Source organism: Urocitellus parryii, chromosome 10 (genome assembly GCF_045843805.1).
Source record: "Urocitellus parryii isolate mUroPar1 chromosome 10, mUroPar1.hap1, whole genome shotgun sequence".
NCBI lineage: Eukaryota > Metazoa > Chordata > Mammalia > Rodentia > Sciuridae > Urocitellus > Urocitellus parryii.
In genome coordinates, this window is record NC_135540.1 from 56,521,621 (window position 1) to 56,663,510 (window position 141,890).

Consider the following 141,890-nt stretch of genomic DNA (forward strand, 5'->3'; position numbering starts at 1 on the left):
CTGCAATATATATATCTCAAAATACTCTGGTCTTCTTTTCCCTTTGTCTTTTTGCTTTATTTATGGTGTTTTTGAGTAATTGTTTAGGCAGCCCAGTTCACATTCATGTCTATGATTCTGTGCTTGAAAAGCTCTCCTCATCACAAAATTGGATATACATTCTCCATATGTTCTGGACTTTTCATAGTTGCTTTTCCCTTTAGATGTTTAATGTATATGCAACTTTAATTTTTGCATGGTGTGAAGTAGAGGGCCAATATAATGCTAAATTTGGGAGAACTAAATGAACTCAATTTTGTAAACTTAAAAATATTTCTTGTAACTATGGAAAGATCAGGGTATTCATGCTTGAAATGTTATACATTTACAAAAAAAGTTAGGGAGAATAAGATAACTGGCTGCAGGTACAGTTTTCTCCCCTAAAGCAGAGTTCTTAACCTTGCATGTTATGTTGGACTCACTGGCTTTTTAAAATGTTGATGCCAGACCCCAGAGAGTCTGATTTCATTTGTCAGGGCCTAGCTTGTCTGGAATTTCAAAAGCTCCCCAGGTGATTACAAAGTACCCAAGTAAGGCTGAGAACCACTCCCTTAGAGCCTCCTAATAAAATCTCCTATTATTTGCTAGCATTTAACCGTAATTCAACTAATGTTTTTCTAAATTTCAGATCTAAAACTCTCCCCTCCCTGGTCCATCATCAGTTGTTCTGAGGAAACCACTAGGGCATTGGTACTGGATTGATAAAATCTGTACAACCTTCTAGGTACATTTATGAATCTACACAATGAATTTAAGAGAATTGAAGAATTGATGTCTCATTAAAAATTTCAAAGAAATTTACCAGTAGTGAATTTTTTATTTTACCTTAGAAGTATCACCTTTCATTGTGATTTCCTTACAGAGTCAAAATGGGGAACTATTTTAAGACTTTGTAAAACAAAATTTTAAACACAGATGCAGTCATTTTTCATTCTCCTTCTTCATATCCCACTCGTGAGCCAATATATCCCACATTGGAGACACTGTGGGCATACAGCTTCCTCACTTTCATGCATGTGAATTACTCAAAGCTGAGAGTTAAACTAGAAATTGCTGAAGAGTTGCTGGACTAAATGTCTAACAGAATTTTTGCTTAACGGCATAAAATTAATGCATGCAACCCAAGGGGATCTCAGGTGAGACACATTCCCTCGAGGATCAACTAACTGGACATTCTTGGCACTAGGTAGAAAATGTGATCGGAGAAATAGCTGTGAATACCATTCTTTCTGTGCCCTAGAAAAGTCACGCTTCTCAGGAATGCAATTAGGCGGATGTTTGGGAACATAAAAAGGCACTGAAAATAGACTGTAAGGTGCTAAAATTTTCCTTTATTCATTTCAGAAAACAACATGTTTATTTACAGGCCACACTAGGTTATGGATTTTGGTAAGCTCAGTGTTCTCTAATTCTTGATTTGGTAACTTTATAATCAGTAACTTCCAGGTGAATGTTGAGTACCCAATTAGTAAGTGTGAATTGCCCCAAGCTGTGTGGCATGCTGGAAAAAAAAATAGGAACAAGGCTCCATCCAATGAAGTTCCAGTTTAAAATCAATTAATTCTAGTAAAGATCAATCTGTTCAGATGGTGAGCCCAGCCACCAAATTCACTCCTCCGACCTTAGCCAAAGTCCTCTGACTTTGCTCTCAGTTGGCCTCCTCTTTGTCCCTCCCATCCAAGAACAGCATGGACAGCTGTGATTGAAAATAGGGCGAGTCTTTGGCTCCAGGACTCAGATGCCACACTCTAGAATCTTTCTCTCTCATGGTGACATTTGAGGTTGAGAGCCACACTTTGGCCTCCTTCCCTGGGCAGCTGAGAGGTTATGTGGGGTCACAGGGCTTCTCGCTGTCCTTTCCAATTGGCCTCCTTTCCTTCTAGGGTAGAAGTGATTTATCTCCATTCTCCTTGGGGATTCCTCATAGTTTCCAAATATGAGTTTGGGGTTTTACCTTAGATTGATGCCATATCAGAGCTATGACTTCCAGGAAGGAAAGGTATTTTATATTACCATCAGCCCCATGGAGAATTTTGCTATTATCGGGTATTTGAAAACTGCTGGTGGGTCAATTTTTTGAAAGTATTTATACTTATGTTTGTACACACACACACACACACACACACACACACACACACAGAGCAAGATATTTTCCTCCACTTGTTTTTACTTGAACCTCCTATTCATTCATTTATTTACTCGGCCAAGATAGGCTGAAGGCCATTCCAGGCATTGTCTCTGCATTAGGAATCTGGTAGGAGCATTTTGGAGAAGCTTCCTCTGAGATAATGAACTTTAAATAAAAATAAGCCAGTCACCAAGCAGTAATATATTTTAGGGACTCAAAAAAGGAAACAGGAAATTTATAATATTCAGGTTCTATTTCTAGCACAAGCTTTCTCAGTTATGCGATCATGAATTAATGAATGTGGTTGATTTTTTCCTGAGAGTAAAGAAGTTCTCTGGCTCAGGAATTAGAACCTGATTCCCGTAGTGCTGCAAGAACAGTTCAAACTATACGAATCCCTTCAGGTGAATGCAAAGGCTATTCAAATGTTTTATCAGTCCAGAAGATATGTGAATTATCAGTGATAAAATTATTTGTAGCTTTTCACTTAATTCTATACTACTCTCAGTAAATGTGGGGGTTCAAATATGGGGTTTTTTTTGTATATACAGAATGAAATATTTTTCAGTCATGAAGAAAAATGAAATCTTGTCATTTGCAGCAAAATGGATTGGCCATGATGTTAAGTAAAATAAACCAGACACAGAAAGACAAGTACTACCTATTCTCTCCCAGATGTGAAAGTTAAAAAAATGGAAAAGTTGACCTGAATCCACTATAGTGGTTATTAAAAGTTGGGAAGGTACTGGGGAGGGAGGACTGGAAAAGGCAGGCTGGGTTTGATTAGTGAACTCTGTATTCAGGTATCAAAATATCACATGAAGCCCCATTAATATGCACAATTAATGCATTGATTAAACAGAAAAAATTAAATGTTTTCTCCAGAAATGTAAAAATCTTTAATTTATAGCCCAAAGCCCTGCCTTCTTCCTTTACTTCCTATGCTAATATAACCTAGACTTGATCAACCTCTGAGGCCTACATGTTCTATTGCTATTCCAACTCTAGGCATTTATGTTTTCTTCAGAGAACGGAGACTCAAGAGAAGGACTCTTCTGGCTATTCTGGTTGAAGACTACATATAGATAAGACTGTTTTTATATATCCAATGCTTGCTACACATGAAGCATTCCACATGAAGACTTATTTAAAAATTCATAATTACATTATGATATCACTTGGACACTTATTAGAAGAAAAAAGAAACATGTAATGCTATCAGACAAACAAATGTGACAGGAAGTGATGAAAGTCTCATTTTGACGACTCATGGTAGTGAGTGAACTCCAGATATTCTTGAAAGGACTTTTGAAGGAAATGCTTGAATAAATCTACACACATATTTCAAAAAACAGACTGAAGGGAAACTACCTAAGTAAGGTAGAAATTGAAAATTATCAGGTAAAACAGGTTACACAGAGGTATTCACGAATACATGCCTAGTTTTTATCTTTAAATTAAGTAAATGTCTTCTTTCCTTAAAAATTATCTGAGAAAAACTGTCCAACTGAGGCTCCATGTTTCACTTCCTACTGAAAATATGTGGTATGTTGGATAAAACTTAATTTGCCAAAAATGGGCAAAGTAAATATTTCAAATTTTTTAACCATGCATCGTTTGGAGAATGAATTTATCTTAATATCTCAATTTTTAAACAGTGTATGTTCTTGACTTGAACTTGACTTGACTTGAACAAGGTTATAGCATCCTTACCTATGAAGTCTTAATTCCAGATGGAATTTTCAGTAGTTTAGGTATGAGTCTGCTAGAGACAGGTAAATAATTTAAAAAGTCTTCTTTTTAATATTTTTTTTCTACTAACAATTACCAATACCCAAGCTCTTGACATTTAAAGAGAAATTATTCATCAGTGCTAGAATAAAGAAGTTTTATTAGTTTGGGTTCTATTGAAATTGTAAAACTCTTCCTCTGACTGGAATTTTTTTTAAAATGGAACTTCTATTTTTATTTTTATTTTTAAAATTTATTTATTTATTTATATATGACAGCAGAATGCATTACAATTCTTATTACACATATAGAGCACAGTTTTTTCATATCTCTGGTTGTATACATACACCAATTCGTGTCTTCATATCTGTACTTTGGATAATAATGATCATCACATTCCACCATCATTAATAACCCCATGCCCCCTCCCTTCCCCTCTGCCCTATCTAGAGTTCGTCTATTCCTCCCATGCTCCTCTCTCCCAACCCCACTATGAATTAGCCTCCTTATATCAGAGAAAACATTTAGCATTTGTTTTTTTTTGGGGGGGGGGGTATTGGCTAACTTCACTTAGCATTATCTTCTACAACTCCATCCATTTACCTGCAAATTTTATTTTCTTTTATTGCTGAGTAATATTCCATTGTGTATATATGCCACATATTTTTTTATCCATTCATCTATTGAAGGGCATCTAGTTTGGTTCCACAGTTTAGCTATTGTGAATTGACCTGCTATAAACATTGATGTGGCTGTTTCCCTGTAGTATACTGTTTTTAAGTCCTTTGAACCCAGGAAAGGGATAGCTGGGTCAAACAGTTGTTCCATTCCCAATTTTCCAAGGAATCTCCATACTGCTTTCCATATTGGCTGCACCAATTTGGAGTCCTACCAGCAATGTATGAGTGTATCTTTTTTCCCCATATCCTCACCTGGAATGGTTTTTACTGTTGTAATGTTTGTTCACTTGTTTGTTTAGACAAATTTATTTAGGAAAGCAGATGCACATTCAAGGAAGAATACAGGGGAGACCTCTCAAGGGAGAGATGTCTTTTGGGAGAAATCAAGGAATACACATTCAAGGGAGAACATGAATTATTTCCATAAGGATAGACAGCCTGTTATATTATTTTTGAAGAATAGTTTTGCTGAGCCAATTATTATGAAAAAGTTTGCCGTGTCCTATTTATCTCTTAAAATCATTTTTTTTCTTTTTTGAGAAAGGGAAGTTCTCAAAATTTTGGACACATGAATTCTGTGCTACCAGATGTCAGTAGTTATAAATGTTCTTTTATCCTTTCATTCTTCTCTTCCAGAGAACTTTAAAAATACATTTTCATTACCATTCTTATCTTATTATATTGCAGTCTCTGGCGCATGTTTTCTTCCCTCCTGGGTAAGGCACTGATGAACTGGGTCTTGCTCATCTTTTTATCTAGAATAGTGAAATGACCAAATTAATATTTGTTGAGTGAATGACATTAACTCAATAACTATAAACACATATGAAGTGTTTTCAATACGTTTGTTGAGTAAATAAAGGATAGATTGAGGAATATGTCTTAAGAATTTCTGTGAGTTTAAAGAGGGTGTGAAGTGGTCATAGATTGTAACTATGGAGTTCGGAGGTGATGGTTTTACTGTTAAGGGAGAATCAGTTTGGGAGTGCAAACAAAGAGAATAACCTTGACCTTTTATAATAATAGGTTTATTCTTCCTGGGTTAATACTTACAACTCTTAAAGAAGTATCTTTGAGAATTTTGAGGTGCTCTCAGTGATCAAAAAGATTGGAAAAAGTATATCTGCCTGCTATGGTTGGAATGTCTCCCAAATTTCATGTGTTGAAAATTTAATTCCCAAACCCATATAAGAACTATAAGTGGAGGTGGGGTCTTTGGGAGATATTTAGGATCAGATGAGGTCATGAAGGTGGGACCTCCATGATAGCATTAGTGTCTTTATAAGGAAAGGAAGAGTGACCCAAACTAGCTCACTTGCTCTGACTCAATGTGATGCCTTCTACTATATTATAATACAGCAATAAGGCTCTCACACCTGGTGCTGGTGCTATGCTCACGGAGTTCCCAGTTTCCAGAACTGTAAGAAATTCCTTTTCTTTATAAATTATCTGGTCTATGGTACTCAGTTATAGTAACAGAAAACTAAGACACTGGCATTTATTGGGCTGGAGACAGGAATGCTAGATGTCCTAATGTATTAGAAAGTCTTAACACACTATAGGGAATTTTCCAAACCTCACACAGCCATTGAATACTCTGCTGGACATTCAGGCTGACAGAACCCTTGCTTTGTAATTATCGGACCTACACCTGCCTTCTTTAAACTTTAAGAGGTGCATGAATCACTCAGGAATCTTTATGTAATGCAGGTTCTAATTTAGCATGTCTGGAGTAGGGCCTGAGAGTCAGTATTTCTAACAAGTTCCTGGTGATGCAAGGACTCAAGTGCCTGGGTCTCACTCCACACACTAGGATTTCACCTATTGACCAGGGCAACAGGACCTTTAATGGTTCCCAGGTGGTCTCAGTATGCAGTCATAATTTACAATCCCTAAAACCTAGAGCCTAACTCTTTACATATAAAAACAAAGTACATTTTGCATGTTGCTATGCCCAATGACTCTTTTAATGAGACGCCATGTTAGTTGAAGAAAGCATTTTGATTTGTTTAGAACTGCTCTGAGAGCTGTTCACCATTTTGGAAAATCCAGCCACTGGATTTTAATGATGACAATACCTTTAAAGGTATTTGGAAAACTAATTCAATTTATCTGTTATTGGTAACTTTTTAATTCACAGTGATTCACCTATGTGAGTAGGTTTTTGACACCCTCAATATGTCTCTACTACTACAACATGACCAAATATTTATATATTGATAAGAATATTTTTATTTCCTGCATAATTTCTCATTTATAATGTAATTAACATTTACATTAGTTATATATATATATATATATATATATATATATATATATATATATATAAAAGAAGTAAATCATCTGTGAATATCATTTAAGGATGTCAGAGGGAAATTGAGTTAGATGAAGTTGAGAACTACTGAATCAGATGATGGAGGACAGGAGGTACACAGTCCTGGGTAGCAGACTTGATGGCAGGGTATTAAGGTTAATAGAGAACTGAGCAAAATTCTCTTTCCTGGAAGGTCAGTGGGTGGTTTAGGAAGTCTCATTGAAAATTACAACTGTAAATAATAAAAAAAACAAAAAGGAAAAATTCATAATCTATTTAATCAAATAAACTATTTCAATTTTTCCATGTTTTTAGCCATATACAAAAATAATAAATACTATAACCACAGGGGAGACAAGATTTTATATTTTCTATTAATATTGTGGCAAACATTTCCATTTTAGTAACAATATCACGTTTTTGTAACAATTTATTAATCATTTCTGTAATTGTAAATAAAAACTGTTTCTAATTTTAGCTACCATGAATAATATTACAATACATACTTGTATGGTTATAACTTCTTTTTTTTTAGTGTAGAGATCCTTTAGAGAGAAATTTCCAGGAATGAGATTAAATGGTCAACACCTATAAATATTTTTATGGCTCTGAAATGTGTTACCAAATTGCTTGCTGAAAGGTATATATGAAATTCTATCTGGCTTTTAAATGTCAGACTTATTTTGATATAAGATCAATATTGTGTTATATAAAACTAACCACTTATCAGATAGTGAGAAGCAAAATATATCATTTTTTTAACTTACCAAATAACAGTATAGTCTAGGACTTGGGCCAAAGCCTGTCATGTTGTGAATGAGCCAGGCAGTCACAAACCTCTGTTCTGTTCATTTTGGTAATAATTGTAAAGTAAATGTCTTGTTTTGGAATTTACACTTTGGACTAGCTGTAGCCCAAGCCTTGGGTATGAGAATTTCAAATATTTCAGCCATAGTGTATATCTAGAAGGGCTGAGGCTATAATTCTACTTGTGTATTCACATGTTGAACCTCATTTTATTTCATATTCTCCTGCATCTAAGGGCATTAAGAATCAGAATTACAACTGGTTCTAACTTCTTGAAAACAATGCAATTTTCCTCATAATAAAGCAATAGGAGGGCTGGGGTTGTGGCTCAGTGGTAGAGTGCTCACCTAGTATGCATGAGGCACTGGGTTCGATCCTCAGCACCACATAGATGTAAAAAAAATAAAGATATCGTGTCCGCCTAAAGCTTAAGAATAAATATTTTTTAAAAAGCAATAGGAATCTGATATAGGTTATAGTTTTATATAGATTATAGTTCTACCTACAAGAAGTCTCATCTGCATAAAACCAGAGTTGCACTATTCTGTTTTTCTTGGTTTAGAAGAACCAAGATGGATTTCATGACGGGCAAAGATGGATATGTGAATGCGCCCACAGAAACTGGAGCCTCAGGTGACTTCAGAAAGGACAGACTCTTTTTATAACACAGATTTCAAATAGGTGAGCTACTTATTTGTCTGGATTCCAGTGTTTTAAAACTGCCCCAGGATGTCTTTTGGTCTAAGCAAAAGTGGCTAAATTCCTTTCTCCTCTCTTTCTCTAGTATTCTTAATTTTGTGTGTGTGTGTGTGTGTGTGTGTGTGTGTGTGTGTGTGTGTAGAATTTAAAATAATGCTATTTACTGGCTATTCTAGAAATAAGACTCTTACCTGCATTCATTCTTGGAGTTGTTTTCTTGCACTCACATTTTATTTCCCTGTCTCAAATTCTGACAGACACTTCCTTGAAGACCAGACATCTATTTATTTAATTTAATGACTTCCTCTTATTATCTGCTGGCACATGTTTATGGATCACTGAAGACTACTTCATTGGTTAAACACCACTACTTAGGTACTCACCAGCAGACAGGGATACCTTAGATACAGAATTTGAAATGTAGAAAAGACAGCAAAAGAACTGGTAAGAAGCAGAAGAATGGATGAGAAGTCCCACTTTTTCTTGCTGGCAGGCTGGTCTCAGAAGCAGGCGAGGGGGAATGTGCTTTTAGCATTATTAGTGAAATAAAAGAAGTCCAGGGGTATGTGGTTTAAGTACATGCTCTGGAGACACATAGACTTGGATTTGTCATTTTCTATCACTTAATAATTGTGAGAACTTGAGGCAAGATGTTTAAATTTTCAAATTTCAGATTTACTTTCCATAAACTGGGGTTAATGCTTACTTTTTTAGAGGATAGATTTTCCTTCTTCATTCTTCCTGGTGGTGAGTCCTGAATGCACTTTTCTTGAAAAGTGGCTGGTGTTTGAAAAAGCTTGATAAGAATAACCCATCATTTTTATTTTACTTTGGATATTGTGGGAGAAATGTTAGACTTTGAACCTACCAAACAAACTCTAAACATGAAGTACTTAGCAAGGTAGAGAGATAAGGGCCCATAGGCAAAACCTAATTTTATTTGTCTGGGAGACCAGCAGAAAATTAGAAAATAAAATTGATGAAAGTATTCCATTTATAAAGCATTCTAAAACAAAAAATAAAATAAATTTAACAAAAGATATGTAATGCTCTACACTCAATAGTTCAGAAAGATTAATGAGAGAAATTAAAGAATACCTCAATAAATGAAGAAACATAATATGTCCATAGACAGGGAGAATCAATATGGTTAAGATGTCAGTTCTTCCCAAAATTGGCCTATATATTCAAAGACATCCCAATCAAAACTCATAAAAACTTTTTTTGGTAGAAATTAACAAATTAATTCTAAAGTTTATATGGAATTTCAAATAACCGAGAAGAGCCAAAAATAATGAAAAAGAAACCAAAGCTGGAGGATGTAACCTAGCAGATTTTAAGGCTTCTACCAAGCAATGAGAGTCAAGACAATGTGGTATTGATATAAAGGGATGTAGAGCACTTAAATGGTAAAGTCTGGAAACAAATACATACATAGATGGTCAGGTGATATTATAGAAAGAGGATCAAAACAATTCAAGATTTTAGTAGATATCTCACCAAAGAGGATCCATGAATGATCAATTAACATGTGAAAAGATAATCAACAGCATAGTCAATAGAGAAAGTTCTACGCAATTCAGGAGGAAAGAAAACTCCTGGTAAATGACTTGGGAACAATTGGATATCCACGTAGAGAAAAATTAACTTGAACTTTACATAATATATTGTAATGAATATAATATATTATTAATATATTAATATAATTGTTATATATTTATTAATTATATTATAATGTATCATTACATTATAATATGTTCAAATATATTATTTATATATTATATAATACACAATTATTACATATTAATTATAATATAATATGATTATTAATATAATAATTAATATATTGATTAAGATGAAAACAAACCCAAACATAAATGCTAAAGTGCCTAGAAAAAAAATTAGGAGAGTATCATTGAGATCTTAGAGTAGGCAATGATTTGTTAGAACACAAAAAATGCTGACCACAAAAGAAAAAATAATGATAAATTGGACTTCATTAAAATTAAAATTTTTTGCTCTTAGAAAGACACTTAAAGAAAATGAATAGATGAACACAAACTGGGAGAAACTATTTATAATACATAGATTCAATGAAGGATTAAAATATAGAATTTATACAAAGAACTTCTATGAGCAATATGATGACAAAAAGTCAAACAATCCAATAAAAAAGGTGTAAAAGATTTTTAGTAGTTGTCTCACTAAAGAGGATGCACGAATGGTCAATTAACATATAAAAGTTGATTAACACCACAGTCATCCTAAAAGGTCCGTTAAAGTTGCTATGTGATATTATGTCACTCATATAAAAATGGTTAAAATTAAGAATGTGGGTGAGGATTTGGAACAACTGAAACTCATCTGTGTTGCTAGAGAGCATACAAAATAGAGCAGTCAGTTTGGAAAAACTTTAGTCAGTTTCTTATGAAGTTAAACATATACTTACCCCATGCACCAGCTATTAGGTATTAACTGAAGAGAAATGAAAGCATTCGTTGAGCCAAACCTGGAAACAATCCAGAGGTCCATCAACATGATAACAGATATACAAAAGGATACTTCCCAGCAATAAGAAGTGGAGCATTGATAAAAAACAACTGAGATGAATTTCAAGAACATCAGACACAAAAGAACATACTGTATGATTGTGTTTTTATAAAATTCAAGAACAGACAAAGCAAATCTATGATGAGAAAATTTTTTACCTAATGGCAGGATATGCTGAAAGTGGCATAGGGAATTTTGGAGCATAATGTTCTGTATTTTGATGGAAGTGTTGGTTAAATCATCAATTTTTACACTTAAAATCTATTCACTTTAGGTAAGTTTTACTTTAATAAAAAATTAATCTCATCACAATTGGAAGTCAGGCTAGGAATGTCAAATAAAAATAATTTAATAATTCTGTTTTTCTTATTTTTTGAAATTTTAGAAACATATCACATATTCAAATATTTTATCTCAAAGATAGCCTTTTTAGTAAATGGATCTGGAAAAAGTGGATGTATATATAGGAGAAGAATAAATTTAGATCCTATATTTCACCCTGCACAAAAATGAAATCAAAATGAATCAAAGGCTTAGAAATTAGACCAGAAACCTTGAAATTACATCTTATTGTCTTCCTCCCTAAAGCTCAAGAAATAAAACCAAGAATGAGTAAGTGGGATGGCATCAAATTAAAAATCTTCTGTACACACACACAAAAAGGAGTTGATTGAGTGAAGAGAGAACCTATGAAATGAGAGAAAATCTTTGCCAGCCACTCCTCTGACAGGGATTAATATCCAGGACACAAAAAAATTCAATGCAAACAAAAACCCATCAATAAATGGGCAAAAGAATTAAACAGAAATTTCTCAGAAGAGGAGACATAAATGGCCAACAAATATATGAAAAAATGTTCACTATCTCCAGCAATTAGGAAAATGCAAATCAAAATTACACTAAGATTTCATCTCACAAAGAATGATGATTACCAAGAACACGAATAATAACAAATGCTGGCAAGGATGTGGGGGAAAAGGTACACTCTTACATTGTTGGTGGGTATGCAAATTAGTACAACCACTCTGGAAAACTGTGTGGAGATTCCTCAGAAAACTACAAATGGAACCACCATATGACCCAGCTATTCCAATCCAAAAGATCTAAAATAAACATACTATAGCTATACAGCCACCTCCGTGTTTACAGCAGCACAATTCACAACAGCCAAATTATGGAATCAACCCAGATGCCTGTCAGTAGATGAATATATCAAGAAAATTGGTATATATATACACAATTGAGTTCAACTCAGCCATAAAGAAGAATGAAATAATGGCTTGGGGGGAAGGTAAATGAATTGAAATGGGAATATCATGTTAATTTAAATAATCCAGACTCAGAAAATCAAGGGTCAGATGTTTTCTCTCATATGTTTTCTAGAGCAAAATAAGAAAAAGAGGGTAGTTGGGGAGGGGAGCAGATATCATAAAGATATAATGTATGGAAAACCAATAGAGTAGAAGAAAAACAAGAGTAAGGGAGGAAGGAAGGGAAAGAGGAAGAAATATGGAATGGATTTAACAAAATCATGTTATATTCATATATAAAGTTACCAAAGGACATTTCACCTTTATGCATATGTACAAGAAAGGAAATTGTGTGGAGTAGAAAAGAAAGAATAGGAAGAGGGAGGAGAGGAGGAAAAGAGGTGAATGGGGACTGAAATAAAAATCCTTGCATGTATGTTTTGTCTGAATGAACCCAAATACTACATTTAATTACAATTCTCTAATAAATATTTTTTCTTTTCATCTTTCCAATTTTCAGTGTCAAACCATAGTTATTTTCACTCCTATAAATACTGTCCTTGGAGGTAGAAGATGGGAGAAAAGATTTTGATTCAGTTTTATAAACCCAAGACCAAATGAAGAACTGCAAGCAATGAATTTTCATTAGTTTTTAGCAAGTAGTATTTACATACACAGTCACATCACCAGTACTGTTTTTAGAATTGCAAATGCCTTGTAGTTAATGTTACTATACTTCCTATAAATTCAGTAAAAATTAAAGGTCAGGGAAAGAATTTCTTGTGAATGATAAAAAAAAGCCAGAGTTTTTTTTCTCTAAACTTTGTTATTTCTATAAGTTAAAACAGCTGGGAAAATGACAAAGGAAGCAGGTTGAGATAGCAAAAAATAAATACAACTTAAAATGACTTGTTTATTTTTCTTAGATTTAAATGTTGGTACTCCTGCTAAAATTATAAATTTTTATATTATGGGTTGTTATACCCTTTCTTTTTATATACTCAGTTTCTGCACACTTGTTTTTAAACTCTTAGACTGAAGAACGTTTCTACATGATTAGGGATAGACCTAAGGTTCACTCTTCTCATTATACTTATAAGTTTTGAAAAATGACATATGTCCACCATTACAGTATCATTCATGGCAATTTCACTGCCTTAAAAATTGCTTGTGCTCCATCTGTTCATCCCTGCCTTCCTCCCCCTGAAACTCAGAAAAATCACTCATTTTTTAATTCTTTCTATATTTTGTTTTTTCCAGAATGTGTTATTGTTGGAATCATAGAGTGTAGATTTACACATTACATCACTGATCAATATGCATTTATGGTTCTTCCTGAACTTTTCATGGCTTGATGGCTCATTTCTTTTTATTGCTGAATAGTATCTCATTGTGTAGATGCACCGATAGTTTGTTTATTCATTCACCTATTGATTGAGGTGTTGGTCAAGTTCATATGCACATTTATCAAAACTCATCAGATTTCTGGGGATGTGGCTCAGTGGTAGAGCATTTGCTTTGCATGCATGGTCCTGAGTTCAATCCCCCACACTTCAAAATTATTAATTATAAATGTGTGTGATCTTGGGAAAATTACTCAGTCTTTCTGATCTTCAGTGTCCTCATTTGTGAAATGGGATTAATAATATCTATTCCTTTGGCCAGATGGTGTTGAGGATTAGAGGTGATGTGAATAAAGCAGATGTTTTGTGTTTCCTGGTACATAGGAAGCCATCTGTTGATGGTGAGTGGTGGTGATGACAAATCAGAGCTGTTGCGTATAGGAAATATGTAACACCGCAGAATGAGGTGCTTTGTGTTTCGATGGGGAACTTTTCTTTGAAACATTAGCATAATGAGCAGCACACATAAACATGACTCCCAGTAGCCTTCATTCTTCTAGCCAGTGCTGCCTACTCACTCTGCAAAGCATTCAGCACTGTCTTCTTGCCACTGATGTTTAATTTTCGTACTGACCTACCAATAGGATTTATTATTCAGCTGTGTCACCTCAATGTCTAAAGCTCTAGTTATGTTCTTTGTCCATTTTTTAAATTAGAGCTTTATGTTTATACGTGGTAGCTGGGTTCCTCCCGACAACCTCATACATGCATGGAAATCAATTCCAGTTCATGATCCCCCTTTTCCCTCCAGTCCTCCGTCCCCCTCCTTCCTCTGCTCTACTAAACTTCCTTTTGCTCATCTATTAATTTGGATTCCAATGTTTCCTTATGTAATCTTGTCCTTCCCTACCCTCTCCCTTTATTTTACTCTAGCTTCCACATATGAGAGGAAACATTCAACCTTTGAGTTTCTAAGTTGGCCAAGTTCACTCAGCATGATAGTTTCCATTTCCATTCGTTTCCTGGCAGATGCCATAATTTCATTTTCTTTAATGGCTGAGTAGAACTCCGCTGTGTGTGTGTATATATATTTCTTTGTCCATTCTTGTTCCACATTCTGTTTTCATCGTGGCCTTTTTCCTTCTCCAAGCCCATCTGAGGCTTCCCAATTATTGCACAAAACTTCCCTACATGTTCTAATTCACAAAGTTCATTACAGTTCCCCCTTTCTTTCCTGACAGACCCCCCAAATATTTGGTGACTGAACATTCACTAGCTCATACTTATGTAGTCTTCTTTGTTCTTGACAATTCACCTCAGAGAATTCATTACTTCTGTTTCTTGTACTCCATACAATGCCCTATCACATTTAATTGCTTAATTGATGAATTAGTTAATTTTGACTCAATTCCAAAAACTAAAACATGTTTGGCAGCTTAAATCATGAAGTTATAAGAGACTTCCAGTCAGCTTTAAAATAAAGATCTCTTTGCCCAGGAAAAGTTCAGTTTTATCTAGATCTAAGAATGTGGACTACGGTTAGTTAGGATGTGGGGAAAAGGCACACTCTTGCAAATTGGTGCAACCAATATGAAAGCAGTGTGGAAATTCCTTGGAAAACTTGGAATGGAACCACCATTTGACTCAACTATCCCACTCCTAGGTCTTTACCCAAAGGATTTAAAATCAGCATGCTATAGTGATACAGCCATATTAATGTTTATAGCAGCACAATTCACAATAGCTAAACTGTGGAACCAACCTAGATGCCCTTCAACAGATGAACAGGTAAAAAAAACTGTGGTATATATGCACAATGGAATATTACTCAGCCTTAAAAGAGAATAAAATCATGGCATTTGCAAGTAAATGGATGGAGTTGGAGAATATTATGCTAAGTGAAGTAAGCTAATCCCAAAAAACCAAAGGCCGAATGTTTTCTCTGATAAGTGGATGATGATCCATAATGAAGGTTTTTGGGGGAACATGGGAGGAATGGAGGAACTTTGGATAGGGCAAAGGAGAAGGAGGGGAAGGGAGGGGGCATGGGGGTAGAAAAGATGGTGGAATGAGATGTAGGTACATGTATGAAGACATGAATGGTGTGACTCTGTTTTGTGTACAACTGGAGACATTAAAAATCGTGCTCTATTTGTGTACAATGAATCAAAATGGATACATACTGCTGTCATGTATAATAATTAAAATAATTAATTAAGAAAGAGAATATGGACTTATTAAATTATTAATATTAACATGGACTGATTAAATTATTTCTGAGAATGAATTAAATGTCTCTGAAAGCCCTTTCTAGTTAGGTAGCTCTGTTCTATGATTTTGCAACTATAGATTATCTGTGAATCAACTGCATTGATCTTCAACATCAGGCATCAGTTGAAGCATTTCTTATACCCACACTGATGCCATCTCCTAAAGATGTGTCATTATGTTCAATATAAATAAAAACATTAGCCAAGCTGATGCAGAACTAGGAAAGCAAATCTTTTTTTTTAATATTTATTTTTTAGTTGTAGTTGGACACAATACCTTTATTTATTTATTTATTTTTATGTGGTGCTGAGGATCAAACAGAGGGCCTTGCACGTGGTAGGCGACCACTCTACTGCTGAGCCACAACCCCAGCCCCAGGAAAGAAAATCTTTTTATAACCAAAAACAACATGAGAGAGTCTAAATCCAAATAGGATATTATTGTATATTATTTCATAACCATGTTCCTATCATTGTCTTTACTCACACCGCTTCATGTGGGACTGTCCTCTAAGCCCCTTCAATTGCTATCATCTGTGATACTGGCCATGTGTTTTGCGGAAGGGGAAGCTTATTAACAAGGCTAGTAACTTGAATAGTCAGTGCAGGTTGTTTGTAGGGCTCTCAGTTTGAATCTTGAGTCTGAGCAAGTCCAGAAAGCAATGGAATATTCCGTATATCCATCCACATGACTTCTGTTGTCCCTTCAGGGTCCGTTTCTCCTTACACAGGGTCAGAGCTGCCTGGCAGAGGCTGGTTGAAGTTGGAGAAATCATGATTTAACTTTTTGACAAATAATCAAATAATTATACACAAGTGAAGGGCTTTGAGTTGTTCTGTTTTCTTGGGCCACTATTGAGACTTTTATTTTCATGATTATTGCTTTATCTACATTTAGACTAGCATTTGGAACACTACCTTGGGGCAACTTAAATAAAGGTCTGTTTTCCAAGATGGAGTAAATGAGCAGAAATTTCCATTGTTCATCAAATCTGGTGTAAACAGTTGCCTGAGCTGGGTATTTCTGGGCCCTGGGTGTACGCTTGAAGAAATGACTGGGGTTGCTCCAAGTAAAGAGTGGTGCAGGAGAAAATTAACGGATACAGTCAAGCTTTCACTTTCTATCACCATGATGTGGAAAGATCACAAATTATCTGAGAAGGAATTGCATTCAGCCATGCAGGGTTTCCCATGCTTCCTAGTTTTTACACTATCAACTTATTTTTCCAACACGACTCTATAATAACAATCTGCTCCTCTCCCTGCACTCCTGGCCCCTCGTGACGTTTTATTATGCTCACGCTGAAAGAAGAGGTGTCTGTGCATACTGTATCTCTTCATTTGGCTTCAGGGATTTCCCTTTGATTTGGAAAGAATAATCTTTCAGATTCCGCTATAAAATATACAGGAGAGAGAAAAAAAGATTAAGCCCCGGGAATGTGCGCTGGTGTTGACATTTCATTCAAATAATGAGCTGAGGGTGAATTATCTTTGGTATTGCTCATGCGAGTGATCAATTGTTATAAATGTAAATTATCAGCGGTGTTGTTCACCATTGATTTATATGCACTGCATAGTCTAATCATGTCTCCATCCTTCAAGATATTCAAACACAGCCAATATTCAGCAGTTACCTCCGAGACAACATTGGCTCCTCCACAGCCCCCTAATTGCTTTTTTCCCTGGTCTGCCCAGAATATTTATGGTGAGTAGCAGTTATCTCCTCTCTGGCAGCCAGTCCTGCTTTCCTGTCCCGTACATTCGCATTTGCAAACAGAGCCTCACTCAAGTGTCACTAAAGGAGAGGAGGTGGGGCCAACCAAGCTTTAAAAAGGAAAGAGGAGTCATTCTGCTTTTCAAAAAGAGAAACCGTATTGGGGAGGAATCCTATCTACATATTTCTTCTTCAACCTCATCCTGGGGTCGTGGTTGGAACTTTCCATCAATTCTTTCCTTTCTTTCTTTCTTTCTTTTTCTTTTTCTTTTTTTTTTTTTTTTTTTTTCTCTCTCTAAGCCTTTTGCCTAGCTCTGCCTGTCACAACAAAGTCAGCCACAGGCCTCCAGAGAGTAGCCTCTGTGAAATTTGTCATCAGGGTGTCAGGTATTTCTTCCTGGCTTCCAAAGAAAACTCAGATAAAGAAATCTTTCCTGGATCCTTCTGAGGCTGCACTCAGAAGCTCTCTTGAGGTGAAGAAGAAGCTGGAGAGCAGTAGCAAGAAAAACTGGCCAAAGAGTAAAAGATGCCCCGGGGGCAGAAGGCTGACGGGGTGGAGTTGGGGGTCAGACAGACTCACTTTGCCTGGGCTGTGCTGGAGCAAAGTCAAGTTCTTGGCGATTGAGAGTTTAAGTCCATCGTGATTATGCTGCTCTTACTTATCCTTCTATTGCCAGTAGTTTTAAAATTTAGTTTTGTTAGCATCTCAGCACAACAGTCCTGGAGCTGTTCCGAAGGCCCACCCCTGGGAAATGGGAATTCCACTTGTGTCGGTAAGTAATCCAATTAAAAGAAACTCACACCCTGGGGACACTGCCCACAGATGACTGTTCACTCCATCTGGTATATTTAGACAGTTTTTTTTTTTTTCCTGTTTTGCCTTTAGGTGTGTATATTTGCTTAATTTTTGTTTCTGACATATTTATTTCCTTACTGACTGTTTGAGTTCATCTGCTGCCAGCTCTAAAATGTCATGGTTTTCAACTGGTTTGTTCTGTGTGTCAGTGAGTGTGTCTCATTTTAAAGTAGCAAAGTACTTTTTTTTTTTTTTCCCCGTGTAAACCTCAGTCTTCATTCTGACGAGAGGGGTTATTAACCTAGTTGATCAGATTTATGTTGGAAATTGGGGAAACATATGGTAATGGTTGTTCTTGAAACTGTCTCTATTTAAACCATAAGGAAAAAAATCCTTCTTTTGATAACTGTATATAAGAATTTAGAAGTTGCTACAAATCAGTAAATAATGGGAACAGTGAGCAAAGGTAATTCTATCATTGTGGAAAATTAACCAAAGTTTCAAGTTCAGCCTCCTCCTGTTGCTCCCCGCTGTTGCTGTTTCTGAAGCCCTGACGCAGCGCCAGTGTTCTTAGTAACAGGTGCATTGTAGCTCTGAGAACTGCTGAGAAGTGACACTCGGTAACTAAGCCACCGCTTCTCTCATATTAAATGGGCTTTTAACATAGAGTAAATGGGAATTTTACTGAATGCAAATTGCAATCCTGCCTGAGACCCTTGCCTGAGGAACATTCTCTCTCTCACTGTTGATATGATTTTTCACTCCTTGGGAGGGTCTTCAGCTGGTGGCTCTGGTGAGGCAGCCAGTTCTATCTGTTCAAGGGCACAAGCTGCCCTGTCATTCCTTTCTTCTCATTTGCCCTTTGGAGTTGAGATCTGGCTTCCAAAAAGAGATAGATCAAGGAAAACCCAATAACATTTCCAAAAAAGAAAGCTCTACCAGACAGCACAAAATTGTGAGAACAAGAACAGAACTGAATCAAACTGCCAAGGCTGGACTGCTGTCCTGGCTCAGGCGTTAGGGAAGTTAGGCATGAGGAAATCAGGTGCTCCCAGTCCCAGGACTGTCACCAGGCACAGCTGTAACAGGTGAGAAGAACACTAGGGTATTTGAAGGAGGAACTGAATGCTAATTATCTCTGTTCCTAGCACCTAGAACATTTCTGTTTCCTTAGTGTGAACTCAGTAAATTCTTGCTAAATGAATGAGTCCTTTTCTTGATCAGCTAATCACATTATCCCAGAAAATAGAATCCAAAAGAGGGTGACAGCCTGGTGCAGTGGTCCATGCCTGTAATCTCAGCAACTCAGGAGGCGATAGCAAGAGCATTGCAAATTTGGTAACCTAGTGAGACCCTGTCTCAAAATAAATTAAAAGGGGCTGGGGGTGTAGCTCAGTAGTAGAGCACCCCTAGTTTTAATCCCCAGTGCTGCAGAGAAAAACCAGGGAGGTGGGGGGCAAAAGACAAAAACAACCCCAAGAACCTCTCGCTCATATGTCAGATACAGAAGTAAAAAACGTTTGGACACAGTTACATCAGTAGACTGATCTACATGGGATATGAGGGATGATGACAGCAAGAGCTGACGGGCAGCCAGTGGCTGGGCAGTCAGATTGCTGAAATGGAACCCAAGGAAGGGACACAGCTCTGGGGTCTCAGGGAACAGTTGGACTCCTACTAGCATATGAGCCCATGCCTTTTGTCCCTTGCCACCCTGGCTGATGGCTCAGAAGTGCCTTTGCTGAGGCATGTTGTACCAAATGAGCATGAAGCTCAGTACAAGGAGAGTGAGTTAGGAAGACTGTATCAGAGTGGAATAACACAGGCTTTAGAAGCAACCAAATCTCATTTCAAATCTATGCTGTCTTCCTTCCTAACAGTTAACTCGGAATTATCAATGGGAAATCATACCCCTCTCTCTCGGTACAAACCTTGGGATCGAGAGAGATACCATGTGAAATGCACCTAGTGAATGACTAGCAGACTATGCCTGATATATGTCCTCTGGGCTCTATGTCTTAGCTAAATTTCTTTGATCAGGTCATACCATGAGTTGCCCTATTTTGAACAGTGTAGTGACAGACCCCATGGAGGGTGGAATGTCAGGATGTCACTTTGTGACTCTGCCAATTTGCTCCCACATTCCTTGTAAGACACTATTTTAAACCCCCTACTTTACACTCTATGTCTCCTGTTAGTTGATAACTGCCTGGGTCACACCCTGCAAACTCCCACACATTTCAGAGGATAGTATTTCTTTCTCCTCTTTAAATAGATATGGTGACATCATCTATTCCCCCCCCCATTTATATTCTATATTCTACTTGCCTTATCTCTTGCTCTGGACATTGAAACAGACCACCTCTAAGGCCAACCAGACCCAGTGAGAAGAATGCTTGTGGTCTAAACCAGATTCAGGTAAACAAAAGCAAGGTTGTTATTCACGTGACTGCTTAGAGAAACCAAGTCATAGCAACACAAAAATGGGTTTTCTTTCCATTCCCAACTCCCTTTATATAAATCAAGTGCTTTCTTTGCTTCTAGTTCAGCCAAAATAGATGAGGACAGTGGTAATTTGGGGCTCACAAGTAGATTTTGAACTTTCAAACCCATTTTCCCTGGGGGACAAATGTCAGTGAGAAGGGAGCAGCAGTTCCTTTCTGACATCTGTACCTGAATCATTTATATGAATGTTCTTGGTAAACGAAGGACAAGGGAGAAGTGCAGCCTCAGAGAGCTGGCTGCAGGAGGGAATCCTGGGGTGGCACGAAGTTGACCAGCTGGGTAGATCACTTTTAACAGCAAACAGTGAAATCACTGATTTCAGTACTGGGTCAAGCTTGGTCAGTTTCCCAGTCATGTGCAAACCAGAGTAATTCCTAGATCCAAATCTTGTTTGTTTTTTCAGCCAAAGTTATACAAGAGGTTTTTTAAAAAATCCAACTGTAGAGACATTGCAAAAGGATTTATTATGTACACCACGTGAATGGTATCCTAAATATCTAGTGGTTTTGATTTTGAAGGTTAGTAGAGCTTAGTTGATAAAAGGATAAATTGTGGAGACAAATCACCTGCCAAGGCTCAAATCCCAGTCTTGCTGCTTGTGAATGCGGTGTCTTGTTTTACTTACTGTAAAATAAAGATAATTATACACTCTTTTTGGGATTATTGTCAGTATTGTGTTAACGTGCTTGTTTCCAATGCTGACTGTGCATTAGAGCCACCAATGGAAAGAACACATTTTCTTTCAAGGAATTCCTAAAGCTTTTTCAAGAGATTTTCAGATTTCCATGAAGCAGTTCAGTTCAGTGTTTAGTTTTACACCAAATTTGAGCAATCCTAGAAATGGGGAACAAAATATTAGTTTTGATATGCTATGGTTTCTAATGTTAGAATAAACTTAGAGGAAGAAATAAGAATGACAGAAACCACAACTAGAGACCCCCCCACATCAAGATGATTGGAATGAAATTGTTCCCACTCTCTGTTCACTTCTTGCCTATAGATCAACACTGTTATCCACAATGTTAATGCTGTCCACAAAGGACATATTACCTGGATATTAGGTGAACTAAGAATGCAGACTCATTTTGTAGAGGTTGTTTCCTGACATTGAGGTGGCTTGCCATACCATCACTCCAGTCCCTTGCCAGCTGTACCATTTGCTGGGGCCCATGACAAGCAGGTGACTAAGATCGGGCCTGGAAGGATGAAGAACGTTTTTGCTAGGTGTAAAAGAAGAAAAAACATGAAACAGAAAGGATCTTTACACTTCATGAATGCTGACTGTATCTGAAAATGCATTTCTCTTTTTGTCTTAGGTGATCAGTGTTATTAACCTGCCAGGGCGATGGTGGAAGAACGTGTATAAATGAGTCTTTATTTAGGAGTTGCTCTTTTCCTTGACACTGTCTTTCAGAGCTTTCCTCTCAGTTCTGGAAATTAGAAAATCAATAGAAACTGCAGTTGTTTTAGCCAAAGAGAGAGCAGGAACTACTCTCATCACCTCTTGACCTTCTTTCTAAGCCTGGAGTTCGAATTGGTATGTGTATTTGTTTTTACTTTGGACCTTGATTTTCTGATTCTCCCAAGCCTAGCCAAGCATGCTCACATCTCGCAATGTCTGGGTTTTCAAAGTATGTCCTAAGATGCTTAGTCTATAGGAATTCCGTGAGTGCGAAGGCCTTTGAGACCCATCTAACTATGGTGAGGGTGAGTCGTGATATGTATTGATGGACTTTCAAAGTCCCCTACCAGTAATAAGGGTCTTTAACAGGAAGGCACCGCTTCTTTCCTCCTTCAGAACAGCCTGTCAGTGTGCCACGCACAAGCTTGGTGAGCTGTAAGTGGGTTCCATTCCTCAGGTGGTTCTTTCTTTGGGCAGATGTTTGCTGGGATACAGAGTCTAATATCATCGTGGTAGCTGACTGGACTGTGGTGCGGTGTCAATTTAGAGTGTTTCATTTCATCCACTTCAATATTTTTCTGGTTAAAAATTCAAGACCTTGAAGAAGTTTGTTTTTCTTCCAGAGACACTATTCCAGTATACATAGGTCAAAGATGGAATATCAGTCAAATTCACTATTGTCCTGTGCCCACTGATACCAACCCTGTGCACATGGGCACCTTCTCTTATGAGTTTTACAAACAGGCCCAGAGGCAGAAAATACCAAGGAACTGCTGGTGTTTTCCTCCCTCCATCTGAAGCACATATTATTGTTTACTATAGAATTATCAACTCAAAAGAATTAGCCTCTCCTTGGTGTGCAGGGAAATCACAAAGGTTACTGTCATTAATGTTAATCTACCCAGTACAGGAGACTTGTATCTTTTAAACTCGAGCAATAGTGTTGAGAATTTTAAATGCTCTAAGTGGATCAAAAGCTTTATTGTATTTTGGAAGACAAAATTGAAAAACTACGATAACTTTTATATCCCCTGATTTTTCTAATGAATCACAGCAAAGATTTCATATCAGGGGCAAAAATAAAGCATGTGAAGGAAAAGTTCCATCCAGAATCTCAATGCATTTAAAAAGCACCAAGTAGGCCCACAATAAGTGACTATCTTTTAACACTGATGCATTATCTTCTGAAATGAAGCTGAACAGAAGTGCTGTATGCATGGATCTCCCTTTTATTATTATTTACTTATTTATTTATTTTTAGTTGTAAATGGACCCAATATCTTTATTTATTTTTATGTGGTACTGAGGATCGAACTCACTGCCTCACACGTGCAAGGCGGGTGTTCTACCACTTTACAGCCCCAGCCCGTGGATCTCTCTTTTAATACTGTGTTGATGCATAGGAAACTACCAGGTGTTATTATTTCTGGGACAGAAGGAAATGCCATTTTTGAAACGCAGGATACATATTAAGGAGAATGAATTGTTGGTACATTCCAGAAGTGAATTGGTCCTGCAAAGGACGAAATGGAGTAGTCTGGGGCAGGTGGTGCTGGTGTCACACTTGCTTGTTGGCTTGCCTACTTTGGATGAAGTAGTCCTCTGGTCCCTGTCAATGTATTGTACCTGGCATGGCGTGTTTGGCCTGAGCTCCTAAATTGATACGGTCTGATTACATAGCTATTATGAGCTGCTAGTTCCTATCTCATAGAATAGTTATTAAGATGAAATTAATTAATGTAAAATGCTTAGAATCTTGACTGATATGTAGGGAGTTTCCAGTAATATTGGCTATTAACCAAACATTATAAGTCAAGACATTGGAAACACCTTTTTGCCTTGTGTGATTTTTCTTTCTTCCTTTTTTCTTCATGGACCTTTTTTTCCCCCCTTCTGTTTCTTTCATTTAGTCAAGCAAAACACAAATTCTGACTTCATATATATTCACATATAATTTTCTCTGACATTCAAAACTCAATAGATTGGTGAATCCAGAAGGTCTTCTATAATCATTATATGGAACATACTATATTAGTATCTCCAAAGTTTAATCCAAACAATTTCTTCTTTTATACTCTAAAACATCTTGATTATGTTGTTTGATGAGATAGGACCACAGGAAGCTGTTGGTACCCAAGGTCAGCCCAAGTTTCAGTCAGTCAGATTTGTTGAGTTTTGGGGAGTCTGGCAGGTAGAACTTTGACCTTGCTGAAGGATTGCTCTGGAGCCTGGCAGTGGGGCCAGCAGCCCTGAGAAGGGACACAGCAGCACAGACGGCGCCAGATCTTTGGACAGGCTCCTTATTTTTTAATTATAGAAAGAATGGCACAAAAGAACCGGGGAAGTACTAGAGGTGCTCTTCTGCATCTAGAGAGGAAAGAAATTGCATGTAAGCCACAACTGAAGTAGTGAGTTCTTCCCAGAGGGAAGTTTGTAAGATCTGGAATTGCCTCCTAGAGGAAATGCTGAAGTTAAGATTAGTAGATGTGCACAAGGCTGAAGAGGGTGGTGGAGGAGAATACGGGAACAGTAAAAACAAAGGCATGAGATTTGCGTTACTAATGGTTCCTTGTACAAGGATATCATGCAGGCACATTGTTCACACCTTAGGTCAGGTTCTAAAGAGAAGAACTTGTATCAAAGAGAAACTGGGGAAACCTATGGAGTCCTGGAGGTCAAGTTTAAATGTTTGCACTTCATATCCACTGTGTCGAGATTTCTCCACATTTATTATGGAGCACATCCCAATATATTATTTGTTTACTTATAAGTTTTAAAGAGTCAATACTATAAAAGCATGTTGTGTGAATTATTTCAAATCAGAGTAATTAAGACTTTAAGATAAAGAAATTAGGGGATAATATTTAGCTTATTATTATGCTTCATATTATCTTTATCTACTCATTAGGTAACACCTTTCATAATCTAATCATTTTACCCCTGAAAATTCTTGCATTGTGTCACACATGAGCTTTTGGGGGATACCTTATACCTAAATCATAATATTCTGCCCCCAGCTCTCAAAAGCTCATGCCCATCTCACAATGCAAAATATATTTAGTCCACTTCCAAGAGTCTCCATAGTCTTCTAGCATTGGCCAAAAGTCCAAGTTCGAAGTCTCTGAGACTTATGCCTTGTGTAACTTTTTTAATGCCCACTTTTTTTTTCAAATTTTCAATGATGCTTAGAGAAGTCTAAGTTGATTTCTTGAGTTAAGTCAAGTCCAAGTGATCATTTTAACCAGGTTTTGATTTGTTGTTATCCTTGATGATTAGGTATAGCATAGAATCCCCAATTAATTATTTTTTCCTAAATGGTTATTCTTGCTATTTATTACATTTGCCTTCAACATTTCAAGAAAATTATATAAACAATTTTTAATCTATATTTTTTTTAGCTATACATACAACTAGGACCCAGAAATTAGCACTGACCTGGGTGAGATTAATGAGAACAGTGATATTGGAGTCAGAAAATGTATAGACTTCAACATTTTAAAATTTTCTTTTGTTTATCAGGAACACTCAGAGTGTAGTATCAGTAAGCAAATATTTATGCTTAAACTTGTGATTTCAGGAACATCATTTAAAAATAGTAAAAGAATAAAGTAATGTGTTGGTGACAAAATAAGAGCCAAATCAAATTTTGAACCTTCAATAAAATTTTTAGACATTTAATCAGTTGAATGTTTTAGACTTCTTTCAGGGTATGGAGCATTTAATGTCTGTTGGGGGAAGTTGTTTTGAGTTATGTTTTATTTTCTTTAGTAGAGCTCCTAATGACATTATTGATCTAGTATTTGAAGTATAAAGAAGCACACAGAAGGAAACATTTCACAGAAAGTAGAGGTTAAGGTGAATAACATTTATCTAGGAATTTCCCACGAGCTTAAGCCTTTTTTACAAAAATGCCACAAACATGGAAACTACCAAGTTTCATAATTGAGGCGGATAGAAATTAAAGTTGCTAAATATTAAATTAGAGAGAGCTCTCAGGATCATCTAGCCACCTACCTCCTGCTGTAGAGGAGAAACTGAAATGCCAGGAGGCAACTTAAGATCCTCCCAGGACTGCAGCTCGGTGTCCAGGATTCTTATTTTGCACAATCACAATGCACACAACACCTCCCAAGATGCATTGTTGAAAGGCCTTCAATAAAATAATTTTATTGGTTAACAATTTTAAATTGGCTTAAGGAACACATCTTACTATAACTAGTTCTCTATGTTGAAAGTACTTTGAAAATAGGATTGACATTTTCTTTTATGTACATTATACCACTGGATTAATTCAAATCAAGCCACAATATTTGTTCAACATGAACTCTGTGCTTGGGCTGACAGTGGGACTCCATAGTGCCAGGGGCCAGATGTGGGGTGGGCTACGATTTACCTAATAACTTACACATATTACTACTTGATTTTCTTAAAACTAACTTTTATGAAATTCAACAAGTAGTTTAAAACCTTTCTTCAAAGAAACTAGAGATTGTAGACAAAACAAATATTGCAAGCCAAAGAGAATAATGAGAGGAAGGCAGCCCTGTCTCTTTTACTTCTGGAATGAGCTCTATGTTGCCTACCTAAGAACAGAAAGCAATGTCACTCTCTTAGATTAAACAAGAAATATGGGGAAATTAACAAGGAGACAGACTGAAAAAATGGTTTTACTCTTGCTGTTTCTAGTGATGTACCTCACAAAAATTGTAAAATGTGCTTAATAAGTTAGTTGTCATATTTAGCTACCGGGACAAGTGAGATATTTAAAAATGGGTTTCCAGAATCTGAAAACAACTTTGTATAATTTTTATTGTTGTGTTCCATGTTCTAATATTTAAGACCACATTTACTAAGCTTACTGATAAAAAGTCAGAAGACTCTTTGGAGCTTTCTTACATTACAGAAAAAAGGAAAAGCCTTGTGCTATTGGCAAAGTACTTGCTCCTCCTGCTTCCTGTGGTGGTAAAATGTCACTAAAATAATACATGGGAAACCACAGGCCAATGCATGAGAATGTGTTCCTTTGTCAGTAAGACTTCAAAACTGCACAGAAAGTATCACTGGAAATTTGATAAAATAGGTACCAAAAAACTTACAATAAAATTAAAATTAATTAATTAATTATATTTTTGCATTTTTATTATACTTTTTAATTTTATTTATTTTTTGTATTTTTATTTTCTTGAAAATATTAGCTAATATTTACCAAGAACTCATTGTGGGTCAGGCAAGATTCTAAGCACCTTAATAAATTAACTTTTTTTTTATTCTTGATAACAATCCCATGAAGTATTATTTCCTCAATTGTTTAAAAGACATAACAAGGCTTTCACTTTTTGTGCTGGGGATGTGGCTCAAGCGGTAGCGCGCTCGCCTGACATGCGTGTGGCCCGGGTTCGATCCTCAGCACCACATACAAACAAAGGTGTTGTGTCTGCTGAAAACTAAAAAATAAATATTAAAAAATTCTCTCTCTCTCTCTCTTTAAAAAATAAATAAATAAATAAATAAATAAATAAATAAATAAATAAATAAATGACATAACAAGGACACAGAGGGTTAAGTAATGAGCTGAAGATCACTCAGTTAATAGTATTGGATCCCGTAGAATCAACATGAGTATTCTGTCTCCAGTGCCAATAAGCTTAGCCACATTTATGCATTCCTCTGTTTAAACAATGAAATGCACAGAGAAGTATGATTCTCTTTCATGAACCAGGTGAAGGAAAGATGTATCAGAGAAGAAATCTTCATAGTGAAAATTCTCATAAACCAGAAATGTCTTGTTTACATATTAAAATATGTTCTATGAAAACAAACATCAAAGAAAAATGGTTGGTAATTCCACTGCAGCCTTCACAGCAAGTTGGTGGAGCAAAGAAGTTGAAAGTGAAATTGCATGAAGAGCTATGGGTGCCACTGGTGTAATCACTCATATAAAATAAGACTAAGCCAGATTCTTATGATGCATTTTATTGGATGAGGAGGAACCATGAAAATACTACTATCAAAGCACTTAGAAGAACAATCAAATATTACATATTATTCTTTTTTTAAGAAAAAAGACAAATATTTCAATTTATCAACTTTTTCTGTAATTATAAACAGATGTCAATAATATGGTACTTAAAAAATAACAAGAATATCAAAACTTTATCTAAGTTGAAGGTGACATCTTAACAGTGAATGAGAAAGTGACTGCTAATTGTAAGAAATTTAAACAAAAAGATAGTAGTTTGAAAACAGACATTGGAAATGTTTTCATTGTTACATGATTTTGCTGTAGAGTCAATTCTAATATGGCACCTATTAAAATCGCTCATTTTTGCATTCTTAAAATACCTGTGAACGGTTTCTAAAAATGTTTTTAAAAATCTTCCAGATAAATAACTTTTTGTTCCTTTTGATCCATTTGTTAAAACACAAAGTGCAACCTTTCTAGTTAGTTTGTTTATTTACCGATTAAAACCTGGGAAAACAGAAGTTTGCAAGTGTAACTCAACAAAGTTTGTGAATAATTCACGGAATAATGAAAAGATAAATTTTGGGATTGGGATTATGCAAATATAGCCAAGGAAGCATTTCTTTCTTTCCATATAATGGTAAAATATTTTTTTCTATGACAGCTGCTAAAGACCAAATATAAAAATATATTGAATCAGATTTTTAAACCTCTTTATCAAATTCAAACTAAATACAAATCAGAAACTGTTGTATAATCTCACTTTTTAATATGCAGAGGGACTTCTGGGGTTGAAGGACATCCCTAACTGGAGATATACACCAGAGAGTTGAAAACATAGGGACTAAACTCAGTAGATAAATCAGGATAGTGATCTCTGAGTCTTGCCTTGTGAGGTGTATGTGTGTGTGTGTGGGGAGAGAGAGAGAGAGAGAGAGAGAGAGAGAGAGAGAGAGAATATGGAAAAAACTCTCCTAATTCTTAATGTTGGTGACTGCATTAAAATGGCAGTGGTAGTCTTTAAATAAAAGTGAGTACAACTTATGTTGAAAATCAGAGGGCTATTTAAACTACTTTCTTAAGATGAAGAATTCCCTACAGCACAGAAACATTGTAACAGTGTTGCCTGTTATGCAAAAAATTATACTGACTATAGTATTGGCCCAAAGATAGACATATTAACTAATGGACTAGAATAGAAAATACAGAAGTGGACTCATAAAACTATGCCCATTGATCTTTGACAAAGGTGCAAAAGTAATTTGATGGGAAAAGGATCACCTTCACCACATAGTGTTGGGCCAGTTAGATATCTAGATGTCTATGTGCCTAGACATCTACAAACGAAATAATGAATCTCAACCAGAACTGTGGACCTAACATAAAGATTGACTCAAAATGCATCACAGATCTAATTTTAAGATATAAGACTAAGAAACTTAAAGAAAAAATATCTTGTGTCCTGGGGTTAAGTAAATTTCTGAGCTCGGTGCAGCAGCGCACACCTGTAATCCCATCTACTTTCGAGGCTGAGGCAGGAGGGTTGAAAGTTTGAGGCCAGCCTGAGCAATTTTAGTGGGATCCTGTCTCAAAATAAAAAATAAAAAGGGCTGGGGATATAGTTCAAGGATAGAGCCCCCTCGGTTCAATCCCCAGTACAAACAAACAAAAAAGAGTTCTGAGATATGATAACAAGGCAGAATCTATAAAAGAAAAAGTTGATAAATTGTACATCAAAATCAAGGTTATTCTAGCAAAGGCAATGACAGAAGGATAAAAAGCCAAGCTTATGTTGGAAAAAGCATTTGTAATCGTATACCTGATAAAAGATGTATATCCAAAATTTATTTTTGTTAACATTTCAAATGCTACAATAACAAAACAAATCACTTAAAAAATAAACAAAGGACCACAACTTCAACAGAAAGGATATAAAGATGGCAAATAAGCCCAGGAAAAGATGTTCAACATCATTTCAGAAGAAAAATTACCAAAAAAAAAATTGTTATAGTTCTAATTGGCTCCTATTTGAGAGTCATTAATTGGAGCAGCCTACATTCTTCAAAATAGCAGGTTTTGTAAGGTAGGGACAAGAAATTGCAACAAGAGGAAGGAAAAAAAATAAACAGATGGATCAGTTTAATTTTTTGTAAGCATTAAAGCAGAAGGGACCTCCTACTGACTCAAGTAGAATGAAATCTTCTACTTTGAGGAAAAACTGTTTGGGAATCTATCTGGTTCTTTAAAGCTGTTTGATTATAAGGTACTCAGAATGATTGACATCATATTGGTGCAGTTTAGTGTGGTCTTTTCAGGCCTAATAAAGGAGTTCAGTTCAAAACAATGGCTTCATAATATCATTAGCTGTTGGAGGCTAAAAATGGCCCCCACATATTTCTATGTCTTGATTCCTAGAATCTGTGACTGTTACCTTAGAAGACAATAAGCGATGCTACAGATGTGATCTTGAGCTTGGATGATAATCCAGGGTGATTACATAGGGAGGCAAGAATGACAAAGGAGGGAATCCTAGGTGATAGGAACAGAGAAAGATTTGGAAGTGTTACACTGCTCTCTGGGAAGAGGGAGAAAGGAGTGCTGAGCCAAGGAATGCAGAGAATGCATTACGTATGGAATGCAATACATTACGGAATTAGATATAAAGTTATCCAGGCGATGTAACTACAGGAATCTACTTGAAGGGTCCTACTTTATAATTAGTTCCTAGAACACCGGGGTAGAGAATCCAGCCTGATAGTGACTATGCCTGGAACAGCATTTGCTGCAGTGTGTTCCCCCAACAAAATCAAACTAAAACACTCTAAATCCTAAGAGTTCCTGGTGCGTCCAATTTGGGGTAAGCAGTTGAGCCTAATGCTTAGAAGCCAGGATCTGAGATGAGAAAGTCACAGCTTAATATCTCCTCGAAGATAATTATTGGCCTTGTGACTTGTGGCAAGTTAACTGCTCTGAACTTTATTTTCTTATTTTGTAAATTGGAGATAAGAGCATTTACCTCCTAGTGTTACCCAATTAAATGAAATAATATAGAATGTTTTACCCCAGTGAAAACACACAGATTGGGGCTTTTACTATTCCAATGCTATTCACCTCCTACCCCACCTTCCTGGAGTATTAACATGTGTAACAGCATGGTAAAAACTCTGAGAAGCCCCTAGTAGGGGGGAAAAAATCCAAGTGCAATTGTAGTGGCACCTCCTCCTCCACAGAAAATCTTAACTAAGCTTCTCCAGAAATCTTCACCATAATTGATTTTAGGACTATCAGTAAAAGAGTCTCTCCAAAAGAGCTGAACACCCCTTTACTAGTTTTTCACAAACATCTATCCAGTATAGTAGTTTGTAAAAGTGTGTTTGCAAATTCAAAATGTAATAATAAAAAGACAGATCCTTTAAAAAGGCCTCTGGCCTTGAGCTGGAGCTTCACAGAGATGTCTATATTTCTAAGATAAGAGAAGTTACCAATTGGGCTCTGTGGTAACAGCTGGCAGGGGGAGGAAAGAAAGGGGAGAAGAAGCTCTCCCCTTCTCAGGTGTTGTCCTTGAAGGGTTAACTTGCTCAAAAGAGTGAAAGTAAAAGCTGCTTTTCTGTGAACTTGTGCAGACTGTGAATGTGTAAGCCCTTTCCCTTACATACTGGGTATAAAGTTCTGAAACTACCTGAACTGGGGGTTCAGGGGGTTAATTGACTACAGCAAAATCCTTACCCTCTGAACCTGGCTGCAGCCAAATGAAACTGTTTCCTGCTATCTTCAGTGCCCTGCTTGTCTGTCCCCTACAACACAATTTTGCAGAACTTGCAAGGTTTGATTCCTGTGCTGAGATTTTGGGTACATGCCTCTGTAGATTGAAGGAACAATCAAGCTGTGAGTAGGGCAGGGGTTGCTTTTTGCTCTGGAGGACACATGTCTACCACTGTTCAATTCACATTTTTCAGGAAGCAACATCAAAATCAATCCCCATTGTTCTTTATAGAATTTAGCCTTCCATTCAAATTTCCTGGCCACCCTGTCTGGGTGTGTTCTTTGAGTCATTTGACTTCATTCTCACCTGCCTTGAATTTTGACATTTATGAATACACTGAGAGGAAAGTTGTGGTTGTCCAAGAAAGGTCTTTTGTTGTGAAATAAAACTTTCTGCACTTCATAAAACCTAAGATAGCGTTCAGGTCAGCTCCCTGAGGAGTGGTGATAAATGGCTGCTCTCAGGGGCTTCATGGGGAGGTGGGAGCCAGCTGTGGGAGGAGCTGACAGGCCTTCTTGCAGCAGGTCCATCAGTTTAAAGCTACATTCTTCTCTCATGGTGTCATTGAATCTGGAAATTTCTATGTTTCCTTTTCACTTTCTTTGTTCTATGAACCTTCCGTCTATTTCCAGATTCAGGGAAGAAGCTTGTGGTGGTGAGGGCAGGCAGCAGATAGGGACCTGAGAGAAGACTTGAATTTCTTGTTCATGCGCGTCTGTCATAGCTCCCATGAGCCTTTGCCCCCAAGGCCAGCAGAAGGCAGTCAAAGGCTCTTTTTACTTACCTGTGTGGGCTAGTTCCCCAGACTCCAACCTCTGTCATGGAAGGTAGAGAGTTTCTTGTTCTAAAATATTCTGTTTCTCCTGCCCACTTCAACCACAGCCTGATTTTTGTTACTGGCCTTCTGTGCCAAGAAGGCCTCAGGTTTTGTCGTCACTTAGGAAAGTCTTCAATATGCTGCAAACATTCTGGACTCCTTTATTTCTTATTCACGAAGATCCCCTACGAATCCCCAGGTTGAGAAGCCAGAGGTTCCAATTGATTTGCTGTGACCTGTTTGCTGTCTTTGGGTTTGTGTTCCTTAGAAATGGTGTTTGATTTTCCATGCATTTCCTTCTAACTGAACTGCACCCAAAATAAACTCCGAAGGTTTTGTCGTGGGAAAGCTTTTGCTGTTCAAACACACACACTCTGCTGACATTCAAATCCACATATCGCACCGCACACTGGTGTTGATAGAGTCCTTGACTGGGTTGAAGAAAACACTGATTTATTTAGCATTACCAGTGGCTGTACAATAATGACATTCCACTGCCCCTAATTCTTAAAGTATTTAATTTTATTTTACATCATATTTCATGTCACACAATATTCAGCCCAGGCCCTGGTTTACATGAAAGGATGCTGACAGTGGAAGGAAGCTGGACAGTGTTTTGAGGGAAGTGGAATTAGAATCAGCTGCACAAGTGAAATGAAGGTGAGAGGTCTTGACATAGGACAACCTGGACCCAGGTGGGAAAGATGGAGGGAGGGTGACAGATTGGAAGGGCAGTGCCAGTTTTCAGTTCTAACTCCATCACCCACTAGGGGGCAGGGCTTTGGGAAGCATCATTACATTTCCTCCTCTTAACTAGTTTCATGTTTTTCAAATTCACTAAGATATGAGAATTGCCTGCAGAGTCTGTTCAAGAAAGGTTCCTAGTCCTAAGCTCAGCTCTGCTGAAAGAATTAGAATCTTAAAGGAAGAAATCTGTATCACACCCATGCACACACATTTACACACACACACACACACTTTCACATACACATACTTATACAGTGTGACTTTTTTGAACAATTTTGGGAAATATTGAAATAGGTAATGTCTTGAGGCTTCTAGTTCCAAGATGCCAAATTTTGGGTGCTCTGATTTATCCCTGGATAAGCAAAATTTGAGGATAAAATACATTGGTTACTCATACTTAGATTAAGTATTTTTAAAAACATTTTTTAAGTTGTAGATGGACACAATACCTTTATTTATTTGTTTATTTTTATTTGGTGCTAGGGATCAAACCCATTGCCTCACGCATGCTAGGCGAGTGTTCTACACTGAGCCACAACCCCAGCCCTAGATTTAGTATTTTTAGAATTATTCTGTATTTGAGTTTTGAAAAATTACAGAATTAATGATATGATTTGTGTCTTAATGCTATGATTTGTGTATGGATCTAAGGATTCTTCAGATTTAAGTATTCAGATTTCTATTTGATTTATTTGACTTTAACATCTGGCCTGGTGATGTATGGTGATGTATGGTGGATAAATGAGACCATGATGTTAAAATTTGTTGTTGTTATTATTGCCTCTGTTACTAAATATCCACCCCAGGATAGATTCCACTTTCATGAATTTGATAGATCTGACTGCCATACTCTTTGGCTTTGTTTCTGTTGGTAAAAACTCAGACAAATAAACATGACACAATCATTTCTTAATTAATTTGTGGCTTTATTCAAAGGTTTTGGGGTACTTATTATGTACAAAAGATTGTAGTATGTTCTGGGACAGAGAATACTAAAATGGTCAGAGTTCTTTTTTCATGGAAACTACCCATGTAGTAAAACTTTTAAATCAATGTTTTATCAATTTCACCAATGTATCAATGCATTAGAAAATTAATAATATGTGTTGGACACATTAATTCAGTTTACAGAGAAGGCATGATGCACATATCAAAGAGAACTCTTGGTAACAGATCTATAAGCCTGAAGTCATCTGTGGCCCACACTTTAGTAGCTGTGTATTCAGACTGCCTGTTCCTACTGTCTTTCTTTTCTTCAGGATTTATTGCTGACTTGGAAGTCAGTTATACTAACATTCTAGTCCCTGGGTTCAAATCAATACAATGGAACAAAACTATGTCTTGAGTCCTTGGCTGTGGAAATAACCAAAGCAGATTACACATATGTGGTCCTCCATGATTAATCAATGTTTTCACATCAATAATCTCATTTTTTTCTCTAATAATACAGGCAGGGGAGAGCCTTTGAGATATTCAGAGAAGCTTGTCAGCCAGGAATGGAAGCCAGGCCTCAGGCTCCCCATCACATACCCTTTCCATTTTTTCTAAGATAACTCTGTGCTCCCACAACTGCAGTAGCAATGAACCTGACCCATTGTGGAGGGGGTTGGTGTTGATGAAAAGAAATGGAAAAAGGGATTCAAGCTCATTCTCTTAGACACATACAGTGGTACCTGTTTCACATTCTTATGATCTTACAGTTCTCCCTGCTTCTCATATTTCTATTCTGATATATCCTCTAAAGTGGAGTTAATGCTTTCTGACTTTAGAACATGATCCTTGTATAAAAAATTGTTATTCCCTCATTTTGTTTAATCCTTAGAACAATAAATACTTTTTAAAAAAGACTCATTAAGGTATTAAGGTTTAATATTCAAAGAGAATGGAGAAAGCCCAGCAGGGAAGCAAGAATATGTTATTATTCTCCTCCAACCCCTCACTCACCCAGTGGTTCCACTGTATCTAAAAATATTGTATAAAATTATCATCACATACCCTTTGGTCAGGAGAAACCAAGGAATCTAGCTTGGCTGCAGGGGTTGAAGCCATCCCCTGGAGTCAATCTTGGAGCATCAATGACAAGCTTTACTTGAAGTCAATCAGTAATGAGTGCCAAAGTCTCTAAGCAAGGACCAGTGTCCAAGAAGCTGTTGAGAACAGGGGAATCAGAGCAGGGAGGTGGACATTACCCAGAACAGGACACCAGATATGGGGATAGTTACAAAGCAAAACCCTGTAGGAACCGAGAAATCTGAGGTCTACCACCCAGATTTAGCAAATAAAAATATAAGATGCTGAGCTAAATTAGAATTTCAGATAAATAGAGAATAATTTTTTATTGTGAGCAAGTCCCACACAATGTTCTGGTTGAGTGTCCATTATCTGAAATGCATAGAAGTGTTTCATATTTCATATTTTTTGGATTACTGAATATTTTCATACACATAATGAGAAATATTTGGGCTGGGTTCCAAGTCTAAACACAAAATTCCTCTATGTTTCATATATGCTTCATATACATAGCCTAAAGATAATTTTATACAATATTTTTAGTGTGCCTGCTTTTTGACCTCTATCCATCACGTGAGGTCAGGCATGAAATTGTCCACTTGGTACCATGTGGGCACTTAAAAAGTTTTGGATTTTGGAGCATTTTGGATTGTAGATTTCAGATTAGGGATCCTCAGCCTATATAAGCAATTATAATTCAACTGAGCATCCTGTATTTTATATGACAATGCCAATCAGTGAAAATATTTCTGAACTTGAAAAATGATGACTTTTCAATTTTTCCTGCTCCCATTTAAGACTTTCTTTTTTCTTTTTGTTTCTTTCTTTCTTTTTTTCTTTCTTTTTTTTTTTTTTTAATGACTCCAAGTTCTCAGATTAGGCCACAGGAAAGAGGCCTATTTCCAAAATATTTGAAATTTTACTTCCAAAGGACACAATTAAAATCAACATTCACATAAATCCTTTCCACAACATGATATACAGTATGTGGTTCCCTTTTTAACATAAAAGGGCATTTTACAAATAAGAACAAGAAATACCTTTTTCTTAAAATAGTTCATATTTCATAACTTGGCAATGCTCATTTTTATAATTTATTTATAAGGAAGATGACATACAAAATTAATTGTGAACATCTACAGGGACTCATTATTCTCCATGTAATAGTTTTTATTTATTTAAAATATAAAATCAGGAATTAAATAATAATTCTGCTTGTGTTGGTTGTCATGGGGAAGTAATTTGCCTAGGTAAGATTAAATACCATTGAAAATGTACAGTTTGGTTTCTTTCTTCCCACTCAGGTCCTGCACCCTACTTAATTTTCTCCCATGGAAACAGTATCTTTAGAATTGACCCAGAAGGCACAAACCATGAGCGACTGGTGGTAGATGCTGGTATTTCGGTGATCATGGATTTTCATTACAAGAAGGAAAGAATCTATTGGGTGGATTTAGAAAGACAACTTTTGCAAAGAGTTTTCCTGAATGGGTCAAGACAAGAGGTAAAGTACTACCAAGTGTGGTGATGCACGCCTGTAATCCCAGCAGCTTGTAGGCTGAGACAGGAGGGTCATGAGTTCAAAACCAGCCTCAGCAACGGGGAGGTACTAAGCAATTCAATGAGACCCTGTCTCTAAATAAAATACAAAATAGGGCTAGGGATGTGGCTCAGTTGTTAAATGTCCTTGAGTTCAATCCCCAGAACAACAACAACAAAAAAAGGTAAAGTATCATTGCCCATGCTATTTATTCAAAGGGATTGAGATACAGGCAAATATGATATGCTAAATTCTTCATGTATAAACAAAAGTACATTATGGTTCAAATGTGTGTCTGTCAAATGTAGGCACTTAATCTGCATCTGTGGTACTATATTATGAATAAACTCACAGAAGCTCCCTAAGGAGAATGCGAGGACATGAAATATCTAACTTTATAGGTCAGTTATGATTAGAATTGATTATTTGCATGATTATTTTCTACTTCACTAGTGCTCAGCTGGGTGGAGGATTCTACCTCTCAGGGGATATTTGGCAATGTCTGGAAACATTTTGGGGGATGTCACTCTGGGTGAGAGAGAAAGAGGAAGGGATACTGGCATCTGGTGGGCAGAAGCCAGGGATGCTACTGAACTGAGGAGAGTCCCTATAATAAGACTTATCCAGCCCTAAATGTCCATAGTGCTGAGGTTGATCAACCCTATTGTATCTGTACAAAATCTCTGTCATTTCGGAGGGGAAAATTCACCTGAAATTTAGGAGGCTAATTTTTTTTCTTCTTTATTTTCAAGCTGTGTGCATTCTGGAAAAAGCAACTGAATTAGATAACAGATTAAAGTATTTTACCTGAAGTACATACAAAAGATCCTTAATCTTTCTTTTAAACTGGTAAATGAGTCCTAGGAGGAGAGTTCTCGAAATACTTTGCAGATGGAGTGCAAAAGGCACATGATTACAAAGACTTTAAGCATTTATTCCCAGTACAAAGTACTCTCTTTTTCTTTTTTAACCAAACCTTTCTCTCTCCAATTATTCCTAAAAGCTTCAATTAGGCATTAATCTGTTTTTATCACATCTCTAATACTTGCTAATCTCACTTTTAACAATTATGGCTACTCATTATTCTCCAGCCAATCTGGTAGAATAGTTTCAAAATCTTGAGTCTAAGAATCTGGAGGGCTTTCTGTCACAGAACAAGAGAAGGCGTAAACAGTTGTGAGTTTATGTCAAGTCATCAGAAAAGGATTGACTTGATCCCTAGAATTCCACCTTTGTAGTCCCTTTTTGGGGTTAAAACATTGTTTACAAAGGACAACTGTCAAAATGCAAACAACTTATCTGGAACACCTAGTATATGAATACATTTGTAATAGTTAAAATGGGTTGGTTGGATTGCTTTGAGAGGAAAATAGCCCAGACTCTAAGGCCAGGCCACCTCCGCCCAACTCTATTTAATAACATCACGTGGTAGGTAGTTGGAACTGAGCGACTGGGGGGTATTATACCATGAGAACTTGCAATGATACAAATCAGGACTTCTAGCCACCTTGCACCTCCAGCGCCAAGAATACCAGTTGCCCTGCTGTTGACCTGCCTAAGTCTGGAATCAGGAGATAAGAGAGGTTTCAGTTTGGTTGTTTCGATCATGAAAGAGCAGGGACAGCTCAAGGCATATAAGAACAAGTACTGTTAGTGGGTCAAGGTGTAAGACACCCAGATCTGTAAAAAGTAAGGGACCAATGGAGGAGGAGGGGCCAGAGGAAAATGGAAGCCTTAACAAGAACTTCTTCCTTTTCATAGTGCAATGCTCAAACTCCAACGGAAACTTGCCAGAGTTTTGAAAAGCTTAGAATTAAGTGTAGGTGAGGATCCAAACATTCCATTAACAAGTAAAACTGAATAAACTCTGCATCAAAATCCTACTGTTAAAATAGTTGAAATTATTACATTATGGTTGATTGCTAATTTCAATAGTGCATAGGATAATTCTCAGTTTCAAAGCTATGATATAAATACTTTGCCTAGAGATATCCACATGGAGGTGGATAATATTGCTACATCAAAACAAAGCCACCTTATATGTGACTATTTTATTATTTAAATAATTTGGGGGAATGAAAGGTACTTAAAAGAGTAGACTTTTATACATAGCAATAAAATCAATTTTTCTGTGAATGGGGAAATATTGTTAACAGTTTTGAAATTTGATTTTACAGAAAGTGTGCAATATAGAGAAAAATGTTTCTGGAATGGCAATAAATTGGATAAATGAAGAAATTATTTGGTCAAATCGACAGGAAGGAATCATTACAGTAACAGATTTGAAAGGAAACAATTCCCATGTTCTTTTAAGCACCTTAAAATATCCTGCAAATATAGCAGTTGATCCAGTAGAAAGGTAAATTTTGCTGTTTTCAGACATCGAAATACATTTCAAATCTAATCAAAATTCCTAGAATCATAACATCTTGAAGTCAAAGGGGCCTTCGTGAGACCAAGGGCCTCTTTTATAGTACACTAACACCATTTTCAATAGGACAGTGGCCTGCCTGCATTTGAACTTGGCAGGCTCCTTTTATAAACACTGTTGACTACCATGATTTTCTGCTAGAGAAGCATAACTCTCCTATCTTGAATCAATCACATATAATTTCCTTAATAGTTAACATGTACTTATTGAATTGAATTTTCATTCAAAATAGTCAAAATTGTCCTGTGCAGGAATGAGGGGCTGCTGAAACACTGAAAGAATCTGCCATTTTAGTGACTATTCCATTCAATTATGGGTCTATGTAATGTGTTTGCCCCCAGGTTTATATTTTGGTCTTCAGAACTGGCCAGCAGTCTTCACAGAGCAGATCTCAGTGGGGTGAAAGTGAAGACTCTATTAGAGATACCAGAAAGAATAACAGCTATGTCACTGGATGTGCTCGATAAACGCCTCTTTTGGATTCAGGACAATAGAGAAGGAAGCAATTCTCATATTTATTCCTGTGATTATGATGGAAGGTCTGTCCATCTGATCAAACCTCCAACACGGTAGGTTTTTTCTTATGGTTTAAAATAAAACTATTGTTAGCTGAAGTTTGTGTGAAAAATTAATTCATCTTTTGTCAGCTAAATAGATGTGGTAGTTTTAGCACGTGAATTTTGGGAGTCTGAAACAGATTTATCATTTATTCGATGAATGACTTGGGGTGGGTAAGTTATATAACTTTTCTTATCTGCAGTTTTCTGTGATATGGGAACATTGTGGAAATTAAGCAAATAAATACAGATTAAAAATAATAACAGAGTATCTGGCATATAATAAGTTCCCACATGTTGCTCGTAGTTACTCTTTTTGGAATTATTATATCATACATTTTGTGAAGCATCATCTTTTATTTGACTTGCTATGGTGCCAGAAAGACTCTCCAGTAATTGAAAGAGGCAGAAATTAGTGGAACAGAAAGATGACTAAACCGAAATCCACTCGCATCCTGTTCTTGTTTCCTTCCCCATTTTCATCACAGATCCAGAAGGGATCTGGAGAAAGAAATTATTTCCTATTAGTTCAGATTATGATGACTAAATAAAAAATTTAAATGCAATATACTTTTCTAAATCTAAATAAGAAATAAGAAACTGCAGATGATTAAAATTCTGACAAAAAATGCAAATGAGATGAAATTTTAATAATCCAAACCACTATTCTGCCATTTTTTATGATTACCCCTCCCCCCCGACCCCCCCCCCCGTTGTTTTTTAGGCACAATTTGTTTGCAATATCTCTTTTTGCTGACCGTATCTTCTATTCAACATTGAAAAAAAAGACAATTTGGATAGCCAACAAACACACCGGGAAGGATATGGTTAGAATTCACTTCAATCCATCATCAATACCAGCTGGTGAACTTAAAGTAGTACATCCAATTGTACAGCCCAAGGCAGAGGATGGTGACCGAAACTCTGGTAAGTCAACTTGGACCTCAAACAGGGCCAGGCACAAAGTCACTACCTGTCTACTTATTCAAGCCACACACAAGGGATTTTAGGGGAAGAAAAAAATTATTCAATCATTATAAGTTATTAGTTGGGTGCTTGGAACAATACAGAGAATATTAACATGGCTCCTGTGCTAGGATGACATGCAAATTCGTGAAGTGTTCCATATTTTTAACTTTGGATAGGGCAAAGGGGAGGGAGGGAAAGGGACGAGCTGTGGGAGTAGGAAAGATGGTGGGGTGACATGGACATCATTACCCTAAGTACATGTATGATGACATGAATGGTGTGACTCTACTTTGTGTACAGAGAAATGAAAAATTGTGCTCCATTTGTGTAGTATCAATCAAAATGCATTTTGCTGTCATGTATAACTCATTAGAACAAATAAAAAATGAATTTTTAAAAGTTCTTAGTTGGAATAAACTCTTGTAATAAGAGAGCTTGATAAGAGAAAAACAAATAGAAATCCATTAACATGTATACAAGGGAGAATCTGGGAATGAGTAACTCTCAAAGAAGTATCTTTGAATTCTAGTTTATATGGCATCTTCAACAACAAACAGTACAGTTTTAAGAGAAAAATGACAAGAAAAAGGGAAAGGACCTTGAGTTCTTTGGTGGCAACATGGCAACAAATCAATGGCAGATAAAGGCCAGTTAGTAAAGCTTATTAATGTAGATTCCTCTGCTCCCATAACCAGGCCAAATCTAAAGTTGTTTTCAGTGGTGAACCTATGTTCCCTCTGGTAGAACACCAAGACAGGATACCTTTTGTCTTTGTAAATCTATGTCCTGCTTAAACCAAATAAAGGGAAGACAGCGCTTTCCTACCTGGGCTTCTTCTTAATTGTTTGTACCTAGAAAATCCTTCATTTTTGGTGGCACATTCTGGTCTCATTGATTACTCCCGCACCCCGAATTTCCAATCTGCCACCAAATACATTTCATTCTACCTCCTAAATACATCTCGAAGTTCCACTTCTCTCCTCTACGGCCACCACCATCGTCAAAACAACCAACCTTTGTGCATGACCCCTTATAATGGCTGCTCAACTGATCTTTCTGTTTTCCCCACCTGCCTTTAAGTAACAGAGCTGATCTATTCACACCCCTGCTTAAAACCCTTCAAAGCTTTCCTTGCATTTACATTGAAATCATTTTTAGCAAGCCTGTTAATATTTAACCAACCTATTTCAGGGTTCTTTCCTTCCACAGGGTCTAAAGCAAAGTTGTCCTATGGGTCCTCAGACATGCCAAGCTTCCTCATGGAGTTGGGCTTTGCAGTCACCCTTTTCTTCTGGGCCTAGTTTCTCTTCATTTCTGATAGGCCATCTCTGATCAGGCTATCATAGTAGCCCTTTCTCCTCATTGTACCCTTCACTGAACTCACTACAAGGTGTAATTATACATCAATTTGCTTTATTTTTTATTCTCTCCCACATTTTATAAATGTGATACAGGTACTTATAAACCTATCATACCTGTTTTTTTTTTCTTTAACCATCATATGTATAGTGGTTATTCAAAAATAAATAAATTTTGGACAATAAATGTAGTCAAATGAATGAATGATAGACTAAACCTAGTCACTGTCCCAAATTTCTGCTTCCTAGTTTCATCTGTTTGAATTCTTTAGAATCTAATTTTTAAAAAAATCATTAAGATTATAAAAATCTTTTATGATTGTTAGGTTGCTCAATATGGCTTATATGCCACATAAATGATATCACACTAATATCTGACTTTTATGAAAAAGTTTTAAATTACTTAATTTTATTCCCAAATAGCCCTCTGAGGTACAGAGAGAGAGGTGGAACTGTTTGTTTCCTCTGCTTGCTTCCTGTTGGAGGCCATTAGTGTTTGGTGATAGTGTGGCAATGTTAGAGGGACCACAAGGTCCCTGCCATAGTCAGTATAGAAATCTGTTCACACCTATTCAAAACATGGCTCCCAAAGAGAGCTTGGAGACTGAACAAGACAGGCAAGAGTGTGTGGAAGGGAGGTTGGGGTCAACGGGAATTGAACTTGTTATTTCTTATATCCTTAGGCAGTTAACTAATAATGCCAATGCTTGTTATCTGGTTTATTTAAAAAACCAGCTAGAAACTATCATTTAACATCAGTAATGACTGTACTTTCAATACAAGTAATAAGAAACTTCAGAGAATAAAATAAATCCCAATAGATGAAGCATCTATTTACACGTTACGAGTTATTCTAAAAAATTGATTTACTTGGGTTTACAAAGCACAATTTGAGGGAATATAATTGAACTATGGGTTGTAGTACTGCATTAACTTGCAACAATCAGGTAGCATCACTTTAGGAAGGTGAATATAGTCCACATATAAAGGTAATGAACAGGATGTACTGCCGGATGTCTCTCATGGGAGATTTGACTCAAAAAGTTCAAATACAACTCATTGTGTGAGTGGTGATGACACATCACAAAATCATAACAACAACTACTTTGAGTAAGTAGTTATTAGTCTTGTTCATAATAGTTACAGGTGTCTGCAATCATCACCAACTTCTCTCTTTTTTTATATATAGCCTTGAAGTTTCCAAAGTGTTTTCATGGCCATTATCTTATTGATTCATCAAGCAATATTGGGAGACAGTAAGGATAGGCATAACTTATTTCATAGTTGAGAAACTGAAGAAATGGAGAGACTTCTCCAGGATTACACAGATGGTGATGAATTTTGGGGAAAAAAAATTCCTGACTGTCAATCTCTCAGTTTATGTTTTATACCTATCATCAACACATTCTTTCTTCAGAGCTCACTTTTCTTCAGTTTCTTTGATAGGGAATTTAAATATGCTCATTGAAAGCAAGAATTTTGGGCTTGGGTTGTAGCTCAGCAGTAGAGTGCTCATGCACATACAAGGCCCTGGGTTCGATCCTCAGCACCATAAATAAATAAATAAATAAATAAATAAATAAAGGTATTATGTTCAACTACAACTAAACATAAATATTTTTTAAAAAGAAAGCAAGAATTTCAGAAGAAAACCTATAATGATTCACTAAAGAGCAGCCTCCAATGAAGTGGCCAATAATAGAACTTGGCTGGAAGCCACTGTTATCTGCAGAGCCAAAGACAAACCTAGAATCTAGAAGTCAGCTGGAATTGGAGATTAACTTCAGTTCTAGACCAAAGGCTGAACTTCATATATACAGTTTTAGTCAGTCTTTTTGTTGGCATGACCAAAAGACTAAAGAGAACCATTTCAAAGAAGAAGAAGTTTATTTGGTGCTAATGGTTTCAGAGATCTCAGTCCATAGATGGCTGACTCTATTGTTCTGGGCCCATGGTGAGGTAGAACATCAAGGTAGGGTATGGTGGAGGAAAGCTGCTTAGGACATGACAACTGGAAGAAGAGAGAGACTGCTCCCCTCATCATGGACAAAATATAAATCCCAAGGTCATACCCCAGTGACCTATCTCTTCCAGCCACACCCTCCTTGCCTGTAGTTACCACCCAGTTAATCCATTCAGGTAGATTAATACACAGATTCTGAATTCTGTCTCAACCTAGTCATTTCATCTCTAAACTTTCTCACATTATTTTAAACATGAGCTTTTGGGGGACACCTCACATCTAAACAATAACATACTCCAAGTGAAATAACTTTTGATTTTAAGAGCATTGCTACTTTGGTCATGATTAGTTAGGTTTAAATTCTTTCAGGGCTTTAGAAAGCAGGAATTCTTTACCTTTTAAGATCTGTGAATTTCTTGATTTCATGTGTTTGATGAAAATATGTCATTGTTCCCCCTAGGGAGATGGTATAGAACTTTCATCAGATTCTCAATGTGCCTGATACCCTTTAAATATAAAGACATACCACCTGGGAATCTGGCCTACAATGGCAGCTGCTCTGGTGAGGCAGACAGCAGTAATTAGTTTTATAAGACATTTAGTTGTGAGGCTACTGCTAATAAGGAGGTAACTGAGAAAAGTCCTGTAATCTGAATTTTTTATTATAAAATACAGTTATTGCACAAATAAGAGTTTCAATAGACTTATTTCTCCTTGTGAAATACCTAAACTATAGTTTATCAAAGCATGTTCTACAAAACTCTAGTTCTGTGGGATTTAATGAGGTTATTTGGAAGGAAACATCTTTGAAGATTAAGTGATTTAGATATGCTAAGTTCAATAAGTTGTTTAAAACAGGTTGCTTTTTCTCAAGTGGGATTTCTCAGACCCGTTCGTATGGTTAAGTGCAGTGTGACTCTCTAAGGCCAATTCAGGCTGTGGCACTTTTCTGTTTTACTTCCTAGGCAGTAGCCCAAGGGACTCTTAAATCAATTATTTCTAGATCAGACCTCTTTTTTGAACTCTAGACTAAATTAAAAAACAAAACAAAAATCAGACTCTGAGGCATAATGAGTGTTGAGCTGCAAAGATCTGCTGCAGAGCAAAGCTGCAGGAAAAACTGATTTAAAACATTGGAGGTTTATTCACACTATATGAAAAGGGGCAGTCCCATGAAGACTGTCTAACCAGTGCAGTTGACCAAAGAAAAGCCCCAGAGCTTTCCAAGTATTTGTCCTTGGTTCATGGATTCAGACTGGCTGATTTTCCAGAAGTTTCATACTGCTGATTGCTGAACCCCAAGTCGAAGTGGTGAAGTTACAGTTTTACCACCATGCTGTTTTGCTGACCATCTGCTCATCTCCTGAAGTGGTCCTGGTCTTTCTTCTTGGTCATACCTGCTTGCTGTCTATACCCTCCAAGTTCAAGGTCCTGCAGTGGGTGTATGAGTTCAAGTTAGTAAAAAATATCTTTATCAAGATTCTGATACTTATCTACTTACTAGACGTTTTTACTTGGATTTCTTGCAAATACTTTAAGCTCAAAAGAAATAACTGATCTACCTACTTTCTTTCCTTCCTTCTCACCTTTTTTCCCTGCAGTGTCCCTAGATCAGTAAGAAGCATCCTTATCCATCCCACCTCCCAAGGCAGAAATTCAGGAGTTGCCCATTCCTCCCTCCTTCTGACCTTCATTCCATAAAACCAGTCTCCAAATCCTACCAATTATCCCCCAATAATCTAGCTACTTGTGCCTCTCTCTATAGTCCTCTCTCTCCACAATTCTTCTGATTGGTACCCTGCCTTTTCCATGCTGCAGAGAGCATAAGCCATCAAAAATGAGAACCTAATCATCTCCTTCTTTGGTTAAAACCTTGTGACAGCTCCCAATTGTCAGTAACTCAAGTGCACTCTCTTTAGCTGGCTCACAAAAACCTCTGCTCTTTTCTAGGTTTCATTTCACACCATTGTTTGTGTTACATTCTTTACAGCACAGCCAGTCTCAAAGATTGGATTACCTCTTCTAAGGAAGGCCTTCTGTCTTCTCTCTGCTCCAGACCTGCAAAACACTTCCTCCCTTCACTGGCTCTCTTGTTATTTTCTAGGAAACAGTCCTGACATTACTTCCTTCAGGAACACCTTCCCTCTACCCACTGCATACCCAAGCTAGCTGATGCACCACTGAGTTCTCAGAGAATGTATTCCTGGAACATATATTCTTGGACAATTTCCCTTATCCCATGGTACTTAGTGTGCTTTGCCATAATTGTCTGTCTCCCTAAACTTCCTTAGTCCTTCAAGACAGGCAATATACCTCTCCATCAAACTCCCAATGTCTAGAGGTCTTCAGTAAAAAAAGAGCTAAAAAATATCCTTTGCACTCTCATCCTAAACTTAAAGGAACCCATTTTAAAGCTATGTAATATCTAAGAATATTGCCCTCCTGACTAACAGAAATAGCCATAATTACAGAGTTTTCCACTCTTGGATTGCCCTGTACAGTGTCATCTGAGCTTCAGAACAATCTTTTGAATTTGGTGTGATTATCGGTATCATTTTATAGTTTTAAAAAATCTGGAGTTCAGGGATGTCATTGAAACTGGACACTGGGAACTCTGATTCAACGGTAGAAGTGAAAATGAGTCCCAGGAGTACGAATATATAGGCAAAGCCTTTATTGGGGCCTCCACTTGGGAAAGGAGACACAGCTCCAACAAGAAAACATCAGGATGATTCCCTGGAACAAAAGAAAGGAGCTAGTTTTATTGTCTGCTTGCAGCAATGGTCTGGGGTTTAGGAGTATTAATTGGCTTTAGGCATACTTCTACCTGTGGGGGCACTTCAGCATTTGTGCCCAGTGGTGATGGGTGAGTTGAGAGAGAGCATTCTGGCTCTACTGATGCCCCTGATACTGTCTGAGGGTGGATAAATGACCCACACTAGGAATCTGAGGAACCATGAGTTAACGTGGGACCTCTTAGTGGCTGGCAGGCTGTAAACCTAGGCCAAGAAGAGCAATTTGCCCTTTGTCCTCTTACCTCATCACAGTAGCTCATTCAAGGTCACACTGTGGAGGACCTGGGATTGAACCCAGGTGGTTAGCATGCTGCCTCCACAGCTGTGCTCTCACTCTTTGGTTTCATAGCTTAGATTGGCCTATTTGTTTTGGGGAAAAGCCTGTAATGTGGAACATTCTTGTCTACCTGTGGCCTCCTGTTGGTTAAATATTTCAGTTTGCACAGACCTTGGATCCAAAACCTTATTTCTTTCTCTCTCTCTTTTCTGTTAATTTCAGAAATTCAAATATCCTCCCCAACCACTCAAAAGTAGAATTGATCTCACATTTTTGTGGGCTTAATAACACTGGTTAGGCATGATTAAACTTAGCCAGCCCTCCGATTGCTCTGACACCTAGACTCTCAAGTCAATGTGGGAACTTCTTAGTACAAATGGAAAAATATCAAGCTTATCTTCTAGACACTTTGCAATTTACTATTCACAGATATTACTTTGTAGAAGGTCCATTTTTTTTTTCTTTCTGGATTCTTTAAATGTAGATTCCAGTTTTAAGCTTCTAAGGGAGTTTCAAAAGTTTATTTCTTTGGGAACTAGGTGTCTATCATCGACTGTGTAAAAGACTTTTCTTTCTTTTCATGTAAAAAATATTATTGAATGTCTTTATTCCTGTGAGTTCACAAAGGATGATTGCCTCCATCTGGAAATGTACCTGCTTCCAGAAGATAAGTGTAGCTAAAACCACCCAGGTACGACTCTAATTCATTCTGATTCTTTCTGCTGGAGAGTCTTCTGTAAAACATGGGTTATTTGGAAACCCCTGGAAATGAATCATTGCAGAAAGATGAGTATTTTTAAATAATCAGTTTAAATACACAAAGCTATTTTTAATAGAAATGTTTGTAATATACAGATTGCAGTATTTTCCTCACATCATTTAAAATTACTGACATTTTCTTAGTGACTAGAGTTACATCTTCAAGGATACAGGCCATTGGGGCAAGTTCAGCATTGGTTTTGGCAAAGCTGAGTTGATAACACAGGTTTACCCTGACACCAAATGGCTGTCTCTTGAAGTGCCTTTTAAATGCTTGGAGTTGCTTTCTATCATTTTTTTGTCTCCTTCCTTGCTCTCAGCTCTCACATCTTGCTGATTCCCACATGCCTGTCTGTAGGTCTATGGTTTGTTTTCTAATTAGAGGATTTCTGTTGCCATTTATTTGTTTAAGAAACCAGATTCTTGGGCTAAGGATATAGCTCAGTTGGTTAAGGGCTTGCTTGCATGCACAAGGCCCTGGGTTCTAATCCCCAGCACCACATTAAATATTTATACATATTATATCTGGGGTGGACTCAGCAACACATTGAAGGCAATAAATGAAGAAAAAAAAGAAAAGAAAGAAACCAGATTCTTTGTCCTGTTAAATTTTCCACTTTCTAAATTTTGCAAATTATATCTCCATGGTGATATCATCTTTCTCTACCTTCTGTATTTCCCATAAACTGATAGCTTAGGTCTGGAAACCTGATCAGAGTCAGAATTTTTTCAAGGATGCTTTGTGAGTTTATGCTTCCTATTGTACCACCTTAGGAGGCATATAGGGGCTGGTTCGAATTCTTTTTGTGATGTTCAAGATTAATCAGCTGTTCAGGGGTGGCCAGCCTGGTCCATCAACTATAGTTTCCCATCAGCCTTTTCCATAATGGCTATTGATTACCGCTGCCTGGAGCCATTTTTTTTTCTAATTGTATCATTGCTTATACATTTACTATCTGGAATTCTTATATAAAGAAGAAACTTTCCACATCAGATATACAATTCCCTTGAGGAGGAGCTTTTCTAGGAAAGGCAAATTCAAAGCTTGTTCCCATCCCTTAATTTACCCATTTTCAGAATAAAGGGTTAGTTTCCCAATATCCTCTAACGGTGACCTTTTTTCAAAAGCATCTTTATAAACTCATGAATTTAAATAAGTAGTCGACATGTTTCTATTCATGGTAATTATTATCCTCTTGGTATTCAAATTGTACCATCTTTCTCCAGGAGGAGCCTGATCAGAGGCGTCTAGTCTGTGTGGGAGAGATGAACAATAGATTCCCCTCATCACCTCCTGCCTCCTACTCATTGACAATGGTGTCTGGAATGCAAGGTTGAGGTTGCTCTCAGTCTCTCAACAAGAGAGCCCATGGAGTCCTGTCACCAATGTACCATCTAGCAGGCAGGTGGGGTGGGATGGGCACAATGGGAGTGGAGGCTTCCACACCTGTGTTTTCTACCTTTATGCTCTGGGCTGGTTGAACTTGTCAAAAATAGGTGTATAGTATTAAGAGATTGAGTGGGCCAGAGGGGCTTTTCTAAGAATAAAAAGCATTTATTTTTTTAACTTCCTAGAGGTTACTGGTTTGTTTATTTTCTGATTCTTAAAAGGGTTCAGATAAGTATGAATACCAAATAGTTAAATTCTGGGTAGTTTTTTTTTCCAATGGTAATTATGAATTCCTGGAACATAAATAGCCACTCTTGTATTTTCTTCCTTGTATATCTCTTAACAGGGAAGAAAAAACTTCTGTAGTGTATACTTTGGGAAGTTTTTTGAGGAAGTTAAGGTTATCATTTATTGAGAACTCACTAAGGAGAAAGACAATAAACAAATGAAACAAAAATATAACTGTAGGTTTTTACAGAAATTCCACAAAGCCCAGTTATATTTTATGTATGCATACATGCCCATGTATATACTTATACACACATGTGCCTATGTAACACCTCACACATACATGGTAAAGAGGTGGAGCCTGCAAACAGAAGGCTTGGGGTTGAGCCTTCGTTCTACCCCTTATTACCTATGTGCTCCTTAACAAGGCACTATTTCCTTTTTTTTTTTTTTTGAGGGGAATATATTGTCTTTATTATTTTTATATAGTAATGGTACACATTTATAAGGTACAATGTGATATTTTGACTCAAGAATACACTGTGTAATGATCAAATTAGGGTAATTATCATATCCACCTTAAATTTTTATCATTTTTATACTCAGTACATTTAAAATCGTGTCTTCTATTTTGAGACATACAATGAATTATTGTTAACTATAATCATCCTGCTGTGCAATAGAGCAGCAGAACTCATTCTTCCTATCTAACTATAACATGAAGGGCCTGCCTAGAATAGTCAAGCTAGAAGGCACTATTTCCTAATCTATAAAATGGAAAACAATATTGCTCTGCAAAACCCCAGGACTTGTTCTGAAAACTAAATGTGAAAATGTAGATGGTTTATAAAGTGTTATTCAAATTTTTATTGTTATGTGTTAAATATCGGGGATGCAAATATTCAGTTACAAGAATGATTAGTGAATGGGTTTGAATGGAAGAGATTAGAACAGCTTTGTGACACGGTCTTACACAGAATTTGAGGAATGTGATTTTATGTGATGGGGTGGGAAATGCAGGCTAGGGAATCCCATGTGCACTATTTCAGAATTGGACCAGGGTAAAATCTGCAGACTTACTGGGCTGCAGGCAAGCTCAAGAGCGCCTGTGTGTTTGTCAGACAGTGATTGAAGGCACAGTTGGCATGGACATTAAACTCCACGATTAGGGACTTTAATTGATCTCAAAGGCAATTAAGCCCCTCTGCTGGGCTCTGAGAATGGGGTGTTATCTGAGGTCAGCAGCAACATTCTGAGTGCTAGCTTTGGCCTATTTTGAAGCTAAAGAGCAGCAGAAGATTAAGAAGATTAAACTGAAATATAACACTCAATCCTCTGTGTTTGGCCAGTTCCTAAAATGACCTTTTAAAATGTTTAGTGTCTGAATTCAGGTCACATCATCAACACAACCATGCAGAGGAGATTAATGATTAATAAGCATCATTCAAACCATTGGCAGCATGGTAGAGTGGACAGAGTTCTAAGCTGACACAGTCTGCTCATCTGTTTGAGGTGACTGGAAATCCAAGGGGAAAAGAATTAAAGAAGTGAGGGAGCAGGTGAATGATCACAGGATTTTGTGCATGTATTCCAGATGTTTGCTATGTACCTATATAGTGAAAGGCAACATGCTAGGTGTTATTGAGACTCCATATGTGGGTAGAGTACGTGCCTTACCTATTAATGGAAAAAGAATACATACATATAATCATGATGGAGATAATAGTGATGATGAGGATGATTAGAACATACATGGGCCAGGTGTGAGAGATAATAGAAAGGTACAAAAAAAAGTTACAACACAGGATCTAGAAGATTCTCTGGGTCATTTCCTATACCCTAGATATTGATCATTTTCTTCATTAGACAGTTTGATCTGTGTTACCATGCTGTAGGCAGTAATTAAGGTTTGAGACTCTTTAGAGGTAAAAATTTAGAAAAATTTACCACAAACATTTAATTGTTTTGAACCACAGCACTTTAAAAAGGGGGAGGGTAGAGCAAGCGCATGCACATGTGTGTAGGAGAGAGAGAGCGAGAGCCAATTAGAGAGAGAGAGACAGACAGACACAATATGAATGAGAATATCTAATTCAATATTTTCATTCCATGGATTAGGAAACCTAGGTCAAGGAGATAAAGCAATTGGCTGTGAAATACAGAACAAGACAAAACTTGATTTTCCTGATTTTTTAATTCCTATAATCATCTATTATGCTGGGCTTGGAAAGATTTTTATAAGGTACAATTACAGGAAGCATAATCTGTGAAGTTTTTGTTATCTTAAGAAAGTGTAGTGTTTTGGTTGTTATTAAAGGAAAAAAAATCAAAGTTAAAAATTACTTGGTTTTTTTTTAAAGAAATGTGAAGAGGATGTATTTTGTCCTCAATAATCTTACAAGTTTCTGATTTTTGTCATTCACTTAAAATTTGAGCCATTTAAATTTTGATTAATTAAAATTTGATAGCTTAAGTGTAGCATGCAGAAAATTATGCAGGTATATTTACATATTTTTAATGCTATGAAAAAATATGTAAATATACCTGCATAATTAGCATAAAAAGCATAGATAAGGAAAATTTTTTTTCCAAAATACTATTCAATGTAGAGCTTAACAAATTTAGTAGGAAATACTGCAGTTGTATAGAGAGTTGGCAAGATTGATTTCACATTTATTTCTGCCAAGAAAACTGAAAAAAATACAAGTTAAAATGACTAAGGAAAGAACACGGACCAACTAAATGGAGTCAAGGTGGAATGTCTCAGCGGAACATTAGGCCATTGTTTCTCAGTCTGGCATGAAGACTCCCAGCATCAGAGTCACTCCGGAATCTATAAAAATGCAGATTATAGATTTTGGTATGAAGGCTCTCCCTTCATAACAAACTAGAATCCCAAGAGGGGAACATGTTCTCTGGTTGATGATGTACACTTGGGATTTTCTCAAGGCAACAAAAATATGTTTCTATTGAATTCTGCAGCTGTTGGTCAAAAATGTGTTTAGTGGTAAAATTTATCAGAGGCCACTGACTTGAACAGAGCTCCTGCATGAGGCCCCAACAGACCTAATCATAATGGAGTAATTCATACTGAAGTTCCAGATCCCCAAATCAAAACCAACTTGTTTATCTAACCTTCTAAGAAATCAGGAGAAAGGTGATGGACAAATCCCCAACCAATCAGTTCTCCCCAGCATGATAAGGAAGTCCGCCCTGTTTTAACCTTTACCTGGAAAGGAACCTGGAACAACCTGATGTTAACCAGTCCACTTTTTTTTTTTTTTTATTAGGCCATTGTCTTGTTTCTGCTCAAACTGCCATACAAAAACAGACTGTTCTGCCATGCCCAGTGTAGCACTCCTCTATTTATAGATGAAATGCTGCTTGATTCAAGGATTGAAAATAAAAAGCTAATTATAGGTCATTTAACCAAATTTTCTGAAATTCTATCTTGTAAGAGTGATTTGAAGTAGAAGGAAATAGGTCAAGTCAGATGAAGGGGACATCTCTAGAAGTAGAGAAAAGAGATCAGAGAACAAATGCACTTGGGGAACAGGATCCAGCTGCAACTGCTCTGCTCAGGTGCTTGCTGATTTGTTTTCTGTGTTTCCCACAACAGTGCTGGTGTTCTCCACAGCCCTGGCTGAGACCCTGTGCTCTTCTCATTATGCATTCTCTGGTAGATCTTAACCATGCCAGACTTCAGGCTCTATGACCCAGTGCTCTTCCTTGGCCTTTACCTTCTGCCAGATCACTGCTTCATGTCTACCTGCATCTGGGCATCTGTCCCCACACTTAAGCTTATCTGTATTTCCCATAGCATTTTATAAAGTTTCTGTCATTAAAATCGACAAAAATAAGAAGTAAAAGATGCAAAAATCTTGTTAACCTCTTGAAACAGGATATACATGCTACTAGGTTAGCCCTTGACTTTGGGCTTTGAAAAATAGAGGTACTAAGCTGGTCATATACAAAGTCGGTTCAGTATAGTTAATCTAACTCAAGCGTCCCAAAATAGATAACTGTGACTATAACGTAAGCACAGAAACACACCTAACTCAACCCAATTTGTAGCTAATTCAACCCAAGCACCCATTTTATTGAACAAATTCCAATTCACTTGGGATAGTTCATAACATACGGGATGTGTCAGCAATAAACTCAGAAATTTGAAGATAAGACATGTGGCAATATACATTAAGCCTGAACGGTTTTTAAAAAAATAATAATTATAAAAACAGCTAAATACCATCTACCTCTGACTTATACATAGTACACTCAGGGAAAGATGTGCTTAAGTTCAAAGTCTTTTTATTATTATTATTTTTTTGAACAGAATTTTGTTTATGTGTTTTTTATGTTAGAATGAAAAAGCAGATAAAGTGTACTATTAGCAACCCATGGAATGACATCTCCAGCTAGTTAGGACGCCCTATCCTGAGAGCTACTGTAAGACAATTAGAGAAAGAAGGACTTTGGAATGCTGGCGAATCCCAGCTAGAGCGGACTCAAGAGCAGGGCCACCGTGGCAAGAGGCGACAAGAGGAGCCAGTTTAAGAACCGTGCAGGGATGGAGCATTGTCCTCTGTCAAAACACATATCCACAGGTTCCTAATAAACCATCTTCTGTTCTAGAAAAGAAACTTTGCAAACTAATAAAAGCTAACTGCAGCGGCAGAGCGTGCGGGGAGGACTCCAAGTCGCGCTTGTGCGCATGTGCGGAGGGCTACGCGCTCAGCCGAGACCGGAAATCCTGTGAAGGTAAAGCGCGCCCCGCGGAGGGCGGGGGAGTGTCGGTCTCCAAGAACTGTCTCGAGGGGCAACGAGGGCGTCACCGGGAAATCGACTTCAAGTTAGCTTGCTTTAACCCAGGAGAGCACTTTTATTTATTTTTTTCTTCTGTTTTTAAAGTCTTTATAATACTTCGAGGTCCCTTTTTAAAAACAATATCCTGTGTTCCTACCTCAGATACACAGGCTGCTCGGGAGGGGGAGGGGATTCTCTGAGCCTCTTTGCGTTTGAATTTGTGCAAAATTTCAGGATAGACACTTTTTAAGAGAGCAGCTCCATAGCTACCATCGGATTCTCAGAGCATATGACTGTCACATCGTATTCCATAAAGATCTAATCTGGGACGACGCAAACAGAGGCTCAGGCTCGTCCTCTAGGACGCCTCCTGTTTCAAAATTCCAAGCCCTATTTAATGAACCCACGAGACGTCTGCATCCCTTTTCCTGGAAGGTGCTGTGATTTAGGGATGAAAAGAACCCAATGGCTGCAGGACACATTAAGTGGCATCAGTTGCGGGTAAATCTGGCACCTAGTTATAGTCCCCTGCTTACAGGGCACCAATGGGAAAAGCTGTGACGTGCAGAAGCTGTGAGCTGGAAGGCTGGCGCTTCCGTTGGAGCAAAGCTGCTAAGGAGTGTTTCTACTTTTAGGGGAGGGGCTCCCCTTGGGTCTTGAGAAAAGTAAATAGCAGAACAGGAATTGTCCAAACTGATTAAGAAACTTCCAACAGTTCCTAACTTGAATGGCATGCTGTATCGTTTCAAGGCATATAGTGCTATATGTTTATCAAAAGTTAATTCTAGTCCGAAAAATCTGTATAAACTATAACAGTAGAAATGCCTTTCATGATCATCGGACTGATTTCTTTTTCTCTTTTTGAGAATTGGAAAAACATCCCTCCCTGGTGGTCAGTTACAGCATATACCACCCTACTTTGTGCTTACTAATTAGTAATAGCACAATTTATTTTCAGAAACAACCATTTTATTGTGATTTGCTTTTGTCATTGTATAGATGTCAATGAATGTGCCTTTTGGAATCATGGCTGTACTCTTGGGTGTAAGAACATTCCTGGATCCTATTATTGCACGTGCCCTGCAGGATTTGTTCTGCTTTCTGATGGAAAACGATGCCATCGTAAGTCACAAAAACAAGTATTTATTGCATTATTCTTCTTAATTTTCAATAATGTTTTTGAGTGAACTATGATGGGTTGATAGGCTTCAGTTAGCAGTGTGCATCAGAATTACCTTGGAGTTTTATTTTGTTTTGCTTTTTGAAATATGGATAACTACATTTTACTATAGATATTTAAAATAAAAACTACCAGGGTTGGGATACACACACACACACACACACACACACACACACACACAATATAATCTGTGCCTGAGTAAGTCATTGTTTCTAGGTCTTTGGGGGCATCAATGCTGGCAATATACATATTAAAAAGAAAAAGATATATTCTAAATGTATATGGATATTCCCCGTGCAAATTTAGGATTAAATATTCAGATACCTTAAGATAAATTTTTTTATTGAATCTACTAGTATGGCTAAGTACAAATGAGAGTTTCAACTCATGTTCATTATCTATTCCTTCTTCAAAGATGGTGGAATAGGTCAGTCTAGATATCGTCTATGCTTATGAAAGCAGGCACATTGAAATGGATGAATGATAATTGTTAGGGTACCTGGTGCAAATATCCATAAGAGACACATCTGAGTCAAGCAAAGATTTATTTACAGAGAATATCTGCCAGGCTGCCTTTCTTCAAGGAGCAACAGCCTGCTGAAAAAATTTAACTATATAGTCATGTATAATGAAGTGGTTAAAAAATAACCCAGAGGGCTGGGGTTGTGGCTCAGTGGCAGAGAGCTTGCCTTTCACATGTGAGGCACTGGGTTCAATCCTCAGCACCACATAAAAATAAATAAACAAAATAAAGATATTGTGTCCATGTATAACTAAAAAATATCAAAAACCAAAATATCCCAGGGTCCTGTGATTGTTACTTGGCATCTTTGTTGTGGTTTCAGTAGTTAGGGACTCTTTGGAGATGGCTTAACGAGAAGGTCATGCATGGGTGGGATTCTTAAGATGACAGGTGCTGATTTTCAAAATGGAATTACTTTGGCCTAAGGACCTAACAATAATGAATTTCTTGGAAATTATCCAGCATGCTTGTGCTTGTCTATGAAATTTGCCCCTCTCTTAATATCACAAAGTTTGCCCACTGGCAAATATACTGAAGTACACGATGTAAATTCCTCATAGGGCCCACTGTGTACCAAGTGTGGCAAATGTAATCTCACTTGATTCTCAAACCTTCTAGAAGTTTAATGTTACATATGCAATGTCATATTTGACTTGCTTGGAATTTATTTTAATATTTGCTATAGGGTAGAGATTTATATTTCTCTCCCGAATCATTATTCAGTTATTTCTATACCATTATTGGATGATCTTTCACATGCTCACTAATTTTAAAATAACATTTTACGCAGTATGTTCTTATGTATACTTTAATCTTTTCTAACCTGAGCTTTCTGTCCTGTTGTATTATCTTCTGTCTATTCCTACACCCATTCTCCACTATTTTAATGATTGCACATTATTATGCATATAGATAATTTATCATACATTTTAATATTTGTTAAGAGCCTCTCATTTCTCTTCCTACACCTAACTACACTCATAAAATGTCCTTAGTTTTTTTTTTTTTTTTTTTTTTTAGTACATGAAATCTGTTTTCCAGGTGAACTCGAGAATCACTTCTTCAGGTTCCAAAACTCTCAGAATTTTGATGACTAAGAGCTTGAAAAATCTTATTTGAGATAATAGAAATTCAGAGGAAACTAGATACATTTTCCAAAATCAGAACTCTTTCTGTTTTCAGATTTGAAATTTTTTCTTTATACCTCCAATTACCATGGCATTTCATAAATGTTTGTTCTTTCTTTAACTTCTTTTTTTTTCAGGAGAGCACTTTTTGTTAGCAACAGATTGTAATAAAGTTTCACAACTCTGATTTAACACTAATCTTAACTTTGTTCTTCATTAATTAGCATTCATTTCCTGTCCAAGCAACGCATCTAAATGCAGCCATGGATGTGTTCTGACATCAGATGGGCCCCTGTGTTTCTGTCCTGAAGGCTCAGTGCTTGGGACAGATGGAAAAACATGTAGTGGTGAGTTTATTTGCCTCTTGTTGGTTTGAATATAAACATTTTCTAAGTGATACCCCAAAACTGATCTTATTGCCAAAGGAGAATAGATTTTCCAGTATTACACACTGAAAAGTATTTATGTAACAGATTAACACATAGATTTAAATTTCTTTTTAGAAAAAATGCGTATTGTAGTGGTTTTGATCAAGGGCTTTGAAGTTAGTCCTTAGGTAGTATTACCAGTTACAGTTATGGCAGTGTGTTTTAGACTATAGTTACTTGACCTCTTTTAGTCTTTGCTTCCTGGTCTGTAACAATACTGACTTGCCTCCTGGATTGAATGAGATGGCAGAGGCAGAGTGTCCTCAGTCTGTTGATTGCACCTAATAAGGAACTCTCTACTTTTATCTTTATAGAGGTTTATGCATAAAGAAGTCTGGATATAACCCGAGATTAGCAGAAAAGTCATGTACAGCTTTATGATTTTTAAATTAAAAAATAGAGGGGCTGGGGATGTGGCTCAAGCAGTAGCGCGCTCGCCTGGCATGCATGGGGCACTGGGTTCAATCCTCAGCACCACATAAAAATAAAGATGTTATGTCTACCGAAAAAAACTAAAAAATATGGGCTGGGGATGTGGCGCAAGCGGTAGCGCGCTCGCCTGGCATGCGTGCAGCCCGGGTTCGATCCTCAGCACCACATACCAACAAAGATGTTGTGTCCGCCGAGAACTAAAAAATAAATATTAAAAATTCTCTCTCTCTCTCTCTCTCTGTCTCTCTCTCTCTGTCTCTCTCTCTCTCTCTCTCTCTCCTCTCTCTCACTCTCTCTTTAAAAAAAAAAAAAAAAAAAAAAAAAAAAAAAAAAAACTAAAAAATAAATATTTTTTAAAAATAGAAGAGAATGCTAATTTTACAGGGTGAAGTGTGCCCATTTTTTTATTTATACCATACAATTTATTTTTATTTTTTTAGTCATACATGACAGCAGAATGTATTTTGACATATAATACATACATGGAATGTACATACATCAATCATATTGCCTATTCTATTCTGCTGGAAGTGTGCCCATTTTTAGAATTAAAAGTAAAGCCAATTAAGATTTTTTAAAACCTAGGAAATGCAAAAGAAGAGACTGAAAATGCAAGAGAGAAAAAAATGCATTACTCGTTAGAAAGAGTTAGACCAGCTGCCACACCCACTAAAACTTACTGTGTTCTTCAACCAGTTGTCAGCATGCTTGTTCTTGAACTCAGGGGTGCAACAAGAGGATGGGGGCCATTGGAATGTGAGGCATTATCATTCAAGATGTTGAGTTTACTGAAGGGGGGCACTTAGGATATTCCGAAAAATAAACTTGATTGCAGCTGTCTGAATGATTGAGGAGGTGGTTTTCAAAATCAACATATAGTTGGTACATTCCATACTTTGATGAAAATTATAATATATTGAATGACAACATCATTACAAAGCAACTTTTTTTTGTAGGCTGTTCATCACCTGATAACGGTGGCTGTAGCCAGCTCTGTCTTCCTCTCAGCCCAGTATCTTGGGAATGTAGTTGCTTTCCTGGGTATGACCTACAACCAGACCAAAAAAGCTGTGCAGCTTCAGGTTAGTGCTGGGGTTGTTTGGAAGTGTGTTTCTGCAAAAGATAACATGAAAGTATTTTATTTAGAAAGATGGGAAGTTGAATTGCTTTTGGCTTCTTGATAGAAGATCTGATTTTTTTATTTTTGGAAATGGAAAATAAATCTTATGAATATGAATAATTAATTATAACATAAATAATAATCATGCTTTTAAAGAATATTTCTGGCACCCAGCAAAAAATATTTGCCATAATGTCATATATGGTATTTTTAGTAGATAAGAAAGTTATGGGGGCTGGGGATATAGCTCAGTTGGTAGAGTGCTTGCTTTGCATGCACAAGGCACTAGGTTCAATCCCCAGTATCACACAAAAAAAGAAAGTTATGACCAGAATAGTCTTAAATACCTTATATTATTTAAGTATATACTTATATACTTTATAGTTAAGAGGTGTTCAATAATATTTGTTAGTTGATTTGATTTTCATCTCTCTAGTGAATGCAATAATTATAATACTTTGATAAATTCTGTTCTTTTTCATGTCAAAATTTAATATTAAATTGTATGCTTCTGCTATTTTTTCATCTTCTGATATTTATCTCTTGTGTCCTTCAACAGCCTTGGAAATCTTAGATTTATGCCAAATGCATTTCATTCATAACGTTCTCCTGAATGTTAATTATGCTGATAATTGGAATAACATAATAATGATTCTATATAGCTGGACTTAGAGCACAATACTCTCAACTTTTCAAGGCCTCAGTAATATAGTATAATTTGAGTACTGAGAATACTCAAGGGGTCTTATTATAAATTTAAATAATTACATGTCCCTTTCAGAAGAGCCTAGGTCAAGGAAGTTTATTTATTCCAATATGAATTCAATATGTGTGAAACAAGGAGATTACAGCCCTAAGATTTGCATCATTTAATTATGCTTTTGGTAATTTAGTGTGACTTTTTAAAAGTGATTTGCATTTTAAAAGCAGACATCTAGAGAAGAAGAATCTAGTGATGAAATTCTTGCAATGTGCTACTTCATGGTACAGAATGGCTTCCTGCCTGTCTTTGCCTATATCACACTTGTGGGAAACTAAGAAGACTAACATTGTAGAAATTGAAGAAGAGGGTGCAATGAAAGGGGAGAGTCAGAAGTGCCTTTTGTGTTTTAAGGCATGCTTTAAACACAGACATATTGGAAATTTAATTAACAGGACCACAACCATTTTTGATGTTTGCCAATTCTCAAGATATTCGTCATATGCACTTTGATGGAACAGATTATGGAACCCTGCTCAGCAAGCAGATGGGAACAGTTTTTGCACTAGATCATGACCCTGTGGAAAATAAGGTATGGGTTTGTTGCCTGAACAGATGTGAGTGTGCTATAAAGACAGAACAGAGGAGATTATCCTAACAGATGACATTGGCTACTTGAAAATCTTCTGTTAAACTGAGAATGATTAGACCTGTAACAACTTACATGTAGATAGTGGAACATCATTTGGGAAATCATAAGGCTTTCCTGTTATCATATCCCTAGGCAGGGTTCTTGCTGGGATTCACTGATTTTATTGGGGATGATTGTACAGGATTATCAGGTTAGTTTCCTCTTTGGAGATGAGGATAGGAGACTAGCACAAGTTCATGCAAAAGGAGCTCCATAAATAGGTTTTTTGATTATTTGCTAGTAGTGGGAAGAATAGGGGGTTAAAATTGGGCCAAAATATAAATTAGTAATTTGCATTTAATACATGTCATTGAGAGAGGGAATTACATGACCTTTGAACTATGAAAATCCGAAAGCACAGTTTTATGACTGTTGTGGGAATGGCAGTCTTGCAACATTATTTATATAATACTTAATTTTACATAAAAGTTTTTTTATGTAACTTAGAATTTCTATATTATTAAGGCTGATCAGTCCCTCTTTTATTTCTTCTTTTTTAAAATATCCAGAATATGTTTATTTATTTTAAAATATTTCCATTAACTAACTTAATGATTAATGTTCTTATTTTCTTGCTACTCAAACTCTGGTATTTGGCCCAACCAGCATCAACATCACCTGAAAATACAACTACAAGACTAGTAGGCTCCTCTCCAGTCCATTGAATTCAAATCTACATTTTAACAAGATTTCCAGGTGATTCATATGCAAATTTGAGTTTGAGAAACACAGTTCTAGTAGAGTTTTTTCATGAAAAGTACCCATATTTGTCTTTATGAAATATTACCTCTTCTTTACGAATGTAACTCATCAAATAATAATTCATTCACAAAACAGGAATTCATTAAATAATAGCCTATTAAAAATACTATGAGCCAGAAGACAATTTAATGGAATTTGTGGAATTTTAATCATGAGCACATATGTTTACCTAAACCTATAATTGATGAGATTATTAGGTAAACATGAGCTCCCGGTTAAAATTCCACAAATTCCATTAAATTGTCATCTGACAATTTAATACTCTGATGAAATTCTTATGTCTGATAGCCTGCATACTAGTTTGAAAAAGAACTTTGTGCCTATAAAATTGGATAAGACAGATGAATTAAAATAAAATTATGTAAGTTTAGAGATGAAAGGAACCTTAGGAAATATCTAACTTCCTCATTTTTGTAGTCTGGAAAATTGAGGTTAAGTGACTTGGCCAAAGCTGTCCTGCAAATAAATTAGAAAACTGAGAGGAACCCATGTCTCTTGAGTTTCCCTGAAGTACAGTGCTGTGTGAACAGTAGAAGATACAGTTTACTTAGTGTCCTCATTAAATTACACATCATTGCTCCTTTTCAGGCTGTAGAGGCCACTGATGTGTTCCAGTGCAAAGACTATGTCATTGACCAATGATCAAATATTCTTTTAACCTTTATTTTATTTATTCATATTTTATGTGGTGCTGAGGATTGGACCCAGTGCCTCACACATGCCAGGCAAGTGCTCTACCACTGAGCCATAACCCCAACCTCCAATGATCAAATATGAAAAAACAATGAGTAGACTATGTGCCAGGAACTAAGAATTTATGTATGCATATCATGTGACCTAATGAGGCTGATATTATATTCCTATTCTACCAATAAGAAAACTAAGACTCTGAGACACTAAGTAACTTGCTTTTGGTTACACACAACTGGGAGCAGCATAGTTGGGGTTTAGATGCTAATGTGTCTAACTAATTTTTAAACCGGGCTCTTAACAATTTCACTTGGTGACCTGAAGGCTTACTCATCCCCTTTGTCTATGTTCCATGTTCAGTTTTTAAAGACAAATCAGAAACACCTGTTTTCTCTATTGCAGATATATTATGCCCACACAGCTCTGAAATGGATAGAGAGAGCTAATATGGATGGTTCCCAGAGAGAAAGGCTTATTGAGGAAGGAATAGATGTACCAGAAGGTCTTGCCGTGGACTGGATTGGCCGCAGATTCTACTGGACAGACAGAGGGTATGTTTCCTGGTTCACTTTTAAGCCACAGGAGATGGAAGCAATGAAAAAGATATACCACTTGCTTTATCCTCCATTTTGAACACAGATAAATATTGCTGGGTGCTTGGCATCCAGCCAGTGGAGAAGACAGGCCCCATTGCTGTCCACTTCCCTGCCTCTGCCCACCATCAAGCAAGATACTACTCCCTTCATCAAGACTGAATCCATATCCACAGAAGGATTTCAAAGACCAAGAAAGCAGCCATCTGTTTTTGCCCCTCAGATTGTGTGTGTGAGAAACCCAAGGCCTGTCTGAACACAGTTAGTAAGCATTCTTTGAGTAATGCTGAGGATGAGGCACTCTCCTAGGTAACATGGGAGAATACAAAGGAGAATGGGATGTGCTCATCTTTGCAGTCAGCTCTTAGTTTATTTGGGGAGGTAAGGTATATTTCCTTAGCAAAACCTTAATCAAGTACTTGGATTAAATATCAGTACAAGAAATGTCGAGGCCTAATATAATTGCTCAGTGAAGGGTGTACACTCCCCAAGGGATTGCTGGAAGGAGTTTCAGAAATCAGCTAGCCTAAGTGTGTTCTTTTTACACGTGAAGAATGTAAAGCTCATAGAGTCTGAATTATTCCAGAGTTCCCAGAATTCAAGAGATAAATGTGGTTCCAGTTGAGCCAGCATGAAGTGGGGCTTATGGTGTTTTGATGAAATTTCAGGGGAACAGAGGGATGGTCCACTTTCCTTTTGGTGGGTAACCACAGAATCAGAGTGAAGTTGGGGTATTTCTGTCCTCTGGGTACCCTACTCTCAGGGCTGCTCTGTGTGAGCCTGGGAACAGAACAGGGTGGGGTGGAGGAGAGTCAATAAGAAGGATTGCATTCCTTATGGTGCCAGAGGAACCTTAAACCAGAGCCCCTCACAGGAAAATATGAAGGGTGCTGTGTGTTCTAGGATATTTTGTCAAAATAACTGAGTGCCATGAAGTGAAACGGTAGCCATCCTGGATATCAGGCAACTATGCAGCCATGTTTCACCTCTGGGAAGACAGCACTTCTTACATGGCCAAGTCCCAGGGAATGGGTTTATATGCTTGAGTGTAGGTTTTCTATGTCCTAGAAAATCTCATTTGGTCTGGATAACTAATAGGAAACAGGTTCTACAAAACAAGCCACATGTACGGTATGGTGTGAAGTTATGTATAAAATGGCCCTTCAGTTTTCAGGGCAAGTTTATTTTTTACACATTCATTATTCATTTGTTTACTTAACCAGACCTTTATTACTTTATTATTTGTATATTTACTTATTGAACAACTATAATGCATTAGACACTGGGCTAAGAGCCTTATACCCATGATACTATGAAATCCCAAAGAGGTAAGTTTTCTTACCTCCAATTTAAAGGTTAAGAAAATCAATAGTCAAAGAGGTAAAATGACTTTCCCAAGATCAAGGAGCATATAAGTAGTAGATATGAAATTGGAATGCAAGGATAACCATCTCTAAAGCTTATCCTCTTAAGAGATGGGCTGGGATTATAGCTCAGTGGTAGCGCTATACTAATATCCTGTGATATTAAATTACATAGTAACTCTTTGCCAAATAGGAGCCAAAGAGGGATGGTTATAGTCTCTACTGGCCCAGGTATAGGCACGTTCAAATTAATATCTTACACCTAGGAAGCTCTACCACTGAGTTATACTCACCCCATGGTTCAATTTCTAGCACCACAGAATAATTATGGAGATGTTCTGCCTCCTTCAATCAGAGTTGATTAATGTGCTCCACCCAGAGTCATATAACAAATTAAAGTCAGTTATCAAAATTATAAATCATAATAACAGCCTCCTCCATGTTGAACTACTTAATAGAAATTTTAAATATCATCTATGCATAATAATAGAACTCAAACAGAGTTGTTCTTGTAAGAGTAAATGTTGATCAGGATGACAGTTGTCAACCACTCTTAGGCTTTCTAAGGATGCTTGGTCTCCTCATATTTCCCCATATTTGCAAGTCACCTCTAATTTTAACAGTGTTTGATTAATAGCATCATGGTACCTACTGCAGAGGCAATGCCTTCAGGAGATAGAAACCTCCATATCCTGGAGAATAAGACCTCAAATCCCCTACTTTATTGACTTCAGTAATAACTAGTCCTTTTTAAGTCCTCACCCCTCTAAAGACAGCTGCTAAAAGACAACCTTTAATTTGTCTGCAAATGAGAGGTTTATAGTTTGAAAACCTTGATATTAGTTAGAAATTGAATTTAAATACTGAGATTCTAATCCTGTGATATTAGATTACATAGTAACTCTTTGCCAAATGGGAACCAAAGAGGGATGGTTATAGTCTCTCCTGGCATAGGAAAAGGCATGTTCAAATTAACATCTTACACCTAGGAAGGAAACTAATTAATAATTTCACTGGCAATGCTATTATTTAGTATTAAGGAATCCTGATTTCTAAAGCCAATTGCCCTGTAAAAAAAGAGGCAAGAAGGTAAATGTGTTTACTCATTCTATGGGGGTAACAGAAACTACCATAAGATAAAATTTACTCTTAGGATTCTTTTTTTTTTTTTAGATTTACATTCACAATATAATCAAAAACATTAAATAGGAATAGGTTTTTTCTTTTTTCTTTTTTTATTGGTTGTTCAAAACATTACAAAGCTCTTGACATATCATATTTCATACATTAGATTCAAGTGGGTTATGAACTCCCATTTTTACCCCAAATACAGATTGCAGAATCACATCGGTTACACATCCACATTTTTACATAATGCCCTATTAGTAACTGTTGTATTCTGCTACCTTTCCTATCCTCTACTATCCCCCCTCCCCTCCCCTCCTATCTTCTCTCTCTACCCCATCTACTGTAATTCATTTCTCTCCTTGTTTATTTTCCCATTCCCCTCACAACCTCTTATATGTAATTTTGTATAACAATGAGGGTCTCCCTCCATTTCCATGCAGTTTCCCTTTTCTCTCCCTTTCCCTCCCACCTCATGTCTCTGTTTAATGTTAATCTTTTTTCCTGCTCTTCCTCCCTGCTCTGTTCTTAGTTGCTCTCATTATATCAAAGAAGACATTTGGCATTTGTTTTTTAGGAATTGGCTAGCTTCACTAAGCATAATCTGCTCTAGTGCCATCCATTTCCCTGCAAATTCCATGATTTTGTCGTTTTTTAGTGCTGCATAATACTCCATGGTGTATAAATGCCACATTTTTTTTTTATCCATTCATCTATTGAAGGCATCTGGGTTGGTTCCACAGTCTAGCTATTGTGAATTGTGCTTCTATGAACATCGATGTGGCAGTATCCCTGTAGTATGCTCTTTTAAGGTCTTCAGGGAATAGTCCGAGAAGGGCAATAGCTGGGTCAAATGGTGGTTCCATTCCCAGCTTTCCCAGGAATCTCCATACTGCTTTCCAAATTGGCCGCACCAATTTGCAGTCCCACCAGCAATGTACAAGAGTACCCTTTTCCCCACATCCTCGCCAGCACTTGTTGTTTGACTTCATAGTGGCTGCCAATCTTACTGGAGTGAGATGGTATCTTAAGGTGGTTTTGATTTGCATTTCTCTGACTGCTAGAGATGGTGAGCATTTTTTCATGTACTTGTTGATTGATTGTATGTCCTCCTTTGAGAAGTGTCTGTTCAGGTCCTTGGCCCATTTGTTGATTGGGTTATTTGTTATCTTATTGTCTAATTTTTTGAGTTCTTTATATACTCTGGATATTAGGGCTCTATCTGAAGTGTGAGGAGTAAAGATTTGTTCCCATGATGTAGGCTCCCTATTTACCTCTCTTATTGTTTCTTGTGCTGAGAAAAAACTTTTTAGTTTGAGTAAGTCTCATTTGCTGATTCTAGTTATTAACTCTTGTGCTATGGGTGTCCTATTAAGGAATTTGGAGCCCGACCCCACAATATGTAGATCGGAGCCAACTTTTTCTTCTATCAGATGCAGAGTCTCTGATTTGATATCAAGCTCCTTGATCCATTTTGAGTTAACTTTTGTGCATGGAGAGAGGAGGGGATTCAGTTTCATTTTGTTGCATATGGATTTCCAGTTTTCCCAGCACCATTTGTTGAAGATGCTATCCTTCCTCCATAGCATGCTTTTAGCCTCTTTATCAAATATAAGATAGTTGTAACTTTGTGGATTAGTCTCTGTGTCCTCTATTCTGTACCATTGGTCCACCTGCCTGTTTTGGTACCAGTACCATGCTGTTTTTGTTACTATTGCTCTGTAACATAGTTTGAAATCTGGTATCGCTATACCACCTGATTCACACTTCCTGCTTAGAATTGCTTTTGCTATTCTGGGTCTTTTATTTTTCCATATGAATTTCATGATTTCTTTATCTATTTCTACAAGAAATGCCATTGGGATTTTGATTGGCATTGCATTAAACCTATAGAGAACTTTTGGTAATATCGCCATTTTGATGATGTTAATTCTGCCTATCCATGAACAGGGTATATTTTTCCATCTTCTAAGATCTTCTTCTACTTCTCTCTTTAGGGTTCTGTAGTTTTCATTGTATAAATCTTTCACCTCTTTTGTTAGGTTGATTCCCAAGTATTTTTTTTTTTTGAGGATATTGTGAATGGAGTGTTTTTCCTCATTTCCATTTCAGAAGTTTTGTCACTGATATACAGAAATGCCTTTGATTTATGCGTGTTGATTTTATATCCTGCCACTTTGCTGAATTCATTTATTAGTTCTAGTAGTTTTTTTGTAGACCCTTTTGGTTCTTCTAGGTGTAGAATCATGTCATCCGCAAACAGTGATAATTTAAGTTCTTCTTTTCCTATTTTTATGCCTTTAATTTCTTTCGTCTGTCTAATTGCTCTGGCCAGTGTTTCGAGAACTATATTGAATAGAAGTGGTGAGAGAGGGCATCCCTGCTTGTTCCAGATTTTAGAGGGAATGCCTTCAATTTTTCTCCATTCAGAATGATGCTAGCCTGAGGCTTAGCATAGATAGCTTTTACAATGTCGAGGTAAGTTCCTGTTACCCCTAGTTTTTCTAATGTTTTGAACAATGTTTTGGCAAATGCTTTTTCTGCATCTATCAAGATGATCATATGGTTCTTATCTTTAAGTCTGTTGATGTGGTGAATAACATTTATTGATTTCTGTATATTGAACCATCCTTGCATTCCAGGGATGAATCCTACTTGATCATGGTGCACAATTTTTTTGATGTGCCTTTGTATCCGATTTGCCAGAATTTTATTGAGGATTTTTGCATCTAGGTTCATCAGAGATATTGGTCTGTAATTTTCTTTCTTTGAGGTGTCTTTGTCTGGTTTCAGAATCAGGGTGATGTTGGCCTCATAGAATGAATTTGGAAGAGCTCCCTCTTTTTCTATTTCCTGAAATAACTTGAAAAGTATTGGTATTAATTCTTCTTTTCTTAGGATTCTTGATGGACAGCTCATATCCTGGAAACTGGGTGGGCTCTTGTCTTGGAGAATCCCCTTTTACTTATCTTGTCCCCTTGTATTTTAATTTCCTTGTATAAATATTGGGATACTAATTAAGAATATGTTTCAAAAAATAGAATTTGTGGGCTTCTTGGTGCTAAGTTTGTATTTGTGTGTGTGTGTGTGTGTGTGAGAGAGAGAGAGAAAGAGAAAAAAGGGTGAGGATGGGGGGAATAGTTCAGAATGTCTATCTTTGCATACCAGGAGCAGAGAACTTTCGTTTGAAAAATCAAGTTGAAAATAACAAACCCTTTATTTTATGTGTATTTTAGGAAATCTCTCATTGAAGGGAGTGACTTAAATGGAAAACATCGTCAAATAATCATTAAGGAGAACCTATCTCAGCCCCGAGGAATTGCTGTTCATCCAGTGGCCAAGTAGGTATTTAAGACAATAAGGCACCTTTCTGCATAGGTCATATGACAGTTCATATTTGTTATGTCAGGGTCCATAATTTATCTTAAGACTTCAGGTGGTCAGTGGAATCAGAAGCCAAGAAAATCCATGAGATCTATAAATGTTCAGAAATGATGTGGCTAGCAAGCATTCTTCATCTTTTTAATATCTTTTGATTTTCTGTTCTTATGTAGTAATTTTGTTGACATGCCTTTTTATTTTAAGCAAATTCAATTTCTTTTTTTAAAAATAGGCTGTACATCATTAACCAATTAGACTTAAGTCCATTAATTTACTCTTTAAAAATCTACATGATTATTTATTGAGCAGAAAAAAATTTGGATTGTGTGACTTATGGATTGCATTTAGGGAAGCCATAAGATGATTTCATATGATAGGCCATTTCTAGATTTAGAAAAGATTAAATATAAATTATGAAAATTTAAAAGATTTTATGCTGTTTATTGAATTAGTATCACATTTTAGCTTAGGGGTTAGAGAATTAAGGAGAATAAAGGATTCCTTCCTGGTTGTTAAAAAGCAAAGACAAAAACCAACCCAGTTTTATTTATGATGGAAATTTCACAGGGGTTCATGGGAGATAATATATTGTAGTAATTGAGGATTATTTGTAGTCAGCCAAATTAAAGCAGTGCGAATATAACCAACTCTAAACAGGCCAATAAGTATATATTGAACCATACTGACTTAAAAAAAAAAAAAAAAGTAGGTGTCCAGCACCTGATTATGGAACTTAAAATTAGCTGAGTAAACAGTGCATTGTAAAACTGGAAAACAGATAAATATGCTTTTCCTTTATGATATAGTTTTACTCATGCATAACAGAAAACAGGTGTTGGGTGTGTGGGAGACTCCCCGCTGAAGTTATGTTTCAGTCTCCTGAGAACATCACAGAATCTCTGACCCCTCTCCCTTCTCTCAGAAGGGTGCCAAGTCCAAGAGCGCCAAATTCAAAGGTTTTCTCAACCAATCCCTGTAGGACACAGTGTCCGCTCTAGTTCCTGAGTCACCCTGCCAATCAGCACCTGCCATGTCCCCTACTCAACCCTTCTTAAGCCGAAACTTATAAGCATACCCTCTGTGTTCTCTGCCCTCTGCCTTCCTCCTCTCTTCCTCTTCTTTCTCTCCTCTCACTTCTTTCTTCTCTCTTCCTCTCTGTTCTCTTTCTCTCTGCCCTCCTCCTCTCCTCTGCTCTCTGCCTCTCTTTTTCTTCCCCTTCGGGCAGCCCCCCAATAAAATCTCTTGGTCGAATCTCTGCCTTGGGTGAGTCACTTGCCTTTCAACAGGCTAGCAAGAGTCATGACTTTTCAGTAATTTCAGAGTATTCACTCGAGCACACTTTGATAATATTACTACAATTTTTCAACTAATTCCTTTTTAAATCTAATGATCTGATCTGTAATTCAGTATTTCTTGTCCAAGATGTTTTACATAGACCAGATACTTGTTTTGCTTCTGAAAATTATTTGTTTTCAAGATGCCATGTTATATTCTCTCTGCATTCTTCAATGTACCTCTTTAGTATGTCCAAACATCATTTTTATTGATATTCTCAATGATAAGAAAGTAGAAGAACCTTTTCAAGCAGATTTCATTTATTGTGTGCTTTCTTGATTAAAGGAGATTATTCTGGACTGATATGGGGATTAATCCACGAATTGAAAGTTCTTCCCTTCAAGGCTCTGGCCGGCTGGTGATAGCCAGTTCAGATCTGGTAGAGCCCAGTGGAATAACCATTGACTACGTAATGGACACATTGTATTGGTGTGATGCCAAGCAGTCTGTGATTGAAATGTCCAGTCTGGATGGTTCCAAACGCCAAAGACTTGCCCAGAACGATGTAGGTGAGGCTTTGGGTGGATGATTTCTTCATCTTGATTGAGTGTTCAATATAAAGCATGTTTACACACACACACACACACACACACACACACACACACACTCTTAACCATACAGTGAGAAAGGAATAGGGGCACTTCTTCAGGGAATTATGAGCTATGAGGATCACTTTAACATTGCAATGTTTGGTAAAAGTTAGTGTTGTATAATCATTTCTCTTTTCCAAGATTTCTCAAAATCAGCATGAAAATATCCCATTTTTCTGAACTTACTTGGGAATAAAAACTTAGTTCATCTATTATCATTTCTCATGTTTTAGAAAATTTCATTTCACAGCAGTGATGATATCATTTTCAGACACTGATGAATACCAGTTGATAATATGTGCAAATATTAATGAATATAGTTTGTCCACTGTTGTGTTTTCACATTTTGTATGGGGTATCATTGTTGTCATAAATATCTTTAAAACACTACAGCATTTAAAATAGAAGTATAAATGTCTTTGAAACTATATAAGCAGCGTGAGATTCATTATGATTCAGGGAATTTGCAAAGACAGTTTTTGAACTGGGCCCATGTAGTAAATAGATGGTGACAAAAGGCAAAAATTGGCCTTTGTATGTTATAAATGCTGGGACATGGTGACTGAACTTAATTCTGAATTTACTAGGAAGGCTTTGAATGTTCTTGAGCAGGAGATGTAGACAAGATTGGCATCTCTGGATGACCACTTATATAACAGTGTAAGGGATTGGACTGGAATTTAGACAGGGGGAAAAAAACAAACAGGAGGCTACATCAGTTTTCCAGGCAACAATTAATGAAAGTCTGAGTATAAAACATTGTCATTTAAAAGTGGAATGGAGAATTAAAAATTATTGTGGATAAAAAAAACTGAGAGGATATAATAACAGTCAGGATATAGAAGATGAGAGCCAGGAAAGTATTGAAGATGTTTTGGAGATTTAGAAAACTGGTTGGAGAGATTTAAAAAAAAAAAGCAAGGTCTCTATCATTTAGGAAATTAACAAACTAAAAATCTGTATAAAACATTTATTTTGCCTGTTTTCTTTAGTTTTAAAGGCAATCATGTTTTAGATTTCTGTTATATGTGAAATAGGGTAAGATAAGTATGATTTAAACTTTTTAGGTATTTCTAAGGTTTTTTTTTAATGAAACACATACCTTATAATAAATGATAAACTTGTGTACAGTTTTAGCTCTACCCACCCATGTACTTAACAGGTTTTTATTCAATTGTCATAGAAGGTGGAGATACAGGGCTTAATAAAAAATAGGATTTCTGTGAAGTCATGGAATCTGGTTGAGGAGACATAAATATTTTTAAAATATTTCCCAAATAAATATACAATCATTACTTTGACATAAAGAGTAAAAAGGGACTTGAAATTTCCTAATTAGAATGTAAAAAACTGGGTTCGATCCTCAGCACCACATAAAAATAAAGATATTGTGTCCACCTATAACTAAAAAATAAATATTTTTTTAAATATTGTGAGACTTTCTATTGAAGACTATTATCAAATAATTTTATATTAAATTATCTAAATAACTGTCCCCATCATTATAAAGCCATCTACTAGTATTTATTTGGTGGTTTTACAACAGCCAATTCAGGATTTTTAACATAAAGATTGAATGAATTCATTTTTAATTTTAAAAAATCAATTAATTATGGCTCTTTGATAAAAAGTAAGGATTATGTCTAGCATGGCTTATTTGTAGAAACACTATAGCTATTTCTAATGTGTGCATCAACATGGATGGACATACCTTGAGGACATCATGCTAAGTGAAATAAACCAGTCCCCCAAAGAGAAATACTGTATACAGTTCCACTTATTTGAGGTATCTAGAGTAGTTGAATTCATACAGACAGAAAGTGGAAAAGTAGGGCTGGGATTGTGACTCAGCGGTAGAGCGCTCCCCTAGTACGGGCGGGACCCGGGTTCAATCCTCAGCACCACATAAAAATAAAAGCATTGTGTTGTGTCCATCTGCACCTAAAAAATAAATATTAAAAAAAAAGAAAGTAGAAAAGTGTTTACCAGGGGTTAGAAGGGAGAAAGAAATGGAGAGTTGTTTAATCAGTATAAGGTTCCACCTTTACAAGATGAAAAAGTCATGGAGATTGTTTCCACAGCAATTTGTTAATATACTTAATACAACTGAACTGTATGTTTAGAAATGGTTAAAATGGTAAATTTTGTGTAAGGTGGTTTTGCCATGATAAAAAGAACTATAGCACCCAGCCTGGTAGCACATGCCTATAATCCCAGCAGTTTGGGAGGCTGAGGCAGGAATATTGAAAGTACAAAGCCAGCTTCAGCATCTTAGCAAGACCCCAAGTGCTCTGGGTTTGATCCCTGGTACAAAACAAAACAAAAACAAAAACAAAAAACTATAGCTATGAAACAAAATTCCCTTGCTGTTTGTATTTCTGATAATTTGGGACAAAGGGCTAGAGACTGAAGTGAATCTTATCATCTTGGGCAACAGTGATAAGTGGACTCACTGTTGCCAGGACAAGTCATTTGAGTGTGCTGCCAATAGAGGGAGACATTTATTCTAATCCAGAGAATCTCTTGCTCATTTGCAAAACGATTGGCCTGGGAAGTGTGAATAGACATGATTCAAGCTTCCAAATTTGGGTTTCCTTAGTTTTAATGTTTAACTGCTGAAGATAGTTTGTGAAAATGTTCCAATGCTTTTCTTGTACTTGGATCCCTTGTGAAAGCAGTTTTAATGGTATGGGAGGTGAGTTTGCTTGAGGAGGGGTCAAGGAAGCCCACAAAATGGTCAATAACTAGGTGCCATGAAAATGGAGGCATCAGATAATACATGACTCTTTCAAAAAAAAAAAAACCTTCTTTAGGAAAGAGACAAAAGATAGAGGGTTCAGGGAGGTGAGGAAATTAAGACAGAAGAGAGGATACAAGTAGACTGAGGGAAAGAAGCTAGTGGAGTGAGGAGAGTGACTGTGTAGGAGATAGAGGTAATTGCTGATGAAATAAGACCCTATAGAAGATGGGAAGGATGACACCAGGAGCACAGTCACTGTCTAGAATTAGGTAAGAGGAGAGAGAGGAAAGGAGGTGGGGGCCTAACTCAGGGAGATATGTTGGTAGAAACAGAATTTGAAGAAACACTCAGTTACCTCAAAGTTGAAAAAATTCTTCCAGCAACCTGTGATTTTGCCCTACTGCTTATTACAGCCATTCAAAAGACAAGGAACCTGAGGCAAAGAGCAGCAAAATAGCTTTAGTTTGTAAAGAGTGTTAGGTGTGTTCAGCATCAAATATTCCTGCTTTGATCTCTTTCTTCTAGGTTCTGTTAAGACAATCATTTCTGGATTTTTCTAGGACCTCAACCACGAGGCTCCCATTCTAAAATGTGGTTCCCTCATCATGGGGGTTCTCCTTGCTGAGCAATTGCAGTTAAGAACTGATTAGTGTAAGAATCATGTAGATTTCAAGATTTGTCTTGTAATATTCACTGAAAAAGATCATGAAGGCATATTTAATAAATTTGAATTGCTTCCAGGTCATCCATTTGCTGTAGCTGTGTTTGAGGATCACGTGTGGTTCTCAGATTGGGCTATGCAATCGATAATAAGGGTGAACAAGAGGACTGGCAAAAACAGGGTACGTCTCCGAGGCAGCATGCTGAAGCCCTCCTCACTGGTTGTGGTTCATCCATTGGCAAAACCAGGTACACTGGAGATGTTATGCAGTCTTTCCTTGGCTGGAATCTGCAACTATTCTAATTGATAGCCAACAGTGGGGAAGGAGAGGGTTTTGCATTTTTCACTAATCTGCATAAATATTAAGATTTTCTAAGATTTTGACTTCATTTTAATTAATTAATTAAGTTTGAAGTTTGGTGATTTAAGCTTTATCCCTAATTTGGTAGTGTCGGTAATCCGTGCTTTATCTCACCAACCTCATCTTTTCTCCAGTAACTTTTACTTCAAATTTCAAAGACCCTCAGGCAAAAGGCACCAAGGATAGGCATTTTAGGTGCTTGCAGTGGAAGCTTCCACCTACACTTGGGCTTTTCCCCACCCCCTGACATGCCAGTAAGTGAATGTTGGAGAGGAATAAACAAATGGAGGAAGCATCTAGCTTCTTACTGTAGCTCTTCTTTCTTATTTGTCTTTTGTCAGTGTGACTAGATTATGAGTCAGGAAATAAGAATCACATCTGACTAAAGAGCTTTTTGAATAAAATTACTAGCTGTACTCAATACATACTCACAAGGTCATCGCATTCTGAGCTTACCTTAGAATCAGTGGCTCCTTTTGGGAACTCTTCTGAAACAACTCTTGACATTCACTCACTATTGATACACTCAGCTGCTCTCCCCAAAAGCTGTGGACTGTGATTTCTATCAGTAGCATCCTTTACAAACTCATCTATGAATTTACCTCTTCTCCACTAGGTGCAGATCCCTGCTTACATCAGAATGGGGGCTGTGAACATATTTGTCAAGAGAGGTTTGGAACTGCTCAGTGCTCATGTCATGAAGGTTTTAGGAAAGCCCCAGATGGGAAAACATGTCTGGCTCTGAAGGGTCATCAGATATTGGCAGGTAATATAGTAGATTATATAGTTAAATTTTCTTACCTGGGCCTAGGAGTATAGCTGTATATCCATCCCTCTGCAGCTTTTGCTGATTCTTAATATTTTATATTATTAAAACTCCCATTTTTAGGAGTGCTAAGAGTGTGTTTGGGTCCCACCACTCCTGTTGAGTTTTGGGTTCCTTATTACAACTAAATTCAATTTAAAAATATTTCCACTGTGAAATTTAAGCTCCAACTGCTCTCCCCACCTTACTTTCCTATTTATTGTGGAGTGGACACAGGCTTGGAAATAAAAGTCAGCATTTGTTGTACAGAAGTTCAGATCCTGAGAAACACATTCGGGATCCAGCAGATGGAAGAAGATGCAAGACACAGTTGGGATCTAGACATACTTTATTCAGGGATGGCAATAACCCCCAACCCCTAGCTCCCAGCTCCAGCTTCAGCCCCTAGTCAGTTCCATTTTGCCCCCAAGCCATTTCCTCAGGCCTTTTTTAAATGCAGGCCAAAAAAAGAAGAAGGTAGACTGCCTACAGGTTACCTCCGACAGTGCTCACAAACAAATGTTTGTGTACTTGAGTACATACTTTGAATTAGAGTGGTGATGACCTTGACTACACACAGAAAACACCTGAAGCCTAGGGGTGGGAGTCTAACTACAGCCATTTGGGGCCTGCCTTACAGCATTTTTATCATCTCACAAAAATGTTGAGACATTTTGTTTAGAAGTTTTATGTCCTCAATTTTAGAGGAGTAATATGCAGTCTCCCTATCATATGACAGATCATAGGAAACCACAAAATCCTTTATAAAATATAACAGAATATTAAATAAGCATGGGAAGTCTAGCCTGAAAAGGCTTGGTACCTACTATTTTTTGTTTGTTTGTTTGTTTTGTTATATATCTTTTGGTGGCATTTGGAATTAAACCACTGAGCTATATCCCCAGACCTTTTCATTTTTTTTTTTTAATTTTTAGTTGTAGGTGGACACAGTACCTTTATTTTATTTATTTATTTTTATGTGGTGCTGAGGATCGAACCTAGTGCCTCACATATGCTAGGCAAGCACTCTTCCACTGAGCTACACCCCAACCCGGAGACCTTTTCATTTTTAAAAACTATTTTGAGACAGGGTCTCACTAAGTTCCCAAGGCTGGCCTCAAACCGGTGATTCTCTGGCCTCAGCCTCTTGAGTTGCTAAGATTATAGGTGTGTGCCAAAATGTCCAGTGATTACCTTTTTAAAAAATTTTTTTTCTTTTCTTTTCTTTTTTTTTATTATTGGTTGTTCAAAACATTACAAAGCTCTTGACATATTTCATACATTTGATTCAAGTGGGTTATGAACTCCCATTTTTACCCCGTATACAGATTTCAGAATCACATCGGTTACACATCCACGTTTTTACATATTGCCATACTAGTGACTGTTGTATTCTGCTACCTTTCCTATCCTCTACTATCCCCCCTCCCCTCCCTTCCCATCTTCTCTCTCTACTCCATCTACTGTAATTCATTTCTCTCCCTCGTTTTTTTACCTTTTTTTTTAAGACAGAGAGAGAGAGAATTTTTAAATATTTATTTTTTAGTTTTCAGTGGACACATCTTTATTTTATTTTTATGTGGTGCTAAAGATGGAACCCAGTACCATGCGCATGCCAGGCACTTGAGCCACATCCCCAGCCCTGACCACCTTTTTTACAAACTAAATATGATTTTGAGAAAGAAAAAGGAAGAGTAAAACCAAGTATGGTATGTAATTCACTTGGCTCCCTTCAGTAATGCCCAAACAATCGAGGAATATTGGAGTCATTTCTTGATACCTTTCTACCAAAAATATACCAAAGATAATTTAAATTGTATTAAAATTTCTTAGAGAATTCATATGTATCTGTTAGGTACAATATAAACATAACTTAGTGACATAGTGACAATAAATGAATTTATCTATACATGGATTGGAGCTGAATATTTTGGATTTTTAGAATTTTCTCTTATTTTGTTGCCTTAAAACAACAGTTTTATGCCTCTTAGTCTCAGGATTATAGGTGGCACACACCTATAATCTTACACACTTAAAAAATTTTGAGAATCTCAAAAGAGTTTTTTGTTTGTATGAATTCTGTTTTTTAATATTTGTGATTAAGAATTAAAATAAAATTTTTACAACTTTATCAAAATTATAACAATAAATCTCTTATCTACTAGTATAGTAATCTTTTATAACAATTAAATGAGCATACTTTCAAGAGCAAAAAATGGTCAAGAGTTTTAAAAATTAACAATTCTTATTGCTTCATCCTGAGCTTCTTGTGAAACTTTTTTTTGTGTGTGTGTGTGGAGTCAGTATTGTACCCAGTGATGCTTTGCCACTGAGCTACATCTTTACATAGGATCTCACTGAGTTTCCCATGTTGGCTTCAAACTTGCAATCCTCCTGCATCTGACTCCTGAGTAGTAGGAATTTTAAAGTGCATGTTAGTGCAACTTCCGATGGAATTTGATGTCATTACCTTAATTCAGGTTGTGTAACCAACAGTTTTGCCCACCATTGCTTTTGCCATATCAGCACCAGTATGAACACAGTGAGAAGAGGCAAATTATATCCTAGTATTATTTTAAAACCAGATTTGACCTTATGGATTCCATGCAGTGGGACCCCGGGGGCCTGTGGAATGCACTGTAGAGAACTGCTATCTTAAGGAATCCATTTCTGCCACTTTGGGGAGGGGGTGGGTGTGTGGATCCCATGACTGAATTCAGTATGCCCTTCTTTATGCCCTTTCACATTTTAAAACCAGGCTGATATAAAAATGAAAGCAGGCTAAAGGAAAAAGGGGCGACTATGGAAGTTGAGTCAGGGAGATCATCTCTCCAATTTACCTTTAGTTTTGGTGGTCTTTGGTTATGCACTGATTATTTTCATAAGAATTCTGGTATTTTACTCATTGTTTTTTGCCAATGAGTCCTGTCTTTCTTTTCTACTGGCTCCCTGCCCCCACCAAACCACCAAGGGTACTGAAGGAAAATGGGAAGGTAGGATAGTGGGTGAGGTTTTCTAAGCCACCAAACCTGGACATTTTCTTCTGAATCCTCTTTCCTCAAAGAGCAAGTCTGAACTTGGAACCAAGGAATAGCCATGAATATAAATTAAATATTCCTTCAAAGAGCTAAATCAGTTGTATCTTTTGGCCTTCAACAGGTGGTGAAGCTGATCTAGGTAATCAGGTAATACCATTGGATGCCTTCTCTAGGACTAGAGCATCGGAAGATAACATTACAGAATCTCAGCATACACTAGTGGCTGAAATAATGGTGTCAGGTACGAATAATGGATTCTCTACAGCTTTGTTCTGACAATTTTCCATTCTACCAATGAGAAACTCCAACTTATCTCTGTCGCTTAACATTAGTTAAATCTATACAAAGCTAATGAATCCAAACTTTGGATTCAAATCCTCTTCTGAATGGCCTGTCCAGATCTGCATTAGTCTGGACATGAACTGTACATTTTGAAAGTCTTTGCGCTGAATGTTTTTTGAGGAAATATAACTTGGAAACAAAGGCCAAAATTAAAACAGAATAGAGTTAAATATCCCCATCCATACATAGTATTGTTGGTGTTTGATCATCTAGGTGTTCTTCCACTAGCATCAAGTTAGAGCAATTGATAAGCAAATGTAAGTCGGTTGCTTCAGTTCCTGAGGAAAGCCCATAAACAAACAAAAAAAATGTTAGAATTATTTCTGTGTTGCACATTTATCATCAAAATGTCAAATAATGGGCTGGGGATGTGGCTCAAATGGTAACTCGCTCGCCTGGCATGCTCAGGGCGCTGGGTTCGATCCTCAGCACCACATAAGATAAAATAAAGATGTTGTGTCCACCAAAAACTGAAAAATAAATATCAAAAAATTCTCTCTCTCTTTCTTCTCTCTCTCTATCTCTTTTTAAAAAAAAGTCAAATAATATGTTTTGTGTGTAACAACTTTAGGGAACCTGAGTATTTGTGTTCGGTATTTATTCATGAGGCCAGTGGTTTTCATACTGAGCCCTAGAGCTTCTCAAGCCCCACCCTTTCTTCTCTTTAGGTTACTGTCTCTTTCAATCAGTGTAGTTCACCTTGACTTTGAAACATTTTATTTGTTTATATTACTGAATAGCAGTTTGTTTTAACAAACTGTCTATGCCTTAAAAGAAAAAATTTGAAAACTCCACATTAGGATATTTAAGAAAGGATTTCCCTGACTTTTGTGGTCTTCAGACTACTTAGAAGATATAAAGAGCTCTGAGGACTTCATGCCCCATACCTTATCAATGTGATTTTTGATAAAATATTAAGAGGTACATATTTTTAGTAATAATAATAACTAAAATTTGTATAGAGCATTGTCATTTGCTGTGTACTTTAAATATGTTCTCTATTTTGGTTCTTACTATAATTCATCATTTCAAAGATACAAAAACTGAGACTAAGTAATATTAATTAGTGACTTAACCCAAGGTTTTTTAAATTATGACCAAATAATTAATTTATGCTAAAGTAAGAATTCCTAGAACACTTGGTCACATTAGGAAAATTATTTATTTAACAACTTATTGTGCATACACTATGCCAAGTGCTAGAGATACCAACATGAGCTAAATATAGTCCTAGTGTGCAAGGTCACGTCTGATGAAGAGATAAGCAATATAATAGAATAAAACCATATCAATTAATATTAGAAGGACATATATCCTTTTAAAGTCACTAGGGATCCCTAGAAGTTTATAGAGCATAATTTGAAAGACTTATGTTTGAAGGACTCAAAGAAAACAAATGACAGATAGTAGATTAGGCATAAGGTGGGAATAGGGAAGTGACCAAGTGACAAAAGATCTGTGTACACATATATAATAGTCTGTGTTTGGCTTTATACCTAAAGATTACACAGTGCCTAGTGCAGAACAGAGGAATTGATTATCTTGATAGAAAAGACCTCATCTTTCCATACTTGGATTGTGTTCTGTTTTGTCCTGCTCTGTGAAATTTAGTTCCATCTGGGTTAGGCTAAAGGTCTTACTTATGTTTTATAGTGAGAGTTTTTAAGTCAACAAAGTATCTTTCTATTTTAGGGGGAAAAAAAGGAAAACTCCAAGTATAGGGCCTTGTATTCTAGCCCTAGAATCCAAGAACAAAATCTAAAATTCTTAGTGTGGCCCATCAAGCCCTGTTCAGTGCCCTCAGTCACCAGCCCTTTGTCCTTAGCTTTCTAGGGCCTCTTCAGTTACAATAGCCTTGTTGTTTCCTGGGCCTTTAGTGCTCTTTTTAACCTCTCTAAGTCCTCTCTGCATTGTCTCAGTATTAATATTCTCTTGCTTAGAAAGCCTTCCTGCCTGAACAGCTGGGGTTGCCTCTTAGCTCTTAGAATACAGTATAGTTCTTGATCACATTTGTCATATTAATACTTCAATTATTATGTAAGAAAGCAGAGACCTTGCCTGTATTCTTATTTTTTTAATGGTACTGGGAATTGAATCCTGGGATACTTTACCTCTAAGCCACATTCCCAACCCTTTTTATTTATTTTGAGATAGGGTCTCACTAAGTTGCAGAAGCTAGCCTTGAACTTGTAATACTCCTGCCTTACTTAGCCTGTTAACATTTTTATCACTCTACTTTTGACATTCATTCATATCTGAGGCATACTAGGTACTTTTAAGTGAATTTTATTTTTACTAACAGGCCCCAGATTCTATTCTACTGTAATGAGGGTAGGTTTTTTGTTTTTTGGTGGTGCTAGAAATCACACACTAGGCACGTGCTCTACCTCTGAACTACATCCTCAGTCCTGACAAAGCTAATTTTTTGTCAGGTTGTTATGATAACCTCCTTCTTTTTCATCTTTGTTTAAATATGTATAATATTTTTAAATTCTCAGAGGATTTTTTAAAAATATATCTCTTTTTATTCTGGTCCTTACACAAAAATAGACCTAGCAGAAATTGCCACGTGTATTTTAAAGCAGAAGGTGAATGTACGCATTCTGTCCAGAACTAATTTTTAATGGAAGGAACTTTGGCTCTAGCTTCCCCCTTCTACAACTACATATCCATTGCTTTTCTTTCTTTATTTATTTATTTTAATTATTTATATATTACAGCAGAATGCATTTTGATTCATGGTACACAATTGCAGCCGAACTTTTCATTTCTCTGATTGTACACAATGTAGCGTCGCACCATCTGTGCAGTCATACATGTACCTAGGGTAATAATGTTCATCACATTCCACTATCTTTTCTGCCCTGTGACCCCTCCCCACCCTACTCTTTGCCCAAAGTTCCTCCATTTTTCCCATCCCCACCCCACCCCATTATGGATCAGTGTCCACATATCAGAGAGAATATTCAGCCTTTGGTTTTGGGGATTGGCTTACTTCGCTTAGCATGATATTCTCCAGCTCCATCCATTTATCTACAAATGCCATAATTTTATTCTCTTTTAATGCTGAGTAATATTCCATTGTGTATATATACCACAGTTTCTTCATCCATTCATCTATTGAAAGGCATCTAGGTTGCTTCCATAGTTTAGCTATTGTGAATTGACCTGCTATAAACATTGATGTGGCTGTGTCCCTGTAGTATGCTGATTTTAAGTCCTTTGAGTATAGACTGAGGAGTGGGATACCTGGGTCAAATGGTGGTTCCATTCCAGGTTTTCTTAGTAATCTCCATACTGCTTTCCAAAGTGGTTGCACCAATTTGCATCCCACCAGCAATGTATGAATGTACCTTTTCCCCAACATCCTCTCCAACACTTATTGTTGTTTATATTCTTGATAACTGCCATTCTGACTAGTGTGAGATGAAATCTTAGAGTAGTTTCTTTTGGGGGGGGTGGAAATCTTAGAGTAGTTTTGATTTGCATTTCTCTAATTATTGTTTTTCATTATGCAAAGCTGACTTGAGGTTTGCAAGTTACCAAATAAACCCTGAATCATATTCTAATTTAAGGATAATTCTGAAAGAGATTTAAAATGTCTTGCATAATTGAATACTCTCCACTCTATGCTCTGAGCAGCCTTGATTTGGGAGCTAGTCTTCCAAATATATGCTAATTCAAGTGATTAACTCATTTAACCTGAACTTACCCATCCTAAGAATCATGAGTGACTAGAGATGACTAAGCAAGCATGAAAACTTGTGTTCCCATGAGAGAATTCTTCTAGCTCAAGTACCTAAGAAAATGAAATTGCCCTGTACCTGCAAACACATGGCACTCCCATCCTGCCTAGATCATTTGACCTTTTTGAAATAGGGGCGGGGGGGGGGCTTCTTTGATCTCTTCTGTACTCAGATGAGCAAACTTAGCAGTGAATAGACAGATGATAGTTTATATTTTACTGTGGCATGTCAGATCCTCCAGCTCCAAAAAAGGGGGTGGTGGTGGCATTTGGAGAATGATTATATACATAAGCAGTTAAAGCAAAAAAGGCAAAAAATGAAGACAAACTTGCTCATGTTTATGGCTGAACATGTAACTGTCCCCTGGGGGCATTTGTACTTAAATAGAATATGAAATGAAATGATCCATTTACAGCCATTTCCTTGTATGGTTCATAACTTTGTAGAAGTGCCTGGAGGTTTGCAAGTCCCTGCATAAATCTTGATAATAAACACACCTTGTGACATACATATTCTATTATATGTGAGACATGATATTAGTAAATTGACAATAAATCTTTCTATGATTTAATCTCTTTACTGTGTTGATGAACAGATCTATTTGGTACATGTTAGTCTGTCTATCTTTGGGGAGAAGAATAGATTGAATACCTTTATATTTCATAACGGTTGGGAATTTTTAAATAAATAATAAACCTTTTGAAATTTCAGTCTATTTATTCCTAGCAATTTTATAGTTTGAACTTGCAGATTCTCTTAAAAAATATAAGCAAGTTCCCACAAGGCTCTTTGAATACCAAATAATTCTTTAAGACTAAAGTTTGTTGAGAGTATGTGAACAGAAACATATGGCTTATAGATACTTTACTGTAGATATAGATTATAGGTCAAAAGAATGTTTCTATTTGGGGATTAGCCTGTACCAGAACGTGTGGAAGAAAGTGCTGGAACGCTTTGTAGATTCCAGGATGTTAAAGTCCATTTTCTCCTTTAAGATCTGGAAATAATTGCCTGGGTTTCTTGCTGTTTGCAGATGAAGACGACTGTTCCCCCATGGGATGTGGCAGCCATGCCCAGTGTGTTTCAGAGGGAGAGAATGCCACCTGTCAGTGTTTGAAAGGATTTACCTGGGATGGAAACCTATGTTCTGGTAAGAGCAAAGGCTAAATACACATACTTGAAAATTTGTGAATTAGAAACATTCTTTTTGCTCTTAATGACTGAAAATCTTCAGAAGGAGTTATGTAATCACAGATTTAAATAGTAATTTGATGTTAATCTAAAAATATGGATGACATACATAGAAAATATGAAACATAAATATACTTATATATAATGTTAACATATAATGAGTTTATATTAAAATTATATAGTAAATGCAGTTGACATTAAGAGGAAGAATCTATAATGAGCTTCAGAAGCAAGAATTTAAGTTCAAGTCAAATTTACAAATTCACAAATTCCAGTGAAAACAGAACGTTTTATGTGATTTTTTTAATATTTATTTTTTAGTTGTAGTTGAACATAATACCTTTATTTTTATTTATTTATTTATTTTCTCTTTTTATTAATATTTTAAAATAAATGACAGCAGAATGCATTACAATTCTTATTACACATATAGAGCACAATTTTTCATATCTCTGGTTGTATATCAAATATGTTCACACCAATTCGTGTCTTTGGATAATGATGTCCATCACATTTCACCATCCTTGCTAACCCCCTGCCCCCTCCCTTCCCCTCCCACCCCTCTGCCCTATCTAGTGTTCATCTATTTCTCCCATGCTCCCTGTCCCTACCCAACTATGAGTTATTCACTTTATATCAAAAAAAAAAAAAACATTTGGCATTTGGTTTTTTGGGATTGGCTAACTTCACTTAGCATTATATTCTTCAACACCATCCATTTACCTGCAAATGCCATGATTTTATTCTCTTTTAATGCTGAGTAATATGCCACATTTTTTTAATCCATTCATCTACTGAAGAGCATCTAGGATGGTTCCACGGTTTAGCTATTGTGAATTGTGCTGCTATCAACATTGATGTGGCTGTGTCCCTGTATTATGCTGTTTTTAAATCCTTTGGTTCTAGACCAAGGAGAGGGATAGCTGGGTCAAATGGTGATTCCATTCCCAGTTTTCCAAGGAATCTCCATACTGCTTTCCATATTGGCTGCACCAATTTGCATTCCCACCAGCAATGTATGAGTGTACCTTTTTCCCCACATCCTCGCCAACACTTATTTTTTATTTATTTATTTTTATGTGGTACTGAGGATCAAACCCAGGGCTTCACATGTGCTAGGCGAGCGCTCAACCACTGAGCCACAACCCCAGCCCCAGAACTTTTTTCTCCCACAGAAGTTTAGCCAAAGTTTTAATCAAATAAATAGATTGTCATGGATAGGTTAATATTTTATATCAATGGCATCAAAATGATAAGTTAGTGATTACTGAAAAAAATATCAGTCCTTATGATCTGAAACTATGGTATGAATTGGTTTACTTACACATATTTAACTGTTTGCATGGGTAAGAACTCTGGAGAAATTAATTCACAAGTTCAGATTTGCATGATATTTGCAAATAGTATGTTAACAGCCGTATGATAAAATACAAGTTTGTTTATTTTTTCCTACTGTTGCTATTTATACCAAGCCTGAATATTTATCTATGCACAATTTTGCCCACAGATCTAGATGAATGTGAGGTGGGTAGCACAGTTTGTCCTCCTGTCTCCTCCAAGTGCATCAATACAGAAGGCAGTTATGTCTGTGGATGCTCCCAAGGTTACCAAGGAGATGGAATTCACTGTCTTGGTAAGAGAGTGGTTGGCGCAGGAGGGTGGAAGAAAGCCTTGGAAAATCACAAAACATCGTGGGTGTGGTGGGCCAAGAAAAGACAGGTTGTAATTGGGGTGATACACATGTCAAGACTAGAAGCAGTCACATGAACTGTTCTGACATATTTCATTCCTTGATAGTCACTTTTGTATTACAGCTACACTAGTCAGTGTCAAGCCTCTGACACTGGAGGCTATTTACCTCTCTGGTTTTTGTTCTTTCTCTGGGATTTGAGTGACATCAGTGTCTCTCAGCGCTCCATGCCTTGAGCCGTCATGGGAGAGTTGGACATTTCTTTGTCATTGAATTTGGCATCTGGGATGTGGTGAACTACAAATTTGATTTGGGGCTGTTGGAAGTTACTTCAGAGAAAAGGAGGTGTGGTTCCCTGAAAGGGATCTTTGGGTTTCTTGATGTGTAATAGGCAGGAGACTCATAGCCACTGACATTTAGATAGAAGTAAGAATGATTGAAACCTCTTTCATAATCACCATCCTCTGCCAAGGTCTGGGTGAGGCCTGTTGGGTTGGGAATTCACTTCTTCCACCTTTCCAGGTATCAGTGGCATAGTATCTTGTACAAGTGGAAACCTGCTTGAAGGCACCCGTTCCTACTGCAGTGGTTATCTGAGGTTTCATAGGGCTTTAAAATTTTTCTTCCAGTGTTTTCTTTTTCTGAAAACATAAAAAATATTTTCATGCCAGATGCCCTGATAAGAAATTCAAACGATAGTGCTTTCTTCCACGTGTTAAGTTAAAAAAGAAGTATCAATCATAACTATTCGTTTTCTGGATCTGGATGGTTTAAACCAAACCTTTATCAGATTAGTTCTGTGGAGTCCACAGACATTTGAAAATGCTCTTTTAAGCACATATTTGGCTGTCAGTCAGGAAAATGTCATGATTCTAATTAAGAAGGCTCATAGATAATTTACACAAACAGACTTCATATTTAATTTCCTTTGAAAAGAAGGTATCCTTTCTCAAATGTTTAAACTCTTGATTCTCTGTTACTAACACACATCTAAGATGTGCTATGGATGTCATGGTCTGACCTGCCTGATTGGCATGGAGTCCTCAGACTCCATGGAAACTTGTGCTTGCTCCTGTTCTCTCTTGGACCTTGTCTTCTGTCTCTCTGCCTGTATGTAGATAGGTGAATATATTGCTTTCAGCCATGCCTGACACATAAGTGCTATATGAAAGTGTTGTTCTTACTACTGGAAATAGTTGTGTTTCATGGCGAAGGATACATTTTTGTTTTTGCTTTTCAGAAAAGCTCACTCTTTGTCTCAAGTTGATAGTTCATTGACATTACAACATGAGGCCAGTTAGGAAAAAAGAGTCAATTTGAACCATTCAGAACAGTAACATAATGTGATAGATATTGTATTGGTTCATATTAGGTGCAAAGATACAGTATTAGTAACTGTGAGGAATGCCAGGATGAGGGAGCCAGTCTTCTTGCAAGGAGAATATGATCTACAAGAAGCTCAGCTGTGATAAGTGGTTAAGAAAGATGTACATTATAAGAGATATAAAAATCATAGTGGAAGTTTAAAACTGGAAGAAATATGTTTGAGGTATTGGGAACTCTTTCATGGAAGAATGTCATTTTAAAGGGACTGTGGGGAATTAGTAAATATTAATCAGACAAAAATGTGAAGGTAGGAAGTATTCTAGTCACAAAAAAAATCATATTATTTGGGGTTGGGTCGTAGGGTGGTGTTGCCATAACAAAGTATTAAAGTATCATAGACTATAGCTTATACAACAGAAATTTGTTTTCTCAGTTTTGGAGGCTAAAATTCCCAGATGAACAAGCTGGCTGGTTGGTTCTGGTGAAGGATCTTTCCCTCTTAAAGATGTCCACCTTCTTGCCACATTCTCACACAGCTTTTCCTCTGTGGTGTGCAGAAGGAGAAACAACTCTGGTGTTTCTTCCCCTTCTTTTAAGGATACCAGTTCTATTGGATTAGGGCCTCACCCTTCTGATGTCATTTAACCTTAATTACCTCAATATTTATACACCCTATTTTCACATACAATACATTGGGAGTCAAGGCTTTAACATGTGAATTTGTGGGGAGACACTATTCAGTCCCTAACAGATGGATTGGGTTACATTTGTGCAAGATTAGAACCCAAGGACCAGTCATTTGTGTTTTCTCTGGGCCAAATTTTATACTAAATTTTGTAGTAGTCGCATGAAAAAAACAAAAAGGGAGGGTTGGAATTCATTTTAACCATTTATTTATTCTAATTCATTTAAAATATTAATGTTTTAATATGTAATCAACATAAAATTATTGGATTTTTATGTTTTATTTTAGTATTGTGTCTTCCAAATCTGGTATGTGCTTTATGCTTACAGCAGATCTGTGTGGACGAGGTGCATTTCAGGAGCTCAATGCTTCTGTGTTGCAATGGCTTTCATATTAGACAGCACAGTAGTAGGAATAGAGAGCCACTGGCAGCATTTCAGTGAAGAGGTGCAGTGATGGGTTATCATCATCCTGGTCTAGGAAGAATTATCTGGCATTGGTGTTTAGGAGTGCCCTGCAGAAGACATGGAATGCAGAAATATAGTGAGACTGTTGTAGCCAGAAATTACCTGAATATTAGGGTGGTGGCAGTTGAGAAAGAAAAGTGTGTGTGGAGGGTGGGGGGAGATAGTTGGGAAAGAAAGGATGCTTTATTTATATGGTTCATGTTTATGTTAAAAAAGCAAACATGTTAAATTTGATATAATATTTATGTCAATGGCTGGATGTCTGTTTACAAAAGTTAAGTATGAATTTTGGGATCTTAACTTCTAAATGTTTGCCTGGAAGTAGTTTACCAAATTCCAATTTGGCAAAGTCTCCTTTCTTTCCAAGCAGAAGAAAGAAACCCTCTGTCAGGAGCCTAGAGCACCTGAATGGGTATGCAGCCAAGGATTCAGTTCATCTCTTTCTCCAGCATTCATAATGGAACCCATAAAAATGTGTAGGGCTCTGAAAACATGAAGTTGAATATAACCACCTTCTAAAATGTTGGACTTTCCAGTTGCATAACACTCTTTCCTTCCTCTGCACTCCACTCTTCCCCATTCCCATTTTTCTGACAGATATTGATGAGTGCCACCTGGGGATTCATAGCTGTGGAGAGAATGCCAACTGTACAAATACAGAGGGAGGCTATACCTGCATGTGTGCTGGCCGCCTGTCTGAACCTGGACTGTCTTGCCCTGGTAGGTTGTTGGTGGATGGTCTAGATGGAAGGGGAAAGACTTGGTTCAGGGAAATTCTGTACCCCAGTATATTTGCATTAGAGATTCTAGGAATCATTCAGTTTGACCAGGCTGGAGAGCTGGCTTTATTCTTTGTGTTGATACTGGGCTTGAAAACTTGAAATGGTCCAGGCCTTCTTAATTTAATAGCATCTGGAATAAATCCTTTTTTATTACTTGCAGTTCAATATAGGTGAGTACCCAGGTGGTTCCCTTTAACTATGTGACTAATCTCCTGATTTGTAATGTTGATTCCTGGGGCTCCTGGAAAAACTTTACAGGGCAAAGCAGGTTTTAAGTATGCCTGGATTTTAAATAATGTATTTTATTTATTCTAATATATCCAAATAGTAACATTTTAATATGAAATCAGTATAAAATGAGATATTTTACATTCTTTTCAATTTTGGTAAGAAGTCTTCCAAATCTGGTATGTATTTTATACTTAGAGCACATTTTGGTGTAGGCCAGATGTATTTCAGGAGCTCAATAATCCTGATTTGCAGTGGCTGCCATGTTGGACAGCACAGCTGTAGTGACAGAGCCACTGGCAGCACTTCAGTGAAGTGGCGCAAGGATGGAGAATAGGGAAAATAATCACTTGGTAGGATTTTAAAATGCTACTATAAAAAGTCGTTATTTCTTGATCTAAAATTAGCATTCCAACTCTCTTCACTTTCTTTTTAAACATTCATTACAGTTGACTTTTGCTTCCTGAACTTTTCCCCATAACAGCAGTATCTTCTTAACCCTCAGCACCCTAAATGGGGAGCTGATTTCACCTAGAACCTGGAAGGATGGGTCCTTCTTCCCACTGCCAGCTGCTTGCCTCTCAGCTCTGCAAACAAAAAACATCCTCAGAAAAGAAATTTCTGCACTTGCCTGGGCTCTGTTTTTTAGCATGTTATTTTTCTCAGATAATTTGTTCTTCTTAAAGATATTGAAAACCTTTTCTTTATATAGTCAGCTACACATCCTGATGTTTTTCTTTTAATCCATTTTGTCCCATCATCCCAGATGTGAAACACCTACAAAAACTTGAATATAGTACATAATATATAATTATGTTAAAATAATAAGAATATACTCATAATATTATAATACTTATAATGTATATAAGCTCTATATTATAATTTACCACCTCTTTTAATGCATCTATATCAATTTTATTGAAATATTTGCAGAATTGAAAACTTGGGATTTAATGGGTTAAAGAGTAGTGAATCATTCAAAAAGAGATCTTACCATTTTGGCATTCCTCTGCTATAGTAACATTTCCTTCCTACTAAAGTTGCCACAGTCTTCTCTCTGAGGGTTCCCCTAAAAGTTTAATAGTTTCTATTAATAGTTTAATAGAAAATATTGTATGGGAGAAAATTTTGAGACTCCCAGGATTTGGTGGGCAATGGACTGTTTATTGGTGGGATAGTTTAAAGACAAAGACACCAGCTGTTCCATGACACCTTAAAGCTAGCTATCATTTCACACAATCAGTTTGTGTTTCTGGTTATTATGTGTTTTTGAATGACAGACTTGCTCTTATATGAGATCAGTGATGTAATCCATATGGGGATTTAGGATGGCCATTTTCTTATTTGCCTCCAATATACCTCAGAATATCTAAAGAAATAAGAGTTAATTTCATAGTGAATGGCATAAAGTCTGCTTGGTAAGGAGAAACTCTTGTTGCTCCTGATAGTTCTACCATTACTGAGAGACATGGTATCACAAATTGTTCACAGAAACTAATTCCTGATATTAATACTTTAAAAACCTTTATCACAGAAAATAAAAGTGATGTCTATGATTCTTCCAGACTATACACCACCCCCTACCCTCTGGGAAGATGGCCACCATCTGGTCAGAAATAGTTACCCAGGATGTCCTGAGTCACATGATGGGTACTGCCTCCATGGTGGAGTATGTATGTATGTTGAAGCAGTAGACAGCTATGCGTGCAAGTAAGTCCAGTTCTTCCTGACAGCACCAAGGTGCTATCCTAGTCCATAATGTTTCACTAATTTGTAGAATTATATGTAGGAGATTTTTTCATAATTAGATTTTTTTTTCCTTAGGAAAACATGAATACATAGATTATGGTGTGTGGGTGCACACCTCAATGCACTTTCCTTGCATATATATCACCACCTCCTCCCAGTCACCAGTGGTAAACATAAAGGAAAGTAATTGGTGATTTTCCTTTTATTTAAATAATTGCTTGTGTAGTCTAGGAATTAAATTTCTCATTCTGCTTGAAAAACATGTTTGTGGAGAATTTCTTAAAACTTTGATTTATTCTCTGTCAAATAAATGGAGAACATTCACAATATGTTTTTAGATTTACAAAAATGTTGTACATATTCACATTGGACTTTTTACCTTTGCTTTTCAAAGCTAAAATAAATTTTTCTTCACTTCCTAGTGGTTGATTCTTACATTCTTATTGTTTAATCACAGTTGTTGAGAGCTGCAGGTACTGTGTCTTCTGCTCCCTTTTTTTGCCACATGAGGGTTTCACCATGGGCAAAATGGTGCCCTGAAAGCGGATTTGAGGAAGACATAAAACAATGAAGTATTCCCACAGGGCTCACTCAGAACACCTTTCCTGTGGAGCCTTTAATAAAACTCAAGCTCACAATAGCTAGTTCTACACCAAATCTTACTTTTAATGAATTTTACATTTTCCAGGCAATATGAGGGACCCAACTAGAAAAAAATAAATATGTCTCCTGTGTTTAGACCCCTGTCTCATTGATAATTTTCTCCGAGCCTGAAGGAGTGATAAAATATTCTGATTCTCATGAACAGATACTACAAGTTTAAAGACATTAATGATTTTATCAATAATAATGCACAGAAACATAGTTTAAATTATTTATGGAGGAAGTTATATTCTGTGACAGAATGTGTGTGTGTGACCTTGCATTAAAAATCATGTCAGCATGGCAAAAATTTGAAAAACATTCATGAATATTAGTCAAAATGACTCAGTTCTAATGAAATTCTGCTTTCATTTTTATATTTACCCCTATAATTTTTAAACCTATGATAACTTGACAAATTATAGTAGTATACTTGAAATTAATGTTATTTCATATTAAGAAATACACAATTTTTACCTGTTCATGATTTCTTATACCCTCAAGTAATGAAATTACAGAAACAAGTGTCCTAATTCATTAGGTCTTATTTGTTTTCTTCCATGATACTTCAGGTCATAAAAATCATTACAGTGACCAAAAAAAAGGTTGCTGTATTGCATTTAGTACAGTATTGCATTTAGAATGAGTTCTTGAGCACAATGCTTTTCTTCCTATCATTAAATCCTGATGAAAATATCGTATTTCTCTAATAATGTTTTAAACTAGAATTTGTTCAAAATGACATATTAGATGACATTCACCTTTAAGTACCTTTAGTCAAAAGCAGTATTTAAAACTATTATCAGTATACATAGTAATCTGGACCATAACTTTGTTTTTGAGTTGTATATTTAGTAAAAAAAAAAATGTGGTTTAGTCAAGTATTCAACCCTTCCCTCCTTTTGCCCTGCTGACCTCACCTAGTATTTTATTAATTCTATAACAAAACTCTAGGGAGTGCTTTTCAGCCCAGCTTTATTGGAAACACTGCATCTTTTGCCACAGAGCAGGTTTTTATTCTAGGGTTTTTAAAGGGCCGGCTCTTCCTTCTTTGCCTGGAGACAGTGGGAGTTCCCCTCAGAGACCTAAATGCAGAGGAAGTGAGTCCTGGAGGTGTCTGTGCCCACACAGCTCCTCCAAGCCTTCCTGGCTTGGAGAGTCTCAGGAGTTCCCGAAGCTCTTAAGCTCAGAGAAGATCCCCCTCTGTTCTGGTTTAGCTTTGACCAAACACATTATTGCACATCTTCTTTAGATGAACATCCCCTACACCAGTCAGTGCAATGTTTCTTGAAGACAGGGTTGTGTGACCAAATCTATTTGAGAAACATTTCAGATTCCAACCTTCAATTCTTGATACGTAGCACACCACCAACAAACACACTATCAAGTCTTGTTTACCTTTATTTCATCTAGAATGTCTTGAAATTATTTGACCGTAGAAATTCAAACTTAATTGGCCAGAGAATCTTTTGTTGGTTTAGCACAAGAACCAATTAATAGTCTAAAGGACTCGTGATTTGTGTCCTTCTCCCTCGTAAACTGGGGACTGTTTTGGGCCTTGTAAGACAGAAAGGCTCTGCTACTGCAACCTGTCTTAGCTCTCAGGATTCTTGGTAGTGTGATGGACATCCTTAAAATCCTCAAGTCTCTGAGAGGTCCAAAGGTATGTCTCATTAATATCAAAGAGTTTAAAAGTGGCTGATAGGCATTGATAGTAAATAATTATAACCAAAGATAGCTAGAATCAAAGTAGTACCCAGGGAAGCCTAGAATAACCTAATGGTCTTTTATGCATCTACAAATAAAGCTTGAAGCCTTTTTTGGAATTAGCGTGGTATAATAGGACACAGGCTTTGACATTAAAGAGTAACTTGAATCAAACCTTCCATTCATTAGCTGTGTAGCCATGTACAAATTACTTAATTCTTTGAGCTTCAGTTTCCTCACCTGTAAAATGAGAACATGCCATAAAAACTAAAATGTGTTGAAGTGCCTAGTAATGATGTCAGACACGTAAGAGGCTTAACAAATGCTTGTTGCTTTCCCTCCTTTCTCTCAAAGTGACTTGCCAACCTCCTGTGATAACGTAAGGGTAGAACTAGGAATGGACAGATCTTCTGGAGCTAGTGCAGTGTTTTTTCCCCAGGCTGCTGCTTCCCATCAAAGGAGCTGATTTGAGTTATCTGTGTATTCATCCCTTCAGTTCTTTGGGGAATTTGTAATGCCATGTTTTAAAAGTTAATTCTCTTAAAACAAATATTATAATACAGTTGTTTACCCAAGATCCCAGTAGTTTCTGGAAATGAGCATTCTCACTAGATGGCAGCATTGTTTCATCTACTTTGAAAATTCAACTATAAATCAATCACTAATGATTCTAGTTACATTGTATTAATGAGACAGTAAGGCATTTGTGAGTGAATGTCCCTTTTTTCCTCCATTAGGTATTTTCTCCTTAATAAAATAAGCAAATTTTTGTGTCATCACTGTGAGCTTCTCTTGAATCATTGTCCAGTGGTGATTAAAAAGGAAAAAAATTTCTTTCCTACTTTAGGTTGTACTTCCTGTTCAGGGGCTACATGTGTTCCTCCTTTTAGTTTGCTTTCAAGTGAGGGAATCTGCCTTCAGATTCTTCTTTCCTTTGACCTTTGTTCATTGCAATCTGGCCAAACATTTGTTTCCCAAACTCCCCTGGCTCTCAGGGCTGAATTGCTTTGTGTTGGTTTTAAAAGGTGGCTCCTCAGGATTTTAGCCTAAGAGAAATTGATCTTTAATCAATGTTCTGTAATACCTTATAGAGGCAGTATGCAAATAATTTTCCATCAATCCCAGGGCAAGCAGACTAAAAGGGGCAGTCTGTGTGGCATTAACTTATAAACCGTAGTGCTTTCAGCTGACCCCTGATGGATTTTCCATGTGCTTCTAAAGAGATGAGTCTGGGAATGCAGAGGTTGAGAGATGGCTGGCTATTGAGTCTGAAGACTATCAAATGCCCTTGGCCAGAGTCTCTGATGACTTCTGTTTGTATGTTGTTATAGCTGTGTTATTGGCTACGTCGGGGAGCGATGTCAGCACCAAGACCTGAGATGGTGGGAACTGCGCCATGCTGGCCATGGGCAGCAGCGGGACATCACCGTGGTGGCTGTCTGTGTGGTTGTGCTGGTTCTGCTGCTGCTCCTGGGGCTGTGGGGTGCTCACTACTACAGGTGACCCTTTCTTCCCATTGGTACCTTCAAACCTCTAAGTCCTCCCAAGGGAACACCTGCCTCCTCAGGATGTCCCTTATCTATCTATGGACTACATTTTAATAATAAGTAGTAATAATAGGTAGTAGTAGGAGTAATAGGTTTTTAAAATCCAGGATTTTACTGCCCTAAAACATCAGTGCATTCATTTATATTTCTTGTTCCATTCTAGTCTTTGTCCAAATATAGTTCAGGTGTCTGTTTACTTTTTTTGTGTGTGGTGCTGGGGATCATGCCCAGGGCCTCGCACATGTTAGGCAAGTGCTTTAACACTAAGCCGCATTCCCAAGCAATGTGCATTTTTTAAAATAAGTTATACTCCATGTATGTATACCTTTATTTTATTTATTTATTTTTATGTGGTGCCGAGGATCGAACCCAGTGTCTCACATGTGCTTCATGAGCACTCTACCACTGAGCCACAGCCTCAGCCCCAGCAGTGTGCATTTTTGAATTCCAGTTTCTTCTTTTAGCATCCCATGCTCTTCTTGCCCCTGCTTCCAACCAATGTAACTATAATTTTTCATGACTGCCTTTCACTGAGTTAATTTCACACAAAATATGGCCTTTTATTAAAGAAAATCAGTATCTTCTCTAACTTTGGAAGGATGTTTCTGATCCTTGAATTTTATATTTTTCATTCATTTAAAGTTAACAATTAAAAACCAAGGAATCATAACACACTTTTAATTTTTTAAAAATCACACTACAGTAAAGGTATAAATAGGCATCACCCTGTTTATTTTGCATTTCCTTAAGTAGAACATTGCTGGGCATGGTGGCACATGGCTGTTAATCCCAACTACTTGGGAGACTGAGGCAGGAGGATCGCAATTTCTAAGCCAGCCTGTGCAACTTCGTGATAGCTTGTCTCAAAATAAAATCATAAAAAAGGACTGAGGGTGTAAGCTCCATGGGACAGCACTTGCTAGTGTGTGTGAGATCCTGGGTTCAATCCCCAGTACCATAAACAAACAAACAAACAAACAAAAAAAAAAACCTAGAAGACTTTGGGCTGATGGTGACTTTATGAGATTATCTAGTTCAATAATATCATTTTATGGCTAAGAACCTGAGACCCACTTAACTCATAGGTTCCAATTCTTTGAGAATGTACCAATACCTGCTATTATCTTAAGATAAAAATCCAACATCATTCACTTGTACTGCACAACCACTCATGTCTTTTAAAAAAAAAAAAAAACTCAATATATTAGCCAAGATACTCTTCCTTGAGATCCTGCTATATTCTAGTGTAGTGGTTAAGAGCATAGGTTTTGGAATCACGTCACACAGCTTCTAGTCCCAGTTAGTGCCTAAATAGGACATCAGACATGTTTAATACCTGTATTCATTTATTTCCTTTGCTATAAAATAGAGACAAAAATAGTATTTATCTCAAGGGTTATCATGAGATTGAATTAATCAAAGTAAAGAGTTTAGTGTAGGCCTGGCATATTGAGTTTCATAAATGCTGTTACTGTGATTATCTGTGAATGATAATCTTCCCAATCAGATTCAGATACTCTAAGACCTTTTATGCCAACTCCTGAGAGACAAGATTCTCAGGCACAAACTTGAAATTTTAATTCAGTGGCCCACCTAGTAATATTGCACTTTTTAAAAATTTTGTTCTAGGGGGCTGGGGATGTGGCTCAAGCGGTAGCGCGCTCGCCTAGCGCGCGTGCGGCCCGGGTTCGATCCTCAGCACCACATACAAAAAAATGAAGATGTGGTGTCCGCCGAGAACTAAGAAAAAATAAATAAATATTTTTTTAAAAAAATTTGTTCTAATTAGTTATGCATGACAGTAGAATTCATTTTGATATATCATACATAAATGGAGTATAACTTTTCATTCTTCTGGTTGTACATGATATAAAATCACACTGGTCATGTAATCATATATGCACATAGGGTAATAATGTCTGATTCATTTTTCTATCCTTCCTTCTCCCAAACCCACTTCCCTCCCTTCACTTCTCTAGGTCTAATCTAAAGTACATTGCATTTTAAAATAAATAAATAAATATATATATATATATATATATATATATATATAAATATATATAAATAATAAATATATATATTAGTCTTAGATGGTCACAATACCTTTATTTTTATGTGGTGCTGGGGATTGAACCTAGTGCCTCATGCATGCTAGGCAAGCACTCTACCACTGAGCCACAACCCCAGCCCAGCTACAACCCCAGCCCTATATTGCACTTTTTAAACTGGTATTTAAACTCAGATGTTTTAGAAAAGAACATTTAATGATCTATATAGGTCATTCCACTGGACAGTATGCCAAAACAAAGGTAGATCTTAACAAATAGTGTAGAAAAAGTTGGAAAAAAGAAACAAATTCATGTGTGCTGTAATTATTTTTCTCTGAGGTATTATGATGTTATTATGTCTTACATTATACTGACATCTTTCAGAGATCTGGATTGAAAACTAAAGGCAAATTGCTGGATTTGTTTGATTGGAGGTGTGTGTGTGTGTGTGTGTGTGTTTGTTTGTTTCTGGGGATTGAAACCAACCGGGGCCTCACATACACCATGCAAGTGCTCTACCACTGATCTACATCCCCAGCCCATTGGCTTGGAATTCTAAGCAGCACAGCAGGAAAAATTCAGAGACTTTACTTACAAAGACAAATGTCTTTAGATTCAATGCTCTTATTCCTAAAATCAAAAGTGATAAGGGCTGTTACTTCAAAAAAGAAGGCTCATCAGAGCTCTTTCTTTTTCTTTTCACTGAAATCTATCCAGAATTATAAAATTCACTGGGAACAGATCTGTGGTTATTTACTGAACAGTGCTGATAAGAGTGGCTGCTTACCGGCTATTAATCTTCAGCTATGTGCTTGACCACATGTGCACTGTTGATAGACCTGTTCTGACAAGATAGTTGTCCCTGGCCATCAGTGAGTGGGATGAATGGTTTGTTTTGAGATTGTATCAAATTTTGGCTTTATCTCAGGACTCAGAAGCTGCTATTGAAAAATGCAAAGAATCCCTATGAAGAGTCAAGCAGAGACGTGAGCCAGGGCAAGCCTGCTGAAGGAGAGGCTGGAATGTCTTCTTGCCCCCAACCTTGGGTAATGTGACCAAAGTAGACAAAGCCAGGAAGTGGGTCGATATACATCCCAGTTCACTTTTTCTTCTCCTTTACTGAGTTTGGAGCAACTGGAATCTGTTATAACTTTCAACTAGTATCTGTGTTAGCCAACACTACATCATCTGGGGAGGGTTAGGGGTGGGATGGTGGAGGAACTGTGTCCTATATTAAGGGAATCTGAATTAAAATACCATCCTAATTTAATGGCACAAGAATTGTAGGGGATTTTTTTTCTTTGTATACCTTTTTCTTATGACTTAAATTATTAGGTTATGTGAAGTTTTCCCCAAATTTTAGGTGATCCCTTTCACATGGATATCTTAAAAATTCAAGATTATGCTCCTGGCATTCTTAATATTTTTTCCTCATGCACATTTTAAATCCCTAGACTTCAGTAGCAAAATAGTTTCCAGATTAACAAAAATACAGGATGCTTAAATTCATACTTATAATTAAAGTTCAAGTTTAATTCAAAGGCAGATTTGAGTTAGTCACTTGGCTGTTTTGTATTGTATCTGTCAACCCTGAATGTTTTTCAAAAAAAAATACTAGATCTAGAAATTCAAGATACTTGGCAGGTCATCTGCTTCAGTATTGATTTCAGACCACTAGAGGGAAGACTTGCGACAAGCTAAACTCTTGACGCTGGGAATTTCCATTTCCAGAAATCCATCAGAGAACTGATTGAGTGTGCTCTGTTGGTGTATCTGTGGTGTATGTTGCAGAAAAGCTTGGAATATGTAGCAGGCCAGGGAGGATTGAAACCTTAGGGAAGAACTGTTAGGAAGAAGTTTTGCAGGGGGAAAGGCGATGTTTGGAGCTCTTTCCACGTATCTCTACTCCCCTAACCCCACCTCACAATGCATCCCAAAGGGTAACTTTCTTGTGATTGAGCTCTTTACTAACAAGTGATCATGTGTTCCTACTGTTATAGGCATTCAGTGTTTACTTGTTTTTTTGGTAGAATTTAAGTATAGAAATAAGAAATGTGAGATCTCCCTTACTACCTGGCAATCTTCAGCAAGTCCCTTAAGCTCTATGGATCTTGCTTCCTCTTCAGTACAAGGGACTTAGATTAGATGGTCTCTCAGATCCCTTAAGTCTCCGTAAGTGTCACAGTATGTGATTCTGGGAGGATTTACCTGTAGAATTTGCTCAGTTCTTGGAAGCCTCCTGACTGTGGACTTTGGAAGTACCCACATTGCTTTGCAATCTGTGTGGTATTTCATTTAGGTTTTGGATGGCAGGTTTAGCTTATCTAATTTAAATCAGGGGAAATAAGGAGAAACACAATCCTTTATTTTTATTTATTTTATTATTTTTTTAAAAATATTTATTTTTTTAGTTGTAGTTGGACATGATACCTTTATTTTATTTATTTATTTTTATGTGGTGCTGAGGATTGAACCCAGGGCTTCACATGTGCTAGGCGAGCGCTCTACCACTGAGCCACAACCTCAGCCCTATTTATTTTATTATTATTATTAATTTGTGTGTGTATGCTTGAATTAAACCCAGGGCTTCACATGTGCTAGGCAAGTTCCGAGCTACATTCCCAGCTCAGAAACTTATTTTCTGCATGTCACTTGCTTGTTGGCTCAGTGCTGTTAGGAAGTGCCTGGGCTGCTGAGCTCTGTCCTCCCCAGCTGTCATAAGTGTCATCCACACCAACTGCTGCTGCAGATACCAGAGGGAGTGGGAGAGAGCTGAGTATCCAAACTGGAAGGAGAAGCAGAAGAAACAAATCTGGTTCCATCAGCTGCCTTCCCCATCTCAGCCCAGAAATTTGGGTCCTGTGTTCTTCCAACAGAGAGGCAAATGGTTGGAACATTTGTGGTGTAGAGGGGGATTTTTTACTTGAACCAGAAATAATGGGCCTGTGCCCTTAAACAGTAGTCCCATATTGGTTTTGCAATATGTTTCTGCAGAGAGACCATTAATAAGGAGAAGACAAAGGGTCATTAGTGTTGTGGAAAATAAGAAAATGAGAACATATGTTCATGAGATTTACCCTTTTATTACCAACATTCCCCTCTCTTCTCCCTAATTGACTCCACTCATCATCCATTCCTATACTTTTATAATTTCAAATTCCTATTCTCTTGATTCTGGGTTCTGGGCTTCTTCCTGTGGAAGGCCCATTTCTGAACCAGTGGAGCATGGTCAGTCAAAACTTTGGGCAGTCCCTCAGTCAAAACTTTGGGCAGTCCCTCTACTGGGTTACTGATTGACAAAGAAGGATTTCAGCCATCTGTGTCCTTTATCCTAGAGCATGGGTCACTTCTTTCTTTTATTTTTTTTTCTTTTATCATTGATCTATTTTAATATCTAATCTATCTAGCCTCAGAGCAAGCCAGTGAACTCAGCTCAGCCTGCATTCCAAGTGCCCGATCAGTGTTAGACAATCCAAATAATGAAAAGAATGATCATTTTTGTTGACTGAAGAGAAATGTTGTTTTCTGGGTCTCCTTTTATAATTCTGTTTCCCAGTCTGTTTAATCTTAAGAAAACATTTGATAGATCTATGCAAAATAGTATTTGCACTATTAGTTATTAGTACCTATATTTAAGTGCATTTATGTGTATATGGAAAGTTGTAACAAACATGTATGTGATATTATTTGGCCAATGAACAATGCTTAGAATACTTATGAATTCTTGGATTATTTATAGTAAAGTGTTAGCCCACAGGGATCCATGCCCCAAAATTGGGATTCCAGAATTATAATAGAATCTTCAGTATAGATATTGGTAGTTTCCAGTTGCTTTAATAGAAAGTAGCATAGAATTTCTAATTTAAAATGGAGTCTTTCATGAGCTAGAGAAATGAATTTGACAGACTCTTTTTTCTAACAGTTGCCTTATGTAGGATAAGGTATATGAATATGATAAAGCCATAGGCTTTGATTGATGTATGATGGGATGGTTTGTGAATTATAACCATAACTTCTCTTTTCCTTTTCTTTTCTATAGTTTGTGGTCATAAAGGAACATCAAGACATCAGGAATGGGAGTCAGTATTCCGCTGGCAAGGATGGCCAGGCAGCAGATGTTGTCCAGTTGTCCTCCCTGGAGCTTGGTGAATGGTTATCTTTATCTGGATCATGAATGTTTTCCAGTGAAAAGTCTCATCTAACCAGAAAAACAGTAGTAAAAATTGTATAAGTTATGTGAGCATCTGGGTTGTATTTAAATACCATGGAGCTTTAGAGAAACAAATTTGGACTGCATTTTTGTCTTATATGAGATTACCATGTTCACTAAAACTCTAGTCACATAGCAGTCTGCTAGGTCACTTTCAGCAAGTACTCAATGAGTGACTTCTTATTTTGAATTAGGGTTTTAAGGTCGTTCTTGAGTTTGGAATCTGTATGGGTAGCTGTCGGTATAGATCCAGTGAAATTGTAAATGGCTTCAAGAAAATGTGTTTATGTTCTGGTGGGAAGGATTCCTGTGAATGTAAGTTGATCTGGGGATTTCAGAGTATTCAAGTCTTATCAGGGGCTAGACCTCGGCCAGATCCCTGGCTGGCTGTGAAGTCCAGTCAGGCCACAGAGAGACAATAAAATCAACCCAGGTTCTCAAACTGCTCTAGAACTCAGTCTGCTTCAGGTAGAAATGGAGTTAAATATCCTCTGACATAGCACTTTTGCCAGGAGTTATATTATGATAAACCTCTTGGGCTGTGTCTTAGATAGCATTATTGTTTTTTCACAGCCTGGAGGACATTATTGAACATGCTTTTGTGTCATAAGCCTTTGAAAAAGCTTAGAGAATCTTTGTGCCAACAAAAACAGTTCCACTGCTAATAAAATGAGCCAATAAAATATCAGTTCTACTTTATTTTCTGATATTTGCCCTTCATGCTTATTATCATAATCTTCTTTTCAGATTTCCTTATAGAGAGAACATAGGCTTTTTATTCTGGAAAAGTCACTCTAAAACCTCTCTTGTACATATGCTTCCAGGTAACCCAAAATACTAAACTCAGTAAATCCTTATTGCCTAATTTGAACAAGGCCATAAATACCACAATAAGTTATATATATATATATATATATATATATATATATATATATATATATATATATATATATATTTTACTGTTGCCTGGATAATTTAAAAATTCAGCATTTTGAAAAGCTGCTTGTTTTTTGGTATTATTCGTAGCTTTACTAGAAAGTGACAGCATCTATTTGGTTACATAGAACTTTTTTTAAGCACCTAAAAGCACATACTTCTTTCTTATGAAGGTAATTTACTTTAGAAGTACATGTTATATAATTTTTCAAGTCACTCAGCAGCACAATGTTACTATAAGAATATGGTTACATTCAGAAAAAACCTAAAGACTCATTATAGTTCGCTGTGTAGTCAGGGATAATTTAGAATGTCTACTTTTTTTTGTACTCTGCTACAAACAATTTAACCCATTTTGTGGGGCCACTCATCTAACTGTCTCCCAATATGAGTAATATATCCCCGATCAGCTGCCTGGGGTGAAAGTGTGCTTGGGGAAGGAGATAAAGCTCAATTTTGGCTTTGAGCCAATCCCTTCTCTGTTCTTAGAAAGTCCGTGAAAACATAGTACTTGTGGTAGATTCACAGAGTCATTTTTATTGACCTTAGCCAATATCAACTGGTGCAAGTTAAGTGCAAAGTAACTTACTAGGGGCAGAAGACCACACTGAGAGAATGGGATAAAAGTGCACTGAAAACTTGAGTTTGTTCCAAAGTAATTTATGGTCCAGATGTGGAGATAGGAAGTACACAGAGAAGGCCAAAGAGCAATATCAGGTGCATAGCTCTTTGGATTTTCTCAACCAACCAAGACAGTTTTAATTTTTGAAATTGAGTCCACAATAGTTTGAGAATGTGTTCTTTTTGTATTTCAGGCCAATTCTCAAACCCCAGTTTTTAAAGGTCTCTTTTGTTGGACATTGTGAATAATGTGAATACTAAATTTCTTTTTTTTTTTTTAATTTGCTTTTTTTTCTTTTTTTCTATAGGGTCAGTGCAGCCATGGAATCAGGAACCCTATATACATGGAATAGGCACAGAGCAAGGCTGCTGGATCCCACCATCCAGTGATAAAAAGTCTGGTCTCCAGGTAATGGAGTGAAACTATCCTGTACCTTCCAATGAAGTTGAGATGCCCCACCTTTCTCCAGTCATTATAGCCACAAAGATCCACCATGCCAAATGAAACTGACTCAGTGACAACTGGAGTTAAAAGGGAGGTCAAGAACAAACTGTGTTGATGGACAGTATATTTTTCTTTCAAAAAGTGGAATACTAAAGATTTTGGTTCCATAATCTCAGTGTTACTCACCTAATCAGGGTTCTAGAGGCAGATGTGTAATTGTGCTTTTGTGTTTTCCTCCAAGCAATCCCATTTCTGATTTTCAAAGAAGTGTGACCAGGAGAATTGGGACAATTGTGCTTAATGAACTGTGATGTATTTAATAGCCAATACAGATAGATTTTTTTCTCCCCTGCACCCTCAGAATAAATCTGAGGATAAAGCAGGTTTGGTCAGTTACAAAGTAATTTCTTTGATCTGGATAGTATTCTGAAGTCAATTTCATGAAATGACTGGAATATTATAAAATTACTGTTTAGATACATTGAAGGAATTTATTAACTATTGGTCCATGTTAGTAATTTTGCAGAATGAATTATCATAAATTAATGAAAAGTACAAGAATTTACAACTTGATTTTTTGCTGAATGAGATTACTTATTTTTATATTTTTAAAATCTTTAAATGAAATCATTTAATTTTTAAAGCATTTTCCCAAAGACATCAGTATTTCTCAATCATTATTATTCTTACAGCATTACAGCATTTTTTCCCATGAAAATGTTAAATTCTTCCTTTGTGTGTTTGCACAGACTTATTTTTCACATATGAGATTGTAAGCAAATTCCCTGATTTATTTTCATTTTCATTATGGATGGCAATCAGTTTATTCTAATTATTTAAATAAAATCACCATAAAACATAAACATTTTACTGTACTCCTGATTAAGTAGTTAATTATAATTGGTGGTGGTGATAGAGTTGAACCAAAGGGATTTGCCACCCTTATTTGCCAACCTTATTGTAATTTTTTTTAAGTTTGAATCTATAACTCTGACTTCTAAAGTAAAATTTTATATTATTCTAATTAAGTATTGTCCTTGCAGCAAATGCATTGTTACTACACATAACATAACTTGCCTAATGCAATAATTTTGGATTGTTTGGGGCTTTGGATTCTCTAGTTTATGCATTAACTAGTCCCTTTGTCTATTTTTGTCTTTCATTTCTCTTCAACACCCCAGATTTTGGTTTTAGTAGAAAATCAGAATTAAAAAGAATTGAAACTCATGTTTTCAAGTGGATATTTTATAGAAATTTTGGTAAAGATTTGGTGATGGGGAGGATGACCTAAGGTTTATGAGTATTAGTTAACTATTCAGTATGACATTCTTCCCAGCTAATTTTTTTAAATATTTATTTTTTAAGTTATAGGTGGACACAACATCTTTATTTTTATATGGTGCTGAGAATCAAACCCAGTGCCAGGTAGGCGAGCGCTTTACCTCTGAGTCACAACCTCAGCCCACCCCCATTTAATTAATATTTTGTTAGTGTTCTGTTTTGCTTTAATTAATAACTGATGTTCTAGAGGATTAGGAGACATATTTATTTCTGATTAATTAATTGACCTCAGAAAAAGAGTAGCCATAATTTCCCCCAAGTTTTTCTTTCTTTATTTGAATGTTCTTGTTGTTGTTGTTTCCTACAAAAGTTAGCATTTTTGAAGGTTTGGATTACCTTTTTGTACTTCGTACAGGATTTTGTGAATAACCAAAGAAATTACATGAAACCACACTAACACATAATATGCCATTATCTTTGAACCACAAAATCCCTGTTTGCATTTAGCTTTCAATGACTCTGATACCTTAGAAACTGGGACCATTTTAAGTCCTTCACCAGATTGTCCTTCTGCAATCTGGTCAGTTTAATAGGGGAAAAAAAAATGTACTTTGTGTACTTTGGTCAGTGAGTCTCCCTGAAGAGATGTCTTATCTTCTTTTCTTGCATTCTCATGTTTCCACTAGAAACATTCTCCTTTATTTATAACCTAAGTTTTAAAATGAATATTTTTGTTTTGTTGTTTTGGTGGTGCTGGGGATTAAACCCAGGGCCTTGTACATGCTACTCAAGCACTCTACCAACTGAGTTATATCCCCAGCCCCCATGAATATTTTTATCTAAGATATTTGATTTGATTTTTTCTAGACTGAATATTTTCATTGCCTAACTCTGATGGTCCATTGTACACAATACCTGATTGAGATTCCATTTGACTAAATGTCACTTTCTACATATGAAATGAATGTTCTGCCCTCTTTTGGCGCTCCTAATGAAAACTTAGGACACTGTGTTCTTTTGAATCCATGTGGTTCTGTTTCTACCTACTAGCTTTGATTTCTAACCAATGCCCTTTCCATGCCAATAAATGATTATTGCATAACAATTGAAAATGTGATAGGAATAAATCCTTAAACACAAATAAGGCTGGGAGAAATAAAAACTATATAGTCAATTTAAGTAGCTGTGACAGGCAAGATTTTATGTTTTGCTGTGTTTTTTTTAATGTTTTCTTTCTTCTTCTTTTAAGTTCTTAAATGAGAAACCCTTATCTGTATTGTTTCATGTGCAGTTCAGCTCTAGGCCTTCCTGAAGCAAACACTCTCCTGCTGAGAACTTGACAGTTTCCTCTAACTAGAGCTATAGGCTAGGAACAAGAGAAACAACAGGCTTTACACATTGGTAGGTAAGCTGTAACTTTCCCAGAATTCATTTCTGTGTATTTTTGTGATTTAGTTGGTCATCATGGTTAGATGCAGTGAAAGAGGCACAGTTGCCTAGTGAATGCTCACTCTTTCTCATGGAGATTGCTGCCCGGCTACAGATTTTCCTTATTGTTCCTTACTCTGTATTATCTCTTTAACCTTTCTGTTGACCCCAAGGCATACCATTGATCCCAAACTCACCACCAGACACAGATACATCCACATTCCATAGCTTTCTCTCAGCTGCTCCACTTGGGAAGTTGGAAGTGCCTGGCTTCATAGCTCTCCTTGCCAACTCCAGCTTGTCCATAGGTTCCATTGTATGTTCTATGATTCCTGATTAGTCATTATACTCTGATGTTCCAAATCCCTTCTAGACCTTACTTTCCCAGATCCTTTTGTAATTATGTAAGAATTAATTTTTACAATAAATAATCATAACATAATCTAATGATTTGCTTCCTTGATTGAACCCTGACTGATAAAACAGGCAAATGTAACTAAATATTCAAAGTACATATAATTCTCATGTTACTAAAACAGGTAAAATTAGATGTTTAAAATATGTAAAAGATGAACACAAGGAAATTATATTCTGATTATTTTCACAGAAAATGCAAAATAGTCTATAGTTGAATTACCAGTTATAATACAAATTCAATACACCTTAGTAATACTAACTAGAAAAGTAGCTAAAATATATTGGTTATTATAGTAATATAAATGTGAAGTAACTATGAATAAATTTATTAGGTGTCTGATTCCATTACAGAGAACATTAAAAATGGAAAAACTTTGAAGATGACCCAAAAGAAGACATATCATGTTCATGTATAGGAAGTTTTTTTAAAAAATATACATATATATTTTTAAGTTATAGTTGTACACAATACCCTTATTTTATTTATTTATTTTTATGTGGTGCTGAGGATCGAACCCAGGACCTTGCACATGCTACAAGAGCCATAACCCCAACCCCAGGAAGTTGTAATATTATAAAGTTGTCACTTCTCAAAGATATAGACTCAATAACACTTTAATAAAAATGTTACTATTTTCAATCAAACTTGAAAAATTGTTTCTAAAATGCATATGGAAAGGTCTGGTCATGTAAGTTTAGATTTATCAGGAACCTTCTGCTAAATAACTAGAAAAACTGTTAGTAAAATAAAATGGATGCTGTGAAGAAGAATAGAATAAATAAAAAGAAGAACTAGATAAAATCCAAATAGTAATTCACTCAAAAACATCAGGCGATTACTAAGCAATAAGGATTTGAGGGGCTAAGCTCTTGGAGAGAACAAATGAAGACTGCAGAGGTGAACCTGACAGTGTCACTTTTCCTCTTTAAGTATTTGCTAATGTGTCAGTCACGTTATATCAGAGAAAACATTCAGCATTTGTTTTTGGGGATATTGGCTAACTTCACATAGCATTATCTTCTCCAACTCCATCCATTTACTTACAAATGCCATGATTTTATTCTCTTTTATTGCTGAGTAATATTCCATTGTGTATATATGTCACTTTTTTTATCCATTCATCTACCTAAGGGCATCTAGGTTGGTGCCACAGTTTAGCTATTGTGAATTGTGCTGCTATAAACATTGATGTGGCTGTGTCCCTGTAGTATGCTGTTTTTAAGTCCTTTGGATCTAGACTGAGGAGAGGGTTAGCTGGGTCAAATGGTGGTTCTGTTCCCAGTTTTCCAAGGAATCTCCATACTTCTTTCCAAATTGGCTGCACCAATTTGCAGTCCCACCAGCAATGTATGAGTGTACCTTTTTCCCCACATCCTCGACAACACTTATTGTTGTTTGTCTTCGTAATAGCTGCCATTCTGACAGGAGTAAGATGAAATCTTAGAGTAGTTTTGATTTGTATTTCTCTTATTGCTAGTGATGATGAACATTTTTTCATATATTTGTTAATTGATTGTATATACTTTTCTGAGAAATGTTTGCTCAAGTCCTTGGCCCATTTATTGATTGGGTTTTTTTTTTATATATTTAGCTTTTTGAATTCTTTACATACCCTAGAGATTAATGTGTGAGGGATAAAATTTGCTTCCAAGATGTAGGCTTTCTATTCACCTCACAGATTTTCTTTCTTTCTTTCTTTCTTTCTTTCTTTCTTTCTTTCTTTCTTTCTTTCTTTCCCTCTTTCTTTCTTTCTTTTTGCTGAGAAGAAAATTTTCGTTTGAATCCATCCCATTTATTGATTCTTACTTTTAATTCTTGTACTATAGATGTCTTATTAAGGAAGTTGGGCCTAACCCGACATGATGAAGGTTAGGGCCTGCTTTTTCTCCTATTAGATGCAGAATCTCTGATTTAATTCCTAGGTACTTGATCCACTTTGAGTTGAATTTTCTAGATAGGGCAGAGGGGTGGGAGGGGAAGAGAGGGAACAGGGGGTTAACAATGATGGTGGAATGTGATGGACATCATTATCCAAAGTACATGTATGAAGACGTGAATTGGTGTGAACATACTTTATGTATGTTGTATAATCAGAGGTATAAAAAATTGTGCTCTCAGGCTGGGGTTGTGGCTCAGTGGTAGAGTGCTCACCTAGCATGTGCAAGGCCCTGCGTTCGATCCTCAGCACCACATAAAAATAAATAAATAAAATTAAGATATTGTGTCTAACTATAACTAAAAGATAAATATATTTTAAAATGTGCTGTATATGTGTAATATGAATTTAATGCATCCTGCTGTCATTTATTTTTAAAAAATCACCCTGTATCCCATAAATATGTATAATTACTATGTTAATTAAAAATAAAATTTAAAATGCCTAAAAAATTATTTGCGAATGTGAAAACAACAGGCTGAAAGGATATGCAAAGAATTATAAAAATGGAGCAAAGCTTGTGATAGTCTTATAGGACTAGGAAACAAAATTCATAATTTAGCATCTGCAGAAGAAGAGTAGCCCTTATAACTAATCAAAGCTTTCATATAAGATCTTTGAATAAAAAACTAACTGAAGCAATTCCATCCTCACAGAGATATAAATTCAAATTAGGTTATTCCAAAATAGAATTAAGGTGATTGAAATCTTTAATTTTGGTGCCAGCAAGAGTGGACCATCTCTGGAGGAACATAATGACATTCAGAATCTCTGATTTCTTTAATTTTTTATATACAAAATTGCCCTCAATTAAAAAAAAACAATAATAATACTAGACAAGTGAGAGAATTAGCCAAAAACCAAAAGGGAAAGAAAACAACAATAAAACAAAAAAAGAAGTCAATTAAGCAAACTTTTGGGAGAATCAGTTATTTAATTTATCAGACAAGGTTTGTAAAATAACTTAGATTTACATATTGGAGAATATACAGGATAAGAAAAAGAATTTCAGTAAGAACTTGAATCTGTAAAGGTTATAAACTGGATCCAAGCATGTTGGCAGGGACATGGGAGGCTAAGGTAGGAGAATCACAAGTTTGAGGCCAACTTCAGCAACTTAGCAAGACCCTATCTCATAATTTTAAAAATGGGCTGGGGATTGAGCTCAGAGGTAGAGGGCTGGGTTCAATCTCCAGTTCTTTGGAAAATAAAACAAAACAAACATACAAAATGATAAAACAATAACTGAAGAAGAGAGATAATGAAAGTAAAGCAATATTTGAAGAGATAATGTATGAAAACACTCTAATAATGAAAATAATAAAAAATTAAAATGAAAAATAATAAACCAGATTAAAAAATACTATAAAACCAAACGGAACAAGTAGAAACAAAATGAGTAGAACAAAGAAAATAGGGAAAATTTAAAAGCACTCAGAAATAAGAAACATTACTTTCAAATGAAAAATAATAAAACAGATGACTGATCAATAGAAATGATGAAAGTTAGAGGGAAATAGGATATGTTTAAGATATTTAAAGACCTAGAATTCCTAATTCATCAAAAATGTTCAAAAGTGAAGGCAAAACCAAGACTTTAGAGAACAAACACCTAAAGACACTAGAACACATACCTGTACCAACACAAATTTTGAAGGGAAGTTTTCAGGCAGAAGTAAAATGATCCCAAATAGAATCAAGTAAATATGGCAAAAAATGAACAGCAATTGAAAGGCTCAATATTTAGGCAAATATAAATAGATATAGACCCTGTGTGAAAAATTGGAAAGTTACTGGTAAAGAAGAATTAAATAGGAGGACTTGATTTATCAGACATCGGAAATTATTGTAATGCAAATGATAACTAAGAAATGTGGTACTGTTGCAGGACAGACAAGTAGATGAATGAAATAAAGACCTATACAGAGAAACTCAAAAGATGACTGAGTGGGCAATGTACATCAGTGCATAAAAATGGACTATTAGTAAATACTGCTAAGAAGATAAATTATCCATTCACAAAGTAATACAGATTCCTACCTTACAGTGAATATCAACTCAGGTAGATATTTAGATACATTTAAATTTGGGAGGCAAAACTATAAAGTTTTGAGAAGAATTTATTGGAGCACGTTTTAATAATGTTAGGGGAAAGAAGAATTTCTTAAATAAGACCCAGAAAAGGAAAACATTAATAAGTTATTGTTAAAATTAAGAACTTCTACTCCTAAAAGTGGACCATAAAGAGGGTAAAAAGTATAAGATTTAAGCTTTGAAAATAAATTTTTAATAGATAAAACTGACAAAGGAGCATATAAATCTAGAAGTAATAAACACTTCCAATAGTCAATAGGAAAAATACAATAGAAAAATGGTCATAAGAGGGAAGACAGGGAAATGGTAGGGAATGATATTGGTCCAAATTATATTGTTACACGTGTGCATCCTAGTATACAACTATCATGCATCAATAAAAACGTGGAAACAATGTAGAGAAAAAAAATAAAAGAAACAAATGCCACAGCAAAAGATGATCAATCACAGTAACCAGTACAATGCAAAATAAACAAGGAGATACCATTTCATATCTAGTCATGGGCAAACCGTTTTAAAGAAAGTGGATCCTCCATCCTCCCACACACTGCTGGTGGGGGTGTTAGTTGATGCACTCACTGTGACTTTGTTCACTACAGGCTAACACGTTCAGATCCTACAAGCTACCAATTCTTATCTGAGATAGATATCCCAGAGAACCTCATATACATGTACATCTCAAAGTACAAATGAGAGTTCGTGATACCAAAAAAAAAAAAAAAAAAAAAAAAGAAGAAGAAGAAAAGAAAAGAAAAACAAATGGAAGTCATACAAAGTCATCAATGATATCATGGATTTTTAAAATGGGGTTTTATTATAGAATACTGCATAGCACTTAAAATAAGTGAGTTGTAGCTGTGCATGTGAAAATGGATTAATCTGAAAAACAGGACTGCAAATTGGTGCAACCACTTTGGAAAGCAGTATGGAGATTCTTCAGGAAACTTGGAATGGAACCACCATTTGACCCAACTATTCCATTCCTCGGTCTATATCCAAAGGACTTAAAATCAGCATACTATAGTAATGCAGTGACATCAATGTTTTTAGCAGCACAATTCACAATAGCTAAACTGTGGAAGCCCTTCAATAGATGAATGGATAAAGAAACGGTGGTATATATACACAATGGAATATTACTCATCATTAAAAGAGAATAAAATTATGGCATGCAGATAAATGGATGGAGTTGGAAAATATTATACTATGCAAAGTAAGCCTCTCCCCAAAAAATAAAGGCCAAATGTTTTCTCTAATTAGTGGAGGCTGATCCATGATGGGGGTGGGGGTATGTGTGGGAAGAATGGAGAAAGTTTGGATTGTGTAAAGGGCAGGGTGGAGGGGTGTCATGGGGGTAGGAGAGATGGTAGAATGAGATGGACATCATGACCCTAGGTACATGTATGATTGCATGATTGGTGCATCTCTACATCGTGTAATTCTCAACCAGAGAATTGAAATGTAGTGCTCCATTTGTGAACGATGAATTGAAATGCATTCTGCTGTCATGTATAACTAAGTAGAACAAATTTTTTTTTTAAAAAAGTGTTTAATATTAGCTAATCAGAAAAACAAGAAAGAAGCAACTTTTACAAACCAAATAATTCATTTATAAAGTTCATAAGCAGGAAAAATTAACATGTTGTTTATAGATGCAGGTTTAAGTGGTATAATTACAATGCAAAGCAAGTGAATTATTGGCAAAGAATTCATCAGGGTAGTTGTCTTTGGCGCTAGAAAAGAAGGCCTTTGTGATGGGTACTCCAGCACTTTGGAGCCTGGTTGTGTTCTAAGTCTCAGTGGCAAGCATGTGGGTGTTATTATTTCTCTGTGGAGTGTTGGTATACATTTATTTTCACTTCTCTTGTATGATACATTTCAACAGAAGAGCAGAAAGAGCACGAAAGAAATTGTCCTTGAATTCTATTGAGCAGTTCATGGATTCCAAAGCAGAATTATTCACATTCCTTACATTCACTGGGGCTGGGTTTGCTGAACTCTGACTCCCTGAAGCCACAGAGCACACATGCTGGATTAACATACTTCTGAGCTGGGAATTTCCCCCTACCATTACAAGAACCCAAAAGGAGGACAGAAGATGCTCTTTGCCACACCCCTTGAACACTTTTGACAAATAGAGGGATAAAGAAGAATGAGATAATTGAAGATCTGAGGAAAGAAGGACTGTATTAGCCCAAGAGACAATGCAGAAAAATTTAAAAATTGGCATTGGGAATTTCATAAGAAATTATTTGGTTGAGGATAATAAACAATAATGTGCATGATTATGATGCAAAGGAGCATGCAAACTCTGTTGCTTTGTTTTGCTCTGATCTTCTGATTTTCTTCTATTAGTTTAAGTTGACCTTCAACAATCCATTGTTTAGAGTTTCCCCTTTCAGTTTTAAATGCTGCTTTTCAAATCAGTGTGCAAGCTATTTTGTGTTTGCTAAATTATGAAGCAGGTTCATAAGCAATGCATATGTTTGTCCTGAGCTGGGAATTATAATGAAACTGTCTGTACTTCCTGTATTCATGAAATAATGGATAAGGATAATTTTTAAGAAATTAAAATAGAAAACCAAGATAACAAATGGCAAGAAGCAGAAGCTTCCTTCCACAATCTGGCTTTAAAGTTCTCTTCCTCTAACAACTTTTTCAATTCGCTACTGTATTATAACTCTCAGAACCAGCTTTGCTCCTTTATCACTTCAAAATCATAGTTTTCTTTCAGTTCATCTCTTGGATTCCAAATGACTTTTTATTCCCACACAATTGTTACCATCGTCTTGTTCAAACACTGTTGTAAAACTCAGCAGAGTTCTCGAGAATAAGAGGAATGAAAAATCTGGACCTCAAGGATTGTACATGATACATGAAAGAAAAGCCTTTGTGATCCTGGCCCTGCAACTGGAGAATCTGAGAGATGATATATACCAAAGTCCTTTCCTGTCTCTCTGAAGAGAATCTTCTGACTTCAGTTTCTAACTCAACCCTTGCAGGAACAGGGAGCTTAACAACTGTGATGCTGTTAAAATTGTAAGGAATTTCTTCCTCTGGTGAGTATCATAGCTGGGTTAGCTCTAACCTCAAGGAGACTAATTCCTCAAATATTTAAAATAGTGTCTTATTTCAAGACATGTCTCCAGAAAGTTTTCTCTTCTAAATGTCAGCTATTACTACTTCTGATGCCCATCCTTCCATTATGTTTTCAGACTTTGTAGACATAGTTTCAAACTAGGCCAATGCCCCTTCTTTGGAGGTCTGGCTCCAATATAGCAGCATCCTTTCTAAAGCAAGGAGCTCAAACTGAGCACCAGACTCCAGATGCAGCCCCCAATCCTGGGGAGCACTAGGCAGTTTATTTCCTCTTTTACATTTTTTTTAAGTTTTGGTAGAAGCTAAATGACACAGAAATGTCATATAAAAATAATAAGGGATTAGCATTAAGACCCCACTGGAGCTAAGTGCCCTAAGGGTGTTGATCATAAAGTTACCACAGTTTACCAGACATCCATCCAAGATGTTAAATGAAATACCCCTGAACCCCAAGGGGATGAGGAGGAGCCTGAGGAGCCTAAGGAGCTAGGGCTACTCCCTTTTTCCCTCATCCCAAGTCATCTTGTCTCTGCTTCTCTCTGAAGGTCTGTCTTGCTCCTCCTCTTCTCTGGGCAAAGCGCCTTTTTTTTTTTTTTTTTTTTTTTTTTTTTTTTTTTTTTTTTTTAATATTTATTTTTTAGTTCTCGGCGGACACAACATCTTTGTTGGTATGTGGTGCTGAGGATCGAACCCGGGCCGCACGCATGCCAGGCGAGCGCGCTACCGCTGAGCCACATCTCCAGCCCCACAAAGCGCCTTTGCATGCAGGACATTTATGGGTTTTTTATACCATTGGTTTGCCTGTGTTCCATTGTGCCGTGAAACCAACCTACTGCAAACTCCATACAACCTTTCATCTTGCATGTCTTCATCCCCATCCCCATCCTGCTTAGTGTCTCTTCAACTTGAATGTCCACAAAGTTACCTGGGGGATTTTGTTAAAATTCAAATCATGGCTCAACAGATGCACAGGGAAAGTCAACATTTTTAACAAGCTCCCTGCTGACATGGATGCTGCCTGTCTACAGGTCACACTGAATAGAAAATGAATCAGGCTGCAGCTCATTCACTTTCCCAGCTTCCCAATGCCAACTTCCCGGGAAGAGCAATTTTACTCTCTTGGTCCAGCTGTTGGATTGAATTACCCTGGATTGGGTTGTTTTCTTGGTCCAACTAGCCATTGGCAGAGGAAAAAAGGTACCTGACACATGGACACCTTGATGGGCCCTTTTGGCAAGAGCTGTGGGTAGATTGAGTAGTTGAAAATCTAAAATACCCCTACAACTGGGGTCACTTCTCAATTATTTTTATATAAATGGCTCATAAACCAAATTTTGTGCATCTTACGTTTGTGCAGTTTTTCTGATGGGAAAAGCCAAAATATAATTGGTATGGTTCTGATTGCTTTTGAGCCCTATTTACACTGTGAAGTTAAACCTGTTTCTGATGTTTGTGCTAACCCTGCCTGTGCCCATCAAATTAAAATATTCCAGAAAAGAAAATATTATAAATTATCCTCTGAAAGACAGGTTTTCATATTTTATTTATTTCATTTCATTTATTTCTTTTTGGAGATTGAATCCGGGAGCACTTTGCCACTGAACTACATCCACAGTCCTTTTAATTGTTTTATTTTGTGACAGGTTCTTGCTAAGTTGCTAAGGCTGGCCTGGAACTTGCAATCCTTCTGCCTCAGGAGATCACAGGCTTGCTGGGATCACAGGCATACAACACGGCACCAGCACACATATTCATATCTAAAATTCTGTTCTTCTGTCATTCCAATGAGGTTTTGGAGTAAAGGAAAGTCTTGCTCTCCGTCAGCTGTTCTAAAGAAGGAATAATTTATATTGCTTTTCTTCTTTTTTTTTAGACTCTGTTTCAGACCCTAAATTCGGGGATAGCCAGTCTTCACTTATATGAAATTTGCAATTATTATGGTCAAATAACTCTTTTCAAGAGCTTCTCCAGGTGGGCAAGTATGGCCCTTTGTGGAGTCAGTGGAGTGATTTCCAAGTTGTGCACTTCATATCTATGAGGTGACATTGGAGACATTCATACTAATATCTCTACCCTCCATCATCCCTGCCACCCCCACCAGCCATGTAGGATGCTGACTTCCTCAGTATGCTGGGACTGAGGGCAACACTTTACTTTTACTCATTGATTTAGATACTCTCCCCTCCTGACACCAATTGGCTCCAAAGTTTTGTAATTTCAAGTACATAGGTAGTTTCTAAGGAGAGAAGTACTTGAAGGAGAGTGCAATGCAGAGCAAATGACAGGGATGAATGATGCAGGATAATGAGCAAGTTCTCTGGGGAACTTGCATTTGGGGAAGGTAAAGTGATTCTGCTTGGAGAGCTTAGGAAGAAATCCTATAGCAATTCATTTCCACCCTGGATTGTTGGGGTTGGTTCTATTGTGCATTCACTTTTATTTTTTTCAACTAGTCCTGAAAAAATCATGTGATCCATTTGGGGTTTGCAAGAGGGCTTCCATAATTCAGAGTTCTGGCACACTCATTTAATCAGAAACTTGGCTGTTTTTTCTTCTCTTTATTTTGTCAATTAAGGCCTAGCCACAATGGATAGATTCATTCTGGATGTAAAGAAAATCAAAGTACTCTCAGAGATTTGTTGGGCCAAGGAGACATTCACATGGGACCACTTTAGAGATCAATTTCCAAGCCTCATGAAAAATAAATGGCAGTGTCCTTGTGTGAGTCTGTTAGCATCTGTACTCTGCATTATGCATGACCCTCACCATGTTTGTGGTGCATCTATTCATCCCACTGTTCAACAAGGATTTTCCATTTTTGCCAAATAGTAGATATCAAGATCAAGTACGTTGTTGCTCACTCTGGTTTTCTTGGCAGGAGTGTCTCTGTAGTTTTCTTTTTCTTTCTTAAGCCATCTATAAGTAATCTTTGTTTGGTATAACCACAGAGGTTAGGCCTATTCCCTTAAGGGGTACTTTTGGAGGCTTATAAAATTTCTCTAGTCTTAATATTTGCTTGATATTTTTTCTTTCTAAATCACTGTCCTTTTTTAAAAAAATTCAAATGTCATCACTTGTCTGTTGAAAGTAATTAATAACTAGAACTCTGATGTAGATGTTACAAGAAAGCAACATCAACAATAACAACCGAGACAGAAAACAAAAAAACACCCAAAGATCAGATTCCTCCTCTTTGTTAGCTTATACATAGTACCAGATATGCAGACAACATTGCAGGATCTTTTTAAAACAGCAATTTATTTATTTTAATGATATAATTTGTAGAATGGAAGCTTGCATTTGAATTAGAGTTCCAATAAACAGGCATAATATTTGCCTAATTAGGGAGATTTCTGCATTTTATAGGCCCTGAATTTTTGGATAACATAGCAGATAGAAAGTCCATGTGCCATTTTTCTTTTCTTCCAGATTTAATCTATGATAATAGCTATTCAATCTCTTCCAGACTGCTGAATATTTGTCTTTATGGCATTTTTTGTTCTTGGTCAAGACAATAATTGCCATTGCTAATTTTTTTTTTTTCATTTTGTTTATTCAGTTTGTACTCCAAATCTCCTATTCTAATTTGTTTTCTATGGCTTGCTCTGCTGCTCCTAGATTGCTCAATTTGTTCCCATTAAGGACTGCTTAAATCTTGTGAATAGCAGTCATTAATTTAACAGAAAAAAATATTTTGGTCCAAATCACTATCGGTTTGAGTTGTCACTAGATTTAAAGATATGATAACTGCAAACAACTGAGCCTTTCCTACTGGACTTGGTGTCTTTGGCAATGGTATAAGTGGCAGCACTTGGGAAACTTACAAAGTTCTACAGAACTTTACATTGTCAGCTTTTTTCCACCATGCTCTTAAATTGGAGACATATTTGTGCAGTGACCAAGACCTCCAGAAGCCAAATCCCTCTTTTCCTAAAGAACAACTTTCGTGATGAAGAATAGAGCTCATTTACAAATTCTAGTCAGTTGTTTCTTTGTTTCAGAAAAAGCTTGGAATTGAGACAAATTGGAGGAAATATATAATTTTTGACGGGAAAAGCTGAGAGAAGGATAGGAACTACATTTTTTTTTCCTTCAGCTTTATGGGCTTGCATAGAGCTGGGATAATATTCATTTGCAACTCTAGACATCAAGGAAAGGAAATGTCTGCTATGGCCTGGTCTGCAGGCTGCAAGTATGGACTACCACAGGTGGTGGGCAGAGCTTTTAAGTGGTGCCCATATGAACAGTTCATCTTAGTGGGTAAGTGTTTATTTTTCATCCAATATTTTATTATAAAAATTTTCAAAATACTGTCAAGTGGAAAGAATTTTACAGTAAATACCCATAAAACCATTTAGATCCTACCATTAACATTTTATTATATCATATCTCCTCTCTGCTCCTTGATTAAATTGTCAGTCTGTCTTAGTTTTAATGCAATTTATGGTAAATTGCAGATGACAATAATATGCCTCCAAAATATGTCAGCATGCAAATCGTTAATGAAGAGTTTGATATTTGTTTATAATTTTTATTTCAGAGTAAAATTTACTGAGTTTGACAAAATGGATACATACACTTTGTTGTGTAAGTCTTCTTTCACTCAATCTGATTTCTTTCTCCATCCCTATTGTTCTATACACCAGTATGCAATCATTTTTATTGCTAAGTAATAGTCCATTATGTAAATATGGCACAGTTTTTTTCATTATCTGGTATGTTTTTAGTTTCAAGCTATTATTTTAATTAATTAATTAATTATAATTAATTTAGTAATTAATAATTAATTAATTTTATTAATTATAAATTAATAGAGCTGCTGTGAACATTTTAATTCTTTTTTAAAGCAATATCTTTATTTTATTTTTATGTGGTGCTGAGGATCGAACCCAGTGCCTCACGCATGCTAGGCGAGTACTCTACCTCTGAGCCACCTCCCCAGCCCCCATTTTAATTCTTTAGATAGAACTGTAATTGTAGGGTCATAGGATATGTGTACATTTTCAGCTAAAAATCTATATATAGTATTATTTTTATTAGAGCATTATAATTATACAAAGTAGTTGGGTTCGTTTAGGCAAAATCATACATGCAAAGTATTTGATTTCAACCCCCATTCCACCTTTTCCTCCCCTCCTCGCCCCTATATATAATGATTTTGTTAAATTTATTCCATATTTCCTCCCCTTTCCCTTCCTTCCTCTCTGGCTCCCTCTCTTCTCCTCCTTCTATTTTACTGGTCTTCCCTATATATTTATGATATCTGATCCCCCCCTGGATGATCTTCTTTCCCTTATCTTGCTCTAGTTTTCACATGAGAGAAAATACCCCATCCTTCATTTTCTTGGACTGAATTATTTCACTTAGCCTGGTATTCTCCATTTCCATCCATTTACTGGTAAATGCCATTATTTCATTCTTTTATATGACTTGAGTAAAACTCCATTTTATGTGTATACCACTTTTTCTTGATCCATTCATATTGGCAGGCACGGGGCTGATATCATAATTAGGCTATTGTGAATTGTGTTGTAATAAATGCTGAGTTGGCTGTATTGCTATAGTATGCTGATTTTAGTTCCTTTGGATAAATATCAGGGAGTGGTATAGCTGGGTCATAGGGTGGTTCCATTCCTAGTTTTTTTGAGGAATCTCATACTGCCTTCTGGAGTTGTTATACTAGTTTCCAGTCCCAACAACAATGTAAGAGTATACCTTCCCCCACATCCTTGCCAGCATTTATTATTGTGTTCTTTTTTTAATTTTTTTTTTAGTTGTCAATGGACCTTTATTTTATTTATTTATATGCAGTGCTAAGAATCGCGCCCAGTGCCTCACACATTCTAGGCATGTGCTCTACCACTGAGCTACAACCCCAGCCCCTATTATTTTGTTCTTAATAATTGCCATTCTGATGGTATAATGTGAAATCTTAGTATAGTTTTGATTTGCAAATCCCTGATTGCTTGAGATGTTGAAAATTTTTTCATATATTTGTTGGCCATTTGTGTTTCTTCTTTTTGAAAAATTTCTGTTTAGTTCTTTTGCCCATTTATTTATTGGGCCATTTTGGGGTTTTTTTGTTTGTTTTATTTGCTTCCCCACCCCGAATTGAGTTTTTGAGTTCTTTATATATTAATCCCTTGTCAAAGGAGTTGTTGACAAATATATTTTCTGATTCTGTAGGCTTTGTCTTCATGCTCTTGATCATTTTCTTTGTTGTGCAGAAACTTTTAAATTTGATGGCATACCACTTATTGGTTCTTGTTTTATTTCTGGTCCTTTAGGGGTCTCATTGAGGAAGTTGGTGCCTGCATCTATATGATGGAGAGTTGACCTTATGTTTTCTCCTACCAGTTGCAAGGTTTTTGGTCTAATTCCTAAGTATTTGATTTATCTTGATTTAATTTTCTTGCAGGGTGAGAGACAGGGATCTAATTTCATTCTTTTACATATAGGTATCCAGTTTTCCCAGCACTATTTGTTGAAAAAATTGTCTTTTCTTCAACATATATTTTTGGCACATTTGTCAAGTATGATGTGGCTGTAAGTGTGTATTTGTGTCTTCTATTCCATTGGTTATGTCTACTTAGATGCCAACACCATGCTATTTTGTTACCATAGTACTGTACTAAAATTTGTGCATCACTTTTCTTGCTTAGAATTGCTTTGGCTAATCTGGGTCTCTTATTCTTCCAAATGATTTTAAGGACTGGTTCTGTAGTTCTGTGAAGAATGTCATTGGTGTTTTGATGGGGATTACATTGAATCTGTATATTGCTTTTGGTAGTATGGCCATTTTGACAATATTAATTCTACCAATCCAAAAACATGGGAGGTTTTCGTTAATTTCATCTTCTGAGATTTTCTTTTTTTCTTCAGTGTTTCATAGTTTTCATTATAAAGAGCTTTCATTTTCTTGATTAGATTAACTCCCAGAATGTGTTTCCCCCTTGAGGTTATTATAAAAGAGGTGGCTTTCCTGATTTCTTTCTCTAGTAATCTTCTGGTAGAATTCTTTGGGTCTTCTAGATATATGATTATGGTCAGTAAAGAGAGGTAATTTGACTTCATCTTTTCCTACCTGTAGGATACTTGGGATACTTGTATTTTTTTAATTTCATGAGAAAAAGAATTATTTCTAAAATAGTCGTATCACTTTATATTCCCACTAATAATTTATGAGAGGTTCAGTTGTCCTGCACAGTCTTTAATTTTATCAATTTGTTGATGAGAGTGGGTTTTCATTATGGTTAATTTGCATATCTCAGGTGTTTTATTTTTAATATCACTTAGAAAAAATACCATTAGAATAGCAAGTCCATGGTTGCAGGGCAGACTAAAACATGAATCAATTTAAGATAGTTAAATTAAAATACCAGATAACTAATAGAGGTGGCTTATGGATATCACAAAATTTGTGGAAGTGGTCTATAAATATGTGAAGTTTGAAAAATGATTTTACAGAGGAGGCAAATTCTCCAAACTTCCTCTATTCCCATGTGGATTGTTTTTGACCAAATGAAAAAAAAATTAATGGGAAAATATCTTTTAAATTCTTATTTACCATCACTCACTACAGGGTCATTAATCTGAGATTAGGATGCTATGTATTAAAAGGGAAAATCCTTAGACCAACAATGTCAAGTAGAGTGTATTTGACTTCAGAAAAACAAAGCGAAACAAAATAAAAAGGATTTGTGACTCAGGCAGCCTTCAGAGCCAGAACAGCTTCTGAGAAACATGATCTGATAACATTTATTGGAAGTGGAATTGAAGTATAGAGACAGCTTAACTGGTTACAGCTTACTTGATTAATTGGTTACAGGGCCTCTTGCAGTTAACTAAAGCTGGGTCACTGTGATTAAACTCTATATTGGTTTAGTCTGTTGGGCCAGTGTCAGAACCTAATCCAACTCAATGGCCTCTTATACATTTAATATACGTAAGCCCAAGGAGAAAAATATTTCAGTTATTACCCCTGCTGTTGAGAACAGGCTTCAAACATGTCATTGTATAAAACTCAAAGAGTATGATTTTACAAAGTCAGACTAGCAAGGTGGAAATTTGTGTAAGTTTTGTAGTCAGCCTGCTGGGTTTGATCCTTGGCTTCACCACTTACTAGTCAGTGGCCGTGGCAAACTACTACTCTGTGCTTCTGTTTCCTCATCTACAAGATATGACTAATGACAGTATCCATTTGGGTAAAAATGTGTCAACAGCACACAGTAATCAGCACTGAATTCAGGAGTGAGCTACTACTTTTATTGTTGTGGGATAACCAATCAGGGCCAACACATCCAACCAAGGAAATAGACACGGGAATCAATACCTCCAAAAGGCAGAAAGGGGGCTGGGGATGTAGCTCAGTTGGTAGAATGTTTGCCTGGCATGCACAATGCCCTGGGTTCAATCCCCAGCACCACCACCAAAAAAAAAAAAAACAGAAAGACTTGCAGCTTCTGGAATGGGCAGATATCATTTTCCCTTTCTCCTAATGTAGCAACTTGCTCTTCCTCTGGGCAACAACAGCCCTTCCCAGTTCTCAGTGTGAGGCTGACCCTATTTCTTGGCCATGTGATCTGGGTCTGGCCAATCAGTGTTTCCCATCACATTCTCTTTGGTCCAGAGATGGACACTTGATCTCAGTCAGAATAATCATACTCAATCATGGGAATTCTGCTGGAGCTATTGAGAAAGACTACCTCCCTTTCTTTCTGCTAGAGTTACTAAGCTGATAAGACATAATGATGCTGCTACTGGGAGCCATTTTGCGTCCTCTGGGGAGAGTCTGTCTGAGACTGATTTCCAGAGGGAAATGCAGAGCTGGAAGAGAGACAGAAAGAAAAAGATGTCTCCTGACATCATTTGCTCTCTGGCTCCAGCTATATTGATCTGACCTTTCTGGCTATAGACTCAAATATTACCTTTTTTTGACTAAACCGGTTTGAGTTTAGTTTCTGTCGTTTGTAACTGAGAATCCTCATGAGTACACTTTTCTTATGATCAAGGGTACTTTTTTTTTTTTTTTTTGTAAGAGGATTTCCTCAAGCTATAGGGGTTTTGCTGTGTTTATGTAAATGTTTTTCTTCTCTGAAACTTCTGTGGATGGTTTTTCTCCATCACATAGAGACTCAGACAGAACCAAGTTTATGAAATAACCAGATAGATTAGGAGACAGGTTGGAGAGAAATGATACCAATTAGTTCATTGTGAAAGAGTCATGGTTGCTGAGGAAGAGGCTCATTGATTATCAGGGACATCTGGATTTCATGGTCTGAGTGAGCTGGAACGGAGTAGTTTGGGGACTGCCTTGTAGATGTTGCCCTGGAACTGCAAATGGGGTGGGGGATATAAAAATAGGCTGCTTTACTCTTCTTCTCTTTCAGTCTGCCTCTCATAATTGTTGCCACTGAGAATTTTAGAAACTGCCTGCAGATCTCAATCTTTGATAACACTTCTGATAATAATCCTACCTTTTACTCCCGGACTAAGACTCCTATAAGCATGATGTAATCATCTGATTTCAATTGGCCCAGCCATCTGGAAAAGGTGCCTTTCAATCATCCTCTTGCACTGGAACTAAGCCTAAGATTACCACGTCTATATTTAGTGACTTCTAATCACAGTATCAATAAATATGGCTTCTCATTGCAAAGCTGGATAATTGCACTTATTCTTGTTAGCATCTCATGTGCCTCAAAGAGTAATTACAGATAATGAGAAAGTTTAGGTTCAAAGGATTGTGCGTGTTATTGAATGATGAATGGAGAGTACTTGAGAGGTGTCACAGGGGTTAATCACTGAGGGCTGAAGCTGCCTGCGTTTGCATAGCTAAGGAAGAACCTGCAGGAGCTCTTCCATGGTTGTAGTCACTCCAACTCCATACTGGTGAAAACCTAACCGCTAAGGTGGAGTGAGGGAGGGTAGGGCTGGGTGTATGTGTGTAAGAGTCAGTAAAACCACGATTTTCTGGCTTCAGTCTATTCTCTCTTCACTTGATGTATTTATTAATTTTTATATTCAACTCATTCCCTCATTCAAAAAAAATTTTTATTGGTTCTTTTTAGTTATACATCACAGTAGAATCTATTTTGCTGTAATTTATCCAAGCATGGAATATATCTTATTCTAATTAGGATCCCATTCTTGTGGATGTACATAATGGTGAGATTCACTGTGGTGTATTCATATATGTACATAGGAAAGTTATGTCAGATTCATTCCACTGTCTTTCCTATTCCTATCCTCTTCCCTTCTCTTCATCCCTCTTTGTCTAACCCATTGAACTTCTATCCCCTTCCCTCCCATTGTGGGTTAGCATATACATATCAGAGAAAACATGTGACCTTTGAGATTTTTTGGAATTGTTTTATTTCATTCAAAAAAAAAAATTTGAGATGCCGTATATGTTGCAGGGATTCTATGAAGTGCTGGATATAAAATGAGGCTGCCTTTCCAAGGCTTGTAGTCTATCCATTTGGGGAGAGAAATGTTAAACCACACTTGGTGATGATAATGGCAGAGCCAAGTTACAGTGAGATGTTGGAACCCACCCCTATCTACGGGGGTCATGATAGGTTTTTTTTTTCCCCCCTGGCACAGGGAATTGAACCCAGGGGCATGTAACCATTGAGCAACACCCTCAGTCCTTTTTATTTTTACTTTGAGACAAGATCTTGCTAAGTTTCTGAGGCTGAACTGTGATCCTCCTGTGTCAGCTTCCCAAGGCCTGGGATTACAGGTATGTGCCCCTGTGCCAGGACAGGCTTTCTTGAAGATCTGACTTTGAAGCTGAGACTTAAAGGAGGAGTTAGATCAGGAGGAAGGAAGCAATAGAAAGTGTGAAGGCCCTGGGATGGGAATCAGCTGGCTCCTTGGAAGAACTAGATAACTTTGGAGTGGTTGGAGGAAGGATGATATTGGAGATGCAGCTGGAGATGTGGAGTGGGTGGGGGTAGGTGAGATTCTTGGCCCTGGGGAGAAGGTTGGACTTCACGTAAAATTTCCTAGTGCCCAAATACTGGCAGATTTGATGGGAAATTTTTATGGTTGGCACTTTGGTAGTTTCAGATACACATGAGATTCATTTCATTTTATTTTGTAATTTTAATCACTATGAAAAAATAGATGGAAGAATTTAGTTAAAAGAATTAATAAGTAGGTCAACAAGGGCAGAGAATTTAAAAGAAAGGGGGTGGGAATTTTCTTTGTTCCATTATATTATTTTAGAAGCATGCCCCCCCATCCTCTTCAATTCATGTTTTAGAAAATAGCAATCAAAATTTGTGAACACTTTGTGAAGTAGTTGTCTTTCCAAACTTCATGAAAATTGCAAGGCTATAACTGTAAGATTTAAGAGTCTATTTTAGAATAAGCCAATATTTAGAAGGCAGTAACTGGAATATTCGAACTTTATGGTAGCTAAAAGCATGAGCTGTGGACTCAGGTCAATATGTTCATATCTAGCCTTGTCAGTCACTAGATATATGACATTGACTATGTGTTCAACTTCTTATCTGCAAAATGGATACAATATTAACTGTCTCATAGAGTCATTGTGAGGATCTTGAAATAATCAAGGATCTTGGATTTAAGCAAGGTGACTGGTAAATAAAATAGTACACAATAAATCACTAATAATACATGGAAATATTAGTAGAAATGATCTTCTCCCTTTAAAATAGATCATATTGTCTCATATGCCATTTTATATAACTATGTGACAAATATCTGATTGCTACATCCACATATAAACAGTAGCTAATATTTTAAAAGTTTAGAAAGCAATCTGAAGAATAAGAAGTTTGGATAAGAATGAATAAAGAACAGATTAAAATTAGAAGTTATATGCAAAAAGACAAACAGCTAACTTTAAATAGGTACATGAATAGAAATACCAAAGAGAAAAAGACAAGGCAGGAAATCATTTCACAGGTTTCAAAATGCAATACAGTTTTAAAAATTGATGTTTCAAAGCAAGATAGAGGAGCAGGACAACTAGCACATATCTTTAAGGGCCAGGGATGACACAAATATGTAAAGTCAGCAGGTTGGCATCTGCATAAAAGCATTCCAATTAAATTATGTATGTATGTAAAAATCAGGCTGAACAGTTTACAAACCCAAGAATAAAGTTATAAGTATTCAAAATTAACAGAAAACAGCAATGGGAATCCTGAACCAATACTTTCTGGAGCAACATCAAATCCTGTGGTGCTCTATGCTGTCCTCATCTCTCCTAGCCATTGCCTGACTCCTGTTCATCTGTGTTAGCCAGGTCCTGTGGCCCCTGGGGAAGATAGCCCCGCTCTGTCCTTAGCATCTCCTGCGCTTCCTCTCCTGAATTGGACTAGGATTTGACTCTAATTGAGGGTCTGGTGGGCAGGAGGGGATATGGGGAAGAAAATTCGAAGGGCAAGCACAGCACAGTTCTGCAGTTTCTTCAAATAAGGGCATTTGAGGTTGGGTGAGAAAGGCTCATCTTCCAACATGGAAATAGCCTCCACCACAGAGTGGGGAATTTATTCAAGGCAATCTGGGGGCATCAGGTTTCTTAAGAATCTACCACAAGGTTTCATCCCAATTCTTGGGTCTCATATCTTCTTCTTTTTTTTAAGAGAGAGGGGGGGGGAGAGAGAGAGAATTTTTTAATATTTTTCACTTTTCGGTGGACACAACATCTTTATTTTTTATTTTTATGTGGTGCTGAGGATCGAACCCAGCACCCCACGCATGCCAGGTGAACACGTTACCACTTGAGCCACATCCCCAGCCCCTCATATCTTCTTTATCAAGGCCCTGCTATTGGCTTGAGAGTCTGGCCTTTGATGAAAACCAACTTCTCTTCAGTACTGCCATTCTTACAGTTAAGCCTTCAATCTGTGAGAGCTGAGGGTTGCTGTATAAATTACAAAGAGTTTTCTTCTTTTGCTTTACATTGTTGATCTGTCAGTTACTTATTTATTAAATCAGTTCCCCAGTCCTTCTAGTTTCTATTTCCCCCATACCTTCCAAACGCTGGTCTGGATACATCTCTTTCCACCTGCATTGCAGCCCCATCACTATAGGTGACCAGCAGGCCAGGTGCTCATAGCACTCCATTCCCCACAGGACACATTCCCTCGTATCCAGTGGGCTAGTGATCCAACCAGAGGTCCCACCTTAGCATTGCTACCTAGGACTGTATACCATATCAATATCACCTCTCAGGTTGAATTCCCTCAAAGCAGAGCCTGATATTAGGTTTTTGTTTGTTTGTTCAAGTTATTGGGACAGAGCTTCCTAAAGAAGAGGGGTGAAAGAAGCAGGGGTAGGATAGGGGGAAAAACTGAGTGAGGGTGTAGTTCCCCTAGAGACTAGCTTCAAAGAACGATCTGGAACAGGAATTGCACTACAAAATTGGTGGCACCTGGGTAGAGAGACCTGTCTCTGATACCAATATCAGTCAGTAGCTGTGGCCCGAATTGTCTGTTCCCAAATCCACATACTCTCAAAGAGTGGGCAGTTCCCCATTGAGCTGTTACCAGCCAATGCACACAGCAGCTAGGGGACAAGTAAAGATAGTGGGATTCCAACAATATCCACTACAGTCATCATTATCATTGTCTAACTGGAGAAAATTTCTTTTTCTCTTTTTTTTTTAAATTCAAGATATTGAACCTAGACCAGGCATGGTGGCGCATGCCTATAATCCCAGCAGCTCAGGAGGCTGAGATAGGAGAATTGCAAGTTCAAAGCCGGTCTCAGCAATGGCAAGGTGCTTCGCAATTCAGTGAGATCTTCTCTCTAAATAAAATACAAAATAGGGCTGGGGGTGTGGCTCAGTTGTTGAGTGCCCCTGAGTTCAATCCCTGGTGCCAAAAAGAAAAGATATTGAACCCAGGGGCACTTAACCACTGAGCCGCATCCCTACCCCTTATTGTTATTATTTTTTTTACTTTGAGATGGAATCTTGCTAAATTGCTGAGGCTGGCTTTGAACTTGTATTCCTCCTATATCAGCCTCTTGAGTGGCTGGGATTAAAGGCATGTGCCACTATGCCGGATGAAAATTTCTTTTTAAAGGTGGTTGTGAAAGTGATGATATTTTTTCTTCTACAAAGGTTATGCTTGGGCTAGGATTGTGGCTTAGCGCTCGCCTAGCATGGGAGGGACCCAGGTTCGATCCTCAGCACCACATAAAAATAAAGCATTGTGTTGTGTCCATCTACACCAAGAAATAAATATTTTTAAAAAAGATTATGCTTGCTACGTACAGTGGCACATACCTGTAATCCAGCTGCTCAGGAGGCTGAGGCAAGAGTAACACAAGTTCAAAGCCAGCCTCAGCAACTTAGCAAGGCCTTCAGCAACTTAGGGAGACCCTGAAAATAAAAAATAAAAAGGGCTGGGATGTGTGTCAGTGGTTAAGCACCCCTGATTCAATCCCAGGTTCCAAAGAGGTGGGGGAAGTTTAGGTTTTCCTTACTACTGAATTGTATCTGAGTGAATAAGCCTGATAATTTGAATGTGAATATAAGTGAATTTATTAAATAGAGTGTTAATTAAAGGGCTTATTGTAGCAATATTCTCCTCTTACTCTCCAAACAGCCTCTTCCACATACCCTCACACACTGCTCTCTTAAGTGCATCTGTTGGCCTCTATGGTATGAACATCTTTTATTTTTATTTAGTTTTTTGCAGCAGTAATCCAGGCAAGGGTTTCCAGATTGATGAATTAATCCACTGTGTGCTGTTTACAAATAGTTAAGAAGGGTACAGTATCATATTTTATATATATATATATATATATATATATATATATATATATATACAAAAAAATACATGCTTTAATGTATGAACCAGACTTAATTAATGGTTGATATAGAAAAATCCATTTTGCTCAATCATTTCATGTAAGCACCTGAAAAATTATTTTTCTGAAAGCTTCTGGGAAACTTCGAGCGTGTGCTATTGAAATATAAACATGAATCTATTTATAATTTACAGGCAAATAAGCCTCAGGCATATTTTCATAGTTTCAAACTTCTGTGGCTAGTCCTCACAGCAGAAAGGGGAGAAGAAAGTACTTTCTGAAGGTAACTCTAGTTTTCTTCCTACCTTCAGCATATGTGAAGGAATTTGGGGAAATTCTGCATGTAGTGAGACCCATTTATAAAGTTTTCTTATGAAAATATTATGACCATTGAAGCGCTTTTGGGGACAGGAAGTACTTGATCTTCATTCAAGCCACTGGTTATGAATATTGGAAGTGAAAGCTACAGAGGTCTGTGGTCTAGGCATAGTGAGCTGAAGTACCTTGTTAAAAGGGAAGGACTGACACATTTCAGCTTTCATGTACATTTCTACAGCCACAAGTAGATGACCTTTCAGGGAAAAAAAATGCATAAGAGTGGCTTGCTCCTCTTGCCAGGAGACAGCATTTCCAGCAGTTCTCAGGAGAGCAGTAATGATCCAGTAAGGGTTTGATTGATTTGCAATTGGATAGGTAGAAAGTGTTTGAGAAATATTTGAAAGTTATGATTTCTCTTTTAGACTGCCTTGAAAGTTTAACTGTCCCTCCAGGTGCTGTATGATCACTAAAAAATGTAGTGACTCCTGAGCTTCTGGAGGTGAGCGATGAAGGGTGATGGTGATGTGTGAAAACAAATCAAATTTTCTTTTCTGGTCGAGACTTAGTGGCTTGGTATGACGCCTTCTAGCTGCTGTTCCTTGAAGACTAAGTATATATCAGACACTGGCTAAGAATTGTATTTATTTATGACCAAGGTGCTATTCCCATTCATGTCTGACAGATCAGAAAATTGAGGCAAACAGAGGTTAAGTAACTTGCCCACAGTCACATACCTGATTAATGAGAAAGCAGGATTTAAAACTTAATAGTTGGATTCCAGAGCACATGCTTTTAGCTATTTTGCTACACAACTTCCAGGGGTATAACCAAAAACAGAAGGGACTTGTAGACTTATATCGTTCAAGTTACTTTGAAGCAAGGCAGAATCCTGAAAATGAATGATTTTCTCATGAATTCAGTTGATTCTGTTTCACACCCCATCTACTCTGAAAAAGTCAAATTGAGGTGGTAGTTTCTGAGTCCTCAATGTCTTTCTTCACTAAGCTTTTGTAAATTCTCTATTTATTTTTATTTAAGTCTGTACTAAGTGAAAACAATTGAAATATAGTGATTCGAATGAAGAGAGTAGCTTGGATCTGACTTCAATTCTGCCTCTCTGGCCAGTGTGGATTTATGGGAGGATTCTAAAGATACCTATGCACACTTAGTTGGGAAAAAAGGTTGGGGTCTTCATGACCCTCAGAAATCATCTGGTAGTGGGGAAACTGAGGCTCACTGAAGGCCAGTGATGTGGCCAACATCACACAGAGAGGGGCTTGAAGGGACCCTAGAATGTGTGCTCGCTGGACAGAGCTCTTTCCACCATGCGCCCTTTAAATCAAAGAAGTGAGTGATCAGGGAACACTTGAAAAGCAACAGCTCTGGTGACAAAGTGTTGACTAACACAGAAGCAGAATCAGATGGAAAAATGTCCTTACTGGAAGCATCTTGGGTCCTTCAGCCATGGAGAATCCCCTGGGCAAGGACATAAGTTCACTCTGCTACAAAAGATTTCAGACAATGAGGTGGCAGAGGCTGGTGGGAGGGTGACAGGGACAGGCTGGCAACTGGATGGAGAATAAAGCAGATTTATAGCTTGAAAATCTAACACAAAGCACAGTGAAAACCAATTGCAAAGAGCTAAGGGCCTCAGGGGACTGGATATCTGGGGAAATTGGGCCAATTTTTTCTTCACATGTCTAGGTCTTTTGACTCTATCACGATACAGTATCCTTCCTTTGACATTGTGAAAATAACTCCATTATGATTATGTCCCCCCATAAGTTTCCTATTTTAAATTAATTTAAAAATCTCAGAGGTGTAAGAACTAAATATTTGTGCTTCAGATTTCCAGGCACATACATATTTATTAACTAAATGAATAAATGAATTTTTGCCCTTGCCAAGGTATTACATCATTGTCAGTCAATCCATACTTATTTTTATGTGAAATAAAACATTAAAATTATAATCAAAACATTTCTTTCTAATGATTTAATTGAAAGTTAATTAAATTATTGTCATTATCACCTGTTGAATACTTTGTGGACTGCTTCATTCAATTTCTTTAAAGCCTCGACTAGCTTTTGTAATAGTTAGAGAGCATGATAGATGCCTAAAGGTTTACATGCATCTAATATTCTGTCCAATTAAATTTCTGCTTTTCTATTCAGCTCACCTTGTTAAATGGGGATAAAACAGTCTTGTAGGAACTTAGTGGGAATATTGCAGAACCAATGAGGAAAAGCCCAAAGCTCTTTGATAATCTTACTTGTGTATGCCTGGTAATTACATTAATTGAAATGTCTTTAGCAAGCAGCGCAGAAGTGGATTTTCAGTCTTTGAAATAAGTTGATTTTTAACTTGACAATGTAGATTAACTCAGATTCATGTTGAAATACAAGCATTTTAGAGTGAAAAAAAAAAAAAGATTATTTTCCCCACTTAAAAAAGAAAAAACTATGACTCCTTGGAGAAATGGTGGATTCTGGGCCCAGGTCTGCAAAATACAAGGTGGGCCTGGGCCATCCTGTTATGCCAAAAAAAAAAAAAAAAAGAAAGAAAGAAAAAGAAAAAGAAGCTGTCCCAGCCTACTAGGATGCCACAAGACAACAAGAAAGCCATTCTAGAGGGCTCCACTGCCCAGAGATGGGAGAATCCAAAGATTCTCTGGCTGCTCCCAGAGAATATACAGATTATAGAAAACAATATGTAAGTATAATATGGAATAAAATCATATATTTATTATGGAAAAAAACATAAGTTCATACATAATGAAAAAAAGAAGGAAAGAAAAAAATCCTCAAAACTCACTTGTTATTATTAGAGGTGGCTGTGTATCAAATTAATACTCTAAAAATTGATTATTTAAGCCAAGGATTATGGATTTGTCTAGCCTACCCATGAAAACGGTATTTCAGGATGCCCAGATTGATGAAGAATCCTTTTTTTAAGACAAAAGAATTTTAGTTAATATATGTAGAATAAATGGCAGACTAATACTGTTATTTTTCATCTCTTAAGGAAATCAATATTGAGGCAACTATTCTCAAAATAGATGCTAAGAAATTAGGAAAAAGGCTATATTAGGAACTGATATTTGAAAGGTGTCAAATTACTCACCCACAGTATGAAAGGGAAATCAACGTCATAATGGGAGGATTATTGTCTGCACCAGCTGATAGGTCCTAGCCTGAGAGTGACACAGGACAGGGACACTATGTGTCTCTTGGGAAAAGAAGATGCGGTTCAGAGTATCACATAAAATATTCTTGCAAAAATATAATGTATGAATTTCATTTAAGTTTTAAGATATAAATTCTCAGTGGGGTATAGGAATACATGCCTATTATCTCAGTGACTCAGGAGGCTGAGGCAGGAGGATCACATGTTGGAGGCCAGCTTTAGTAATTTAATGAGACCCTGTATAAAAAATAAAAATGTCTGAGAATGTAGCTCAGTGTTAGAGCACCCCTGGGTTTCATCCCCAGAACCACAATCAAAATGAAACAAAGGATCTAAATTCTCATTTAGAGGCAATACAGGGACAGAGGAATTAGTTAAATGAGAACTTAAACTAACATACAGACAAATTCTAGGAGGTGCGACCTATCATAGGGCCATTGACTCTGTTTCTTTAATAAATCTTTTACATAGAAAAGAAGCAGAGGGATCACTCTGTAAAATATTTTAGAGATGATCATGGAAATTCAGAAAATGGGAAGGATATGAAATGATAGAAATTACTATTAAATTTAATATTTTATAATATAATATTGTAGTTATATAAGAAAAAGAAAATGTCTTCATTTTTAGCAATGCTTTTCAAAATATTTAAGTATCAAATATCATAATGCTTGAAATTTGTAAACAAATATTGCAAAATATTAATAAATATTAAAACTAGGTGCTGGAAATATAGAGGCTCATTACACTACTCTCTACTTTTTTGTGTGTTTTAAAGTCTGCAAAATAAAAAAATAATCAGTGATTTGGAGCAATAAAGTTACTTATGAATTAAACTCTCAGGAGCAGTTTAAAACAGCAAAAACTCCAAATGCTTTTAAAAATATACATGTATATGAAAATATGAGACATTTCACTAAATACTAAAATAGTTTTTTGGATGTAATACTTTTTTTCTTGGTAAACAACCTCTATGTAATGAAAGAAAAAGGAGAGGTAAACAGACCATAATATTTTACTTGTCAGGAACATTATATTCTAAGTCTTCCAGAGCTGGACTTCAGATAGAATTTGAAATCCTTTGCCTAGAACTGCAATTTTGTGAGAAGGATACGGTTATAGGTAAAATACAGTCCCTGCAATGTGATTGCAAATTAATACAGATGTGTAAAGTTTACCCAAATCTTAGATCTATAAAGCCATTTTTAGAAGAAGAATTATACTTAAATGAAATAAAATTTATTGATTCCCACAGTAAAGCAAAATGCAGAACCGAGAAACTCCAAATACAATTAATCTTGTTTAAATGAAAAAACACGTCAGTGTCCTTCCTCAATCCAGGTGTAGCTTTTGACAGTAGTTTTCCTCCCATGATTTCCCTGCAGACATAGTTAGATTAAAGGATTATTTTTGGGTTTGAAGAGCTGTGAACAGTCTATATGTAATGTTGCTTCTAGTAATACACATTCACTACTTTTGAACGAGAAGGGTTGGAGTTAGCTTAGAATTTTTTAGTGGAAAATCTCATCACAGGATACACATGTTCTCTACAAACTTGCCCATCAGAGCCATGAGTGACATAGGGAAGGTATTCCATTTTTAGTTCAAGTATTTATATTAACAGCCCTGGTGATTTCAGATTATGGTATGCAGAAACGTTGATATTTAAACTGCAAGTTGCAGAAAATTCACCTCTATTACCTTAACTTTTTTTTTTCACAATATTCATGCTAGATCTGTAATGAAAAAAAGATCCCTTAAAACAGGTTAGAATACTATCTGAGCGCAGGTAGTGGACACTTAGGGGGCAGATTTTTTTCCTTCTTTCAAAGGTTTTGGCTAATCAATCTTGAATGAATACCAAAAGCAGCAAACAAAGACAACCTACAACAAATATGCCAGGCCCAACTTTCCCTTGCCCTGGTTGCAATAACGTGGGTTTAGGTGTTGTTGTTGCTTATTTAATTTCACCTGCATCATATTCTCGAATAGTATGGAGAAGATGTTTTGTTTATAGTTTGTGTTAAAAACAAAGAACAGAGAGAGAAGTTCTGTAGGCAAATAGTTCTATAGTAGATGGTGAAGAATAAATGGAGGCTCATGTGTAGACCACCCAGAAAGGAGGAATAACAGTACTAGTAAGAGTTAATATCTATTGAGCAATTACTGTATACCAAGTGCTGAGTACTATGCTAAGGGCTTCACAAGTACCATCTTGTTTAAACCTTACAATAATTGTATGCAGTAGATATCATTGTTATCCCCTTTATACAAATGAGGAAACTGAGGCACAGTGTGGTTGCTAATCACAGCCACTGTACTATGGGAAAGTGTAAAACTTCCATTAGAACAAGGAAATCTTCATAATCTAATGGCTCAAGACAGTATTGCCTTTTTAGAAGCATACAATGAAGAAAGCACCAGGATTCATGCACACAAGCGCATGCACACACACACATACACACACACACAAGCACACATGCACTACACAGATGAGGAGGAAAGGATAGAGATCTATTATGGCACACATTACATTTATTTATTCTTTCATAAATATTTATCTCTCTCTCAGACCCTGGAGTTTTGGGGAAGAACATGCAAAAGTTGATTCCTATCCTGAATATTTTGTAACCCACTAGAGAAGGCAAACATTAGTTAGCTAGTTCACAAATAACCAATTATTCATTTACTGCAATAATAAGTCCCATAAAGTAGAAAAAAAAAAAAAAACAGTTCTGTGAGAACACACAACAGGGGCTCACTCACCTGGACAGGAAATGGGCCCACGTGGAGCCCATGAGTCAGGAGTAAATACAGACCAAGTAATTATTGTAACTTCCTGCAGATTTCTCTTTTTAATTCAAAAAGTCAATTTTCACTGAAAAAGCATGGACTTGTATTGATTTAAGTACCTTTGTACTCCATTACCTCTTGACACATGTAGCAAGTAGCCTGCGATGAGTTTAAGTGAGTCTAGGAAATGTCTGCTCCTATTATAGAGCAAATAATGGGGACCAATGGGATGTTTGCAGGACAGCTGGGGCTTCTAGAGAGAAAACTCTGCTTGTCTCAGATAATATCTGGGCAAGTTGGCCCCTGGAGACTATTCACCAGAGGGGCAAGGACACTCCAGGGAGGGGACTAATCCACATGGAAGAAAAAAAAAAAAACTGATCCCAGGAGCTCAACCTTTTAGCAGTGTGGAGGAGGGATGCGGGTCTGGTTCCTGAGTAGAGTGGGGTGGGCCCCTTTCTCACACAGAGCATGTAACCAAGGGGAAAGAGGCATCTTGCAACTGCAGGGCAAAGGGAGATGTGCCTGTCCAAGAGGTGGAGGATGCCTTCTGGAAACTTCTGAACCTTCCCCTGTAGAAGGAGAGATTTTAAGACCCAGTAGAGAGAACAACAACCAAGCCTTGTCGGGATGGGTTAGAGTTGACCACTAATAGAAATTTCTAATAGGTACTATGAGACAGCTTGTCTTCTCTCCTGGCAATTTTCAGAATTAGATGCAAGGGACTTGGCAGGAAGTCAGATATCATGTATCTGTGGGAGCTACAAACCAGCAAAAAAAAGGTTGCCTCTATGTTCTGGTGGGTCCTAGGGAAATTCGGCTTACATGTAAATGAACCAATGAGTTGGCGCGGCTGCTTAAGTCATTTGGAAATTCAGTAGGTTTGTTTATGTTTCTGGTTTTATGGATTCTAAAACTCAGTTGAAACTAGAATGGTTTTTAATTCAGAGATTAAGTGCTTATTTTGCAAAAATGGTATGGTAACTTATAGTAACTCTCATATAACTCTGAGCAGTGGAGGCTGCAGAGAGAGGGAACACTGTTTTCCTTCTCTTCATAGATGTTGGCTAAGAAACATCTACTGGAGTTTTCATAAATAAAACATAGCAGAGAAACACCCAGGGGGACAGATTTTCCCTCTAGTATGAAAGGAATTAGTGTAGTCAATAGAAAAGGAAGCTGTATGTGAAACCCCAGAGTGCAGTGCAGGGTTTTCACCCTGGGGGGCCGAAAATACCAAAGATTACAGAATCCAGTAGGGAGAGGACAGAAGTGTGTCAGGAGGGGGCTGTCACATGTGTTTAACCCTTAGCTAATATGGCGTTTCCATAGTGTGTGTAGGATCTTTTCTACAGAAATGCATCCTCTGTGTTGCACAAGTAAATAAGACCAAGTCCCAAGATTCCTACCTTCAACTATTAGATGAAAAACAATGAAAAGTAGAAACTATAAAAGGTATATTTTTAGCTATTTTTCTTTCCTTTTTTTTTCTTTTTTTTTTTATTGGTCGTTCATAACATTACATAGTCCTTTTTTTTCTTTTTCTTTATTTTTACATTTAAAGAGAATTATTTGAGAAACATAAAAACATGACAGAATACTTCACAGGACATGTTACCCCCAAATTAGTCAATGATAACATACATATATAAACACACACATATATATTGTTTTTAATAGTTTTTAGTTGTAAGTGGACACTATACCTTTATTTATTTATATGTGGTGTTGAGAATCAAACCCAGTGCCTCACACATGCTAGGCAAGCACTCTACCACTGAGCCATAACCCCAGCCCCCCAAAATACATGTTTTGCAAGCATAAGTACTGAGGAATAGTAACAACTATTGCACTAGTTTAAATAGTTAACAGTTTTAATAGTTTCATGAAGAAATAGGTCAAAAAGTGAAATGTATAAACTCATATCACTGAGGTTGGCACTTAATTGTCACTAACTATATTATTGCAATTATCTGAAATACTTTGATGGACAACCTGAGTCTCTTGACAAGATTTAAAAAATAAATAAATAAAATATGGGTCGCCACTCTAAAGTGCAGTAAACCAAAGAACTGGAGAAATTTTCTCTCTTGCAAAGGTACAAATGCAAATGCTGATGTACAAAAAGGACATCTCTTTGTTTACTGAGGAATTTGCACTATTTTTACATACATGCAGAATGCTCACATACAAAATCAATGACATAATGGTGCACTATTGTAGAGTCAAATTGCAAAAAATAGATTAAAATTCTATAAAAAGTCTTTACACAATTTATAACCTTCAATATTGGAAATTATGCAAGGATGGAACACACAACAGCAAATTGTATAAAAAAATGCTGATGATCTGAATTAATGGGATATTTTAAATTTAAAATTTAAAGAAAAAAAAAGAAAACTTGATATAAAAAAGATATTGCAGAAATAGATTATGGGTAATTGCTTGGAGGGATATCATCAAAACTGGCAGATTTCACAATCATTAAGTATATTTTGAAATCTTACGTAACAAATAGCTCCCTTTTTCCTTAGGACATGACTTTCCTTGAAGAATATGTTCACATTTGTTTTCTGTATGGCACTGCTGTATTTGAAATGCGTCTGTGATTTGATGTATAATGACATGAGCCTTCCCTATTAAATGTTCCCATCTTCTGTGCCATCTTTGGGTATGTTGGAAAACCACTGCACAAGCACTGATATAAGCCCATAAAATTTGTTGAAAACATTTTTGGTGCTCAAAAAGCAATACCATTGCATGAGTATTTTATCCTACTCTATGCATAATTATTTTTGAACTATTCAGTAACTTCACAGCAAATGTAGCTTAAATTCATTAAAAGATCCTTGAATTTTATCTGTTGGAAGGAATGCCAATCAGACAAATGATTTTCATTGTTGCTATATCACATAGTCCCTTCTCAAGAATTAGGTGTTCTATTCTCATTTTTAATTTATTATTATTTTATTACAATTATTAGCATGTATTAATTGTACAAGTTAATGGGCTTCACTGTGAATTTTCTTTTTTTTTTTTTTATTGGTCGTTCATAACATTACATAGTTCTTAATACATCATATTACACGGTTTGATTCAAGTGGATTATGAACTCCCGCTTTTACCCCGTATACAAATTGCTGTATCACATCAGTTACCCTTCCATTGATTGACATATTGCCTTTCTAGTGTCTGATGTATTCTGCTGTCTGTCCTATTGTCTACTATCCCCCCTCCCCTCCCCTCCCCTCCCCTCCCCTTTTCTCTCTCTACCCCTTCTACTGTAAATCATGTCTTCCATTTGTATTCTCTTGACTTACCCCTCCTTACCTCTTATATGACATTTTGTATAACCCTGAGGATCGCCTTCCATTTCCATGCAATTTCCCTTCTCACTCCCTTTCCCTCCCACCTCTCATCCCTGTTTACTGTAAATATTCTTCTCAAGCTCTTCGTCCCTACCCTGTCCTTGTTTACACCCCTTATATCAAAGGAGTCATTTGGTATTTGTTTTTTAAAGATTGACTAGCTTCACTTAGCATAATCTGCTCTAATGCCATCCATTTCCCTCCAAATTCTATAATTTTGTCATTTTTTAATGCAGAGTAATACTCCATAGTGTATAAATGCCACATTTTTTTTATCCATTCATCTATTGAAGGGCATCTAGGCTGGTTCCACAGTCTTGCTATCGTGAATTGAGCTGCTATGAACATCGATGTAGCAGTGTCCCTGTAGCATGCTCTTGTTAGGGCTTTAGGGAATAGACCGAGAAGGGGAATAGCTGGGTCAAATGGTGGTTCCATTCCCAGCTTTCCGAGAAATCTCCATACTGCTTTCCAAATTGGCTGCACCAATTTGCAGTCCCACCAGCAATGAACAAGAGTGCCCTTTTCCCCGCATCCTCTCCAGCACTTATTGTTGTTTGACTTCCTAATGGCTGCCAGTCTTACTGGAGTGAGATGGTATCTTAGGGTAGTTTTGATTTGCATTTCTCTGACTGCTAGCGATGGTGAGCATTTTTTCATGTACTTGTTGATTGATTGTATGTCCTCCTCTGAGAAGTGTCTGTTCAGGTCCTTGGCCCATTTATTGATTGGGTTATTTGTTATCTTATTGTCTAATTTTTTGAGTTCTTTGTATATTCTGGTTATTAGGGCTCTATCTGAAGTGTGTGGAGTAAAGATTTGTTCCCAGGATGTAGGCTCCCTATTTATCTCTCTTATTGTTTCTTTTGCTGAGAAAAAACTTTTTAGTTTGAGTAAGTCCCATTTGTTGATTCTATTTGTTAACTCTAGCGCTATGGGTGTCCTATTGAGGAATTTGGAGCCCGATCCCACAGCGTGTAGATCATAACCAACTTTTTCTTCTATCAGATGCCGTGTCTCTGATTTAATATCAAGCTCCTTGATCCATTTTGAGTTAACTTTTGTGCATGGCGAGAGATAGGGATTCAGATTCATTTTGGTGCAAATGGATTTCCAGTTTTCCCAGCACCATTTGTTGAAGATGCTATCCTTCCTCCATTGCATGCTTTTAGCCCCTTTATCAAAAATAAGATAGTTGTAGTTTTGTGGATTGGTTACTGTGTCCTCTATTCTGTACCATTGGTCCACCCGCCTGTTTTGGTACCATTCACTGTGAATTTTCATACATGCACATATTATGCTTAGAGTATGTCCACCCCCACACTTCTACCCTCTTTTGCTCTCCCTTCTTCCTCTCTCTCCCTAATCCTCTTCCCCTTGCTTAATAGTCCCAATTGTACTTCAAGGTCATTCTTTTTCTTTTTTTTCCAATACATATGAGAGAAAACAGACAATACTTGCCTTTCTGTGTCTGGCTAATTTAGCTTTATATGATGTCCTCCAATTCTATTCATTTTCCTGCAAATGACATGATTTTATCCTTCCTATGGCTGATGGTTCTGGGTATTAAACCCTGGGCCTTGTGCATGTGAGGCAAGCACTCTACTAACTGAGCTATATCCCTAGCCCTTGAATACATATCTTGACTATGGTTAATAGTGCTACAGTGAACATGGGTATGCAGATACATCTTTTTAATGCTGACTTCATTTCTTTTACATAAGTACCCAGGATTAGTATAGCTGGATCATATGGTATTTCTATTTTTAGTTTTTTGAGGAATCACCACACTGTTTTCCATAGGGGCTGTTCTACTTTGCATTCCCACCCACAGTGTATAAGGGTTCTTTTCCCTCCATGTCTTTGCCAATATTTGTTATTTGTTGTTGTTGTTGTTTATTTGTTTTAGAAATAGCTATTCTGATTAGGGTAAGATGAAATCACAGTGTAGTTTTGATTTACATTTCCTTAATGATTGAAGATATTGATGACTTTTTTCAAGTATTTATTGGCCATTTGTACTTCTTTGAGATGTGGAGGTTCAGATTATTTACGCATTTTTAAATTGGAACACTTGTTCTTTTGTATTTAAGCTTTTTGTGTTTTTCATATATTCTGGATATTAATCCACTGTCAGGTGAATAGTTGGCAAATATTTTTTTCCCACTCTGTAGATTGTCTCTTTATTCTGTTGATTGTTTTCTTTGCTATGTAGAAGCTTTTTAATTTGATGTGAGCCCATTTGTAAATTCTTCCTTTTGACTCCTGAGCTACTGAGGTTCTGATTGAAGTATTCAACTATGATCTTTTTTATTTTTTATTTTTATTTTTCTTAAAGAGAGAGAGAGAGAATTTTAATATTTATTTTTTAGTTTTTGGCAGACACAACATCTTTCTTTGTATGTATGCTGAGGATCCAACCCGGGCCGCACGCATGCCAGGCGAGCGTGCTACCGCTTGAGCCACATCCCCAGCCCTATGATCTTTTTTAATTGCTGTTGAATTTGATGTGCAAAAATTTTAGAAAAGATTTTTGCATCTGCATTCATCAAGGATATTGGTCTAGTTTTTTTTTTTTTTTTTTTTTTTTTGTGTGTGTCTTTGTCAGGTTTTGTAATAGGTTAACACTGGCTTTGTAGAATGAATTGGAAGGGCAGGTTTTGTAACAGGTTAATACTGGCTTTGTAGAATGAAGTTGGAAGGACTTCTTCCTTCTCTATTTTATGGACTAGTGCTAGGAGCATTGGTGTTAGTTCTTCATTAAAAATCTAGCAAAATTCTTCATGAATCTGTCTGTTCCTGGGCTTTTCTTTGTTGGGAGACTTTTTTTTTTAATTGCTTTAATCTCACTGTTTGTTATTGATATGTTTAGGTCTTTAAATATCTTCTTAGTGCAATTTTGCTAGATAAGATGTGACTAGAAATTTGTCCATATTTTCTAGATTTTTCTGTTTATTGGTATATGGTTTTTCAAAATATTCCCTAAAATCCCTAATAATAAGCAGTATCATTTCTTTTGGTTAGTTTAACTAAGGGTTTCTGATTTTGTTTCTCTTTTCAAAGAACTGTTTTATTGTTCCATTGTATTATTGTATTTTTCTATTAGTTTCTACTTCATTTGTTTCTTCTCTTATTTTTATTATTCCTTTTCACTACTAATTTTGGCTTCAGTTTGTTCAGGGTTTTCTAAGACCTTGAGATGTATTATTAGGTTATTTAGTTGAGATCTCTCTGTCTTTTTAACATAGATACTTACAGCTATACACTTCCCTGTTAGTATTGCTTTCATTATATTCCACAGATTTTGGTATATTCTTTCCATTTTCATTTAATTCTAGAAATTTTTAATCCTACTAACCAATTTCTTCAGTGATCCACTGTTCAAAAATGTACTGTTAAATCTTCATGTTTGCATAACTTCTATAGTTTCTCTTGCTGTTTCTAGTTTTGTTCCATTTTGATCTGAAAAAAAAAATGTAAGAAATTATTTAATATTTTAAAAATTTGTTAAGACTTGCTTTATGACCTAACATATATGATTTATTTTAGAAAATGTTCCATGCTTTGATGAAAAGAATGTATAGTCTGTGGCTGTTGAGTGGAATATTCTGTAGTTGTCTGCCAAGTCCAACTGTTGTTCTACAGTGTAACTCTGATATTTCTTTTTCTTTTTTTTTTTTTTAAGAGAGAGTGAGAGAGGAGAGAGAGAGAGAGAGAATTTTTAATATTTATTTTTCAGTTCTCAGCGGACACAACATCTTTGTTGGTATGTGGTGCTGAGGATGGAACCCGGGTCGCACACATACCAGGCGAGTGAGCTACCGCTTGAGCCACATCCCCAGCCCCAACTCTGATATTTCTTTGTTGACTTTTTTTCTCACCTATTGATGAGAGTGGGGTATTGAAGTCACCTGGTACCATTATTTCGGGTTTCTCTCTCCTTTTATGTGCAGTAGTGTTTGTTTTATTAAAATTGGGTTTTGCAATATTTGATGTCTAAATATATTTATAAACACTACATCATCTTGAATTTTTTCATTGCTAAATATGTAGAGGCCTTCTTTTGTCTCTTCTGATTTTAGTTTAAAGTCTGTTTTGTCAAATATAATTATTCTTGCTTGCTTTTGGATTCCATTTCCTTGGACTATCATTTTTTTTTTTTTGAGAGAGAGAGAGAAGAGAATTTTTTAATATTTATTTTTCAGTTTTTGGTGGACACAACATCTTTATTTTATTTTTATGTGGTGCTGAGGATCGAACCCAGTGCCCCTCGCATGCCAGGTGAGAGCGTTACCACTTGAGCCACATCCCCACTTGAGCCACATCCCCAGCCCTGGACTATCGTTTTTTATCCTTTCACTTTCAGTCTGTGTCTTCACTGCTGAGATAAGTTTCTTGCTGGCAGCATACTGTTGGGTCTTGCTTTTTAATCAGCCAGTCTGCATCTTTCAGTTGAAAAAGTAAGAACATTTACATTAAGGGTTATTATTGAAAGATATATACTTGGTCCTGTCATTTTATTGTTTTCTTATGGTCGTTTTTAATATTCCATGTTCATTTCTTTT

At 36.7% G+C, this 141,890-nt stretch overlaps 1 protein-coding gene, 2 non-coding genes and 1 pseudogene across 3 annotated transcripts; 3 read left to right on the top strand and 1 right to left on the bottom strand.

The window, feature by feature from the left end:
- Positions 1-17,641: 17,641 nt before the first annotated feature.
- Egf (epidermal growth factor) lies at positions 17,642-106,379 on the top strand. Its single transcript, XM_026410633.2, has 24 exons — positions 17,642-18,298; positions 36,832-37,031; positions 39,245-39,426; positions 39,840-40,067; positions 40,780-40,982; positions 54,430-54,555; positions 55,600-55,722; positions 57,655-57,777; positions 59,247-59,372; positions 60,566-60,702; positions 62,656-62,804; positions 68,572-68,676; positions 70,337-70,560; positions 74,123-74,290; positions 75,020-75,169; positions 78,368-78,487; positions 83,368-83,484; positions 85,033-85,158; positions 88,291-88,413; positions 90,269-90,413; positions 94,133-94,300; positions 97,325-97,442; positions 100,436-100,541; positions 102,472-106,379. The coding sequence occupies exons 1-24, from the start codon at positions 18,172-18,174 to the stop codon at positions 102,582-102,584; spliced, it is 3,507 nt and encodes a 1,168-aa protein (XP_026266418.2). The 5' UTR covers positions 17,642-18,171; the 3' UTR covers positions 102,585-106,379.
- LOC113198049 (NADH dehydrogenase [ubiquinone] 1 subunit C1, mitochondrial pseudogene) lies at positions 24,276-32,675 on the bottom strand (annotated as a pseudogene).
- LOC113198053 (U6 spliceosomal RNA) lies at positions 41,085-41,188 on the top strand. The gene has a single exon (XR_003302797.2). It is a non-coding gene; the product is annotated as a U6 spliceosomal RNA (small nuclear RNA).
- A 14,840-nt stretch (positions 106,380-121,219) lies between the features above and the next one.
- Trnaa-ggc (transfer RNA alanine (anticodon GGC)) lies at positions 121,220-121,292 on the top strand. The gene has a single exon. It is a non-coding gene; the product is annotated as a tRNA-Ala (tRNA).
- Positions 121,293-141,890: the final 20,598 nt, after the last annotated feature.

Coding starts and splice junctions, on each gene's coding strand:
- Egf (XM_026410633.2), top strand. CDS start 18,172: ATGCTGCTCTTACTTATCCTTCTATTGCCAGTAGTTTTAAAATTTAGT. Junction 18,299..36,831: donor TGGGAATTCCACTTGTGTCG/GTAAGTAATCCA, acceptor CTTCCCACTCAG/GTCCTGCACCCTACTTAATT. Junction 57,778..59,246: donor AGATGGAAAAACATGTAGTG/GTGAGTTTATTT, acceptor TTTTTTTTGTAG/GCTGTTCATCACCTGATAAC.